General features: G+C 43.2%; 1 protein-coding gene across 2 annotated transcripts; it reads right to left on the bottom strand.

The window, feature by feature from the left end:
- Positions 1 to 1,089: 1,089 nt before the first annotated feature.
- GYS2 (glycogen synthase 2) lies at positions 1,090 to 79,179 on the bottom strand. Of its 2 annotated transcripts, XM_050968744.1 has the most exons (16): positions 79,059 to 79,179; positions 64,985 to 65,166; positions 61,518 to 61,709; positions 60,580 to 60,765; positions 45,505 to 45,649; positions 30,609 to 30,726; positions 30,093 to 30,213; positions 26,468 to 26,574; positions 15,856 to 15,915; positions 14,684 to 14,762; positions 13,807 to 13,920; positions 10,126 to 10,252; positions 7,910 to 8,005; positions 6,349 to 6,512; positions 4,705 to 4,785; positions 1,090 to 1,398 (listed from the first exon to the last, which is right to left on the bottom strand). In XM_050968744.1, exons 1-16 carry the CDS (start codon positions 79,177 to 79,179, stop codon positions 1,183 to 1,185), a joined length of 2,109 nt encoding a protein of 702 aa, XP_050824701.1. In that variant the 3' UTR covers positions 1,090 to 1,182. The 2 variants fall into 2 exon arrangements, with proteins under 2 accessions (XP_050824701.1, XP_050824710.1); XM_050968753.1 differs by lacking the exon at positions 61,518 to 61,709.
- Between the last annotated feature and the right edge of the window lie 42,717 nt (positions 79,180 to 121,896).

The raw sequence follows: 121,896 nt of genomic DNA, 5'->3' as shown, positions 1-121,896 counted from the left end.
GCTTGAGGTGGCAAAATACCTAGAGCTGCCCCTGGCTGTGTGGTGATCTTGAGTGAGTCATTGCACCACTCCATGCCTTTGTTTCCCCTCTTACAGTTTGTGTACTTAGATTGTGAGCTCTTCCAGGCAAGGATTATCTCTCATTATGTGACTGTACAATGTCTAGCACAAAAGCACCCTGACCTCAGTTGTCTCTGGTGGTACCACAACTAACTAATAAGCTCTGCTAACTCAGGCAGTTCTATAGGAGGTCATCTTGTCCTGGAAATTTCCCATTAACAGATAGAGCTAAGGTCATCACCTTTTAAATTTAGTTTTTTGAGATAATATTATCCCATCACAATGTGGCATGTGGATTTATTCACAGAAGCAAGCATTTTCAGGAATTTTATAGCTTGCTTGAGACAAATCACACAAATTTTTCTCCCCAAACTTGATCAACAAACTTCAGTGGAGAGAATAAAAATCCAGTAAAATGGAGCATTCAAAAGAAACCAGAAAAAAGTGGTCTGCTGTTTTTTGTGGCTCTAGACAACTCCATAAGATGACTTCATCTAAAAATGCAAATGCTCTTGGAGTAACACCAGATATTTTTTCATAAACAGCACCAAGATGTTTTTGTGCACTTTAAAACAATTCTTTAAATGATGTAGATTTAAAATAGGAAAAACAGGAGAAGAAAAAACAAACCATTTTCTTTTCAACATTTTTTTTTTAACTCTGCCAAGGTCTTCCCTGGTAACAATTTCTTCAAAGTGTTCCAATTCAGGGCTCCAAGGTGGTGTTTGTTTGCGAGCAGACAGGAAGGGATAGGAGTCGGTATTCATTTGGAATGACTATAATGGACCTGTCTTCATGGATTACAACTAAATTCAAATAATTATACAGACAAAAATATGATCTACAGTATGCACAATCTAGCTGGAGCTATCACACAGGGTTTGTCACATTCTCTAGGTTAAATAAGCTTTGAAAAATCTCTTCTTCTACCTGCAAGGCAGAGAGGAATTACCATTTACTTTGAAGGTAAAATATAATTAGGTTTTCAAACAGTTTAACCCAAGTAATGTTTGTTTAAGATTCCCTAACCACACTGCACTGCCCTTAACACAGAGATTCACTAGCCTACACTTGGGTGCTCTGTAGTGGATGAAGACCATGTTGCGGTGACAGCAAAGGAATTCAGTTCCTGTATTCTCCATGCTGCTTTTTCTTTCTTTGTGGCAGTGCTCCAAGGGACAAAGGTGACTTTATGTTTTGCCTGTCTCTTTCGGCTTCTTCATCCTCGTCGTATCTTTCATCCTCATCTTCATCCTCGCTATGATGAGGGCTGGAATGCTGAGAGACAGAAGGTGATGGTGGTACTGATGAAGGCCTGGGGTACCTGAAACCTTCCGTCTGCCAGAGACATAAGCAAGAAATAAACGTTACACCAGTGCAGCTTGTTTAGTTACACAGAGTGATGATAGGTTGATATATCCAGACGGCCAAGGCAAAGATGATGTATAAGTAGGGCCCTACCAAATTCACAGTCGATTTTGGTTAATTTCACAGTCATAGGATCTTAAAAATATGAAATTTCATGATTTCAGCTATTTAAATCTGAAATTTCATGGTGTTGTAATTGTAGAGGTGACCCAAAAAAGGAGTTGTGGGGGGGGGTCGCAAGGTTATTGTAGGGGGTACTGCTACCTTTACTTCTGCGCTGTTGCTGGTGGCGGCTTTGCCTTCAGAGCTAGGCAGCTGGAGAGGGGCAGCTGCTGACCGGCAGCCCAGCTCTGAAGGCAGAGCCGCCACCAGCAGAAGTGCAGAAGTAAGGGTGGCAATACCATACCATGCCAACCTTACTTCTGCGCTGCTGCTGGCAGAGCTGGGCCCTCAGTCAGCAGCTGCCGCTCTCCTCTGAAGGCAGCAACGTAGAAGTAAGGGTGGCCTGGCATGGTATGGTATTGCCAACCTTACTTTTGTGCTGCTGCTGGCGGGGAGCTGCCTTCAGAGCTGGGCACCTGGCCAACAGCCACTTCTCTCTGCCCGCCCAGCTCTGAAGGCAGTGCAGAAGTAAGAGTGGCAATACCGTGACACCTCCCCCACCCCAAAAAATAATCTTGTGACCTACCCCCACAACTCCCTTTTGGATCAGAACTCCCAATTTGAGAAATGCTGGTCTCCTCCATGAAATCTGTATAATATAGGGGAAAAGCACACAAAAGACCAGATTTCAGGGAAGGAGACCAGATTTCATGATCTGTAATGCGTTTTTCATGGCTGTGAGTGTGGTAGGTCCCTGTGTATAAGGTAATCAAGACTACATCTGCCCCATACAACAAACTTAGACTTCCTTAGGTCTATTTATACCCATGTGATAGGGGGTCAAAGCTGATGTAACTTACATGGAGGAACCACATGAAAACTAAGTGAAGTGGGATGGAGGTGTTCCCCATCTGCTGTGTAGCCTACATAAGGGCCAGGCAGAATTCTGAAGAGTACAGGGGCTGTCCTTTTCCTTCCCCTCTGGGGACCATGCACAGCCTATCACTCTCTCAGCCCTGGCCTACAGAACCATACTGATGCAGCCCATAAGGAGTATAGCAGCGGGTGTGCTCCCCTTGCTTGACAAGTAGCTTGTGGAGGCATCCTGGGGCTCTCTCTTTTCAGCAGTGCAATCTGTTTTATCCCTGGGCCATGCCTGGCAGGCATGGTCTAGCCCAAACACCTGTGATTTTTAAATAAAATTTTAACAGGAAAAGTTATTCTTCATGGCAACACAGGGCTGCCAGTTTTAAAATGCAGTGACGTGGGAAAACAAAAGAAGTATCTATAAATTAAGGGTTCTGCTCATTTTCCATCTGGTAACTCAGAATGGCCAAAACTCTCCCAAATCTACACACAGTTTGTTAAACTCTTCAAAAAACAAAATTCAGCTTCAAATGGATTAAAGACCATTCAAAAAGTGAAGGCTTTGTCAGGCCTCTGTTTTCACACTTGCAGCTGTGCCTGTATTTCACTGCAAATGCAGTTCGGTTCGTGCTGGTACTTTCAGGCACCTTAAGGTACTTAGCTGCTCACAAAACACTATTTGCGCCTCAAAAAGCAGAGCCCAGATTTATGAAAAGTTAACCCTTGGTGTGAAAAGTTTCGCCCTAAGAAGAAAATAAGGATTGTATGCAGAATACCTGTCTCAGCTTTAAGTATAATGTAAAGCTTTTACATCTACTATTATAATCTGACATTTGACTTTATTGACAATCTAAAGAAAGCTACCTTTTGAATAAGATGTAGTACAATCTTCAACTCCCTGTATCTTTGGAGGCGTTCAAGGCTGGTTTTGCACACATGGCTAAATTATTATAATACCACGGCCATATCATAAGTCAGCTCCAAGATCATTGCAAAGCTAGGTTTCCAGAGCCTTCTGTCATACTCTAACTCTTAACAGTCTGGAAGGAGTTCTAACATAGTATTAATCTAGCACCCTAGTATGCACATTCATTTCAAAACACTGAATTTAACTCCCCTTGCAGCAGCTATAAAATGTAGCAAAATACAAAACAATGAAGTAGATCACTAATCTAATTTTTGATGAGCTAATTGGTCTCACAAGTGTCTACTTCTATCTTTCCCTTTAAAATTCCCCCATGTTTCTTAAATCTTCATTATTAATAGAGATTGACTGAAATCTTAATTTTGGGTCCAAAACCAAAATACATAGTCCAAGCCCATCTATTGTGAGGTGCCAACACTAACTCTACCCCTAACCTTAGCCAACTCCCATCAACTTCAAGATTCTTGAAACTTCCAGGATAAATTTTCCATTAACACTAAGTAAACTGGTTAGTGGAGTTACTGGATTTACATCAGTGCAACAGCTTGAAAAATCCCTCTCAAATCTCTCTATTAGGGATAGAATCGAACTCCCTAACCTGAATACTCCTGAACATAGGTGCGTATGAGCTGAAATCAAACCTCAGTCTGAACTTTCCTAAATTTTTGAGTGTTCACAATTGCCAACTCAGATCCAAATCCAGATCTAGGGTTTTGGTTTGGGCTCCCATCTCTAACTATTATTTTTTTAAAATGAATTGGCAGATGAGGTTTTAAATAACCAGGTCCTAAATTTAGAACGGAGCATAATGCCACTCCAAATGGGGGCCATATATATGGAATATACTACAAAAGAATATTGAACGTGTGGCTTTACTCTATCCTCAGCCTTCCCCTCATGTACACTATTCAGATTATTCCTGACAGAGATACAAATAATTTGCATGAAAATATGAAGAGAGGCTGGATCAGGGAGTGTATGTGCAACAATTTGCAGACCCTGCCTCCTTGCCCCTAGACCCTTTTCCAGAACGCCCCTTCAAAGCTCCTGTGGCAGAAGGCCTGCAAAGCAGCCTTCCTATGGGTTTTATGGGGAGCAAAAATAGAAATTGCCAGTTTCTACCCAGTAGACCAGATCCTCAGCTGGCCTAAATTGGCATAGTTCCATCAAAGTTAGTGTACACCAGCTCAGGATCTGGCTCTGTATTCTAGTTTATGGGATTTTCTATTGGGCATCCATAGACTCCATCAGAATTTGGTAAAACTTGACTATAATAAAAAATATTAAGTTCTTTACGCTCGTAGGTTCATCAGTCCTCTCTTTTTCTCTCTCAAGACAGTAGCTGAAATGCAGACAAAAATCACCTATGAGGATAGACATACCTTTGGTGGAGCATTTGGTTCCATCTCAAATTTATCTGGGAAAGTTCTGCTCAGAGCCAGGTGTCTGGCATGCATATAGTACTGCAACAGAAAACAGAGGTCTACATGTACAAAAACCCAATGCGGACTTGGGCACATTTAGGCAGTGAGAGGGAAAGTAACACCAGGGCCAGCTTTATGACCCACAGGGCCTGATTGGAATACTCATTGGCAGTTTGGGGCTTCAGCGGCACTTCGGCGGCGGGGGGTCTGCTCCGGGCTTTCCACGGCACCAAAGGACACCCCATTGCCAAAGACCCCTGAAGCAGACCCTCCATGGCTGAAATGCCTCTAAAGACTCCCGGAGCGGGGCCCCCTTAGGCGCGGGTGTGAGGGCCTCTTCGGCGCGGGGCCTGATTCCGGGGAACTGGGTGAATCAGCTTAAAGCCGGCCCTGAGTAATACTATTGTCTTCTCAAAGAAGATGCTGAAGAAAGACTGAATGAATCTTTAACTGAGGCTAACCCAGTTGGGATGGCCCTTGTGAAACTGTGGACACATTGCACTGAAGTAATGATCAAATCCTGAGAGATTTATACTGGAGTAACTGGGCAGAATCTGCTTCTTTGGCTGCAGTGAAGATACTCCTTAATCTCACAAAAGTGTAAGAGAATGGACTAGGGTACCCACTTCAGCCAGTCTAGTTTTCTGGTGGAGGTGGGGTGATTCTTTTATCCCTAAAAATATAGCACAGGTTTCTCTTTCTTGAGTGGAAATAAATAAATACATATTTATGCTCACGAATGTAATACTGTAACACACAGCACACATGTTAAAACTGACTCGTCCTTCAAAATGAAGGCATTGTAAGGAGAAGAGATTTGTGACATTGACATGCTTTTGCAAATTCAGAAAACCAGTCTGATGGTTTTGCAAAACTTCAAACTCCATGAGATTTGCACATTTCGAGGGCCCACACCGAAATCCCAAATGGATCAAAATGCAGGATAAGGCACATAGTAATTAAAGCAGTGTAACATTTTACTCATCTCATCATCTGTGGACTTTAGAATACTGATCTACCTCTCTCTGCTTAATGTGTGGTATTGCATCATTTTCTGTACTAGGCTAAGGATGTTATTTGGCTTTCACAGCACAGTCCTTGTTTGGGGATGGTGCAGTATCCCAAAAGGTATTTTAAGAAGAATAGGTGGGATTTTCAAAAATGCCTAGGGGACTGTGGAGCACAAATCTAATTGAAAGTCATTTACACTTTTGCTCCAAAATCACTTGGGTGCTTTTGAGACTCCCACCCAATGCCTCCCAAGGTCTAGGGATGCTGCTGCACCATCCCTGAAGATTGTATAATGCCCAAGCTCCATTTTCCATTTTGGAGAGGCTCGTGCTGCCAGTGGCACTAGCCTTGTGCAGTCTTTGTGCTTGGGAGCATAAGGATCACATTGTGTTTGGCTCCTGCTTGAAACAAGCAGATCAAGGGGATTCTTCTGCTTGGGAATAAGTGGGTACTTGAGTAAGTTAATAGGGAGACTTCCCTGAACTGGGGCCTTGGTGCTAATGATGACAGATTCTATCCCCAATAACCATTGTGGTGGATGTGTGTTTGGGCCAACGGCTTGTTATATACCCACTAAACACAGTTACATACCCTGCCTAAATATCTCCAGTCCAGTAGGTCTGAGAGCCTCTCAGTTCGATTTCTCTGGATGATCCTCTGACGCCGTGACTGCTGGCAAAATCCATACAAGAACTGAGTCAGCTGGTTACATGACTCATCAGGAGAGCGGTACCTCCTGTCAACTATGTAAATGCCTGAGGACACAAACAAAGTTGCAGATGAACAGGTATGGAAGTGAGTGTTTCACCTTTTAAATTTAATTTCTATCTTTCTTTACACATAATCTTTCAAATACAACATGCATGGACTTGTTTTTTTAATAAGTGGAGCAAGAAATGACAAGTGTTTCCATTCTAACAGGTCATTTCCGTAGCTGGTGAGAAATGCTTTTGATTTTTTACCTTTCGGGCTGAAATTTGGCAGATCTGTTCTCAGCTCAGGAAAGCTTTTATTGTTTTAAAGTCTGTGCAAAAATGGTCCAAGTGCTTTTGTGCGGTAAAAAAATATTCACTTTTCCATTATAAAAAAAATTGCTACCTTTTCTTAAATACCTTTGGTGGCTCATGGTGAGAGGTAGTGGTGTGAAATTTAGCAGAAAAGAGTCACAGGCTATGTACTCTCTGCAAAAGGTGGTGTGTTTTTATATTGAGACAGCTAATGGGAGTTAGCTATCTTAATGTAAAATCCTCGTGGAGACAAGGCACAGCTAATTATTACCTCAGTGTTGCTAGTCAAGATCAACACTTTATTCTGCATCTGTGGTTGAACATGACTTGCAACAATGGGTAAAAACTATAGTGCTTTGTTGCCAGTAGGATTTTACAGCCAGACAGCTATCTCCACGTAAATACCTAATTTTGCAGCAAAGACATCCCCATGCGTGTACTTTTTGGAAGTTTGGTGAAGATTGGTTCTGATCTGTGAGAGTTATAAGGATTTGTAAATAGGCCTTTGCTCATGCACATCAAATTCTGTAATTCAATATCTTTATGTTGTGCCAACATCTTGTTCTTCTTCAACCTCACTCTAAACACCAACCGTTTTGAAGGTTCAGGGCTATGGCATAGATCTTACACTATTTAGGCACCGATCTTGCATTGATTTCAAGCTTGTGGGCCTTGCTTCTCATTTATAATAAGGCCTCATTACATAATAAAAGTGCTTTAAAGGGGCCTTATTGTAAATAAGACTCTCAGTTTGGTTTAGTCAAGTTATCCTCTCTCTTTCATGGACTCCACAAACTGTTGCTGCTATTCCAATAAATCCATCATGGATTCTTAACGCAGAGGCATAGATTTCCACCACTCCCTTAGAAAGACGAATATATAGTCTAATTGGAAGGAGTTAGCTGAATTGGAAGAAGGGCTAACAAGCTAGCTGGGCTTGGGGAAGACCAAAAAAAGACAGGAGAGGGAAGAACTGGAAGGTTTTGGATAAACACCTAAACTTTCAATTCAAACCAAATATCTGAACTTTGGGGTTTGTCCATCCTTATTCAGCAAGCAGAGAAAGTGCAATATGCAGTCGCAAAACAGCTAGTTAGTTGGGTTCCGAAATCTGATGAGTTTTGAAGCACTGTTAACAAGCTCACCATAAGCAGCTGGGTCAGCTACATGCTCCTGCAGGAAACAGCCAAATCCAGAGAGGTTTGTGGTCACACTGGGAATGCCCATCACAGTGCACTCAGCTACCAAAAGAGACATAAAAAGAGATTTAATGTCAATGTGCTTGGCTCCGTTTCATCTTGAGTGGATAGAAACAGAAAATAGAATGATGTAAAGCCCTTTCAGTGCCAGAGCTGGTCAGAAGGTTTCAATAAAAACCATAATGATTTTTGCTGTGTGTTCTTCCCTCCCCTCCCTGCTCCCCCCCCTCGCCATTCAATCAGAAAAGTTCAAGGCAAGTGACATTTTGATGAGAAATGGAAATTTATTCCTCCCCGCCTCTTTTTTTGCAAGCACTTATTTCTGTTTTCCAGATAGTTCTAATTAATACCCTCTGTGAGCCCAGTGTTCACATGTGGGAGCCTAAATCCAATGTCCAGATCCTTCCTTTGGCTTTGAAATTGGCACCTGCTGGGTGCACATGCTCATTTCATGTACATATTTGCAAACCTAACTGCCCAAATGCAGGACTTGGGCCTCGTAACTAATCTCCCACATTTGTAAACTGGGTTCTGTATCTTACGCCACAGGGAGAAAAATCATAAAAACATGATTGATTTCAAAGCCATTCTATCTAGTTATTTTTCCAGTTATACAGTAGATGCAGGGCAAATTGTGCTATAAATCATAAATATGATATCAAATTGTGTTCTCCTTTTATTACTATTATTATTATTATTATTATTTACTGAACACCAACAGGTTCTTCCATAAAGGAAGGCATGTTCTCTATACAAAGCAGCATACAGTTTAAATCAGATGTTAGCTCTTTAACCCTTAAAATGCCATTAAAAACCTATATGACAATAGGCCTGATATCAGATATAGAATTTAGGATTAGGATGGAACTAAAAAAACATCAAGCAGGGTCTATATTTTATTCTTGGGAGATTCATATGGGTAACCCATTAGGATGAGCAAAACCACTCCCCCATACTGAGTGCCAGCCAAACTTTTCTGTGTTAAGCTAATCTAAAGTCTAAAATCAAAATCTTCCCCAGCTCAGACAATTTTTTTCCCCATATCCTGGTTTGGGATGGGACAAGAAGAGAAAGTGCTGAAATACAGCCAGATAATTGTGACCCAGTTGGAACAGGAGACAGGAAGTTTTAAACGTTGTCTGAGAAAGCTTGATCTTGTGATATTTCTACTCAGATTCACTGGCTAACTACAGATGTGCTTCAGATAAGCACCCACACTTTCAGATGCTTATCATAACTAAGGGAGATATTTTCAAAGGCAAAAATGGAAGTTGGGCACTTAGCCCTAGATCCTCAAAGATATTTGGGCACAATGGAAGTTAGGCACCATTGTGTTAATGGACATTTGGGCACAATGGAAGTTAGGCATTTGGGCCCTAATTCCTAGGTTGAAAACCTGAGTGATACTGCACCTTAAGTGTCTCACCCTAATCCTATGAGTTTTATCTATTATTACTTGTAAGTTGTCATCTTCATTTTTGCCACTTCCCTGTTTGTGGTTGGCAATTTTTATAGCCTTCTTCCAAGACTCTTGATCATATGCCAGGCTGTCATGAAGATTGGCCTTTGTGAGCTCCACTGATATCCAGTCCATGTACTGAGTCCTTGGTCTCTATTGCTACTTCTAAAAGTTCATGGTAAATACCAACAGAAATATCCAGCAGACTGTGAAAATATTAGGACCAGATAGTGTAAATGTGCATCACACCATTGAAATCAAGGCAGTTAGGTCAAATTACACCAGCTGAGGACATTTTGGATTGCATCTATTTTCTTGCCTCATTATTACAATATATACATTCCTCCAAATCTCTTTTTTTAAGGGCAGATGCTTGATGTTACTGCACACAAAATGGACTTGTAACCTTTCTGTCTGGTGTAGCATCAGAAGACATGTGATTGTGGGAAAGTCAGGTTCCAAAGCAGGGATAACGCTGGGTGGTTTTCCATCAATGGAGCAATGCCATTTTACATCAGCTAAAAATCTGGTCTAAGAACTCTGCCATCAGCAGAAGCTTTGTAATGGAGAGGAAACAGAGTCAAAAACATTCTTACATCAATACAGTAGAAACTGAATGGCAAGCTACTCCATCTTTTTAAATGCCCTGAGTGGTACAATGCATATTAAACTTCTGACAACAGTCAGCCTAAAGATTGCTTACCTGGAGTGTAACCCCAGGGCTCATAGTATGAGGGAAACACCCCCAAATGGCAGCCTCTGACAAAATCTTCATAGTCCATGGGTAATAATGGACTTGTTGAAGACAGGAACTCTGGGTGTAATATCACCTGGATATTCAAAATTTACATTAGAGCCAAAAGAAAAATAGAATCAATATTTTTAATTATATAAGAGATCAAGCAGTTAGTGCCTTCATCCCTAGCCTAAGCCTAGGAATCTGGACATTGCCTTCTGTGTCCCTCCCTAATTCTATTTGTACATAGTCCAGTTTGATAACATTCATAATTTTTGGTACCTTAATTTGTTTCCCCCTACTAGAGGAGATTTTGGAACAAACTGATAAACTAAATAGTAATAAGTCACCAGGACCAGATGGTATTCACCCAAGAATTCCAAAGGAACTCAAATGTGAAATTGCAGAACTACTAACTGTAGTCTGTAACCTATCATTTAAATCAGCTTCTGTACGAAATGACTGGAGGATAGCTAATGTGACGCCAATTGTTAAAAAGGGCTCCAGAGGTGGTCCCGGCAATTAGAATCTGGTAAGGCTGACTTCAGGATCAGGCAAACTGGTTGAAACTATAGTGAAGAACAAACTGTCACACACATAGATGAACATAATTTGTTGGGGAAGAGTCAACATGTTTTTTGTAAAGGGAAATCATGCCTCACCAATCTGCTAGAATTCTTTGAGGCGGTCAACAAGCATGTGGACAAGGGGGATCCAGTGGATATAGAATATTTAGATTTTCAGAAAGCCTTTGACAAGGTCCCTCACCAAAGGCTCTTAAGCAAAGTAAACTGTCATGGGATAAGAGGGAAGGTCCTCTCATGGATTGGTAACTGGTTAAAAGATAGGAGACAAAGGTCAGGAATAAATGGTCAGTTTCCAGAATGGTGAGAAGTAAATTGTGGTATCCCCAGGGGTCTGTACTGGGACCATTCCTATTCAATATATTCATAAACGATCTGGAAAAAGGGGTAAAGAGTGAGATGGCAAAATTCGCAGATGATACAAAAGTTCTCAAGATAATTAAGTCCCAAGCAGACCGCAAAAAGGATCTCTGAAAACTGGGTGACTGGGCAACAAAATGGCAGATGAAATTCTATGTTGATAAGTACAAAGTAACGCACATTGGAAAACATAATCCCAACTATACATATAACATGATGGGGTCTCTGAAAACATCCACTCAATGTGCAGCGGCAGTCAAAAATGTGAACAGAATGTTGGGAATCATTAAGAAAGGGATAGATAATAAGTAAGGCTAAGATTTTGTCATGGTTATTTTTAGTAAAACTCACGGACAGGTCACAGGCAGTAGACAAAAATTCATGGAAGCTGTGACCTATCTGTGACTTTTGCTGCTGCAGGTTTCCCCCTGCCACTGTGGTGGCTGGGAGCTGTGGGGGATCCCCCTCTGCACACCACAGCTGGGAGCTGCAGGGTGACCATATTTCTCAAAAAGAAAACAGGACACCCCCAGCCACTCACCTGAAGTGTTTCCCTTTCCACCACCCCCAACCTGTGCGAGACTGGAACCCTGAGGAGGGCACCTGTCGCTGCTGTCCCCTGTTGCTGGAACCCTGCTAGTACCCTGCTGGCTGCCAGCTGGAGTCCAGCAGTCCCTGCGGCTGAAGCAGAGAATGTTGCAGAGATCTCGGGAAGTCACAGATTCCGTGACTTTCATGACCTCTGTGACATAAATGTAGCCTTAATAATTAGACAGAAAATATCATGTTGCCTCTATATAAATCCATGGTATGTCCACATCTTGAATACTGCGTGCAAATGTGGTCGCCCATCTCAAAAGAGATATACTGAAATTGGAAAAGATTCAGAAAAGGGCAACAAAAATTATTAGAGGCATGGAGGCTTCCGTATGAGAAGAGATTAATAAGACTGGGACTTCTCAGCTTGGAAAAGAGACAACTAAGGAGGGATATGATAGTGGTCTATAAAATCATGACTGGTGTGGAAAAAGTAAATAAGGAAGTGTTATTTACTCCTTCGCATAACACAAGAACTAGGAGTCAACAAATGAAATTAATAGTCAGCAGGTTTAAAAGAAACAAAAGGAAGTATTTCTTCACACAATGCAGAGTCAACCTGTGGAACTCCTTGTCAGAGTGAAGGCCAAGACTATAACAGGGTTCAAAAAAGAACTAGATAAGTTCATGGAGGATAGCTCCATCAATGGCTATTAGCCAGGATGGACAGGGATGGTGTCCCTAGCTTCTGTTTGCCAGAAGCTAGGAATGGGCGACAGGGAATGGATCACTTGGTGATTACCTGTTCTGTTCATTCCCTCTGGGGCATCTGGCATTGGCTACTGTCAGAGGACAGGATCCTGAGCTAGATGGACCTTTGGTCTGACCTAGTATGGCCGTTCTTATGTTCACCCCTCTACATACATGTTACTTTTCTTTTATGATCTCTTCTTATAAACCTATTGTGGAAATAGTGTTGAAATCTAAAACTATTCTTCAGATGGTTCACTGGTCACATCATCCCCTCTTCTTAATAAGGAAAACAACAGAAATGAACATTATGGGTTAGGGCAGGGGTGCCCAAACTGTGGCTCGCAAACCACATGTGACTCTTTTACTGTTAAAGTGCAGCTTGCGAAGCCCCCCCCCCACCATCCTCCAATTTTCCACCTACCAGGCCTGGGGGGAGGGCGAGAAGCTTGGGACCTCTACCTTGCGGTGGGGTGAAGGGGTAGGGGCTTCTGCCCAGCAGGGAGGGGGTTCCTGGGGCTTCTGCGTGGCGGGGAGGGGGGTCTTGGGGATTCAAGCCTGTGGGGTGCTCCTGCTGGGGCTTGGGGCTTCAGCAGGAGCTGGCCTGAAGCCCTGAGCCCCATCAGGGGCCTTCTGCAGGGCTGAAGCCCTGAGCCACAGCCCCCAGCAGGTGTGTCTTGGCTCTCGAACTGCTGAAGATTGTTGTATGCGGCTCGGAGGGCCAGTAAGTTTGGACACCTCTGAGTTAGGGTATGGCATTTAGCCACAGCCCAGAGCAGGGTGCGGTACTTAGGTACACTGCCCCAAAGATCTCACGAGGAGACGCAATCCCTCTCTGAGCCACATAACACTAAAGGTGACGATGTAAGCCACATCACTCACTTTGGGAACCCTGCCCAGACGTGTGGGCAGAAAGAAGCATTGGAGTATGGGCTCAACCTTTACTGGGCTTGCCTACCAGAAATCTATGGGGTTCATGTGCATTGCAAGGGTTGGAAGGTGCTCTTTTCCTCTCTCTATAATATGGCCCTGTTTTAGATTTGGGTAAACAGCATATAAAGGTTTACTGGGTTGCAGGCCCATCAGATGAAATTCCAGCCTCAAAGAAGTCAATGGAAGTTTAGCCATTGACTTCAATGGGGCCAGGATTTTAAAAATTGTGTCTAGAATGTTTTAACAACAGCTACGCCACCCCTAACATGAAATGCCTAATTTGAAATTCTGTGGGTAATAAGCAGATGATGGTGTCTGTGAAAAGCGACTGGCTGTTGCTATTCCAAGAGATGTTGGGTATTTTATTCCACACATCTCTAGTAAGAATAACCACACTTCCTCCAACACTAACTAATTAGGCTGAGGTAGTTTAATGAAATTCCATTAGGAAGAAAGAGAAAAAATTCACCAAGAGATATTGTACCTTAACTCTGTCTGTGCGGTTATTGAAGAGTCCGATGCGCCGGATGGTATTGAGGATTGGATCATTGGAATCATCGATCATGTTGTGTGTGGTCACTGGAGGCAGAGACTGTCGCTACATCAGAATAAAGGCAAACTTTGATTAAGGCACGAAAAACTGCTGGCAAAGAATCCATTAACATAGAGTCTTGAGGTGAAATACTGGCCCTGTTGAAGTCAACGGGAGTTTTGCCATTGACTTCATTACGACTAGGGTTTCATCCTTCAATTTTAAGGCCAGAAAGGAACATTGTGATAATTTAGTCCAACCTAGTGCATAACACAGTGCCATAGAATTTTACCTAATAATTCTTGAATCTAGCCCAATAAATTCTGCTTGTAATAGATGGTATCTTTTACAAAGACACCCATTTTGATTTAACGATTTTAAGTGATGGAGAATCACCCACATCCCAAGGTAAGGTGTTTTAATGGTTAATTATCACCACAGTTAAAAATGGAAGACTCCAGGAATCAAGAAGGGATGGGAAATAAAACAAGGGCTGAGATGTAATAGGACAAAGAATTGTGAAGAATTTGAATTTACTATTAAAAGGAGAGGATCAAGGAATTCAGGGAAATACATCAGGTGGTGGGAGTGCTCTTGCACTACCAAAAGTAGTTAGGATGGTTTGATACTAATTCTTAAAAAGAAACACGGAGAGAATGGAAAAAACACACAGACTGCATTTAAAAAGTTGCCTGTATGAGAAATGTACATGATGGAAAATGATTCTCCAATTCATACATATCCCTGTTCACTATACATGATCTTTATATATGACTGTGTTTATCTTTGCCATCCAATAGCTGTATAAGTAATGACTATTCTCTCTGACCTGAGTTGAAAAGATGGCTCGTTTCATAATGGTTACATCATCCCGGTCAAGGATCTTGTTCAGATCTGGAATTTCTCCTCTGCAAAGGCAATACAGACAGGGTATATCACCAAATGGCTTGTTATTGGTCTTTTTGGAAATTGTGATTAAGAGTTTGCATTAAAGTTATGCAGAGAAGATGAAGAAACTCAAATAGAGCTGATCCAAAATTCACTGAAGTCAACGGGCATCTTTCCAGCCTTGTCAATCAGCTTTGAATCAGGCCTTTATAGAGTTTTTTCCTGTTTTCTCTATATTGTATCTATATGACTATCCTGTTCTCTTTCTCTCCTCCCCGTCCCCAGCTTTGCTGCAATTCTCCCTTAGAGGTATTTGGAATATTTGAAAAAGAAAACAAGTCACAACACCTGTCATGAACTTTTATTTCTATTTTTTTTGTCAAAATTTCATTTTCATTTTTAAAAAAATCCAGTCAGCTCTATAGCTGAAACTAAACAGAACAAAAAAGTGTAAAAAAAAAATTGTGTCAATTTTTCATAGACATTTCATTTTTGTTGTTTTTTCCAACTCAATCTTTTGCATTTGGGATCATATAGATCTTCCAACTCAGGTTAAGATCCCTTTGAAATCAATGGGAGTATGACCTATAAAGGAGTGCAGAGACTTTCTTCCTTTTTACGATAAGCAAAGTTTCAGTATATCAGAGTTCCACTGTATTTTATCTACCTAAGCTACTTATATGGCCCCATTACAATAATACCCCACAGTTCTTAATGTATTTATCTTCACAACACCACACTGAGGTAGGGAAATACTACTATCCCTATTTTTTAGATAGGGAACTAGGACAGACAGACAAAGAATAACATTTTCATAAGCACCTAAGTGACTTAGGAGCCTGCATCCTATTCATTCTCAATGAGACTTAGGCTCTCAAATGCTTAAGTCACCTTTGAAAATGTTACCCTAAGTTACTTATCCAAGCTCACACAGGAAGTCTATTGCAAAGGAGGGACTTGAACATGGATCTCCTAAATCCCTAATTACACAGTTTGTTCCTGTCTCTCCCCTCCCCAATTCTTTTCTTACATACATAATACACATATATAAACCACACAGGTGATACAGCTGGCTCCTCTGAAATATAAACACAAAGTGACCTACATACTCACTTCAGTAGTGCATCATAGAGTTTCTTTCCAAATTTTTCTTTCACACATTGTGCGGTGTCCCTGGTAAAGAAATATGAAACACGGGACATGTCAGGGGCAGGACCAGAACACACAGCATTTCTGCTGGTGCTCTAACTTATGTAGGGGGACGCAGGAGCAGGAGAGGCAGAAAGGGAGCTAAGGCCAATTCTCAGCCATACTGACTGTGATTTCAGCACAGTTAAGGATATGACCCACAGAGATTTTCCCAAGGCCAAAAATGAAGTCAGTGGTAAAACCAGGACTAGAAATTGGTAGTGATTATTTCCCAATCCCTTACTCTGACAAATAGACCTCGCTAATTCTCTGAAACAGAAAAACAGCACTGCAATGTCTTGGGTGGAAAAAGCAGTGAAATGGGACTCTTTTCAAGGTTGAGAGGTTTCAAATTTAACCTAACCTGTTGGGAAAAGAGAGAGAGAGAGAGAGAGAAGAAATAGGTTTGTTTTAAAATTCCCACCTGCAAGAGCTTTCAAAAACAAGAGATAGGACAAACTGTAGATAAGCTGCAAGCTGTTCCTCCTGATAAATTGGTTTGAAAACCAGATAACTTCTTGGCAAACCTAGGCCAAGTTGAAATCTCACAATAAAATCTGCACCAGACAATTTTTACATAGTTTAACATTTTGTTGTAGCCCTTTTGCACACCAGTAAAAAGCTCAAGTACAACTTGCACTTAGCATATCCAGCCACTAGATGGCATTTCACAGAACATAAAGCACAGCTAAAAAACACTGCACTCAAAAACCAGCAAATGTAGTGTAAAGTCATGAAGTACTTCTATGGGACTTTTCCTGCCTTTTTGCTTTAGAGCACCTTGAACCTTGGAAAAACTGGATTCCAGCTCCCAAACGTTGGTTGCCTCTTGGATTACAGTGGTTAGACTCTATATCCCACCAACACAAATCATAAAAAGCAAGGCAATAAGAAAGTAAGTCATTCACACCTCTTTGGATCCCCACTAAACAGCTCCCCTTGTCAGCCCCAACCACCTCCCTTCCACCTACATAGTTTCACCTTCACTCTGAACAAACAGCCATTACCTCAAAACTCCTTCTATCTTTAATGGTCCTGAGCAAGCTTTTCAAAGGTGTTCAGAGGAGCTGGGTGCACAGTTGCCCTTTTCTGCCTTTGGAAATTTCCCCCAGATGTTTGTGCACTCAGATACTTATGGTGTAGTGGTAGCTAACTGCAAAACCTTAACAGTGACCTCAGAAGCTTTAATGCAAAATAACTCCTCAAACATATTGTATGTGTGACAGACAGATGTGCTGATTGCAACTGGGCAAATTATTTTTTGGTAAATGGGAAATTAGCTGAAAAATGCATTTTTGGGTCACAATCTATTCATGAATTGGGATTGAATTCAGCAAATAGTTTCAGCTCAAAACAAAATTAGATTAAAAAAAGTTAAAACTGGTCAGTCATTTCAGAATTAAATGTTTTGATTTTTTATTTTGAAACATCATTTTGTTTAGGGAAATTAAGGTTTTTTTTTTTAACAAAGCTGAAAAACACCCCCAAATGACCCCCAACAAATTTAAAACAAGCAAAAAAATATCAGTTTAGATTAGAACAAAACTATTGTTTAATACAGATTTTGTTTAATTCTCTAAACTGAAAAATCAATGATTTACTCAGCTCTAGTGCTTATCTATTGATATAAAAGCATCTGCAGTCACTCAAAGTTGTGCGTTAAAAGCAAGTGTGCTGAGGTTGCAGTATGAAAAAGGAGCACTGAATTGTGTTACTGACAGTGTGGTAGGCACTATGAAGGTGGAAAGGAATACACAAGTCTTTCTCCTTAACTTATTTCCACGCTTTTAAAATTATAGGTGGATGGAGCATACCCTGCCACAATCTTAACTGGCAGTAAATGCAGTTTTTGTGGGCTATTAATATAGAATTAGGGTGTTTTGACAAATTACACTGTGCGTAGTTCTGTTTGTGCTTTGTACTGGTGTGTACAAGTTGGCACTTGCCTCTGCTGGTGATATTTATACCGGGTTGGCTACACCAGTGCAAACCTCCAACATATAGATTCTTAGATTCCATGGCCAGAAGATCATCTAGTCTGACCTGCTGTATAGCCCAGGCCATAGAACTTCCCCAAACTAATTCCTAGAGCAGATCTTTTAGAAACACATCTACTCTTGATTTAAAAATGGTCAGTGATGGAGAATCCACCGTGACAGTGGGTAAATAGTTCCAATGGTTAATTACTCTCACCATTAAAAAATGTACACCTTATTTCCAGTCAGAATTTGTCTAGCTTAACTCCCAGCCATTGGATTGTGTTATTTCTTTCTTTGCTAGACTGAAGAGTCCATTATTAAATATTTGTTCGTCATGTAGATACTTCTAGACCAAGGGTCAGCAACCTTTCAGAAGTGGTGTGCCGAGTCTTTATTTATTCACTCTAATTTAAGGTTTCGCATGCCAGTAATACATTTTAACGTTTTTAGAAGGTCTCTCTCTACAAGTCTATATATTATATAACTAAACTAGTATTGTATTGTAAAATAAACAAGGTTTTCAAAATGTTTAAGAAGCTTCATTTAAAATGTTGATCTTACATCACTGGCCTGCTCAGCCAGCTGCTGGTCTGGGGTTCTGTTCATCTAGGCCGGCAGTGGGCTGAGTGGGGCCTGCGGCCGGGACCCCAGCTGGGAAGGGTCTGGCAGCCAGAACCCCAGACCGGCAGCGGGCTGTGCGGGGCTAGCAGCCGGGACCTCAGACTGGCAGTGGGCTGAGCTGCTCAGCCTACTGCCGCTCAGGTGTTCCATCCGCTGGCTCCTGCCAGCCCGAATCCCGGCTGCTGGACCCATTCAGCCAGCTGCCAGTCTGGGGTCCCGGCCCTGCCCACATACAATGGGTACCTACCTTCTCCCTGGTTCTGGCCCATTCTCTTCCTCTCTCCGCACTGAGGTGAGGGTGGGAGTGGACCGAGCACAGGGCTGGGGGTGAAATGTCTGGCCAGGAGCTAGAATGAGGGAGGGGGCTCAGGGTTGGGGTGTGGGGGCACTTACCTGGGCAGCTCTCATTTGGTGTGAGGGGTGCAGGTGGGAATGTGAGTGGGGATGCAGGAGCTCCCGTTTGGTGCTCAGGGTGGGGATGGGGATGTGACAGGGTGCATGGGATGTGTGTGGGGCGGGGACTGGAGATGTGGGAGGTGCAAGAGTCAGGGCAGAGGGCTAGACACATGTGAGGGGGGTGCAGGTGTCAGGGTAAAGGGGCTGGGTATGTGTGGGGGTGCCAGTCAGGGTTGGGGTCATGCAGAGGGGTGAAGGAGTCAGCAGACAGCTAGGTAGTACAAGGCTCAGGGCAGGGGCCTGGGGGTGTGCGAGGGTGCAGGGCTCAGGGCAGAGGGTTAGGTGTGTGTGTGGGGGTCAGGGCTCAGGGCAGAGGGCTGGGTGACTGCCCCCCCCCAGAACCCCCAACCCCCCTCACTCCTTGTCCCGACTACCCCGTCCTGGGACCCCACCCCCATCTAAGCCTCCCTGCCCCTTGTCCCCTGACTGCCCCCTAGAACCCTACCCTCTACCTGTCCCCTGACTGCCCCAACCCTTATCCACACCCCCGCACCCAGACAGAACCCCCTGGACTCCCATGCCTATCTAACCGCTCCCCGCCCCTTGACAGGACCCCCAGAACTCTGGACTCATAAAACCCCACCCTGCTCCCTGCCTGCCCCAGCCCCTCTCCACACCCCTACCTCCTGATAGCCCCCCTGAACTCCCAACCTCCCCAGCTCCTTGTTCCTTGACCATCCCCTCCAGAGACCCCTCCTCCCTAACTGCCTCCCCAGGACCCTCCTTGCTCCCTGTCCCCTGACTGCCCTGACCCCTATCCACCCTACCACCCCCTAACAGACCCCAGGACTCACATGTCCAGTCCAACCCTCCCCCTTGCTCCCTGACTGCCCCCTCCAGAGACCCCCACCCCTAACCACCCCCCCATCCAACCCACTCTGCTCCCTGCCCCCTGACTGCCCCCACCCATTATCCAACCCCCTCGGACCCGGACCCCTTACCTGCTGGGTTCCCACTGATCCGGAGGTTCCTGCTGATCCAGAGCCCCGCAGTCGCATGCACAGCGCTCTGAGGGGCGGGGCTGCGTATGGCAGTGGGGCTCCGGATGACCGGGGAGCGTCTTTTCCTCCCCAGGGAGCCAAATGCTGCCTTGCAGGAGCGTGCAGCCCCGACCCCCAGAGCGCTGTACAAGGCGGCAGAGCTCCAGGGGAAGGCGGGGGAGGGGCCGGCGACTTGCTGCGCTCGGCCCAGCGCTCCAGCCCTGGAGTGCGGACCCTGCAGCTTGCAGCATCAGCAAGATTTTTAATGGCACACTGGAGTCCCGGCAGGCCCCAGCGTGCCATTAAAAATTGGCTCACGTGCCATCTTTGGCACGCGTGCCATCGGTTGCCGACCCCTATTCCAGACTGTAATCATGTCACCCCTGAACCTTCTCTTAACCAACATGGATGTGCTGCACCAGCTTTAAACCAGCAGAAGCTGTACTGATGCAAGCCTTGCATTACAGCGATATAATGTGTCTGCAGTGAGGATTTGCGTCAGTGTAGCTACATCAGTACAAATATCCTCAGTACAGACAGGCTTGGTGTCAGACTGTCAATGCTTGCTGCGAGGTATGTTTCTCTGCAATGCAGTAAATATGTAAATGTATGTTGTTTGTGACCATTCAGAATTATATCATCTTTAGAACACAGAGTTGAAGTTTGGTTGTTGGATTTAGCGTGGAGGTCAGCAACTTTTCAGAAGTGGTGTGCCAACTCTCCATTCATTCACCCTAATTTAAGGTTTCGTGTGCCAGTCATACATTTTCATATTTTTAGAAGGTCTCTTTCTATAAGTCTATATTATATAACTAAACTATTGTTGTATGTAAAGTAAATAAGGCTTTTAAAATGTTTAAGAAGCTTCATTTAAAATTAAATTAAAATGCAGAGCCCCCCGGACCGGTGGCCAGGACCTGGGCAGTGTGAGTGCCACTGAAAATCAGCTCACATGCCACCTTCAGCATGCGTTCCATAGGTTGCCTACCCCTGATTTGGCGTATGGGTGCTGGGTGGTGTTGGTGGTCTGTGCTATACAGGAGGTCAGACTAGAGGACCTGGGGGGCCCTTCTGGCCTTAAGCTCTATGACTCTGAAGTTACAACCTAGTGTTCCTGGTCAACATTTTGCTGAGAGTTGAAATGATATGTTTTCTCTACTTCTTTCATTTTTACTATCACTCATTGTTACTAATGTTTATTTTTCATGTCTAAATTAAATCTTCTTAAGAATGAACACTATTCAACATGTAAATATGGAATGGGGCTATGGGGTGTATGTGGAAGAGTGGGGAGGGCATCAAGCCAGGGAGGCTGCAGGGGCATTGGGGCCAAGGGTGTAGGAAGGGAATCTGTGCTCATCTAAACAGCAGGGGTCAGAGATTCAGCAGAGAACTCCACTGACCAGCACTGCTCTCCAGCCCCCAATGCCAACATCTATACCTTCACATATTTTCTCCCTTCATGTCCATTCTAACCCTCATCCAGGCCCCACCCCCACATTCCCAGGAAGGTCTTGATCCTCCCCCATAAGAGTCCCTGTTAGTCTGCTCACCTCTGGTCCATCAAACTGGAGTGACCTTCCAGCAAGCCACACAGGGTTAACCAGAAATGGCAGTTCTGCTCCTGAGTCAACTCAATCTGTATGACCCCACTTCTCTGACCCTCTTTCAAAAGCATCCCAACCCTCAGCTGTTCTGAGAATGCATGCGAGTGAGAGACATTTGGGAGTCATTGAGAATGCATTCCCTTAGCTAGAGGAAAGAAAAAGAGTAAGTCTGGCAGAAAACATTGCAAAAGGGGCGCTTGAGCAGTTTTTCTTTTACAAAAGTTAGTAAATAAAAAAAAAATTGCATGGAAATTTCAGTGGCTTCCTGCAGGGTTATTGTACTAAATTTGGAGACTGAATTAAATCAGTGTGTGAAAGAGAGGGGTTTTAATTATCATTTAAGTGTCACTCTCAATGCATCCTTGACTGTGGAGTTTCTTTTGCTTCCTCCCTATCAGTGGGCAGAGCCAAGTCTGATGGCCGCTTTTAATGTTTGGAAGAGTCTAGATGTGACGTTTGTTATTTACTCCATCTGTAAAATGAGCTGAACCCCACTGAACATTGCAGAACGCTGGATTCTGATCTGAATTTTGCAGCCTGGGGCCATTTCTAATGAATATTTGAGGTGAACTGGGAGAAAACCAAGGGAACTGCGTGTGGAAAGTTAAATAAGGCTCCAGCTGGATTCATGCCACAAGCTACCTCTGAAACCCATTCAGATAGGATAGGCTGCTTATTTCACAGCACAGGAAGATGGGGCTTTATATCTCAGATCAGCCAACTTCTATCCCCTGATTACTGCCAGCCTCTTTTGGCATTTAATCTCCATGGCATCCGTGATATCAGCTAGTGTTACAAGGTAATGCTGATGGCAGGTCCTTTTATCCAGCAGCTTAAGATGATGATTACTACAGTACTGCATATGGTTGCTCAAAGGCTGTTCACAGCTTGAGTACCTGCGAGCAGTGCAGGTACAATGCATGCTGTATGGTTTTAACTTGCTGAGCTGAGGTAGATGGGATCAATTTATCCTGAGTTGCACTGGAAAATCAGTGACCACATACTGTAGCTACAACAGGCTCTTCCGTTCACCCTAGCCAAGCCCCAGTGATTTCCCTTTGTATGTTTCTCTTTATTTAAACTTTCCTTTTTATTTTTTCTGAGAAACACAAGAGAGATCAAAATGCTTATTGGAAATGTGGCTGCTTCTCACGGTGCACAAAGTGTCCTACGTCTGACCTTGAGAGAAATCCTGGCCTCACTGAAGTCAATTGCCAAACTCACACTGACTTCAAGGAGGCCAGGTTTCACTCCTCTGGAGTGTTTCTAGTCATAGGACTGAAGCTTTGCGCAAGCAGTTCTTATGAAAAACTACAGGCACAGCTCCCAGTATGTTTCATGTATTCTTTTAAAAGGGAATAGCCTTCCACTGAATAAAGCATGGTGTCTCTGAGGCAACTGTTTTTTAGAGGGATGACTGGAGAGAATGTGTCTTGGATGCCCTTGATAAAGGTATGCCTATGTGAAAACTGTGGCAGAGGAACAAATTTGATCCGATTTCTCTCTTTCATATATGGCCAGGAGCAGCAGATTTGTATAATTTTTGGTGGGGCCCAGAACAGGTCCAAGTCCTGTGTCCCCCTGCACCTAAGGCTCTGGGATGGAGTTTGGGTGCTGAGTGCAGGCTCTGGGCTGGGGCAGGGGGTTGGGGTGCAGGAAAGGGTGCAGGCTCTGGGAGGGAGTTTGGGTGCTGGGTGTGGGCTCTAGGCTGGGAAAGGGGTTGGGATGCAGGAGAGGATTTGGGGTGCTAGGTGTGGGCTCTGGGAGGGAGTTTGGGTGCTGGGTATGGGCTCTGGGCTGGGACATGGGGTTGGGGTGTGGGAGGGAGTTTGAGTGTGGACTCTGGGAAGAGGCTTGGGTGTGAGATGGTGGACTGGGCTAGGGATGAGGAGTTTGGAGTGCAGCAGGCTGCCCCAGGGCTGGGGCAGGGGGCCATAGGAGACTCCTCCACCCAGCCCTCTCTCCTCCAGCAGCAGTAAGTTGTGGGAGAGGGGAAGGGGGAGGTCCCTCCCCAGCACAACACTCACCCAAGCCCCCTGCAGACTCCTGTTCAGGAGATCCAGCCAGGATAAGCCCCCCACTTGGTGTCACCTGCTGGGGGGAGGTCTTGCCATGTGCCTCCTCCCCTCCTCCCTCCACAGGCGCAGCAGCTATCTCAGTCTGCCCCCAGCCCCACTCCCTTGTAGCTGGCTGCAGCAGCGGCTGGTGTGGGAGTGCAGTGCAGAGCTGCAGGGAGCAGCCGCCCACTGCCCAGGGCAGGCAGGGACGCTCGGGGGAGGCATGCAGGGGTAGTAGATGGGGCCGGGGGAGAGACCCGGACCCAAACACTGATGAAACAGGGGCCCCTGGGCCTTGAATTTGCTGGACCCCAGGCACCACAGGCCCATATATCTTGCCACTCCTGTACATGGCAACTACTAGATCAGTTCAGTGATCCCAAGGATACTACTTCTGTTACTATTGTACACTTCAAGTATGAACCATTCAAGGATCTCAAAATAATTTACTAATATTAATGAACTGAGCCACCAAGCAGCCCTTTGAGGCATTTAACAATACTAGTACCCATTTCTTATATAGTGTGTTTCACCCATAGATTCATAGACTCTAGAACTGGAAGGGACAGCAAGAGGTCATTGAGTCCAGTCCCCTGCCCTCATGGCAGGACCAAATACTGTCTAGACCATCCCTGATTAGACATTTATCTAACCTACTCTTAAATATCTCCAGAGATGGAGATTCCACAACCTCCCTAGGCAATTTATTCCAGTGTTTAACCACCCTGACAGTTAGGAACTTTTTCCTAATGTCCATCCTAAATCTCCCTTGCTGCAGTTTAAGCCCATTGCTTCTTGTTCTAGCATTAGAGGCTAAGGTGAACAAGTTTTCTCCCTCCTCTTGACGACACCCTTTTAGATACCTGAAAACCGCTATCATGTCCCTTCTCAGTCTTCTCTTTTCCAAACGAAACAAACCCAATTCTATCAGCCTTCCTTCATAGGTCATGTTCTCAAGACCTTTAATCATTCTTGTTGCTCTTCTCTGGACCCTCTCCAATTTCTCCACATCTTTCTTGAAATGCAGTGCCCAGAACTGGACACAATACTCCAGTTGAGGCCTCACCAGCGCAGAGTAGAGCGAAAGAATGAATTCTCGTGTCTTGCTCACAACACACCTGTTAATGCATCCCAGAATCACATTTGCTTTTTTTGCAACAGCATCACACTATTGACTCATATTTAGCTTGTGGTCCACTATAACCCCTAGATCCCTTTCTGCCGTACTCCTTCCTAGACAGTCTCTTCCCATTCTGTATGTGTGAAACTGATTGTTCCTTCCTAAGTGGAGCACTTTGCATTTGTCTTTATTAAACTTCATCCAGTTTACCTCAGACCATTTCTCCAATTTGTCCAGATCATTTTGAATTATGACCCTGTCCTCCAAAGCAGTTGCAATCCCTCTCAGTTTGGTATAATCTGCAAACTTAATAAGCGTACTTTCTATGCCAATATCTAAGTCATTGATGAAGATATTGAACAGAGCAGGTCCCAAAACAGACCCCTGTGGAACCCCATTTGTTATACCTTTCCAGCAGGATTGGGAACCATTAATAACTACTCAGATATTACTCAGATATACTAGATATCAGAGTACTTTAGAAAGGTGGGAAGTATCACCATTCTACAAATGGGGAAATTGAGTCAGAGAGATTAAATGTCCAATGACTCAGAAACAAGAACAGAACCCAGGTTTTATGGCTCTTTGTCCCTTAATCCTAAAACCAGCTCTCTCAAATGTGCAGGTGAGGTTCATTGGTTTAGCTACTTGTGAGAAATCCACTTTAATTGTTTATTTCCCTTATCAAATAACAACTAGTATATGAATGTGTTCAGTGAAACAGGTTTTGCATTCTTTGAGCCCAGTTCAATCTTGATATGACTCCACTGGTTTCACTGATGAATTTGGCCCTATGGGTTGAGAGGACTTGTCTGCATAAAACTACATAGCAAAGTCCATCTTTTCTCACCTGGAATAAAGGCGAAATTAAGGAGTTATTAGATTGAGTGGCTGGAGATTGAAGGCTAATTTTAGTGGGATGCCCCACCAGATACATGGTAGAGCGGCTTTAGTTTTTGAGCAGAGAATTTATTAATTGGGAAAACAGAGGAACTTAACTTTATATTAAAAATATTAGACTTCTAATTGTGTGTTTGAAATTTGGGGTAGGGCCATAGCTCGGTGCAGGCTCTTAAGAAATAAATAATATCTGCTGTAGCATTATCCTGCATGAGTGGCCAATTCATGCTCTACATTTCATAATAAAATAACAGGAGTAATTAACTCCTTTTCCCTCAGTGACAGTTGTACTAGCAAAGTCCTGAAGAAGAAAGCTTGCCTTCTACTCTGAAGGGTAAGCTACCCAAGATCTATGTATTGTGCTCATTTCACTCATGCAGTTAGCATTAAGAGTCTTGCTGGAAATCAAAGGCAGGATGTGGTCCAAAGTGAGTATCAGAATCAGACACAAGACCCAGGGCTTGATTCTCCACTGTCAAAACCTTGTGCTGTCACTTATACCCGTGTCAAGTGAGTGCAAAATGTGAACCTTCCAATCGGAATGCTAGTGTTTAACATTCCCTTTTACATGGAGTATAAATGGTGACAAGGGCAAAGCTATTGAGAATCAGGTTCCTTGTTAATAAACTAGAAAAAGGATGGGGAAATACTTGCCCTGATTTATTATCCTTATCTCCCTCTTCCCCACAAATGGACTCCGATTACTTATTATCTTGTATTTAGCCAGAGGAAAAGTAATGAGCCTTATTCTCCACCAAACCCATTCACTTATACCTTCAATTCACCATTCAAGAGCAGTAATGAGGATGGTGATTACCATAGTTGCTTTCGTACCGCTTGGCCTTTCAGTGTTTCCACATTGAAATTGTTAGTCTTTGCTGGCATGATGAAGAACACGATGACTGTAACATCACTTCTGTGAACCTAAACAGAGGGAAGATGGAGGGAAAGCTTGCAATGTTAACAAGAAATCATTATGCAGAAACTGACAGAGATTCCAGACAATACAGAAACCTTGTCCACACTGGGAATTAGCCATAGCAGATGGTCAGCAGAACCCATCACAATTTAACTAGTTGTTCAAGAAGGCCCTGATCCTTCAATGAGGTCTGGGGAGGTGGACCCTGCCTTCAGTGGGGCTCCATGCAAGTGAAGGAGAGTACTCAAACATCGCTCATTGCAGGACTGGAGCTAAAAGGGGTTACCAGGAAAGTCAAATACATTACTGAAGATCTACACTGTTATTTTTACTCTTCAACGAGGATTTCAAAAGATGTAGCTATAAAGCCAAAGTGCAAAGATAAAAACCACACACAGTATTTCAAACTGTAATATTAAGTTACTGTGAGAACAGCTAAGATGATTTAAACTGAAAAAATTGTTTAAAAATCAAATGCAGTTTTTACCATGTGTCCCATTTCTTTGCACATTGCATTTCAGTCAGCTCCATGGGTGTATCCCCAGCAGGCATGCAGCTAGCATAATTTTCTCCTACAGCTCTCCAGCACTTGTTGCAGCCAGCAGAAACTGCCATGGAAAATCTGGGCCTTTGTTTACAGTTGTTTTTTCTTGCTGGTTCTTTCTCCTGCCTTAGCACAATGATGTTTTTGCTTGCTTGTTTGCTTTTGGCGGGGGGAAGGCAGGGAAGAATATGCAAAGCTCCAGGGAAATATTTACATAGAATAGAAACCCATTTTTTAAATTTTAATTTATAAAGCATCTCTATTAATATTAGGAGCTGTAAAAGCATTTCATTTAATTGCAGCACAACTACATTATGAGCCTAACATATTCGACAGGTCCCTTTATGGAGTTACTGGCACTCTAGAAAATTTTGAAAGATGTTTAGAAAGAATATGTATTAGAAAAGGACATGAACCAAAACCTGGGATGCTCGCATCTTGGACATCAGGGAAGTTTGGTTCTGTATCCTGAAGACATAGTTGACAGATGTACATCCCTTGCCACTAGAATGGGCCAGAGTGGTTTCTCTTGGTGTAGATGAGGAGGGTTTGTTCCACTATCCCAATCCATTAGCCACTTTAGAGAAGAGCTAGGTTACGGCAGATTTGAGCAGCCATTTTGGGACCACTCCATGGCTGAAAATTGCTGGGGCACTGCACTACCAGCTTTTTCCCTCTGACCCCCAGAATCCTTCCTATCTACCTGTGTACCAGAGGAATTGGGGCTGGCAGGTGGTATAAAACAAGCCGGCTTTACGCCAGATATAGTTTCTCCCATGGGAGTGGGGGAGGGAATGCCTTATCAGCCCTCTTCAGGGCAGATACAAGGTCCCTTTGTGCCATGACCTTAGCTGTTAGCAAGGATCTGTCCCAATGTATTATCTTCAACATTTCAACCAAGCTTTCAAACCATCACCAAAATGGTTCTGTAAAATATTTAAAAATATTTTCATCAGATGCCACATATATGTAGAGATCAGACAAGCTACTGGACATCCATTTGAGAAGCATATGAAGGGAAACGTTCCTAGATTCACAAATAGCACAGATAGCTTGCTGCTTCCAATTGGATTACTCTCAGCAATAATTGCAGACCGGATGTTCTCCATGATTCTTGTCAGCAACACTTTTTGTTAATGTCATCATTAACTAGATACAGTAATAGAATGGTGCAATGCATCTCTTAAGCAATTCTTTCTCCTCTCCATTATGCAAGACATTAGCTGTAAACAGCATTAGTAAACCTTAGCTGAGTGAATGCTGCTAAAACATGGCTAATGTTATATCGCATTTAACCACCACTATAGTGTGACCTGTTGTGTTGGTGAACAGATCAAGTACTTCCTTTCAGTCCACTGATTTCAATGGTATAGGAACATAGGACTGGAAGGGACCTCCTGGGTCTCTGAGTCCAGCCCCAGCTATCACAGGAAACCCTCCCCGCCATATGTTAATGGATGATGGCAGTAGAGCAACTGTAGTGGAAAAGATTCTTCTGTGATCCCATGACTCTAGAAGCTCAGGCTTTAAGAAAAATATCAAATATCATGAGACTCATGATAAAGTTCTGAGAGTTGGCAACACTGCAGTGGAGTAAGATCACAAGCATGCCTTCCAATATTTCTCTATTGTTCCAAGGAACAAAAATGAAAATCTGGTGGATACTAAGGGCTAATCACTGAATTGCTACTAAATACACTGTATACAGAACTCAGGGCAGCACTGCAGGGCACAGAAGCTGCAGGGGATGGAGTGAAGCAGGCAGGAGCACTCTACAGTAGCTCTACACCCCCATGAAGTCACTGTTGGGTGACAGAGATGTTTGTTAGTCTGTCTTTTTGTCTCACAAAAGGAATCAGTTTAAAAGTCAATTAGGTCTCCTGTTTTTGCCGGTCTGCTACATCCAGGGTTTGTTATTCGGGAAATTTCTTTAGTATCTAGATTGTAGAGTCCTGGAGATGTGGAAATTTCTGCTTTAGCTGATGGTGGAGACCACATTTTCCTGCTGTAGCTGGGGTGAATATGCAAAGGCATTTCATAGTGTGGAGATTCTTTCGTGTGATCTACACACTTGGGTGAACGTCACACTGATAGAATTAAGAGTGTGTGTGTACACGCACGTGCACATTTAAACTATTGGCAGCCACACTACTGTCTGCAAAATAATACATTTGATTTCTATGTGCCCTTGCCCAATAGACTCTGAATCAGATACTTGAAGCTAAGTCCTACTTCAAAAATAGCGATAGAGCATCTGCACCAATTACTATAAAAAAACTTCTAGGGCCTCAGTCTCTGCTACACTAAGGTCACTTCATGCCACTCTGACAGTGTAGAGGGTCCTCAAAACCCTCCTGAGAATATCCCCTGGGCAGGGTGCCTCCTCAACTAGTTAGTGATGGCATAAAGGATCTATGCTGGCCTTGCTCCCATTCACTGGTGTAGGAGGCATACTGAGGGCAGGTCAAGATAGCAAGGAGGTATAGCCAGAGCACACTGCACTATTGCTGTTCCTTGAGTCCCAAGGCCATGGGAAGTAGCGTTTAATTTACAGCACCACTGAGGCTGATCTGACATTAGACTGAGCTAAGCAGAACTCTGACTGCCCCAAAGTATTTGAAACTACTGTTGCCCCTTCCTGCCCCAAGCACAGAAATGGTAGTATTGAGAAATTGGTCCTTAATGTGCAGAACTCCAAGTTCCTGGGATAAACATGGGGGGGAAGGAGCTGAGCAGGATGCAGCCAGTGGCACCCTTTCATTGGGCAAAGTATGGGCACCCCAATTAACGGGGAAGTCTATGAAGCTAAGCAAGAAAGCCATCATATTGCTAGGGGACCAAAGACATTATAGTATACAAAATCATGGTGAGATTCTTGTATGTGACCTATGCACCTGGGTTAATTTCATCTTGATAGAATTAAGTGTGTGTGTGTGTGTATAAGATATCTGCTATCTGCCTTTCCAAATGCTTTCTTACCCGCAGCAGGAAGTTTAATCTGGATAAGGCCTCTAGAAACAAATCAGCTCCTTTGTTTGAATATTCGTATCTCCCAGCGATGAAGAAAAACAAGGTCCTTGCAAGGCTGAAGTCAAGATGGCTGAAACCAAGCAAACAAACACAAAATGGTTCAATAGGTGATAAAGCAAAGCAGAGAGCAATTCTCTAATCAGTGAAGGTCACTGACATACAGCAGTTGCCTTACTGACCCACAGTCATCAAAAAGTTAAGGATTACCTACAGTATTTCACATTAAAGTGACCATTGAGCTCCATCTTGGGCAAATCGCATACTCATTACCTTCTGTTCCTACACGGGGCTAAGCAGAGCCAGGAATGAAATCTGGGCTTTGTACCACAGCTCCCAGTCAGTCACTGGAATCACTAGATAACATTCCACCTCAGATATAAAGTACTCTCTTCAGTCTACCTCCTCTAGGTCCTGCGGTAAAAGGTCTGTACAACCAGATGCTAATTTTGAAAAGTAAAAGCATACCCATAGAAATGGCCTCGAACGAACTCTTGGATCCTAGCCTTGTACATGGCATGCAAATTCTGAAACTCATGCATTGCTGAAAATTTCTTAATGTTCAAGCCATTTGGAGTAACAACATCTGGAAGAAGCAAAGAAAAGGCAGAGATAGACATTTTCAGAGTCTGAGAAATCTTTAAGAAAAAACCAAAATATCTTTAGTTGTCAATATTTAAAGATGTATTTAGTCTTATTGCTCATGATGGGGAAATTGCATTCTCTAGCGCTACAGCTTTTCATCAGTTCATCTCTATAAAAGCAGCAGACAACTATAGACCAAATTCTGATCTTAGTTACACTGGTATAATTCCAACAGAACTCCACAATGTTCATAGAGTTACTCCAGCTTTACACCTGTGTAACGAGGGGTCTTTTGTCCATAGGGCCACTAGAGGACCCACCCTACGATCCGTAGCATCAAAATTGCTTTGAATAATTTTTTACCTGCAGAACTGTACCTTAACATGCCCTCAGTGTGGATGATTTGATTCTGGAATATCAGTGTCCCCTCAGTGTTGCAGGTGGGGAGTTCCAGGAGGTAGCTGCCCAACCAGGGCTGTTGCTAAATACTGGAATTTAGCCCTCTGCTGGTATGTTACATCCCCTTTCCCCACACTCTTTGTCTGGTTTGTCTCTGTGGACTGTAAGCTCTTCAACAACTTTTATTAGATGTTTGTACATTGCATAGCATGATATTAGGATGGGGGCCTAAGGGGTCTCTGGGCACCACTGGAATACACAGAATTGAACATGTATTTAAAAAAAAATGTACTGCTCCTCAAAATATTTTACGTTTCTTCTGAAAAAAAAAAAAGCTATGCAGTTGTAGTTTGCACTTCTGTAGTCCCGCCCCCCCCCCCCACATCCTCCAAACTAAGGATCTCAAAGTATTTTACAAATAGAGGATTATAGGTATATACGGTTCACTCCAGTTACCACTGAAATGCAATCTCCACTGTGGAAGAATCCCATTTACTTCAATGAGAACTGGATTCAGCGCTCGGAGCACAGATAGCAGTTTAGAACAGGAAGTGAAGTGAAGAGGGAGCCAGTCAGGGCCAGCCCTAGACCAAATGGCAACCAGGCGATGAGCGTCTTAGGTGCACACACCCCCACCCTCCATGGTTAAATTTTTGAATACTTTACTTTTACTGTATTTGTAGCCCATTTCACGACTTTGATGCATAATCTGCATGCATGATTTATCCCTGTCAGATAAGATGATACATTTGCACGCTAAAATCTGTAAAACTGTATTTATTCATGCCATTTATAAGCAAATAAAAAAGTTTCCTCTAAGCTTATAGAAACTTTTTTCATGTTAAGAAAACCTGAAATGTATTAACATTAAGAAACTGAACTGTGCACCAGCATTGGGTGGACCAGTATTAAATAGTGTTACATTAGGTGACAGCCATGGAATGTTAACCGTAGTCTTTTAGTTCAAAAGGTCGCTTTTCTCGCCTTTGACCTCGTGAACTGAAGTACAGCATCAGAGAGATCCAAAGACTGGCCAATGGCATTTTCAGTGATAAAATAGCAAGCGATGTTGGTCTCATCGACCATCATTGATTGAAGATGTGTTCTAATGAGCCTGAGCTTTGAAAAGCTGCGTTCCCCAGTCATGACTGTGACTGGCAGCGTGAACAGAATCCTCAAAGCTATCCACATATTAGGAAGTGTCCTTTGGCTTCGCATCATGAATTAATTGGAGAACTTGGAGTGGAGAGTGCTCCCCATGTAGCCAAATGTGATAGATTTTGTCCAGTTTGACAGAGGTATTTATCATTGACGTCTGAATATTCCCCATGTGTCAGCGTCCGGTGAAGGTCTGTACAATTGTTGAAGAGAGTGTTTTCCTGTCTGCCGGCAGCTTACTAAGGTCATACAAAAAACACCCAGGTCTTTTTGTCGTTCTTCATTTACCCAAACTTTTCTTTGATGGACACTTAAGCAGTGTCAACAAGCGAGAAAAACCTCCCTCTCGAATTTTTCTTCCAAGCTTTCAGTTACATCATCTCTGCCCTCGTAACCAAACTGTCTCCTCTTCCAATTAATACAAGTTTCCTTGAAGACAAGCTCAACTCCTAAGTTTTCCACCATTTCTTTGGCAGCAGTGATGGCATCTTCAAATCCATTGTCTCAGTAGGTCACAACAAAATCAAGGAAGCTTATCAAAGTAGTAGCGGTCGTGATGTCCATCAAATGAGTTTGTATTGCCTTGCTTACGTTTACTTAGAACAGGATATCATGCCAAATCGCAATTGAGACCAGAAATTTTAAATCAGTGATCTGGTTTGCTGGGCTTTGTGGCTCGTGTTGGATTCCAGCCTTGGCTTTACTCATCTGCCCCAGTTCCATCAGTGCATTGTAAACCTCAGTCACTTGGTACCTCACTGACGTTATGCTGCCAGTGCAGCTCTCCCAGCAAGTGTCACTTAGGGGCCTCACAGTTAGATTTTTAACATTGTCCATGAGGATTTTCTACTTGATCACCGATGCTAAAAACAGGACGTATATCCTTTACATTTCTCCAAAAGAGAGATACTGAATTTAAAGATAATGATGCTGCATCTGACAGAACCAGGTTGAGAGAACGGCGGCCACAAGAAAGCTCTTGGATTCAGCGCAAGGGTCCTTGCTTGGACAAGACTGTTTCTTCCCTTCATGTTTGTGCTATGGTCATAGCCTTGGCTGCGGCAGTCCTAAAGCTTTGTATTATTCTCATTCAAAATGTTCATAAACAGTTCTGTTAGACTTTTCCAGTAGAGTCATCCACAGACCGGAAACAGATTAAATGTTCCTTTACTGGGATGCAGCCATCTTTGTCATCAACAAATCTTACTGTAAATGACACCCATTATTAATGCAGTCCATTATTACAGCGTAGTACTTTGCTTTGCTGAGCCGCATCAATATGTTTTCAACCAACTTTCCTTTTCATATGGTCAATTTGTTTTGAATTGTTTTGCTGCAGTAATGGTCAATAGCTTCTTTACAAACTACTCAGTGTAGGTGCTCAAGCATGACATCGTCGTATTTTTCATGGAGATCGACCAAACTGAGGAAATTATCATTATGTTCAGTGAACAACTTATCCAACAAGCCCCAGAAAGTGAAATTATTCTTTGCAAGAAAGAGGATAATTGAGATCAGACACTCGAGCACATTCCTCCAATGCTGGGTTTCTCCATTAATAATATGCTGATTTTCTGCATTTATGCATTTATTCCCTGCTTGAACCTGGATGCAACCTCCATCCATTAGGACTAGGCTGCAAAATGACTGGGTGACTTTTCATGTTGCTTCAGAGAATCAGCTAAAATTATGCCAGTAATTGTACCCGGAAAGCACAAGCAATAATTTGGCATTCCTGTCAAATATTTTGCAACAAAAGCAGAACACTTTGTCAGTTGATTTCAAGTAAGCTAGCCAATGCTAATTCAGTTCCTCACCTTTCTTGAGCACTCTTTCGCAGTGTGACTTTGAGAAATGTTGCTTCTGCTCATTTACTGAAATGTCATATCCTCGATTTTGCCCGTCCCATTCAGAATTGTACGATCAATATCAGCGGAGTTTAGGGTCGCCGGCTATAAAGCAGGAGCTGATGTATCGATTTGTGGTGTGCAATTTTTCTCACTGCTGTTTCTGTCATCATGCGAGGTTGATTCTTCTTTATCATTTCTCTCGTTTTCATGTAAATCAGATTTTTCTTTATCATTATTTTCTTTTTTCATTTTTGCCACATTCTTCTTTATTATCACTCTATTTTACACCGCCAGGAAAACTGGATGATTCTCCATCACTTTCCTCATATTTCCATTTCTTGTCTTCAGATAAATCTGCTAATTCTTTAGTAATAAGACCTCCATAATTTACACTCCGCTCCTCAATTTTTTCTGCACTGGGACGATTGCTACTGCCAAAGCCTGGTCTATGTTGTTCGGTTTCAGATAATTTCCCATCAAATTTGCCCTTGCTGTAAACTAGACTGCAATTGAAATTTTCACTTCCTATACTGAACTCGTGAAGACTTGGACAATGGAGTAATTATGGATAATTATAAAATTTGCAGATGACATCAACCTGGGAGGTATTGCAAGCATTCTTTTTTTTTTCTATGGGGATAACAGACAGTATTAGGGAGAGCAAAAGTCTATGTTCTGCAGTTTTAGAAAGTCATCAAACATTATGTATCAGAGGGGTAGCCGTGTTAGTCTGGATCTGTAAAAGCAGCAAAGAATCCTGTGGCACCTTATAGACCATCAGCTCAGGATTGAACAAAGACTGTGAATGGCTTGCCAACTACAGAACCAGTTTCTCCTCTCTTGGTTTTCACACCTCAACTGCTAGAACAGGGCCTCATCCTCCCTGATTGAACTGACCTCGTTATCTCTAGCTTGCTTGTTAGCATATATATACCTGCCCCTGGAAATTTCCACCACATGCATCTGAAGAAGTGGGTATTCATCCACGAAAGCTCATGCTCCAAAACGTTTGTTAGTCTATAAGGTGCCACAGGATTCTTTGCTGCTCAAACATTATGTGTTAAGCATGGCAAAAAAGTAACAGTATTTCTTTATATTGTTGTGTAGCTAAAGGTTCGATCAATACCTGTGGTGTCTCATTAAATATGTCCTTTATTAGTCGCTATTTACACTCTTCAAATCTTAAAATACAAGTACATTTTCACAATTACACAATAAAATAAGGTTCACAATATTGCAGCTGGACTCTTATTTTACTTCAGTTCATTCTTATATCGTGTTGACTGACTGGCGATACTCTGCCCCTTATATGCCTGTGAGGCCATGGCGGATAACATTCTAGGAGGTTTGAAAAAAATATAGCTCTCAAAGTCTGGAAGGTTCTACAAGATTCTACCAAGTTCCAGAACATTCTAGGTCAGTGAAAAACAATCCAAATACGGAATACCTGAAACATTTCACTTCAGACATTCTATTTTCTCTTTTGTCGCTAACAACAAAAACAGCATCCCGAGCCTGATGCCCCCTAAGCCTGGCACTCCAGGTGGTTGCCTGGGTCGCCTGCCCCTAAATCCGGCCCGGGAGCCAGGACCTCAGGTAGTGTAATTCAGTGTAGCACTCTTGACTTTAGTAGAATTATGCCAATCTACACTAGTTGAGTATCTGGCCTATCACATCTAACTACAGGGAGTCTGTAGAGATACAAGATGTAATTACCAGGTAACCCCTCTGGCACTGGTGTTAATACCCTTTATTTTCATGAGATATTATAGGGATAACAGAAACCTGGTGGAATGGTACTCATGACTGGAGTACAGGTATTGAAGGCTATGTGCTGTTTAGAAAAGACAGGAAGAAAGGCAAAGGTGGTGGAGTAGCCTTGTACATCAATGATGAGATTAACTGTAATGAAATAAGAAGCGATGGAATGGATAAGACAGAGTCTGTCTGGGCAAAAATCACACTGGGTAAAAAAGCAACTAGAGCTTCCCCTGAGATAGTGCTTGGGGTGTGCTATAGACCACCAGGATCTGATTTGGATATGGATAGAGACCTCTTTAATGTCTTTAATGAAGTAAACACATAGGGGAAATGTGTGATTATGGGAGACTTCAACTTCCCGGATATAGACTGGAGGACGAGTGCTTGCAAGAATAATAGGGGTCAGATTTTTCTGGATGTGATAGCGGATGGATTTCTTCATCAAGTAGTTGAAGTACCTACGAGAGGGGATGCCATTTTAGATTTGGTTTTGGTGAGCAGTGAGGACCTCGTAGAAGAAATGGTGGTAGGAGACAACCTTGGTTCGAGTGATCATGAGCTGATTCAGTTCAAACTAGATGGAAGGATAAACGAATGTAGATCTGGGATTAGGGTTTTCGACTTCTTGAGGGCTAATTTTAAAGAGTTAAGGAAATTAGTTAGGGAAGTGGATTGGACGGAGGAACTTGTGGATTTAAATGCAGAGGAGGCCTGGAATTACTTTAAGTCACAGCTGCGGAAATTGTCGGAAGCCTGCATCCCAAGAAAGGGGAAAAAAAACCATGGGCAGGAGTTGTAGGCCAAGCTGGATGAGCAAGCAACTCAGAGAGGGGATTAGGAAAAAGCAGAAAGCTATACACTGAGGATGGAATGGAGGTTAAGGATAACCTAGGCATGGCCCAATATCTAAATAAGTACTTTGCCTCAGTTTTTAATAAGACTAGTGAGGAGTTTAGCGATGATGGAGGGATGATAAACGGGAATGTGGATATGAAGGTGGATATTACCGCAACTGAGGTAGAGGCCAAACTTGAACAGCTTAATGGGACAAAATCGGAGGGCCCGGACAATCTCCATCCGAGGATATTAAAGGAACTGGCGCGTGAAATTGCGAGCCCGTTAGCGAGAATTTTTAAGCAATCGATAAACTTGGGGGTTGTGCCGTACGACTGGAGAATTGCTAACGTAGTTCCTATTTTTAAGAAAGGGAATAAAAGTGATCCGGGTAATTATAGGCCTGTTAGCTTGACATCTGTAGCATGTAAGGTCTTGGAAAAAATTTTAAGGGAGAAAGTAGTTAAGGACATAGAGGTCAATGGTAATTGGGACGAATTGCAACATGGATTTACTAAAGGTAGATTGTGCCAAACCAATCTGATCTCCTTCTTTGAGAAGGTGACGGATTACTTAGATAAAGGAAATGCGGTAGATCTAATTTACCTCAATTTCAGTAAGGCGTTTGACACGGTTCCGCATGGGGAACTGTTAGTTAAATTGGAAAAGATGGGGATGAATATGAAAGTTGTAAGGTGGATAAGGAACTGGTTAAAAGGGGAGACTCCAGCGGGTCGTATTGAAGGGTGAACTGTCAGGCTGGAAGGAGGTTACTAGTGGAGTCCCTCAAGGATCGGTTTTGGGACCAATCTTATTTAACCTTTTTATTACTGACCTTGGCACAAAGAGCGGGAATGTGCTAATAAAGTTTGCGGATGACACAAAGCTGGGGGGTATTGCTAACACGGAGAAGGACAGGGATACTATTCAGGAAGATCTGGACCACCTTGTAAACTGGAGTAATAGTAATAGGATGAAATACAATAGTGAAAAGTGCAAGGTCATGCACTTATGGATTAATAATAGGAATTTTAGATATACGTTGGGGACGCATCAGTTGGAAGCGACAGAGGAGGAGAAGGACCTTGGGGTATTGGTTGATAGCAGGATGACTATGAGCCGCCAACATGATACAGCTGTTAAAAAAGCAAATGCGATTTTAGGATGCATCAGGCGAGGTATTTCCAGCAAGGATAAGGAGGTGTTAGTACCATTATATAAGGCGCTGGTGAGACCCCATCTGGAATATTGTGTGCAGTTCTGGTGTCCCATGTTCAAGAAGGATGAATTCAAACTGGAACAGGTCCAGAGACGGGCTACTAGAATGATCTGAGGAATGGAAAACCTGCCTTATGAAAGGAGATTCAAAGAGCTTGGCTTGTTTAGCCTGGCCAAAAGAAGGCTGCGGGGGGATATGCTTGCTCTATATAAATATATCAGGGGGTTAACGTTAGGGAGGGAGAGGAATTATTTAAGTTTAGTACTAATGTAGGCACGAGGACGAATGGGTATAAACTGGATATTAGGAAGTTTAGACTTGAAATTAGACGAAGGTTTCTAACCATTAGTGGAGTGAAGTTCTGGAACAGCCTTCCGAGGGAAGTAGTGGGGGCAAAAGACTTATCTGGCTTTAAGACTAAGCTTGATAAGTATATGGAGGGGATGTTATGATAGGATAGTTTAATTTGGGCAATTGATCTTGGATTATCACCAGATAAGTCTGCTCAATGGTCTGCGGGGAGATGTTGGATGGGATGGGTACTGAGTTACTGCAAAGAATTCCTTCTTGGGTGCTGGCTGGTGAGTCTTGCCCACATGCTCAGGGTTTAGCTGATCGCCATATTTGGGGTCAGGAAGGAATTTTCCTCCAGGGCAGATTGGCAGGGGCCCTGGAGGTTTTTCGCCTTCCCCTGCAGCGTGGGCTCTGGGTCGCTTGCTGCTGGGTTCTCTGCAGCTTGAGGTCTTCAAACCAATTTTGAGGATTTCAATAACTCAGTCCTGGGTTAGGGGTTGTTATAAAAGTGGATGGGTAGGGTTCTGTGGCCTGCCTTGTGCAGGAGGTCAGACTAGATGATCATATTGGTCCCTTCTGACCTATGAGTCTATGAGAAGTGTCACAGGATCCCTAGTGATCATAAGTCAGGTCCTCTGTTTAACATCTCATCTAAAAGACCCCACCTCCAGAAGCACATCAGCCTGTAAAATGATGCTATTTTATTGGCTCACACAAATAAAACTGGGTCTATTCTGCTCTCAGTACACATGGCAAACTCCCATTCACATCAATAATAATGTGGAAACCACAGATTCTTTAACAGAAACCCTGTCCCCAATATGGAACTTAAACATCACAGCCATTAGGTCTCCAGGAAGGATGTTTGATATTTAATTCCCCCCCCGGCCAAAAATGTATATTTATAGCTCCATATCATGTAAAGACACGTCCAATAGAATGTAAAAATGTCTCTTATTTACTCAGGAGACCCCAGTGCCTTCGTCGGAACAGCAATCGTTCTTTTGCGCCAATACAGATTTTTAAAATTGATTGAAGTGCCACTGTGTTCGGTTTATGGCGCTTGCCTGGCATTTTCAAGATAAATGTCTTGACCATATAAAATGATTTTCTTCAGAATGAATGTCATGTTCCACTCCAGAGGTGCCTGAATTTCTATGGTGGGTAAGTGATCCTTGTCTACTCTATGTACAGTTTGTAAGGTGCTTGGAGATTCTGTAGGTTGAATAGTAGTACCCTACAGTCCTCATTAGTAGTCATAAAATGCAAATGAGTTGATCCCATAATGAACGGATCACCCAATAAATTTCAAGTTTGAAACTGAAGATCTTCATTTAGCACGATACCTTCAGGGCCAGATTAAGGCAGGGGCTTTAGGGACTGCATCCCAGGGCCCCAGCTCAAGGGGACAGGGGTGACGCCAGGCACCAGCATGCCAAGTGCATGCCTGGGGCGGCAAGCCATGGGGGGCACTCTGCCAGTTGCAGCGAGGGTGGCAGGCAGGCTGCCTCTGGCGGCATGCCTGTGGAGGGTCTGCTGGTCCCGTGGCTTCAGCGGACCTCCAGCAGGCGTGCCGCGGAATCCGCGGGACCAGGGACCTCCCGCAGGCAAGCCGCCGAAGGCGTGCTTGGGGCAGCAAAATACCTAGAGCCGCCCCTGCAAGGGGGGCCCCTCCGATCAGGCAGAAATCTCCAATTCTGGGCTGCTAAAAGTCCCTCTGCCCGCTGCCCCCCTGTAATTCTGTCCCCACAGCAACCATTGGCCAGGGGCGGTGTTTGTGGGCAGCGTACGGAGACACGCTGTCCCCCTCCCCACAGGGGCCACAGAGTCATGCTAGCAGCCAGGCACTTCCAGGAAGTGGCTTGAGGCCATGGCATGCAGGTAGCCTGCCTAAGCCCTGCTGCACCACCAGCCAGGAGTGTCCTGTGGTAAGTGCCTCCTGGCCAAAGCCTGCACCTCGCACCCCCTCCTGCACCCCAACCCCCAGCCCCAGATCAGAATCCCCCTCCTGCACCCAAACTCCCTCCCAGACCCTGCATCCCCTCTTGCACCCCAATCCCCTGCACCAAACTCCTCCCAGGAAAAAGATTTGTGTACAGGGGCCCCACAAAATCTAATAGCTCCTGGCCCACAGGAGAGTTGATCCAGCCCTAGGTATCTTTATTTGGTAATTGCCTAGGTTTAGAGTCTCACAGCTCTGGCTCCACCACGCCTCCAAATCCTACCCCCAACCTGCCCTTTACTTCCTCTGACACACCTCCAGTGCTAGGGGTGGAAGTAGCTGGTGTTGAATACAGCTGTGCCATCTCCACCAGTTCTATGCCAGCGGAGATTTCAAATAAAAGGGAATTGTCAACTGGTTATTTCTGATCAGTTTCCATCCACTCTGTGCTGCCTTAATGGACTGGAGAATCTGGCTTTTACTTTGTAGCCAATGATTTTAGTTTATTAGCCATTTATTGTGTGATGTTATGATTAATCAATGTGTTATATTACGTACACCTCTACCCCGATATAACGCGACCCGATATAACACTAATTCAGATATAATGCGGTAAAGCAGTGCTCCGGGGGGAACGAGGTTGCACACTCCTGCAGATCAAATCAAGTTCGATACAACATGGTTTCACCTATAACATGGTAAGATTTTTTGGCTCCCGAGGACAGCATTATATCAGGGTAGAGGTGTATATTCAATGTATGTTGATTAGAGCTGATTTGTAGGATTATAAAAGTATAATATTGATCAGTATTTAGAGGAACTATGTAATAGATGTAAGTGAAAGAAGCTGAAACGCAAGAAACACTGATATTATTAGCTGGAACCCACATAATATAAGCAGGTATTGTATAAACTCCTAAGAGGACCGTCAATGCATCTCAATCTAGCACCCTCTGCTGTCAATTCTAGGCCATTCTTGGTGCCAGTGCCAATGTTTTACGTACATTTACCTCTTATCTAATGAATCACTTAGGTCACTTTCCATCCCCGCCCCACAAAAAAAACAATGAAAATTATGAAGCAACTTTAATGTTACTGGGGGGAGTAGAAATTGTCATGATCACCCCACCTACCTAGCAAGAGACATAAAAGGCAATAAGAAGAGGCTCTTTAAATACATTAGAAGCAAGAGAAAGATGAAGTAAAGGATAGTTCCTCTACTTAGCAGAGAAGGGGAGCTAATCACTTTTCTTGATGTCATCTGTTAGGTGTTTAATGCCTATTTTACTTCAGTCTTCACTACAAAGGTTAATGGTGACCAGATACTTAACACGATGAATATTAACAATGAGAGGGAAGGACATTTAAGTTAGACATATTCACTTCCACAGGGCCTGCTGAAATTCAGGCTAGGGAGCTTAAGTAACTAGCTGAAGGAATCTTGGATCTGTTAGCAATTATCTTTGAGAACTCATGGAAGATGAGTGAGGTCCCAGAGGATTGGAGAAGGGCACATACAGTACCTATTCTTAAAAAAGGGAAACAAAATGGCTAATTATAGACCTGTTAGCCCAACTTCAATACCTGGAAAGATACTGGGACAAATTATTTAAAAAAATCAGTTCGTAAGCACCTACAGGATAATAGGGTTATAAGGAATAGCCAGCATGGATTTGGCAAGAACAAATCATGCCAAACCAACCTAATTTCCTTCTTTTGACAGGGCTACTGACCTAGCGGATAGGGGAGAAGCAGTAGATGATATATCCTGATTTTGGTAAGGCTTTTGACACACTCCCACATGACATTCTTATAAACAAACTAGAGAAGTGCAGTCTAGAATAAATTACCATTAAGTGAGTCCACAGATGGTTGAAAGAGTAGTTATCAATGGTGCGCTGTCAAACTGAAAAGATGTATCTAGAGGGGTCACTCAGGGGCCTGCTACTATTGAATATTTTCATTAATGACTTGGACAATGGAGTAATTATGGATAATTATAAAATTTGCAGATGACATCAACCTGGGAGGGATTGCAAGCATTCTGATGCACTAGATTAGAATTCAAAATGACCTTGATAAATTAAAGAATTGGTCAGAATTCAACAAGATGAAATTCAATAAAGACAAGTACATCGTTTAGGAAGAAAAAAATCAAATGCTCAACTACAAAATGTAGTATAACTGGCTAGGTAGTAGTAGTACTGAAAAGGGTGATAGTGGATCACAAACTGAATATGATTCACCAATGTGATGCAGCTGTGAACAAGGCTAGTATTCTGGGGTGTATTAACAAGAGTGTTGTCTGGAAGACATGGGAGGTAACTGTCCCACTCCACTTGGCACTGGTGAGGCCTCAGCTGGAGTTCTGTGTCCTGTTCTGGGCACCACAGGATGTTGATAAATTGGGAAGAGTCCAGAGGAGAGCTACAAAAATGATAAAAGGTTGAGAAAAATCTAACCTCTGAGGACAGGTTAAAATAACTAGGCATGTTTAGTCTTGAGAAAAGATGACTATGGGGGGACCTGTTAACAGTATTAAAGTAAGTTAAGAGAAGTTATAAAAAGGACGGTGATCAATTGTTCTACGTGTCCACTGAGAACAGAATAAGAAATAATAGACTTAATCTGCTGCAAGGGAGATTTAGATTAGATATTAGGAAAATCTTTCTAACTATAGGGGTAGGTAAGTTCTGGAACAGGCCTCCAAGGGAGGTTGTGGAATCCCTGCCATTGGAGGTTTTTGAGAACAGGTTGAACAAACACCTGTCAGATATGACCTAGGTTTACTTGGTCCTGCTTTAGCACAAGTGGCTGGACTTGATGACTTCCCAAGGTCCCTTCCAACCATACAGTTCTATGATTCTGTAATTGCTCATAGCTAGAGTTTGTGTTACGGAATTGCCTTCTCGATAAACTCAGCAGCAAACACAGATTTCTGTGCTCTTGGTGCTGAGTTTGTGGATGTCAATTATTCCCATTTTTTTATTTGATTTTCTGGCATGGATAAAAAAGCTGACTCACTTCACAGATTGTTTTAGCAATAATGTCCCTGGGTAGGTTTGAAGTTTAATGATCTGCTGAAGGATTATTGATCTTTTTGAGCAACTGTTGTCTATGTGGATTTCACAACTTTACTGATCACAAGCCAGCAGTCTGTAACGTTAATGGGAGGCTGAAATAGGAAATAAGCAAGTACGTTTGAATCTAAGATTCAAAAGACTACTGAAGTACATATGCCAGTTCACATCAAATCCCATTTACAGCAGGACTCACTTGTGTCCATTTATAATTAAGGGCCTATGTTAGCCCTTAGTTACAAACCTGTAGTTACAAGCCTTGTTACAACCAGCTATTTAATTTCATCTAATCTCACCTAGTTTCGCTTCTGCATGAAACTCCATGGATCTCAACAGCTTTAAAAAAACACCAGCAACAAAACTTAAAAAAAACATAGAAGAAACCAAATCAAAGTTGAAAGACTAAAAAATAAGAGTCCCACTCCTGCAAGGCCACTCCGCATGGAATTCTCCTTGGCTTCAGTGCAAACTCTATTTGCACAGGGTTTGCAGGCTTGAGCCACAAAATAGTATTGGAATCAGACCAGCACAGTTTTTTTGAACTCCTGTAACTCAAAAAGTGTAGGCCTGGATTTTCAAGAGCGATCATTAGTTTTGGAATGCCTCCTTTTTTTGGTGCTCAACAGGAGACATCTTAAAGAATCTGATTTTCAGAGGGCAGGTGCTCTGCTCTTTCTGGAAATCAGGCTCCTAAAGGGGCCCCAGGAATTAGACAATCACAAAACACTCATCATTTTGAAAATCCTGGCCTTACATTTAAAATTGACAGTGCCCTTGTTGCAAGTCTCAGTACGGAGGCAAAGAACTGAACAGGCAATGGACTGTGTACTTCTCTCTTACCCATAGGCATAATCTGTATAGTTTAGGGTTGAGGCATTAAGGTGATAGGGTACTGTGGTAATCAGACTGCCACTCCCTGAGCCAGGCCTATTTTACAGCCTGACAGGATTTAAATTTTCAGGGCTGTCAATCCAAAACCTTCCACAAGCACTCAATTAAAGTAAAATTGTAAAAAGTTAACAAAAAGTGAATTTTTTTAGATAACTATTTTGCAATGTAGTCCAAAGCAATTTTAGTATATTTATGTTTGAAAATGGTCAAGTAATTAATATTGAAAAATCATTTGCTACATATAGTCTCCAAAACATTTTTGCAGTGTTTTTCTAAAGATGCATGCCCATATTTGAAGCAGCGTGGCTTGTGCTCACAAACTATTCTGTCGGTACTGGCAGGACACATCTGGATAGAAGTATCGGCTTGCTCATCCTCTAGCACCAGGACATGTAATGAAATGAACTGCTTAGAATCACACTTTGGTTTTGCCTATTCACTCCTTCCTTATTTTAATAAAAGAAAAAGAGTATTACCGTAGGAAAGAAAATTACATTTAACACCCCTTTCTTATATCAATGTATTTGTTCACCTATATTGCTAAAGGGTTGATCACTAGTATCTAAGTGCTGATGTAACATTATGTAGCTGGGCTTCAACCTATCAAAGCAAAGAAGCTCAGAGGCTGTGTGTGTGTCAACAGTGAACACAAGAACATAAGAATGGCCATACGGGGTCAGACCAAAGGTCCATCTAGCCCAGTATCCTGTCTTCTGAGAGTGGCCAATTCCAGGTGCTCCAGAGGGAATGAACAGAACAGGTAATCATCAAGTGATCCATCCCCTGTCACCCATTCCCAGCTTCTGGCATACAGAGGCTAGGGACACCATCCCTGCCCATCCTGGCTAACAGCCATGGATGGACTGATCCTCCATGAACTTATCTAGTTCTTTTTTGAACCCTGTTATAGTCTTGGCCTTCACAACATCCTCTGGCAAAGAGTTCCACAGGTTGACTGTGCGTTGTATGACAGGGTAAATGTATTACAAAATTCCTTACTGATGCTTTCACTAGCTCAGCTGAACATGTGTGGGAGAACTAATATAGACCAAGCTACTGGGGCTTAGATAAACCTGCTGAAATAAAATTAATAATCCTGGTGATAAACTCCCACAAATGCTAACCACAGGTACTCAAATGGTGCTGAATTTAATTGGGCTTCGGTTACATTTGCAGTGAAAATGTGCTCAGCACCAGTTCAGGCAACACTGTCAGCTATGGCTGTTCTCCTAAGTGTAGCAAGGCTATTGCATATGCCTTTCTCTATCTTTCTTGTCTGCCTCTCAACATATCAAGCGCAATTTAATCACACAGTGAGAAGTTAGCATAGGAAGGCAGGTTCAAGTCTTACCAGCTTTTCTCTTAAGCATGTGTTCTGCTTCTATGGCTGTTATCTGAGAAACCGTGGTGAAAACATGGGCACAATGTACAGACGCCCGTTCCATACAGTAACGATGGTAAATCTGTCTCTCTCCTGCTTCTTTGTCTATGTCAAACTGTTGAATAACAAAAACAATACACCTGTATGATATGCTACTTCAAACAATTCACCATATATTAGATGAAAAAGTAAAGTTCCTCTTCTCTCATTTTGTTCTTTGAGACACCCAAAACTGACATTTTCTGGTACTTTTTAATGCTGTCACACCAATTCCACCATTATTATTTACTGTCACTTGAAAGATATATTCTTCGCATTCAGTTCAGTTCCAACTCAGATAATTTCTAGAGATGGGCTCAAATCAAAATCCCAGATGCAAACGCCCCAAGCTCTGAAATACGTCCAATTCAGATTCAAACTTTGTAGCTGGCCCTAGCTCTATACTGGACTTAACTAAGGTCTGAACATCCCTAAACTTTGGGGGAAGTTTACATGTATTGAAGGGTATGTGCTGTTTAGTAGAGACAAGAATAAAGGTAAAAGTGGTGGGGGTAGCACGGTACAGCAACAAAAGAGTCAACTGTAAAGAAATAGGAAGTGATAGTGGGGACAAAACAGAATCTGTTTGAATCAAACAGACCCCAGATCTGACTCAGATACGAATAGTGATTTCATTAAAATTAATAGAGATGAATACTTTTGGGAACTGTGTCATAATAGGAGACTAACTTCCCGGATAGAGATTGGAGAAGAAATGCTACTAATAGTGGTAAGGCACAGTTATTCTTGGCTGTGATACATGACCGTTCTTCAAATCATCACTGAACCAACAAGAGGCAATGCCATTTTAGACTTCGCTTTAGTAAGCAATGAGGACATCATAGAAGAGCAGGTTGTAAGAAATAACCTTGGATTAAGTGATCACGAGTTGAGTCTGTTTAAATGGAAGGATAATGAAAACCAGATCATCAGCTATGGTTTTTAAATTTCAAAAGGGCAGGGAAATTAAGGGAATTAGTTAAAGAAATCAGCTGGACTGAAGAGCTCAAGGATTTAAACTTGGAGGAGGCTTGGAATTTCTTCAAGTCAGCTATACAAAAATTATTTGAAATTTGCATCCCAAGAAAGGGGAAAAAAACTTGTAGGGAAAGGCTCCAGACCTAGCAGGATGAATATCCACCTCAGAAACATTATTAGGAGTAAGCAGAGAGCCTATACAGAACAGAAAAGGGGTTGATCAGCAAAGCAAGCAACATCATGGAGATTAGAAAATGTAGGAATAAAGTCAGAATTGCTAGAAGTCAAGCTGAATTAGATCTTGCCAAGAAATCAAAATAAATAAATGTTTTTTGAGTTATATAAATAAAAAAGAATAAAAGAGGATGAGGGTGGGCCACCAGGTGGCATAGCTAGGAAGGAGATTACAAAAAATCTAGGTATGGCCTCAAAACTAAACGAATACTTTGCCTCCATTTTCAATAACAATAACTTGGAACATGGGCTTGACGGCTGTATGGCTGATGAAAATGAGTGTCTAGAAATGGAAATTATCACATCTGAGTTGGAAGAAAAAATTAAAGCGCTTAATGGGCTCAAATTGGAGGGGGACCAGATAACTTCCATCCCAGAATACTGAAAGAACTGGCACACGAGATTGCTAGCCCAGTAGCAAGAATTTTTAATAAATCGACCTATTGGGGATTGTACCACAGGACTGGAGAATATCTAATGTCGTGCCTATATTTAAAAAAGAGAAAAAGCATGATCCAAGAAATTACAGACCCATTAGTCTGACCTCAGTAGTACGCAAGATTTTAGAGCAAATTGTGAAGGAAAGAATAATTAAATTCCTAGAGGTACATGGTAAAGGGCATATAATGCAACACGGGTTTACCAAAAGTAGCTCATGCCAGACTAACCTATTTTCCTTCTTTGTGAAAATAACTTTTTTTTTTTAAATAAAGGAAGTGCAGTAGATCTGATATATTTAGACTTCAATAAAGTATCTGACATGGTGCCACATGGGAAATTATTAGTTAAATTAGGGACGATGAGGAGCAGTATAAGCATTGTAAGGTGAATAAGGCATTGGCTAAAGGGAAGAAGGCAATGAGTTATGCTAAAAGGTGAATTATCGGACTGGAGAGAGGTTACTAGTCGAGTTCATCAAGGATTGGTCTTGGGAGCAACCTTTTTCAGATTAAATATTTTTATTAATGACCTTGGCACACAAAGTAAGAGCGCGCTAATGAAATCTGCTCATGATACTAAGTTGGGAGGCATCATCAATACAGAGGAGGATCTGAATATTATACAGGCAGAGCTGGAGGACCTTGAAGATTAGAACGACAGAAATGGGATGAAATTCAATAGTCCAAAGTGCAAGGTCATGCACTTGGAGTCTAACAACAAGAATTTCTGCTATAAGGTGAGGGCTCAGCAGCTGGAAGTGACAGAGGAAAAGAGAAACCTGGGTGTGTGGGTCTATCACAGAAGGACTATGAGCCACCATGTGCTGTGGCTGGGAAAAGAGCAATTCTAGGATGTATTAGACAAGTATTTCCAGTAGAGAGAGAGAAATATTAGTGCTATTGTACAAGGCACTGGCAAGACCTCTATTGGAATATTGTGTACAATTCTGGTCACCCATGTTCAAGAAAGATTAATTTAAACTGGAATGGGTGCAGAGAAGAGCTACTAGGATGATAAATCGAATGGAATGCCTATCTTATGAGGAGCATGACATTTATTTTCACAAAAAGAAGGCTGAGAGGGGGTATGAATGTTCTCTATAAATACATGGAGGGGGTGGGGGGGGGAGATAAATACCATGCAGGGCGAAGAGCTAGTTAAGCTAAAAGACAATGTTGGCACAAGAACAAATTGATATAAACTGATCCCAGTCCAATAACAGCCTTTCACTAGAAGTTGTGTTAAGAAACAACTTAACTGATTTTAAGAAAGAGCTGGACAAATTTATGAGTGCAATTGTATGATGGGGTTGCTTGTGATGGTGGCGGGTGGCCTGGGCTCAACAGTTCTGGGGCTCACTTCCAGTTTATAACTTATGTTCCTAAAACTCATGCTTCAGGGTTTCAGTCCGGCACCAACAGGGGTCAGGAAGGGATTTTTTTTTTCTCCAATGTATTCTGGGAGGTTTTATTATCTCCTTCCTCTGAAGCCTCAAAAATGGCCTCAGCTGGAGTTGGGATATTGGGAAGGGTAGGTCAGGGCTCTAATGTAGCCCTGAGCATTTTCTCTCTCTCAGGTTCTTACGTACATGTTCTGGGTCTAACTGATCACCATATGTAGGGTTGGGAAGGAATTTTCCCCAGATCATTTTGGCAGTGACCTTGGGGGTCATTCACCTTCCTCTAATCTGAGAGTGCCAGGATTATCTGGGTATATCTCACTGACTCATTTCCCTGCCATTGCAGGAACCTTGAGACAGGTGCACCTAAGTCCCTCCAGTGCTCTGCCTGTGGCACACAGTCTAGTGGGTCTCAATTACTTTGTTCTTATTTCTGTTGTTGGACTGTGTGTGCCAGTGCTGGGTGGTATCAGTGGGCTGTGATATACAGGAGGTCAGACTAAATGTCCTTTTTGTCCCTTCAAGAGGGACTTAGGTGCACCCTTTGGCCTTAAATTCTATGACTCTAAAACCAGATACAAAAACTATTCGGCTTCTCCCCATCTCTAATAATTATGTTCTTTGCACCTAAATTCTGACCGGCAGTTGCAATCAGGTATGGTATTCTTTACTTTCTATCCTGAACAATTTAATCATTTTGCTGCATACAGTTAAACACCTGAGGATTTCCAGGCAGAGGTGGCTGCATTTCAGTGGTGAATGTTACAATTCCTGTGGATAGCTTACACATCATCATCATCTGCAAAAGCTCTTTTAGGCTCCATTGGGATGAAAGACACTATACCAGGGGTAGGCAACCTATGCACGTGTGCTGAAGGTGGAACGCAAGCTGATTTTCAGTGGCACTTACGCTGCCCAGGTCCTGGCCACCGGTCCGGGCGGGGGCTCTGCATTTTAATTTAATTTTAAATGAAGCTTCTTAAACATTCTATAAACCTTATTTACTTTACATACAACAATAGTTTCATTATCTGCTTATAGAAAGAGACCTTCTACAAATGTTAAACTGTATTACTGGCACGTGAAACCTTATATTAGAGTGAATAAATGAAGACTCGGCACACCGCTCCTGAAAGGTTGCCAACCCCTGCACTATACAATAAACGTAGGTTGTTTCTCTTGTCCCTAAAATTGCTACTGCAGTTATAAGGGCTGCTGTGAGAACCAGAAAATAGAAGTGGGTAACATTAGCTCAATTAGCAGTATGATCTGCATGGGAGGAAACTCAGATCACTATAGAATCAATGCTTAAGAGTTCAAACAGTCACCACTAATTTCCGCTACCAAAGCCAAATCTGTACAATGTAGTCTAAAAAAGCTTAACTCTAATTAGGTGTCAATGATTATATGGTTTACAGTTAAATTACAATCCTATTAGTCCTAAATTATCTTTCACTGCTGGGAATACCAAGGCAACTCTCAACGTTAATGGCAAGGACACAGCGTACACTGCTTTTACATGTAGTTTATTAAGTGCTGAAGGCTGTTACAATGACATTAAGAATCTCACTTATGCAGAATTCTCATGCTTCCATTATTGCTAGGGCTGACACTTAGCACATTTTACCTTGTGAGTGCCTTAACAAGACATCCAAGGCACATGGGGGAATCAAACTAGTCAAGGAGTTGGAAGGAGGTTGGGGATGGGGAAGGAGGAGGACTGGCCTGGGACAGGCTGAGACTGGAAAGGACAGGGGCAAGAGGCTCTTGGAACGGAATTCAAGATTCCTGAGTTTCAACATCCCTCTGCTGTCAGCAAATATCTGTAAAATCCATCATCAAAGTGTGTCTCTCATTCCCCTCTAGTGGCTGCTCCACACAGAGGATGACAACCTACTATTGCTATCAGTTATTCTGTTAGCTCAAGTAGCAGAGAACTTTGTCATGGATCAAAAAGTTCCAAATCTGCTGATGACATATATGAGTGTCAATGTTTTGACAGGGTGGATAAGTAACTGAAGCCAGATCTCCTGAGTCCCAATCCAGTAATTTAATCACTAATCAATCTTCATCTTTCAGAATGCCATGATATGGGCCTTTTTGTTTTTATCAGCGGTCTCAGTCCCAGCCTCATATATGCAGGTGTCAATTACCACATAGTGTTCCCTGAAGCATCTGCAATGAACTTTTTCTTACAGGCATTAATGGCCTGATTTGAAAGGTGCTGAGCACTGGTAGCTCCCAGTGACTTCAGAAGGAACTCTCGGTCAATGGCACTTCTGAAAAAAAATCAGGTATTAAGGGTGAGATTTTCTACTCTGCTCCCACTGAAGATAATGGTAAAAACATGAGAAAAGTGTGCAGGAGTTTTTCAAAAATGTTTTTACTTTCAACAAAAAATGTCAACCAACTATAGAGTTGGTGCAAACCCTTAAATATTTTATCAAAAGCGTTTTGGTTCCCCACCCTCAAAAATTGAGTTGCTAAAAATGTTAATTAAAAACTCCAAATTTGGGAAATTTTGACCAGGTCTAGTTAAAAACTTCCTTCTGACTCCAACGACAACAGAGCCCGAATACTCAAATTCCATAAAAACACTATCCAGAATATTGTGTGTCATTCTTGTTCATTTTCGTTTCTTTATGCAATGCTTGAATATTGATTCCCCCTTCCTCACTGCTATCAAATTCTTCAGCTTCTGGAAATGGGAAAGGTTTTGTTTCTGGATGCTCTTGCGTGACTTCTAGACCAAGTTCTTGAGGGGCATCAGCATGGTTCTGTTAGTGGGGAGGAAGAAGATCTCATCATTTTTAATCACATTGTTCCTCCTCCCACAGTTCATCCTCTTTCTGTGGTTCTTCCTGCTGTAGCTTCTGATACTTACAGAGATGTTGGGTTCTGGCTTTTGACCTTACTTACAAGGTGGAGAGAGAAATCTCATTGTCTACCTCTTAGCAGGCTTGACTGATGACTTCCGAAAATAATAGTCTTAGATGAGTTGAAGGCCAGGTTAACTGGTACTTAACCAGTTGATGAGAGTGCAACACAGATGAGAAAACACAACAGGATAGGGAGTGCAAATTGAAGTGTCTACTTGGAAACTGGTGTACTTTTGTTCTACTGTGTATCTGCCAATGTGAATGTTAGCACACAGGCAATCCTGCCACCTACTATTTGATTTCCTCCTCCTAGCTTGGTCCACTCTTGCCTGCCACATGAGCCACCAAAGTATCCACAGTGGCCTTCGTAGTGGAGGTGGGGTCACGACTGAGTATTGTGTCTTTTTAGAACCGACAGCTCATGGGTGCAGCACCGGAGTGGTGGTTTGCCTCTCACACCTTGTGGTAGGCATTCTGCAGCTCCTTCACTGCATTATGTCCCAGTTGTGGCCCCTTTCTGTCATGCATCGTGAAATCTGTCCATAGGTATCACAATTCCTATGGTTGGAGAGCAGCTGGGACTGGACAACCTCCTCTCCCCAAATACCGATGAGGTCCAGCAGCTTGCCATTGCTTCAAGCAGGGGATCACCTGGCATGTGGAGCAGGCATTATCACCTGGAAAGATGCACTGAGACCACTGCATGCATCACTGAGCAAACAGGAAGGCGACTTTCAAAATTTCCAAGGAATTTAAGGGGTGGAGACAGTTGGGCACCTGAGGCGATGACCAGAGAGGTGAGAACAGGCATTGTGGGACACCTCCCGGAGGCCAATTGCAGCACTGTAATCGACCAGGGTGTCTACACTGGCATCGCAGCACTGTACCCCTGACACAGAAAACTGTACACCTCTCGTTGCGGTGGTTTTCTTACAGCGCTGCAACTGCGAAGTTTCTGCGCACTAAGTGGCTTGGCACTGTGTACACCTCAGGAGTTACAGCACAAAAAGCTGCTTTTCTGCGCAGAAACTTGCAAGTATAGATAAGGCCTAAGACTGCTTTAGGTTTCTTCTTTACATAGATTTTAAGAGCAAAAATTTTCCTCTCTAATTCCCTCATTCTAACTCTAATGTTCTGTTTGGTTTATTACTAGTCAGCTCGTTCTGCACATGTAGAGATCTCATTGAGCTGACTAGTAATAAACCAAGCAGAACATTAGAGAGGAAAATTTTTGCCCTTAAAATCTATTTCAATTTCAAAAGAAAAAGAGGGAAAGGTTACAAATACACAATGTTGTGAAAAACACGCTGGGACTTAGTTTCATGCAATCCTGGACCAAATTTTGAACTAACTTCTTCCCTCTGCATGGAGTCCTGTGATGGATTTCTAGTTTTATTCATGGCTTCGTAGTCTACAATCAAAAGTCAGTGATTTCAGATGAGTTCCATTTGGAGTTTTCAGATTCATCAGAGCTCCTAACCCAGCATGAAGCTCAAAAACGTTCAACTCTGCACCCTTTGCAGGCCAAAACCTACCAACTTTCACATATCTCCATCACAGCAATAAAAATAAAATCGATAATCCTTGGAATGCTAAATATACTGTCAGATGAAAGTTGCAAGTAGAACTGGTTGGAAAAAACAGATTCAAAACTAAAATTTTTGTTTCAGATTGACATTTGCACATAAAATGACATTAAAAGGCTATTTAAACTCAAAATTTGAATTTGAAATGAAACGTTTTGATGTGAGTCAACATTTTGAAATGAAATGTTTCAAATTAATGTTTTGAAATGAAATAAAACATTTTCTTTTGAATATATATCTAGAAATAAAATGTTCTGTTTTGAAATGTCACTTCAGAAAAATCAAAAACTGTCATCAAAATTGACATGTTTTTCAATCATTTCAGTTGTTGGGTTTGGTGTGTGGGTGCTTGGTTGTGTTGGTGGCCTGTGATATACAGGAGATCAGACTAAATGGTCTACTGGTCCCTTCTGGCCATAAACTCTATGACTCTGAATTTGCAATGTCTGCCACCATGCTGCCTCAAGTGAAAGGCTGTGTGCCACCATGCTGCCTCAAGTGAAAGGCTGTGTGGCTGTTACAATACTTCGTGTGATTTTTGCTTGTAACTAAAACCAGCAACATGACCCCTGGATGTGTGAACAAGGGAATATCAAGAAGGAGTAGGGAGGTGGCATCACCTCTGTTTGCAGCATTAGAGAGACCATTACTGGAATACTGTGTCCAGTTCCGCTGTCCACACTTCAAAATAGATGTTGATAAATTGCAAAGGGTTTGGAAAAGAGCAACAAGAACAATTTGAGGTCTGGAAAACATAAAAGAGACTAAAGAAGCTCGATCTAATTAGTTTATCTAAGAGGAGGTTAAGGAGTGACTCTTCACAATGTATGAGGGCCTACATAGGGATGAGATTCCAGATACTAGACAGCAGAAAAAGTCAGAATGAGATCCAATGGTTGGACACTGAAGCTAGACAAATTCATACTAGAAATAAGGTGAACATTAACAGCGAGAGTAATTCACCATTGATACAACTTATCTATGGATGTGGAGGATTCTCCATTACTTGCGGTCTTTAAATCAAGCCTGGGTCCCTTTGTAAAAGATATGTTGTTGCTCAAATATAAAAGTTATGAGCTGGATGCAGAAATTATTGGGAAAGGTTCTCTGGATCCTGTTATGCAGAAGATCAGGCTAAATGATCATAAAGGTCCCTTCTGGGCTTAAAATCTGTGAAAGTGACTTGCCTAAGGTCACAGAGTAGGTCTGTGGAACAGCTGGGAATAGTCAGTAACAGAACTGGGAATGAAACCCAGGAGTCCTGATCCCCAATCCATTGCTCTAATTACTAGACCCTTGTCCCTGTGGAGCAGAACCTTCTTCATTTCCAGCTCAGGGGAAAAGAATCCAGCAGCTCTGGCATGCTATTGAATAAAGATTAAGAGGAACTAGTTATATATTTAAAACCCAAAATTTAACTCCTCATTTATTGCTCTCTTATGTAAATGACAAATAATAGAATTTCCCTTCTTCTGTAGCTTAGCCTCACTAAATAAGAATAAAAACTACACATCCTAGCTTAAGTCAGATTTACATTAGCTGCTCTTCTAATAAAGCGGATCAACTTTGCATAATGGTGAGCTCAATGACTGTGGAAGTGGCACTGCCGTAAAAAGAAATGAGAACTGGGCCTGCTATGGTGCCAACAAAAATGCCACAAGCAGGTAGTTTCAACTGAGACTTTACAATGCATTAATTTAGTTAGTATGCCCAGCTCCTGCATTACTTTGCTTCTTGTAGAATCATTTATAAAACTGTGCAGGCTAGATGTAAAAAAGCTACCAGATCAAAATATTCACATTTTACACCAACCAGGCACCCATGTAAATAATTACACAAGGCGCAAAACCACGGAGAGTCAGTCAGACCATAGGATTTCCATATGCAGTATTTTTAAACTATAAAATCTTAAGGTGAATTTTCAGTACTTGTGAAAGGCTTAGTTGCTGGCGCCAGAGACTTTTGCCAACGGACTTGCCCATTGTGTCTAGCCAGTGCTCCACAAACCCACTTTGAAAGGACCACTGCTAATATGAGAAAGAAGTGTGACCTCTCTGTCCATTGGCTTCTTTGCTAGTTCTGATGCGGAGCTCTGTCCCGCAGGAATTACATGGAAGCTGTCAATATATTTCAGTGAAATTATGAAAGGTGCCAGCCTATGTGAATTCCTGGAAGGGTGGGCAGAGTCCACCAGAACAAAAAGCCCTGCCCCTCAAATAGGAGAGGGACCACAGGCAGGCGGTGTGCACCTTTCTGCAGCAGCCACTCATGTTACAAGAGAGAAGCAGAGGGCAGGGCAGCTTTTACGTCCTGGAGCACTCAGTGGGAGGCACAAGGGTGGGCAACACCATGTGCTGGGTAATACCATAGTGTCCAGCCAGTCCCTCTGACCATAGTTCAGGAGATCTCCAATTCTGGTGACAGCAGGACCAATGTCCAGCTCACCCAAGCGGCCTCCACTACTTGTACAAAGATCTGAGCTATACAGAAAGGTCTCAAGGAGGTGGTCTTCACCACCAGGCTTGAAAGATGCTAGTTAGCCTATTAGCCTCTAGCACTGAGAATCCCTGGCTTCTCTGCTGCAACTGCTAAAAAAAGGATGCCAGTTAGTGCCATGGACAGTTACCTTTTGGAAGCCAGACTGAGAATACCCTACTCAGTCTGGGTCATAGTGGACCACAAGCTAAATATGAGTCAACAGTGTGATAGTGTTGCAAAAAAAGCAAATGTGATTCTGGGATGCATTAACAGGTGTGTTGTAAACAAGACACGAGAAGTCACTCTTCCACTCTACTCTGTGCTGGTTAGGCCTCAACTGGAGTATTGTGTCCAGTCCTGGGCACTGCATTTCAAGAAAGATGTGGAGAAATTGGAGAGGGTCCAGAGAAGAGCAACAAGAATGATTAAAGGTCTTGAGAACATGACTTATGAAGGAAGGCTGAAAGAATTGGGTTTATTTAGTTTGGAAAAGAGAAGAATGAGAGGGAATATGATAGCAGTTTTCAAGTATCTAAAAGGGTGTCATCAGGAGGAGGGAGAAAACTTGTTCACCTTAGCCTCTAATGATAGAGCAAGCAGCAAGGGAGATTTAGGTTGGACATCAGGAAAAAGTTCCTAACTGTCAGGGTAGTTAAACACTGGAATAAATTGCCTAGGGAGGTTGTGGAATCTCCATCTCTGGAGATATTTAAGAGTAGGTTAGATAAATGTCTATCAGGGATGGTCTAGATAGTATTTGGTCCTGCCATGAGGGCAGGGGACTGGACTCGATGACCTCTCGCGGTCCCTTCCAGTACCAGAGTCTATGAATCTATGAAAGAGTCTACTCATGTCACTGAACAGCCATCAGAACATAACCTTTGCTGATTACTGACCTTGGCTGGATTTGAACAGACAAAAAAAAGCAAGCTCTTATTATTTGTCCCTGACCACTTCATTCCCCCAAGCAGAGATGACGGCAAAAAAAAAAACCACACAGGAACATTATACTGCACTAATGACATCCTATTAATTTTTCTTCTTTTTCCTGTTGTTTCCCCCTCAATAGGAGTGTTATTCAAACATCATAATCTTGAATGCAAGCAAAAAAAATGTACATTTTGTTTCACTCTGACATTAACAGCTGTTTGACAGTAATGGGCTTTAAGTTTGTACTGACTTGGACCAGATTTGAACTAGTGACCTAGAAGTGAAAGGCTTATTATCCAATTACCAATCCCCTGAGCCATGTAACCCAACTGCAAGCTAGGGGAGCAATGGGGCCAGTTACACCAGAGATGAGTTTGTCCCATTCATGGCTTTGCATTCTGAGATGAATTACAAGTTCAGCCATAGCATGGATGTGATGAGCAACCCTTGTTCTTTATCTCGTTGGGGAAATGGTGTGTTCTATACAAGACACCTGTCTGCAGAAAACAGAAAATGAAATAGCTGTTTACACTTCTAGAAAGTTCTCCTGAATAATACAGGATCCAAAACAAACAGAATGATTAAGTTAGATTTTTCCATTTCAATTGTCCACATAAGCAAATGAGAACTGAAACTATACAAGCATTTAATTTCATAAAAATATGTACGAGTCCAATCTACACTGATACAGGCAGATTGTTTCAGTCACACCATTGTAAATCCAGAGTGACTTTGCCAACTTCAGTGGAATTACTTCACTTTTACACTAGTTGACCTAAGACCAGAATCTGGAACTTTGGGGCCACATCATCAGGACTGGCCAATGGTCCCCTGGGGTCACTCTAGCAACCAGGGATCGCTGGAGAGCAAAGGAATGCCAGCTAAGCTCTGTTTTCCTTGACTATACTCCATACACTGACTGGGGCCAGCTAAGGGTGGTGTAGTTGTGGCTAGGCTGGTCCTGCACTGGAGAATTGCTCACAAGTCTGTTACAGCCTCTTTAGTGGCTGCTTTGTTTCAAGCAGCACAAACTTGCAAACAGATTTCTGAATCAAAAGCCTTTGGCTTGGCAAGGGAGCAACATGTACAAGGTGGGAGGCCCTCGCAGTTCTAGCTCCCCTCTGCTTACAACGATGGGGAAAATGTCAGTAACTTTACAATTGGGATTACATGTTGCTTTATAAAATTCCTGATGTTAAGGTTTATTCCCAAATGTTGGGAACTTGGGTCAAATTCATCTCTAACATATGTCTATTGACGTCAGTGGGCTTACATCAGGCTATGCATTTGTGTCCTTTATGTTTGTATTCATTTGTTGTACCTTGTTAAGAATATGGATAGGAGGCATTTTCTCCTGCAAGAAGTACATCAGAAAGAAAGAAAAATGCTTTGCAATCTGTTCCTTTGTATATTCAAATAGGAATCAGAGTGTAGCCTTGCCCTGTCCTCTATGTCTTCTGAAACCTGTCTATCTCATCATTTAGCTTTCCTGCCTCACGGCACACCAGTTCTTTGACAGTACCTCCTGATTAGGGCTAGGCAGGTTCTCTTTGGAGCTCATTAAAGCCAATCTTTGTTTTTCTACATTGAGTGCTAGCACAGGCAACACGAGGCTCCCTCTCCTTCTGCCAGATCTGAGCATACCTGCTTGTTCCCGGGCACTCCTAGACTGTTGCTTCACCTCTTCATTAGGATATAGTTATCTATTGTATAACATACACCCATTGGTTCTTTCCCAACTGTCTCAGATACTTTGCTTAAAGCTGAAGGAAAATATGTTCCTTCCAAGAAATACTGATCAAAAGTGAGATCTTAAATTCCATTTGAAAAAAATCCAATTGGCCTGAAACAGGAAAACTGTGTGTTGTACTTTGGAAAAGGAAAAAAGTGACATGCCCTTTAAAAGGTATATTGTCTCATCCAAAGGTTAAACACTAGAAAGCCCTGGAGAGTCTTTATCACTGGACAAATCACTTGGTTTGACCTTAATAGTCTACTACTAAAAGACAACAGCAAGAATATCCTCTAAAGACCTGCCTATCTGTATCATTTAATGAGTGTGTGCTAGATCAGCCCCTTATGTTTCTCATCTGGCTTTTGGGCCAGGCTGACCTTTTTACAGCCAAAGACGCCCTCATTAAGACAGCTGATCTCTCAGTAAATGTTACGGCTTGTCAAGAAGAGCTTTAATGCACTGTAAGTGTCTGTGAAACAGTCGTGTAACAGCCTCGCACAATTTCCTGCATCAGTACCCTTTTAAATGTCAACCTGCTTAAAGGAATGAGCTGTGGAATTCCATTAGCCTCCATCATTAAAGTATATTTGCAGAGATTAATAATAAAATACTTCAGAGAGGTAATATTAATACATAAAAGGTATTCTCAGAGAGAGACATATGTCTGTTTTTAACTATCACCATAGCAATGAATAGGATTTCAGAAGATAAATATTTTTGTATTGATATATATTTATGTTGCTACTCAGAAATTCTCTGTGCTTTAGAGAGCATGGCTTTGATTTGAGAACACATGAAAAGTAGGGAATTAAAACAAAAGGTTTGCATTTTACTGTTGTCCTTTTACAGACTCATGCAGCAGACGAGTGCAATCTTAAATTTAATTTTTGCAAGAAAGATTATGGTTAAAGATGCACAATTCCCTTCAATTCTCTGTATCAAGGAAGTACAGACCAAAGACCGGGACACTTCATTCATTTTTAGCATGCTATCTAGCAGCTGGCTTATTTTACAGCAATATGACAAGTGAACTGACATGCATGAGGATATCACTGCATTTTTTAGTTCATGTTTAACTCTAAGAAGTAGTAAAGATGTTCCTACAGAACAGCCACTATTATGCAGGATACTAAATTCTGAGCTACCACAGCGAAGTAGTCTTTTAGGGTGGAATTTTTAAAAGCGCTTTGGCATGGTTCATACAGGATGAATCCGTGATGCATAAACCAATCTTAAAATCAATTTCTCTCTCTATTCGCATTTGTAAAACACAGATCCCACCCTGTACCTGCAGTTGCTAATCAGCAAGTATATCCGAGGACCGTAATAAAATTCTACTTATGTTTTCCATTTTGTGCTGTAATGTGATATCATGAAGTTGACAGAGGGGAATATAAAACAAAAACCACTAGACACATTATCAAAATTTCAAGAAAGGTATTTTGAATAAGTCTTTTTATTTCAAACACAAATTAGACAAAAAAATTGAGAAAAAAATTCTAGCTGCCAATAAGACTTAACCCTAAAAATTTGAGAGAGTACGGATTTCTGTTTGACTTACAGGGGAGCAGAGGCAGGTTGGAGGAAGGCAAAATGAGCCTCATAATAGGAACCCAGTTGTAATGTCAACTACAGAGATTACTGTAATAGACCATTTTTTCTACATCCTTACCCTGGTAAAAAGTGCTGTAAAACACAGCAGCTTAAACGTCAGCTCTAAGACTAGCCCCCAATTACGTGGGTGCTATAGCCGCTACCTACTCAACTGGCCACAGGGCCTCTCAACCAACTTTCTCTACATCTCTGTCTTGATTGCCTCATTGGCACCTAAAGGGGGAGATTTTCAAAGGCATTGACTTTCAGTGGGAGGTGCGTACCTAACTGACCTTTGAGCCTTTGAAAATATCCTCAAACTGTTAATAATAAGGCTAAGAGCTTCAGATGGCAAGTGCTATAGCAGTGTGATGTATTGTTATTGCCATTTATTTATCAGTCAGTGGACTGGATTGGGCTGTTGATTAGCCCAGGAGTTTGAGGGTTTCCAGTTTTCCTCCAGATAGGCCTGATCCAACTGATGTCAATGGAAAGACTCCTGATTTCACTGGGTTTGGAATCAGACCCTATATGCCTAAGGATATAACTTATACAATTTATTATGCTTTGAAATTGTGGCAAAACACTTCTATGTGGGCCCAGCCCATGAGAATATTCAAGAGGGAATAACTGTGCATTGGTGGAGTTAACTGGCACCAAAGCCAGGAGCTGCATGGTTTAATGAGACATTTTAGCATCACTGAAAAGTTAGCTGGAAATGCCATGGGGAGGAAACAGACGACAGACTCTTACCTGGTCAAGTTTGTTGTAGAAATCTATACTTGCTGCACACAGGTACCTCCCGAGCAGTGTGGCATGGGTAGTAAAGACTGTGGCAACTGGAAGTTTCCTAAATCGAGAGAGGATTAGCCCAGCTCCTGCCTGCCATTCATGAAAGTGAGCAATCAAGTTGGGTTTGTCATCAAACTGGCTGGTGAGCTGAAAACAATGTGAAAGAACACATGTGAAGTCCACTGCCTCCTGCTTGTCACCCCCTTCTCAGCAGCCCCCAGGTGTCTGCTTACTTCTGAATGAAAAAAATTCCTATAGCATTCTACTTGACCACAGCCCTGACCTGTTGGTAGAGTTGGCTGGCTGTGAAGAGAAGTACATGCTGCACCATGTCCCCCAGTGGCATGCTCACCCAGGGTGCTCTGAGAAACACAAATCTTTCATTGTTCTTTATATTTTCTCTTTTGATATTAGATGCCAGTTTAAGAAAACCATAAGTGATTCAGTGTTAATTGTTTGAGGAAGATAGAAGTTTGGGAAGTAAATTGACTTTCTGTGTGGAGGCAAGGACAGTTTGAGAGTGATCACCTGGTTGCTGGTCATTGGTAGGGAGAGAGCGAGATCACTACACACAAAGTGGTGTCAGTAAGACCTCAGACACCCAAGAAGAAACCTAGGGTAGAAATGACATTAAAGTAACACCACCCGCCAGACATGGCTTTCCATGGAAAGAATGCAGTTGAACTGACCACCAGAACACTTTGAAATCAGAGATACGCTACAGCCATGAATTTGGATTCAGTCCAGGAGTGAAATTTCTTACCATTGGAGTGGAAGGTTTCAGATCTGTGGTTTCGGTACAATATATAATAGAGGAGTTACTGAGATTCCAAATTTGATTTGGATCTATATCAGATCCAGGTTTGAAGCCACTGTTGTTCTAGACTTTAACACCATACCTCTTTAAAGAACCAGGCAGTTAATGATCCAAAGATCAGTGCATCGTTGGCCTCTCTGTCATTAAAAGGGATTCCTATGTTGCATGCATCCCAGAACTCTCCTTTCCATCTGTCCAGATTCCAAGCTGCCGATCCTATGTCAAACAGCATAACGTATGGGTTGCCTTCTATCAGCCATCTTCCAAAAAATACCTGTTCATTAGAGGCAGAGGTGTTAGCAGAAAAGGCCAGTTTCTCAAGGAGTGGCCTAAATTTTGCCTAGAAACCCGAATTTCACGAGCAGAAGCATTTGGGAATGACATGGGTATTCCTGTGTGCTCAAAATGGATATTTGGGGTTTCTCTTGACAATGTCTGGAGGAAACCTAGTCCAAAACCAGGGTTAAAAAAAATCCAAGAAAAATTTTTCATGGTTTATTTCCCTTATATTTTTACTGAAAATGAAAGATTTTAAGCCACTCTATAGTTGGTTGAAAAATGGGAAGAGAGAGATGTGAAAAATAATTTTTCCTATCAAAATGATATTTGTCATTGATAGTTCAAAGTGACAGAACTTTCAGCCAATGCTAGTGATGATCACATTTACTGGCTTAAATGAGAGGTGTAGGTGCTTGGCACTTTACAGGATTGGACCCTGGGAACCATAACTGTTCACTTTTTACACATAACCTAATGGGCATTTGAGGTGCAATATAAGGGTGCAAGATATCTATGTCAAATTTAGGAGGCTTGCTTGAAAATCTGGACCATGGGAGCCTTAGAATCTGATTCTCATTCTCTAACGCCTCCTCTATACAAACAAGTTGTATTGATTAAATTACACTGGGATAGCTAAGGCTTAGAACTCTCACTAAGCGTGCATGCATTATATTCAGTGATGAGCTGCCAAAATCTTAATAATCGGTTCCCTATAAAAAGTTCTGATTTAAGGGGGGTAGTGAGGGAGGGGCAGGGGGAGATATACTGCAGGGCCCGGGGCAAATGCCCCACTTGCCCCCTCGGCAGCCCTAGAGCTTGCAGCCCACTCCCCCCTTACCTTGCCGGCAGCTCAAAGCAGCAGGACGACTCCGGAGCTCAGCTGAGCTGCCCAGCTGGTGCCAGCAGCTGGCCACGCTGCAGCTGGGGGGAAGCGGGGGAAGTGCCGGGGGAGCCTCAGCCTCCCCAGCTGGGAATCCTGGTAGCAACAGGATGGTACGGCCCGTGGACCGGAGTTCTTTGCCCATTCCCTGGTCCTTTAATAACCGGTTCTCCACAGAGGTCTAATTTTAGCAACCGGTTCTTGAGAACCTGTGGGAACCGGCTCCAGCTCACCACTGGTTATACTGATATAAAGATGTGTTATACCAGCATAGCTATTCCTGTACAGGAAAGGGAACAAGATATATCTGCCTAAGGCATCCTTATACTGGTATAACTGTGTCCATCTTAGGGGCTGTACCAGTATAATTGTTTCAGTAAAAATAATCACCCCTCTAACTGAAACAGTTATACCAGTACAAAAATCGTATAGAGTAGGCCTGAAAGCCCAATCCTCATTAACTCTAAGGCCCACATTCGGCAGCACATTCACTTCGCACTACTGTCATTGCATGTGCTCCTAGGGCCCCTCTCAGGTCCATGAAGCCCCCTCATCTCCCCTGTGCTGGGTGTCGGGAGGGGCTGCCACCACTTGCGCCTCCTCCCCTGCTGCTGTCCCTCACTATAGCCTCACTGGGCGTGGGGGATAGGGCTGCCCTTTGCCCACCCTGTGGCAGGAGCAGTGACTGCAGGTGGTGTTGGGGACCCTGTGCTGCCAGAAAAGGGAAGAGTCCAAGGCGGAAGGGCAGGGGCAGGGGCAGGGTCAGCCTGCCCTGACACTAGTGAATGGGGGGCACTAGGACCCTGCGGCGGCAGTTGATGCGGGGAGCCACATGGGGCAGCCATCGGCTTGAGGGAGGGAGGCTTGAGGCAGGGACGCTCTGGGGCCAGGGAGCGGTGTGTGGGGATAGCAAGTGGGGGTCGTGGGACACTCGGGGGAGGCGCGTGGGGGCGGCAGGCGGGGGAGAGACCCAGCCCTAAACATTGGGGGAACCGAGCCCCCGGGCCCTGAATATTGCTGGAGCCCAGGCACCATGGGCCCATATAACTCGCCACCCCTGCCTGGAGCATAGAAGTGAATCTGGCCTAAATGTCTGTAATTATTGTCCATTCAAAGGAGAGTTTGCTAGATGGCAGAGACAAGTCTTTGTAATCAGTAGTAGGTTTATATTTATAAATTTTAGTAGATAATTAACTTTATGAAAAGTTACACTAAAACCAGGAGTAGCCGCTAAATTAAGAACATCAGTCTGTACTACTGTCTGAGGATTACCAAATCCCTTACAATGTGTTACAGCCTGGTTCCACTCTGAAAAACAGGCTTTGCAAAAAGCAGCATCAAGGGACTCCAAGTCTATTGACTCTTGAGGGTTTCCAGGTCAGGATTGCACAGTTTACAAATCAAGAGATTATTTTCCCTCAGCAGATAGTCCTGCATATTCCACCTGGAATCTGAGAGGCAAACTTTCTCTCTTGGGCATCAGCACCAGTAATCAAGATTCTATAGGCCACACTAGACCCTCTCCTATCCTTGTGTAACTCCCTTGTTGTCAATGGGTTTGCACAGGTGTAACCGTTTGGAATTCAGTAAACTATTCTGCTGCTGGTTCACTGGAAGGAAAAGAATCTACACCACCTCTGTGAAGGAAGTGAAGCATTACTGTCTCCATTTTACAGCTGGGGAAACTGAGACACAGAGCTACTCTACAAGATATGACTGAGATCACGTAGGACATGTTTGTCCAAACTGGGAATGGAACCCAGATCCCCCAGGTCCCAGCTTTGTGCACTGATCACAAAACTCTTTTTTGGGAATAAGAATTAATGCAACACCTACGATGAGCACCATACTAAAATGAGGGGATCGCACACTATTTCCAGAGCTAAACTGGCCTTGGTAAGTAGGTTCTTTGTCAGCAGACAACTTTTTTAATCCCACTGTGGTTCAGCTATGTCTAGCTTTCAAACCTGCTGTAGTGAAACCACAGTATGGTGAAATGCTATTCCCTTTCAGAGTTTATTCAGCAGCAAGAGAAGGCCAAATGCAATATAAGAATTACACAACAGTTCAGTCAACCTAAGGTCAAATTATGTCTACTGAAATCTCACTGTATTTAGGGACTGGCAAAGTAAGTCATTAATCCAATTAAGTAGACTTGTAGATAAATGATTCTTAAAACATGTAATTGGATAAACTGGTTCTCTCTCAAAAATAACCTTTAATGAATTGACTTTGCTACTCTAACGCTAAGTTAATAGTTCTGAGCCTTTCCTCCTGGGACATTGACCAGGACTACAGCATCAAGTGGAACAGCAAGAGCATTAACCAAAATTGTAATCTCTTCAGCATCAGCTTAGTTGCCATAGGGAGCAGTGGCAGATCTCATTTACCTGACACCCCTGGCCTTTCAACGTGTCCACTGCCTTTTTAATTGCCTGGTTCGGAGGCTCGCACACCTCTACCTGAGTCTTCACGTTGTGCTCAAAGTAGGGACCGATCAGAAAATAATTTTCACCCCATTCGTCAATTGTAATTTTGGCTTTTGTCTGGATCACAGTGTAGATGCCACCAACTGTAAAAGAAAACCATAAGAGAGTGTCATTTTGAGATGAGTTTAAGGTGCAAAATTCAGATCCAAAGTCAAACCTACCTGGCGGTATGGGTCAGGTCCACTTCCAGTTTAATTACTTTCCATATTCACAATTCTGGGTGAAATCTTGGCCCTAGTAGTGAAGTAAATGGGGGGGGGTTGCCATTAACTTCAATGGGCCCAGAATTTCATCTCTTGTATTTAAAAATGGGCTGTTCTCACCTCCAGACCTCATGTGGTAATTAAATGTTAATCAAATAGCACTTTGCCTAAGAGTGGGACAGGTAGCTAAATATCCTAGCTAAATATTAATTGGGTCATTATATGTGACCTCTCCAAAGTTCTTCTATATGGACACAGTATACTTTCCACCCTCAACTGTTATTATGTTACTCAAACACTATGGCTCAGAGCCATTACTATATTTTCTATTGCCTAATCTAGTGGTTGGATATAGGGTATACCTAAACTTTTTGCTTTGGCAGTTGTCATTTTTAAAGCTAATTCCTTGTGATGTAGATGCCTGCACATTGAGAATTGGACTGACAACTCCCAATTTATTACACACAAGCCACTAGAAAGCATCAGGCAGTAATGACTTTCAGCTGCTACTGACCTGAGCTGGATTTGAAATAATGTCTTTAGAGAAAAAGGCACTGTATTCCATCACTAACACAAAGAGACATTAATGTTTTAATTTCTATAACATTTTCCACTGATCTCAATGTCTAAACCACCTTTCACTGGTATGTTGCACATTATATACACAAATAATATACTAAACAAGTAAAACACTGTCACGGAGTGTGGGGGAGTCCGGCCCTGCACCCCTCTTCCTGGGACCCACAGTGACTCTTAGCCAGCCAGTAAAACAGAAGGTTTATTGGACAACAGGAACACAGGTTACAGCAGGGCTTGCAGGCACAGTCAGGACCCCTCCATCGAGTCCTTCTGGGCTTTCAGGGTGCTTGGATCCTAGCTAGGATACCCTGAATTCCGCCCACACAGCCCCAAGCCCAAACTCAAACTGCTTCCCTCCTGCCACTCCCTTCCTTTGTCCCCCTTCCCGGGCAAAGGTGTTGACCTTTCCCCTCCCTTACCTAGCTCAGGTTACAGGCCCTGGCATTGTCCATCCCCTAAAATCCTCCCCTGCTCTCCCACTCCCCACACAGACAGTCCCTACTGCATCACAAACACAATATCACATTAGCAAGTAAATAACTAAGTTAACAGATCATTAGAATGAAAGGAATGAGAGACAGGAGTGCAGATCTTTTATGGGAGGGAATTCCACAATACTATGGACCAAGATGAACAGAAGCATAGTGTTTAGATGCAGCAAAAGGAAAGGAAGGTGGAAGAACAGATAAATCAAAGTCTAGGTATAAACTACATGCCAGAGACAGATTCATTACTGCATCAGTCCAGTTTTACACTGGCTTAGCTCCACTGAGGCTACGTCTTCACTATCCGCCGTATCGGTGGGTAGCAATCGATTGCTCGGGGATTGATATATCGTGTCTCATCTAAACGCGATATATCGATCCCTGAAAGCGCTTATATCGATTCCAGAACTTCACCAACCCGAACGGAGTTGCGGAGTCGACATGGGGAGCCACGGACATCGATCCCGGGCCACGAGGACGGTGAGTAATTCGATCTTAAATACTTCGACTTCAGCTACGTTATTCACGTAGCTGAAGTTGCGTATCTGAGATCGATTTTCCCCCCTATCGTAGACCAGCCCTGAGTTAAATTGAAATAAAAGTCAACAGTGAATAAAGCCCAAGGGGCAGACTCAGGAACCATATTCAACGTATACGAGGGAGCTGAAGATCACAGGGGTTTAAATAATTGCAACAAAATTAACCTAATAGCCACTCTATGATTTGAACTGACCCAAATGCAGAAGCCAAATGAGCTACTAGAACTGTATTGTAATGCCCCAACTGTGTCATGAATTATTTGCTAAGGCTATAGATGTTTTATAAAAGCCCAATGCTGTGATTCTTTCTAGATATTAAGGGCCAGATTTTTAAAGGTATTTTACAAATCTGACCCTTCATTTACCATGAAACCATGGGAGCTGAGGTTGCTCAGCACTTTGGAGGATTAGGTCCATGATTAATTAAAATGGATCAGCTGACATCTGCCGCAAACCTTTTGCCAAATCTGATTTCCCTTCAGTACTGTGGAATTTAACATTTTTAAGTTGTGCCCCTATAGAATGCTTGTACAGCTGATGAACATATGAACAGGCTTCTGCACATGCAAATCAACTAATTGGAAACTTTCAGACTGGAAATAAGGTGTACATTTTTATCAGTGAAGGTAATTAATGACTGCAACAGTTTACCAAGGGTACAGTAATTCTCTATCACTTGCAAATGTTAAATCAGCATTGAATGTTTTTCTATAAGTTCTGCTCTAAGAATTATTTTGGGGAAGTTCTATGGCCTGTGTTATATAGGAGTTCAGACTAGATGGTCACAGTGATCCCTTCTGCCCTGGGAATCTATGAATGTATGAAAAAATATAGATACAATTATCTAGTTTGCATTTATAAGTTTTATGTGCACACTTAAAAGTTAGCCCCTACATTAAAATCCTGTTCTTTAAAAATAGCCCACTTTGTGAGGAGTGCAAACAAGGAAATATCTGAAAGAATGAAGCTCCCAAGAGTCACAAATAAAACAACAACATGTTATGGTGCTTATCAGCCATAGCATTTAGGTCTTACAACACAAACAATGCAGCTAAAATTTCATAAAATATGAACAATTATTAAAATCTACCATAATGCAATAGAAGAAGAGTCTTTGCTCATGTTTAAAAATGTCAGTAGCAAATCTATAGCTCAGATGGTGAAGCTGCGTGTAAACCACATCCCTTACGGGTGTAGCGTGCAGCGCTGGGAGCCGCACTCCCAGCGCTGCTGCCCTGATTACACTGACGCTTTACAGCGCTGTATCTTGCAGCGCTCAGGGGGGTGTTTTTTCACACCCCAGTTGCAGCGCTGTAAAGTGTGAGTGTAGCCAAACTAAGAAGCTGGCCTGTAGTCAGCAGTCAATATGGTGATTGTTTAATTTGGATCAGGATTTAGGCAGATCCTGTGTGGTGGCACTGTGCAGCACAGACTGGGTTCCTCAGTCTGCAAACTGAGGAAGAGAGTATCTGAGTAACTTATCTAAACACAGGAGTTGCATCTCTAACTATACTGATATAGTTAAAGCAGTACAAATCCAACTGTAGATTCAGTTATAAATGTACTTTTGTTCATACTCTTATTCCTGTAAGGGAATGGGAGTAAGTTATACTGATCTAAGGCACCTTCATCTGTCCTCTGGAGTCCGTGCCTTGTCGTGGCAGGATAGCTTGCGTGCTCTAATGATCCCCAAAATCTGTGTCAGTGGAGGCTTTTTGTTCCAAACCATGCTGGATTGGTCTGTGGGGGAGGGGTCAGACAAAACAGACACCTTGGTCCTCCAAGTTGGAGGTTAGGCCCAGGGCTAACAACCCTGTCCCATAAAAACCAAAATGTGTTACAGAAACAGCAATGGCAAAATCGATCATTGCTGTGTGTGATGGCCTTGAGGAGTCAATGACCTGTATGACTGCCAATGGTGAAAGCCGAAAGGAAGCCACTGGCATGAATACTGAAGTGCTCAACACTAAAACAAAAAACAAACTTGTTTTTTGGAATGTACAGACAATGTATGAAACAGGGAAGCTCGCTCAGGTCACAAAAGAGTTGAGATGCTACAGCTTACACATGCTGGGTGTCAGCGAGAGCAGATGGACGGGATCAGGAAGATTAACAGCAGCCTCCGGAGAAACTTTGCTGTATTCTGGATGGGATGATGGACAACACCATGAGGGTGTTTCCAATCCTGTTGCCATCTCCAGAGTAGCAATAAGATGGACACCCAAAGGCAAGCGAGAACGAGGCCGCCCGAAAACAACGTTACGAAGAGCTGTGGAAGCCGAGTTGAAAAACCTGGGGCACAGCTGGGGAACCAATGAAAGACTTGCCAGAAACAGACAGGAGTTGAGGAGCTTCGTTGCTGCCCCAAATGCCAGAGGCCTAATGGGAACATGATGATGATGAAGGCACCTTTATACCAGTATAACTGGCTCTATTCTAGGAGTTGTACTGGTATAACTATCTCATTAAAAAGATTGTATGCATAACCAAAATAGTTACACCAGTGCACAACCTGTGTGTAGACTAGGTCTCAAGGAGTGACCCAACTGCCATTGACATTAGTGTTGCAAGACTGGGCCCCAATTATCCAGCAGCCTCAGCAAAGAAGCTGTTTTCTGTTTACTACACCTGAGTCCTGTTTCTTCTCTGTGTCAAAGACCTCATCCTGGAATCAGCATTATACTTTGGGAAGCAACCACTTAAAGGTCTACAGGGAGACATTTTCAAAAGGTAGGAATGGCATTGATTCACCCAACGCACACTGAAAGGTGCTACCATTTCTACCTTTGAAAGCCTCTCCTTAAACTCAAGGAACACAACAGGAAGGAGCCAGTCAGGGAATGGAGCTGAGGGTAGGTTGCATCCTCTTGCTGCCAAGTCCAATCACATTTCTGCTGATGCATTCTGCACCAGCTGCAGATGATGGATCAGCTCCTTATGGAACCCAGTTCAGAGTTAGTTTTAGTAATCCTGATGCAACGTCACCAAAGTATGCATCACGGTTACCAGGTCAGTGCGTGTCATTCCTAAGATGATAAAACTGGCTTTGACCATGTTAGCACGTGAAAGACTGAAACAAGGCTGGGAAGGTGTCAGTGATTAAGATGAACAAGGGGGAAAGACAGCAGCTGATCACTGTGCATGCCTCGTTCTGTGCTATGCTACATCATGTCAGTCTATCTGACAGTAGGGCAAGTACAATTGCAACTCATTGTTTTCCTACCTTCGTTACAATAAGGATTGAGAACTTTAAACAAAATTAAGGTTTTGATTTTGAAGAATGCAGTAAAATCTGCAGAAAGAACTTGCCATGAAACCTGTGCATTATTTGGCCCCAGCCATTTCAGTTGTCTCTCTGTTACCATGTGAACATGTGACTCATGAGGCACAGATGTCTCTGCATACATGTGTAAGAGAGCTGGGCATGGGAAGTTGGTACATGCAACTATATGCACATGGAAGATGATGGACATGCCTCAAAGAAAAAGACAGGAGGGGAAGAGTTGATCAGTGGCTGGAGTAATTTATTATACAGGGAAATTCCAGTTCATACCCTGAAGAGACATCATACAAAGTTTCTTTCAAAAGGCACTGTTAGCTACTTTGAATTCATTGAGACTACTGTGTAAATAAGTAGCCCATTACTCATTCTATTGACTGCAGAACTGGGTCCAAAGTAAAAAATGGTTGGAAAAAGTCAGTCTTTAATTAGTTTCAGAATTCCAATAAGCCTGCTGCTTCTTTCCTACTATGGAGTTTTAGGGTATCAATTAAAACTCCTTCCCAATCAAATGAAATGTAACAAAAATACTCGCCAATTTTCTTGAGTAGTTTATACGTGCTTCTGGCAGCAACATCTGAAATCCTATTTTCAGATGCCAACTTTATACAAACAATGAAATGAGAGATGGGCACAAACTTTGGATCTCAATCTCAAATTCCCCCAAATTCAAAGGTGTTTAGATCTTACAGTTTTGGTCTGGCCCATTATAGAGATACCAGGTTAGCTGCAAATTTTGGATACATGTCTGGTTTTGGATTCCGACATCCACTGAAGCTTAGTGTTATTGAGAACTAGATCTGAACTTTGTGGTTTGGGGCAATCTCTAGTTTAAGAGGCTATTCTCTGTTGACAGCATATGTAGACTGATGTACAAAGGTCATGTTTAGGCTTAGCCTACACTAAAATCAATGTCCCACCATTCCACTGAAAACATTTTGTTATGCAAATTGACATTAGTCTAACCGTCTTCCCGCTGACACTGGCAATTTAGGGCCAAATGCACCAGTCTATTGATGCGATACACCTCTGTGTTTTGATATTAACCTTCACCAAATAATAATGGGGTGTGGGCTGCAACTTACTTTTTTCCTTATTTTACTCTCCCTTCTCTTCCTTTTTTCTGTTCCTGCATTTATCTTCTTTACTTCTTCCTAAACAACTAGTGTATCATCTGTCTGTTTACATTTGTGCTTCAGAACAGGTCAAAAAACATGCCAAGAAACATAAATTAAATTGTTCCATTCAAAATGATTCAGTTTTGACCACAAATTTTGAAATTTAATTTCAATGGGGAAAAAACAAACAACATTTAACTTTTTTTTCCGCTGGGTTTTTTTAAAATTCCTGCCTTTTCCAAATAGAATAATAATAGGGGAAAATAAATCAGTGAGAAAAAAAAAAAAGAAAAAAAATCTCTCACTTATTTCCAAAAAAAAGAAAGAAAGACAAACAGACTGAGAGAGACAGAGAAAGTGGGGTTTTTCTCACTAAAACAAAAAAGTTTGAAATATTTTGTTTAAGAATTTTTTTTTAAAAGGACAAAAAGGATGACAATGGGGTTTTTTGTGAGAAAGTGTTTATTTAATTGAAAAGACATTTTTGACAAACAAATTTTGCTGAAAAATTTTTTTTTTTTTTTACCAGTTTTAGTTCTCATCCCTACAGTCTAAATTCTCCTCCTTCTCATCTTTCTCCATGTTGTACTCTCCCCATTCTATTTTTAAACACCTAGAAATTACTCAGATACTATAGTGGTGGGGCTCGTGCATACCTAAATAAATACACACACACTATGTACCCATCACTCATTCACTTTACTCCCTCACCCCAAAAAACGAATACAACTCCCACCCCTGAAGGTGAGAGGGAAGAAAGAGCTAAGAAAAAACAGCTGTTGGAAGGGAAGGAGCCAGAGAGATAGGAAGAAATGGTATGCAGGGAAATGGAGGTAGACACTGAAGCTGGTGTGTAGAATGGGGAAGAGCTGTTCTCCAGGTAGCTTTGCTTTTTAAGATTAAAGAAACAATGTTCCAGGAGCGCTGCAATGAGCCTGAATACGGAGCTAATGGGTTTATATTTAGCTAGTGATAAGAACTGGTCACCTGCCTAGATTAATTTTTTTTTTTTTTTTTTTTTTTAGCATTGTACCACTTTATATCTTTCTTTGTTTATAAGACGGATCAAATAATACAGACAATATGCAAAAAGAGATGCTAATGTAAATATTAATCAAACATCCCAATAAATATTGTTATCAACTTCATAAAGTGATTAAAAACTTCCTCAGAAAAGCAATGGAAACCTCGCTAATCCAGGCTAATGACTATGGCAAGTAACAAAATTAGTCTATAAGAGCCAAAATTCTCATCCTCCCTGAACAGCTTGAGCAAATTGACTTTTGCCAAGGACATACAAGGAGGTTTAAAGGGATGGGGCAAGGACAATGAGGAACTGTGCAGCCTCTCCTTGGATGATGCTGCAGTCTTTATTACTGGCCTATAACATCTATCTATTACACATTTCCACATGTGTACTATAAGGTGGGTGCACAACTGGTTGGAAAAGATTCCTCAGAGAGTGGTTATGAAGGGTTCACAGTCAAGCTGGGAGAGCATATCAAGTAAGGTCCCACAGTGATCTGTCCTGGGTCTGGTTCTATTTAATAACTTCATAAATGATTTGGATAATGGCTTAGAGAGTCGATTTATAAAGTTTGTGGAGGATACCAAGCTGGGAGGGGTTGCAAGCTCTTTGGAGAACAGGATTAGAATTAAAATTGGTCATGACAAACTGGAGAAATGGTCTGAAATAAATAAGACGAAACTGCACAAGGATAAATGCAAAGTAGGACACTTAGGAAGGAATGTCCAACTGCACAAATACAAAATGGGGAAATGACTGCCTAGGACGAGTACTGCAGAAGCGGATCTGGCCAGGGGTTATTGTTGATCAAAACTAAATATGAGTCAATAATGTGATACTGTTGCAATATAAGCAATCATTCTGGGTTATGTTAACAAGAGTGTTGTAAGCAAGTAATTCTTTCTCTCTACTCAGCACTGGTAAGGCCTCAACTGGAGTACTGTGTCCAGTTCCAGGCACCATACTTGGAGAAAGAGGTGGACATATTGGAGAAAGTCCAGAGGAGAGCAACAACCAACATGAATGATGAAAGGTATAGACAACAAGACTTATGAGGAAAGATTGAAAAAAACTGGGGTTGTTTAGTCTGGAGAACAGAGAAGTCTGAGGGGGGAGGACATGATAGTCTTCAAGTATGTACAGGTTGTTACAAAGAGAATAAGAAGTAATGGGCTTAAAAACAAAAAGGGAGATTTAGGTTAGAGACCTTAGGAAAAACTTGCTAACTGTAAGAGTAGCTAAGCATTGGAACAAATTAGCTAGGGAGGTTGCAGAATCTCCTTCATTGCAGGTTTTTAAAATCAGGTGGACAAACACCTATCATGGATGGTCTCTAGAAGATAATACTTAGTCCTGCCTCAGTGCAAGAGACTGAACTCTGAGGCCTATCAAGGTGCCTTCCAGTTCTACATTTCTGTGATTCTCTTGAGGCTTTAGACAATGAATCCATGTAGTTTGTGGCCACTCTACATAATGCTCTGTCCTTTCCCTAGCTGGCACCAAAACCCTCCCTCCGTTCTACTGAGGAGAGAGCCAATGTGGAGCATTGCTTTGCAGCATGTAAGGTGCATGACTTCCATGGCCTGCCCCCCTTGTTTCACTTCCGCAGTAGACATGTGCAGTTCTACTGCTTTCCAGGCCAGGCACCTTCTGCAAAAGGGAGTGATTTGCCCCTAAACAAACAAGGAAGCTCATGTATTACAAGTTACATTTTGCTGGCTAAGTTGGAGGGGTATCATTCATTTAAAATTATTCATGCTACAACTTAAAAGGATACTAGTATATATTGTGCTTATGTCATAAACAGATAAGTAAGAGTTAATAGAACAGAAGTACTTCATATCTCTTTTGCCTGGAAAGGGTTAACAAGTCCAGTAAGCCTGGCTGTCACCTGACCAGAGGACCAATCAGGGGACAGGATACTTTCAAATCTTGAGGGAGGGAAGTTTTTGTGTGTGCTTTTAGTTTTTGGTTGTTGTTCACTCTGGGGGCTCAGAGGGACCAGACGTGCAACCAGGCTTCTCTCCAATCTCTCCGATACAGGCTCTTTTAAGCTGAGAATAATGAGTACTAGGTAGATAAAGCGAGTTAGGCTTATGGTTGTTTTCTTTATTTGCAAATGTGTATTTGGCTGAAAGGAGTTCAAACTGGTATTTTGCTGAAAAGATTTTATTTTGTACTTGTATACTTCGGCTGGGAGAGTATTCCCAGTGTCTATAGCTGAAAGACCCTGTACCTATTCCATTTTTAAAATTTACTAAGATAATTTTTACTGTTTTTTCTTTCTTTAATTAAGTTTCTTGTTTAAGAACCTGATTTTTTTTTATTCTGGTGAGACCTCAGGGGACGGGGTCTGGATCCACCAAGGAATTGGTGGGGAGAAAGGAGGGAAGGGGGAGAGAGAGACTAATTTCTCTCTGTGTTAGGATTACTTTCTCTCTCAGGGAGAGTCTGGGAGGGGGAGAGAGAAGGAGGGGGAGAAGGTAAATTTTCCTCTCTATTTAAAGAGTCAAGGAGTTTGAATCACAGTGATCTTCCAGGGTAACCCAGGGAGGGGAAGTCTGGGAGAGGCAACGGTGAGGGAAAGGGTTTACTTTCCTTGAGTTAAGATCCAGAGGGACTGGGTCTTGGGGGTCCTCAGGCCAGGTTTTGGGGGAACCAGAGTGTACCAGGCACTGGAATTCCTGGTTGGTGGCAGCACTACAAGTATTAAGCTGGTAATTGAGCTTAGAGGAATTCATGCTGGTACCCCATCTTTTGGACGCTAAGGTTCAGAGTGGGGAATTATACCATGACAGCTTACATTTGGGTGACTAGTTCTTGTTTACATCAATATTTATGGAAGAGCTTTGATTTGTGCACATTTGGGCACTAGAATGCTCGAAATGCTCACTCTGTCACCCTACATGTAATACCTTTACTTGCCTGGGAGTGAGGATGTTAAAGGGAGAAGATGAAAGACTACACTGGCGCTTTACAGAGCTGCAACTTTCTCGCTCAGGGGTGTGAAAAAACACCCCCTCCCCGTGCAGCAAGTTACAGCGCTGTAAAGCGTCAGTGTAAACAGTGCCCCAGCACTGGGAGCACGGCTCCCAGTGCCAGGGCCAGCTTTCAACCAATTCCCCTGAATTGGGCCACGCCCCTAAGAGGGCCCCATGCCCAAGCCCCAGTACGGCGTACCGGCAAGAGCTGGTGCACTGTACCAGCAGGGCTGGCTTTAGGCCAATTCCACCAATTCCCCCGAATCGGGCCCCGCACCTAAGAGGGCCCCGTGCCCAGTGAGAATCTCTTCCCTGGCTAGAGGCGCCTTTTTAATTTTTACTCACGTGGTGGCACTCCGGGTCTTCGGCAGCACTTGGGTGCTGGGTCCTTCGCTTGTTTGGGTCTTCAGCGGTGGGTTCTTCAGTGCTGCTGACGATCTCGAGTGAGTGAAGGACCCGCAGCCGAAGACTCGGAGCACCGCTCGGTGAGTACAAGCCCCACGTGTTTTTTTTACGTGTCTCTTTTTAATTTTTTTTGTCTTCCCTGCTGGGGCCCCGTTGAAACTGTTTGAATTGGGCCCCACACTTCCTAAAGCCAGCCCTGTGTACCAGGGTGGCCCGGCTTCCCCAGGGGGCAATTTAAAGGGCTTGGGGCTCCCAGCACACCTGCTTCAATGAGGTGGGCAGGGAGCAGCTGGGACCCACACATGTGCACATCCTAGGGTGACCAGACAGCAAGTGTGAAAAATCAGGACAGGAGTGGGAGGTAATAGGATCCGATATAAGAAAGAGACCCAAAAATTGGGACTGTCCCTATAAAATTGGGACATCTGGTCACCCTAGCACACCCCCAGGGAGTGACAGGGACCCACACATGTGAAACGGAGCTCATTTCTAGTTCAGGCCCATCTTTTTAAAAAAGAACTTTAGGTAAGGTTAACATACATCCGTATTTTCCAGGACATGTCCCGCTTTTTGGTTCTTAAATTGCCATCTGGGAGGAATATTTAAAATTTAAAAATTCCTCCTGGGAAAATACAGACATATGGTAAGCCTATTGGTACAAAAAAATACATATTGTGGCACATCCCTTAAATCAGAATTTTTTATAGGGAACCGGTTGCTAAGAAATGAAAGGCATTTTTTTACATGGTTTTTTTTTTTCCTTTTTTAGTCATCCCTGCTGGGGCCCCACCGAAAATGTTCGAATTGGACCCCGCACTTCCTAAAGCCGGCCCTGCCCAGTGCTGTAAGCTAATCCCCATGGGGAGGTGGAGTACGTGCAGTGCTGGGAGAGCTCTCTCCCAGCGACCACACTCACACTTCAAAGCGCTGCCGCGAGAGCGCTCCCGCGGCTGCGCTGTACACTTGCAAGTGCAGCCATACCCTCATGAGTGATTTCAAATAAATACAAGTGAGCGATCCCTCAGCATGAGCAGTAGCAAGGAGAAGAGATATGAAGGGGGGAGGATCAGAAAGATCTCTTAACTGGACACACTTTGAATGTGTTCCACACTCAGAATATGGAACAAGATGCCATGCTGAGACAGAAGATAGTAAAAGGCCATATATACTATCCTGTGGACACATGGCTCCATGCCAACTAAATGGAGCAGGCAAGAAGGAACACTAGTCAGAGAGTAAGTGAGGCACCTGAGAAGTAATATACTGCCAGAGTGCTGCAAAGGGGGCTTAGCTTAAATGTAAATGAGGAACAAAGTTAGCCTGGCTTGTCTCACTCTCCCCTTCTGTAAGGAAGGAACCCAGCAATATTTAAATCTTGGGGCATGTCTGTGTCACCTTGATCGACTGGCCCATCAGCCCTCACAGAGAGAGCGCCAATCACAACGTCATTCATGTTGTTCTAGCCATTTCTTCAGCCGCCTCCTGGCCAGCCTGTCAGTGGCACCAGACACCCAATCGGCATAGTGCACCACAGCCCAGAACTCCAGCAATCGCCAGCCTCGGCCTCCCAAGTGGCTGGGATTACAGGGGTATGCCACTGCATGAGGTGGGGGTCAATGTATTTCACCTAATATTTTGTTCTTTCTCGTGCAAAGGAAGACACAATATTTTTTCCTATGTCCTAACATTTCTTAGGCCCTCTTATCATTTCCTATGTCTCACTTTCCTATAACTCTAAAGTGCTGCCCACCCTCGCCATAGGAGACCTACAGACCAGAGATTTCTCCAGGAACTACTGCTATTTATAAAAGTGAGGTCACCCTATCAGGAAACAGTATTAAAGCACAACTTACATGGCTCAAACACACAGACAAAATATTCACTACTTGAAGGAACATGAGCTACAAAGACTTTGCAAAAAACATTTGCTCAAATGTATATTAATATATCAAATATATAATAATTAGAACAAGTACTTCAAACCAGGATGAGTTAAGGGACAATTTGTAAGAAGGCTCTGATGTAAAGTAAAAAATCATTTGGTATGGCTAATTCAATCAGTTCTAAGATTCAGGTTGACAAAGTATAAGGTCATTACTTGGTGTAACTATTAGTACATTATGTTCAAACTTGTTGAGTTCCAAATAATTTAGTTGGACAGGATTTGTAGGATAAATCTGTGTAGCTTCACTGAGAGTATGGCCCATTATGTGCTTTGTAAATACACAGAAAGAATTTACACTGTGGATTTAAATTATACATTAATAGAACCCTTTGATTTAGCCAGATTTCTGCTGCCATCTACCTGCCAATTGTTTGCCAGGCACATTGGTAAAAATAAGTACTATACCTGCAAAATACTCCAGGTAGAATGTTAACCCTAAGGCTATCTGTTCCTCTCACTTACATTTGTCCTTTAGGGTTCAGATGTTACAGAATACAATCTATTCCTCAACTAATCTTCTCTTTATTTATCCACACTGGCAGCAAGATACACAATGTCAATCATTGACTCCTAGTAACTCATTTATGCTGCAACATTACTGCCTTTCCCCCTTTGCTGAACTCAAGCTGCTTTGTTAAAATAGGATAGCTCTATTAGCACTTTAAATCTGAAGTCTGGCAGAGAGGTCATATTAGCTAGAGCAATGTGCACAGTTCAAATATGATCACATGCACCAACCGTGAAAGCTCTCATGCAATATCTGCCTTTAGACATGCTTGCAAATATTTGGCTAGATTTTTAACTGGTGTAAACTGATGCAGCCCCACTAACTTCTTGGATCTACTCCTGACTTCAGCGGAGCTATGTTGATTTATATCAGTTGAGAATATGGCTTTCATTCTGCAAGGGAAGGCTGAAGAAAATCACTGCACTTGAATGCATTTACTGTCTCACAAATGCTTATTTTTATGCTTTGCATTCACAAAGATTTTGCATCAGTTAAAAAAATAAGTCTCACATACATATACAGCATAGCAATACAAAGAGAGTAACAGCCATATATCTACACACACATATGCACAACACTTACACACTCACCCATATTTTTGTGACTGGTGCACAAAAGTCTGTACGTGGACAAATATACACACATGGGTTACACACATGCATTCTGAATAAGCACACGCAGGTATAGCACATATACAATCACATGTGCTTCCATGCACACACATGTACACAGAGTGACACACTTCTTTTGATACAATTTCCTAAGTGCTCTTTCTGAATAAAACGTCTAGGTGCATTTATGAAGCATCCATTTCCATAGTTCCCACTTAATAACGTTCACATCCATTCCCTCCCCCCCCCACATCCCAAAACCAATCATATTAACATGTAAAGTGCTGTACAGACCTTTATTGGTAACTTCCCAAGCGACTTCAAAGAGCAGTAAATCCTCCACTGGCAGGTCTTCATCCTCCCACTGAGGAAGCCCATTAAGAGAGGTCACAGACAGTGATCTAACCAGAGGCATTTTGTTTTCAGGGTTTAGCTCTTACAGTGCAGGCTGCAACCTTTATTAAATTTATAGCTATTTTTGATTTCCTCTTTGGTTTTGATTGGCAAAACCTGCCTGAGAGCTGGGCTTGGCGGAGCAAATTAACTCCACTAGCTGGGAGCTAATGGGTTTAAACTGTCTGACTATGAGTATTAAACTGGCTCAGTGAAATCCCATGGACTTGCTAGACAGCTGTTGGCAGAGATAGGAATTCAAAGCTGATCCAAGCAGGTCTGGCTGTTCTGGGGGCAGGCCTCTCTCTCAGAGGGAGGCAAAGATCAGCATCAGGATTCTCAGCCACAACTTTCAATATCCACCAGACTTAGGAATAAGTGAAACTCATCAACACTTCCCCTAGGGAAGACCTATAAATTTGCCACCTGAGTTGAGCCCTGCCCCTTATGGCTCCCATCAAGACCCACCCCTTCATGTTACACTCACTGATCTCTGTCTGTCACGCACCTAACCAACATGATATCTAGGATTTGGTTTCAGGGCTTTCAAATTTACATATGAAATATTTGTCATCACCTCTAAGAAAAGTTCTAGGAGATTTAATTAAGTTTACCAAATCCACCTCCTTCTTCTGTTGCTTTGCTAGCCCTAGTTACCCCACACACAGGCTTCTGTCTGTCTCTGTTAGGGTCTGACTCAAAGTCCAGTGAGGTTAATGAACTGCTTTGGATCAGACCCCTAAGCCTGATTAAACTTAAACACATACTTAACTTTAACGACATGCTTGAGTGTTTTCCTGAATACAGGTGATTTCTTGAATCAGGGCCCTAATTCCTCCACTGGAGTTTCACTCTAGTTTTCTTAGCACTCATGCTTCTCTTTTTCTGGCTTCCTTCTGGCATGGTTTTATTTAAGTTCTGTAGTAATGATCTGGAAGGAAAACTAAATAAAATGTGCATTAAATTCACAGATATATTAAATAGTATTGTCTAGTGGTTTAAAATAACTAGGACTCGTCTCTGAGTCAAGTTTCAGGGATCTATTCCACCCTCTCCAATGATTCACTTTGTGTCTTTGAATAAGTCATTGAATTCCTTTCTAACTCAATTTCCCTATCTGCAATATAGGGGCAACAAATAATACATCTCAAGGGAGATAGTGAGACTAACTTCAGAATTTTGGAATATTTGCAAGTATTTAAGAACAAATTACATAAAAATAAAAATGTTATTACACCTGTGATTATGTAAATGAACCAGGTGTTATTAATGCTTATTGATTATGTATCCACTGTAAACATGTGTAGGGACAAAAACTAGTTAAAGTCTCAATAAAAAAAAGAATGTCAGTTTTTTTCCCATTTCTCAGCAAGCTATGGAACTACTGGTCAATGTCTTTAAAAGTGCAAAATGATGATGAACATAGTCATCAAAATTTCGTAGTTCAATTAAAAAGGAGGAGTAATCATGAAAATTCACATTTTTTTTCTGTTTTGTGACAAGCTCTAGTGATCACAGATTTAAAGAAAAAAAATCCTAGGGATGTAGAATGGTTAAAGATATAGGTGTGACATAATGATATGAGCCTGAATTTGAGAAAGGAAGGAGCATGTTTTCATGGTTAGAATAGCAGACTAGGAGTCAGGATCTTTGGGTTCTATTCACTACTCTGTAATCACCGAGATCTTGGGTAAGTCACTTAACCTCTCTGGGCCTCAGTTTCTTCAGCTGTAAAATTGGGATAATACCTAGCCTGCAAGGATGTTGTGAACCTTAATTCATTAATATCTGTTAAGCCCTTTGAGATCCTCAGGTGAAAGGTGTTATAAGAAGTGTAAAATATTAATACTTACTATATTTATAATATATGTATTATTCCACCTGGAGGAATACTGGAGACCAAAGCAGTTATCAGTTTGTAATGGAGGCAAAACCTCAGTGTGATTCTGGGCTGGATATACACTGCAGTACAGACCCTTAAGGTGTCAGTCCCTATGTGTGTGTGACAGTGATGAGACCACACAGCAAAGTTCCAGATCCTTCCATACCAGAAAGACATTGGCAATCTGTAGTAGCATTAGATTCCTTTAAAAGTGACATCAGAAAACAAAAAAGAAAAGAGACAATTTGCCTCCCTTACTCATGCCAACCAGTCCCATTGCAGTCAATAAGGCTAAGGATACAAGGATACTCCCTTAAAAACATTCTGCCTGAGTTGGTGATACAAGTATTATTTCCTGGATAAAATATCCATTCCCCATCTCATCCCTCCCTCCCCGCCAATCCATCCCTCGAGACTCGCTAGCAAAAAAATCCATCAGTTCTACAATCTGACTTCTAACCTCTGATTTAACACCTCCCAGTGCACTTCCCTGTGCTTCTTCCTCCCCTAGGGCCTCATGAAATCTCCTCTAGCTGACTTCATTCCCTGGCAGCTATTCCCTATAGCAGCAGCAGCGGTTCCAGCTGAACATCCTCTACTGGCAGAAGTGTGGGCAGGTGGGTCATCCCTAGTGGTGTAAGTAGGGCGGTACTTATTTATAGCTGGTATGCCATACCGGAAAGAGGCAGGAGGAGCAGAACGTGGAGCCGCCCAGCGGCCCCACGCCAGCAGCTCCTCCGGCACAACTGTACCGCCCCCATGCCTGCCCCACAGCCCTGTCCTCCAGACCCCAGACAGGACTCAGGAGATGCAGCTGCGTGGAAGGGCTGGGCGCAGGACTGGGGTGGTACTGCATCTCTAGAGGAGCTGCTGGTGTGGAGTCACCCATGGCCCCACGTTCTGCTCCGTTCACCACTGCGGTTCCAGAAAGCCCTGTGGTTCAGAAGTCTTCAATGCAGCAAGAGGAGGACAGAGCCCCACCCACCCACCGACCTCCCGGTAACATGGGATGGACAATGGGGAGGGGACAGAGAGAGCAAAAGGACCCGGGCTAGGAGCGGGGAGGGGAGGTCATGTGGGGAAGTCACATGCCCCCACATTTGTGTCCCTACTTGAACTCTACTTGCACCACTGGTCATCCTGTGGCCTCTAACTGAGGGCCGACTGATCAGGTGGAAGGGAGTACTGGTGGTGCACTGGGTAGTCAGTTGGTTTCCCTTGGTTTTGGAAGTGGGCGGGTCTCCTCTGGTTGGTGTGTGGGACTGGCTGGACCAGCAACTACCCAGCTAGACTAGATGACCTCCTGAGGTCCCTTCCAACCCTGATATTCTATGATTCTATGAACTGGCTGGTGTGTGCACAGAGATTGGCTGAGGACTCAGGGTGGGGGAGTGGCTCTCCCTAGACTCAGCGGGTGGGTGTGAATGGGAGTAGGTCTCCCTACCTGGTGAGTAGGGTTGGAGGAGAGCAGCTTTCCTCTCTGTGGTGGAGGTGATGAGGAACTGGCCTCTGGGCTCCAACCTAACAGGAGCTCTTCATACTGTGGCCTGGGCAGCCAGGCAAGCAGTGTTAGGAAGAGAGACAGACTGCAGCAGCTGCCATACTTGCACTCAATGCAGAAGCGACTTGGTGCCTCCTCCCCTGGTGAGGTGTGCGGATATGGTACTGTATAGCACATCCCCCATGTGCTCCTAGAGGCTCTGTTGGGGGACAACAGGAGGGGAGTTCCCTTTGTAGTAGCTGCTGCAGCAAGGGTGGCTATACCCATGCAACGCCACCAGCCTGAGTGAACACCAGCCATCCAGTATCAGTGAGGGCTGAAACTCAGTAAAGGCCTCATCTCCTGTAGAAACAAAGCTCCTTGTTCCTTTCCACCCTAACCATTGGTTTATATCAAATCCCATTTTCAAGGCTATCTCTGTAAAGAAAAGGGCTAGAATCTTACTTCAAAAAATAAAATAAAACCAAAATTAACCTCCTGGAGCTCAAAGACTGGGCACAATTAATAAGGAACTCTTATGTCAACCTTCAGTACAAGGCAATAGAGAAAATGCCTTTGTAGTTCATGAGTATATAAGTAGTAGTAATGGGATGAAACTGAGCAAAAGGAAATTTAGGCTGAAAATTGATATTTATTAAAGTGTGTTAATCTTTCAAAAGGAAGAAGAGAGAAGCTCTTTGCCTGAGGCTTTTAAAACTAGAGTGGACAAGGTACTGGAAAATACTAGACCTGGGACTAGGTTGCAAAGTGTGGATCCAGATCTCAATATCAAATTCCCCAAAATTTGGAGGAGTCCAGATCTGTCATTCACCACTGCATTTCTCCAGTCTGTGCCATCAACAGAGGCACCTCAGTGCAAAATGGTGTAATGCAGTAGTGAATCAGACCCATGAACCAGTTTATTATAGAGATGGAGGAAGAGGCAAAAATTTGAATCTTAATCTGATTTTAGATTGTGACCTGTCCCAAACCCAAAGTTCAGGGCTGTTCAGATCTGAGGGTTAGCTCAGGCTCATCTCTAGAATTAGTAGTGTAGGAAATAATCTTGCGCTGACAAGGGGATGGACAGCATGATAACCTTGTGGGCCTGGCTGATGTCACTTAAACTGGTGCAAATCCAGAGCACCTCCTTTGAGGACAAGAGGATTACCCAACTGTGGCACTGGTAAAAGTGAGAGCAGAATATATATACTTTCCACCTCTAATTTATAAAATAGCAAATACCTTCAAGCACATGCAAAATTGCATGGGCATATGCATTTTTAAAATTCAGAGAATAGTTCTATGGAATAAAGGTAGGACCTCAAGGTACAGTATCAAAATTGTGTGCTCTGGGAGCAAATCCACACTCAAGCACAAACCAGTGCAGGGATGGACAAGAAACAGTTTATACTCCCCTATTCAGGTGCTACCAGAGGCCAGTTCAATTCCCATTGGAGGCCAGGAAAGCCCTAATTTGCACCTTTAGTGTAATGGTTCCTAAGGGCCATTGCAGGGGGTATAGAGTCACCAGCACCATGTTCATGTCCACTTCTCCCCTTCTTTTGCCCACCTCTGACATGACTATGGCCCACCCAAGAAAGCCCCCCGTGCTGACACCTGTTGCGGAGGCAGCGCATGGCTGAGATTTATGGGGCACATGAGTCTCCTGTGCTCATGCTATTCATCTGAGGGGTGTCGAACCTTACAGCTTCTTTGTGCCAGTGCAGCTATGCCGGAGAGTAACTTTAAATCTAGCGCTGGTTTCTCACTATATCACAGTGTTGCCAACCCCAAGAGTCCAAATTTAATGAGTTAGCTCCCAGAAAGTCTTGACATTCGTTTAAAAATAATGAGATTTTAAAAAAGAATTTAAAAAAAATTGAGATTTTTTTATTTGCCTTCTGAACATTTCGGGTATATTCAAGTCACTTTTCTCCAAAGCTCTGACAGCAGAAAGAGCTGAGATTCTCATGTAATCACATGCTCCCAGGAGCTGAGGATTTAAAAAAAAACACCATAAAGAGACTTACCATAAAATTAGCAACACTGATCAGAATATGTAACACAGCCAATAATTTAACACTGTACAACGGATGATTATTGCATATTTTGCCCATAATATCCTGGCCAATGTATCTATATACTGTACAATATACAGTCATCAAATATTTCAAGGAATAGTTTTCACCAGAGAACTAGCAAGGAACTCTGTATAGTTCACACAGCACAGACATAGGTGCTAGTTGGGTGCTTGTCTTTTCTTAACAAAGAAATTCTTTGGGCCTCCTTCTCCATTGCCTTGCGCCTTGTACTGTCATTCGCCCCTCTATAGAGAGTATAGCTCACTAGTGAATGAGAATGGAAACATCTTACACCCGCTGTGCACGGTGTAAATGCCTATGAAAATGCAAAGCAGTGAAGTACACTCTTTGTTTTTATGCCCCATATGTACCAGTAGAGGCCGCCACACACCTCTTTAAATTACTAGGTAAGCAAGCTAGTAAATCAAGAAATAGCTTTATACTGAGGAATCTGGAGGGCCTACTCAGAAGGCACTTTTCCTTTAAATTTGGCTACACTGGCGCTTTACAGCGCTGCAACATTCTCGCCCAGGGGTGTGAAAAAACACACCCCTAAGCGCAGCAAGTTACAGCGCTGCAAAGCTCCAGTGTAAACAGTGCCCCAGCGCTGGGAGCGCGGCTCCCAGCGCTGCAAGCTAATCCACATGGAGAGATGGAGTATGTGCAGGGCTGGGAGAGCACTCGCACTTCAAAACGCTGCCGCGGGAGTTTCGAGTGTAGCCAAGCCACTCCCAGATCAAGCCAGCACATTTGATGTATCATCCACAGATCCTAACATACTTAGTGGCATGATCCCAGTCAAAGAATTGGCATTGGTCTCATAACAATAAATATTGTGATTTATTATTTATATTGTGTTAACTCTAATCTGGGCTCAGGGTATATAGTGCCAGGCACAATACACACACACACACACAAAGATGATCTTTGAACCAAAGAGTTTACATTTGTTCTCTCTCGTTATTAAAGTGAATAACTATTAAGGCAATTTGGAACCCTAATCACTGGGCAAGTCATTGGGAATTTGGCACCTACCTCCCTTAGGGTCCTTTGCCTGAAGGAATTCAAGTCTCCAATCCTAGATCAATAATTTCCCAAAATGATGACAGACAGACAAGCTGAGTGAGGTAATATTTTATTGGACTAACTTTTGTTGGTCAGAGAGAGAGAAGCTTCAGAAGATCTCTGTGTACAGACTCGAAAACTCGTCTCTCTCACCAACAGAAGTTGGTCCAATAAAAGGTATCACCTCATCCACTTTGTCCCTTTAATATCCTGGGACCAACACTGCTACAACTACACTGCATACAACAATCAGACAGTCAATAGTAATATCAGATATGTGCTGCTGACTTACTGAAGCCTTGCTAACCCCAAACATTCAAAAATCAGGAGATTCGCTTAAAAATCATGAAACTTTAATAATAATAATAATTTGGTGACTCTTTTAATTGCTTTTTCATTTTCAATCCTATGAGGTTCACATTTTCCAGCTTTCCTCCTCGACCATAAAGGCTAGAACCATGTTTATTTTTTAAAGCTGAGTTATGATGTAATCCCCTGACTCCAGGGAATGGGGCTTCATCATTAGGTCAAATCACAAACATTGGAGTACTCTCCTTATGTGAGCTTGGGCAAATCATGTAGCCACTCTGTACCTCAGCTGCTTCTTTTGTAAACTGGAAATAACATTCATGCATCTTTGAAAAAGCTTTGATACTCATATGAGAAGTGCTGTATAAGAGCAAAATTTAATTATTATTAGCTCATAAACTATGTATATTTTATTTCGTCTGTGGCTCTTCCTTTTCTTGAGGATTTGTTTACACAGCATATTCCCAGATTTGCTTGCTGTTTTCAAATATCTAGAGAAAAAGAAAATAAGACACCCCACAGTTTCAATGGTGTGGAAAGTTTAAAAAAGAAAACAATATCCAAATAAGAGGCTGGTTCAGTGCATTGGATAGAGCCAACTGACTTTCCACCACTATCTTTCTGAACGCTGAATGTTTCTGGTAGGTAAGAGATACTGTTATCAGCCAAAAAGATACATGTACATCTCTGTCAAATCACACAGGAGTCAAGACCACTTTATAAGCCCATGGTGAAATTCACAACCCCCAGAGACTTTCACAAAGCAGGTAAAAATTGCTTTGCATGAAATTGCTTCAGGAAAATTGGATATGTTGCCTTTAAAGCTTTATAATGCCAGCCTGTAGATCATTTTTAACTCTCTCCTCTGTGGGTTTGTGTAGTGGGTTGCTTTTTAAACACTCTTCTTAGAAGTGCACAGGCATCTGTCTCTTTATCATTGTGTAACAGACATTTATACAAATGACAAGGGAAGAAAAAAGACAAAACCAAACAACAACAACAAAACCCAATTCCCAACCATTGCATATATATAATAAGAGAGGATCTGTAGCTAAACTCTTAACTTATCCTGACAATAATGATGAATATGGACTAGACTGTGCAATAAAAGCTTTAGCTACATTTATTATGAAATAGGCCTTGTTGGAACAATAAGGTATATGTAATTCATCTCTTTATATGGACGAGTTTCAAAAGGTCCATCTTTCTTGGTGAAATCCTGGCTCTGTTGAAGTTGCTGGCAAAACTCTCACCAGGTTCAATGGGCCAGGATATCTCCCCTTGTTTGCACGTGCAATTTGCATGCACAAAATTTGCTCAGGCAAAAAAGGAATCGTAGGCACAATTTGCACCTCTCATTCAATTGCAGGCTGCAATCTGGTAGTAGAGGAGCAAGGACTCTGGGTATGTCTACACTATGGGATTATTCCGATTTTACATAAACCAGTTTTTTAAAACAGATTGTATAAAGTTGAGTGCACGTGGCCACACTAAGCACATTAATTCGGCGGTGTGCATCCATGTACCAAGGCTAGCGTCGATTTCCGGAGTGTTGCACTGTGGGTAGCTATCCCGTAGCTATCCCATAGTTCCCGCAGTCTCCCCCGCCCATTGGAATTCTCGGTTGAGATCCCAATTCATAATGGGGCAAAAACAGTGTCGCGGGTGATTCTGGGTAAATGTCGTCACTCAATCCTTCCTACATGAAAGCAACAGCAGACAATCATTTCGCGCCCTTTTTCCCTGGATTGCCCTGGCAGACGCCATAGCATGGCAACCATGGAGCCTGTTTTGCCTTTCGTCACTGTCACTGTATGTGTACTGGATGCTGCTGACAGACACGGTACTGCAGTGCTACACAGCAGCATTTATTTGCCTTTGCAAGGTAGCAGAGATGGTGACCAGCCCTATTGCACTGTCTGCCATTGTAAATTGGCGATGAGATGATGGTTTGCACCGTTTGCAATTGTAAATTGGCGATGACGGTTATCAATCCTTTTGTACCGTCTGCTGCTGTCATGGGTGCTCCTGGCTGGCCTCGCTGAGGTTGGCCGGGGGCGCATGGACAAAAATGGGAATGACTCCCCGGGTCATTCCCTTCTTTATGTTTTGTCTAAAAATAGAGTCAGTCCTGCCTAGAATATGGGTCAAGTGTACTAGAGAATCAGAGAGCACAGCTGCTCCGGGTCAGAGCCCCAGAGAACCAGCAGAAATGATGAGCTGCATGCCATTCTAGGGGGTGGCCCTGCAACAACCCCACCCGTTGCTTCCCTCCTCCCCCAACCATCCTGGGCTACTGTGGCAGTGTCCCCCCATTTATGTGATGAAGTAATAAAGAATGCAGGAATAAGAAACACTGAGTTTTTAGTGAGATAAAATGAGGAGGAGGCAGCCTCCTGCTGCTATGATAGTCCAGGCAGGACATTAAAGGGTGAGGGGGAGAGGAGCGCAGCCTCCTGCTGCTATGATAGTCCAGGAAGTACAGAATCTTCTTTAGACATAAAAGGAGGGGGGGCTGACGGAGCTCAGCCTCCAGTTGCTATGATGAGGACGGTTATCAAGCCTTTTGTACCGCCTGCCGGGAATGACTGGGAGTCATTCCCATTTTTACTCAGGCGCCCCCAGCTGACCTCACCTAGGCCAGCCAGGAGCACTCACAGGCTGATGATGACGATGGCTACCAGTCATTTTGCACCATCTGCCACCGGGAAGGGGATGCTGGTGTTCAGCGCTGCAGCACCCCGTCTACCAGCAGCATGCAGTAGACATAGGGTGACACTGAAAAAAGGTGAGAAACTATTTTTTTCCCTTTTCTTTTTGGGGGATGGGAGAAGGGTGTATATTGACGACATACACCCTGAAACACCCGGGAAAATGTTTTTGACCCTTCAGGCATTGGGAGTTCAGCCAAGAATGCAAATGCTTTTCGGAGACTGCAGGGACTGTGGGATAGCTGGAGTCCTCAATCCCCCTCCTTCCCTCCATGAGCGTCCATTTGATTCTTTAGCTTTCCGTTACGCTTGTCACGCAGCACTGTGCTGAGTCCCTGCTGTGGCCTCTGTCTATCATAGCCTGGAGATTTTTTCAAATGCTTTGGCATTTCGTCTTCTGTAATGGAGCTGTGATAGAACAGATTTGTCTCCCCACACAGCGATCAGATCCAGTATCTCCCGTATGGTCCATGCTGGAGCTCTTTTTGGATTTGGGACTGCATTGCCACCCGTGCTGATCAGAGCTCCATGCTGGGCAAACAGGAAATGAAATTCAAAAGTTAGCGGGGCCTTTCCTGTCTACCTGGCCAGTGCATCCAAGTTCAGATTGCTTTCCAGAGCAGACACAATGGTGCACTGTGGGATACCGCCCAGAGGTGTAGAACTGATAAATGAAATTGTTTTTAATTGTTCACTTTATTAATGTAACTTCTGTTCACCATTCACTACACTTGCCTACACTGTAACTTCTGTTCCATATTGTAATTCAAACCCCATTTTAAAACACTCACTCCATTTTGTAAAAGCTTCCTCCAACCTTCATTTTTGCAAACCCTGCTGTAATCTTATTAGTTTAGTTTAGATGTGTGAATGAGGTATGTATGAATGACGGAATCAACCTCCAGCCCCAGCCTGTCCTGATGAGATAAAGTTCAAATACCAACGGCTGAAGACCTAGACAACAGCCCTAAACAAAGTAAGAAGCATCCACTCTAAAAAGAAAAGGACAACAGAACAACAGAAGGAAGATCAAAGCCAGGTTCAAGGCTGAAAGTCACGCCTGCAATTGATGAGTGATCAATCTAAACCCAGAGGCAGCGTGACACAGCAAGACCTATAGACTTTGAATCCAAACTAAAAGCCTATAAAAAAGAAGGGTGAGATGAGAGACTCTGGGTAACATTCTGCTGCCAACATGGAAGGACATCAGTGCCTGCCCAACAGAGATCCAGCTTGTCCTTGAGTCCGGCTTTCCTGGCCAGTTAGCCGCCACAAGCTACGAACCCAAGCTACAAAATCAAGCTATGAACTTAAGCTATCTTCAGGACTGGTAACTATGCAGCAGCTGCAGAACATCTGATGGATGTGTGTGTGTGTGTGTGTGTGTGCGTGTGTATAGGTATTAGGTATAATGCGAGTGTGTGTGTATGTGTGTGTGTGTGTGTGTGTATAGGTATTAGGTATAATGTGTGTGTGTGTGTATAAGAATTAAGATATTAGTTATTAGTCATAAATTGTTATCATAATAAATGTGGCATCTTTGTCTTGTCCCCTTTAATAAGATCCTGCTGGTTTTTTACTGGTCTAATATAATTGGTATAACAGAGGCCAATACCATCGAATTGCGCCCACACTAACTCTAATCCGACATGGCAATACCCATTTCAGTGCTACTCCCCTCATCGGGGAGGAGTACAGAAATCGGTTTAAAGAGCCCTTTATATTGATATAAAGGGCTTTGTTGTGTGGATGGGTGCAGGGTTAATTCCATTTAACGCTGCTAAATTCAGTTTAAACACGTAGTGTAGACCAGGCCTCTGATTTGCACTATAAACAGAGAAGCTGAAACTCTTAAAAATATTGGGGTTTTTTTGAGAATCGTGCCCTGCATATTAAATTGTATTGACTTGAATGTTTTTTTAATCGACAGCCTGTATTATAATAATATGTTGATCAAAATCTGCAAACTTAAAACAAAAGAAATATTTTAAAAGAGGCTTATTGAACCTTTGACCTCTTCAGCATCTCTTGTCCATTATAGACTTGCTCAGTTTTTAAAGCAGTTATGCATTTTTCATTACAGATTTGGGTTCCTGTTAAACTGTAACAAAATACCATTGTACACTATGTATTTATTCTACTTACATTGGTACTAATTAATACATAAAAGCTACTCTTCAATTACAGCACCATCATTCGTATTTCAGTATTTAGTACTTGTAATGTGTGTGTAAGGGTTGCAGGACTGATCCCTAGGGATGTGAGACCTGATTCATCTCCCATAGTTCCAGGCCCCTTTTAGCCACTCACCAGATTGCTGTGAGGGGATCCAACTGCTGGAGCCCATGTGTATTCAGTGTCCAGAGTCTGAACCAGTTCAGCCACTGCTTCTGTCTTGGGGACTAAAGACACACACTTGAGGTGCATATCCTCTATCTAATACCCTCTCCTGAGAGCTGAAACCTTTCATTCCTGCTGCCTAGTCATTGATACCAGTGCTGATGTCCCCCCTTACCCCGCCAGACTCCGTTTTAGCTCAAATACACCCTCTCCCAGAACTGCAGACATATGGATATTCTGGGTTCACAGGGTAACACTTCAAAGGGCACAGGGTAGGTATAGCACATATCACACACAGAATTACATTGCACAAGATTATGAAATACCATTGGTTTTTACTGAAACATGAGAAATACATACAGGGTATATATATCATATAGAGGAAAACAAACATCCTGAACAAAATGTCCCCATCATTTGAGCTCACCTTTCCCTTGGGAGTCCTCTGTGGACTGTCTGAGTTCAGATAGGCAGGGTTCTCTCTGCCTTGTCAGGCTCCTATAGCAGTTTCCCTCTGCTTGAGCTGGTGAAAAAGGTCAAAGGCTCCAAACAGATGAGTTCCTGCTTGCCCTTTTTATAACCTTCCAGTCCCTCAGTCTGGGATCAGCCTCCTCAGAAGATCCCAGACCCCTGCCAGGTGAATTTGTTGCCAGATTCTGACAACCAGTTCTACTGGGTAGGAGCTGGTCTATTATCTGGGAGGACTGTATTTGCATAGAAGACCATCCCTGTTTAATGACCAGGCATTATCAGCTCTGTATCATTGCCATTTGAAATTTCAGTCCAATATGGTGGTAAAAGGAAAATAAAGAAGCTACAAGGCCATATCTTCAATATGCAGGATGGTAAAGATACTTACAGAGAGTTCATAATCTCACATAGAATGCATCCATACATAAAGCGTGACTTAAGTGAAGTCAATAGGCCTGATTCTCAATTGGTATAAATTGACATAGTTCCATTGATTTTAGTTGGCCCGGCAGAGTTACACAAGTGTAAAACGGGTGTCAGAGGAGAATCAGGCTGATTGATTTAAATTAAACTGATAACATTATTTATACCCATGTTCCAACTGCAGTACACAAAGCACTGAAAATTGATACCCTCCCCGAATTTTTCATTCCTGACTATTTTTTCTCTGTTCTAGGAATATGATTATTAATGCAAGTTATAAAACTTCTTGAGAAAGTGCAGGTCTAGCAACCGATTATTAAATACACTTTCTCTACTTGGAAAGAGCATCATTACCAGTGGTAGGGGGTTTCATTCCATACATTTGTGGAAAGCTAAGATTAAGTGTTCTGCATAGTGTCTGATCTCCATAGTGCAGTGGGTGTGATGCCCAAGATACACAGATCTTTCCCTGCACTAAACTAGGCCCAACATAGCTAAAAGAAATTGGGAGCAAAAAAACCTATGTTTTAAAAATAGGCATTACAAATAAATAATAAAAATATCAAAATAATCAATTGATAAGCCAATCCAAAAAACAATAAAAAGAATAATAGTTCATAAAGTATACTTCAGAAGGAAATATTTACTAGCTTTATGAGCACAGAACTAAAAGCCACAGAGCATATGCCTACACTGCAATGTAAGTTCTCTCGAGTCAGCTGACCTGTGATAGGAAACCATGGGCTTGGGTGTCTAGATTGTGTTTTAAAACTCGTTTAAGCATTTTTTGACCCATGCTTGAACCTAGGCTCTGGCTTTCACAGTACAGTGCACAGACCCAAGTCAAAGTAACCATATCTCCAAGTCCCGAATGCCCCTTTCCCTGAAATGTGGCTGCTCTAGCCCTAGGAACATGGTGCACCCTGGGGAAACTTTACTGCCAGCCTTGTGCATTACTGGGAAGCAGCTCCTTAGCAAAAGGCTTGATTGGTTCTCTCTCCATTGCAAACCCAGGGGGCTTCTCTGATAGCATGCTTGCAGACAAGAGCCGCAGAAGCTCCCTAAAAGTGGGGGGCTACCGGTGCCCAAACCATGGCCCTGCCCCCATGCCGCCCCTTCACCCAAGACCCTGCCCCCCACTCTCTTCTCTCCACCTCCTGACCCCTCAGTTCCAGCGCCCCTGCTTGCAGATTGGTGAGCAGAACAGAATGGGTTAATGCTGACCTGAACTTCTGCTGTTTGCCAAGGTAGGGGGAAGGGGCCTTCTATTTGCAATAGAGTGGATTGCAGATAGTTGGCACAGAAAGGCATATGGAAGTTGTCCATGGAATTGTGGGATACTTCCAGACGACTCCTGGGACCTGAATCAAGCAGGACCGCAGCTACACTGCAAAGCAATAAGACTGGGACCCTAGGTCCCAGCTTGCATCGAGATTGGACTCTCTAGCCCTACCTGCAGGATCCTGGGACCCCGGGTCCAAGCCCTGGGTTAGCACAATTGCATTGTCAACGCACAGGGGTTAACTTTGAGCCTGGTCTCAAGCACGGGCTCACATTGCAGTGTAGACATATGCAGAGTTATAGTCCAGCCTCTAAGACTGGCTTCTTTTGTGAACTGAACCTTGTTGCCTCAATTTTCCACCTGCAACATGGGAATAACACTACTTACCTGGATGGTGAATAATAATTTGTTCATGCTTACAAGGTCTTTGAAGAGGAATCATATTCTATGTGCACTGAAGATGTCTGTGAGCAATAAATGCAACGTCTACACAAAACCTGCAGCTGGGCTGTGCCAGCCAACTTGGGCTCATGGAGCTCAGGCTGCAGGGCTGTTTCACTGCTGTGTAGACCTCCCACCTTGCAGGGTGTTAGAGACCTGGCCCAGACGTCTACACAGCAGTGAAACAACCCCACAGCGGAGTCCTGAGCTGGCTGGCATGGCAGGTGTCAGGTTGCTGTGTGAACATATCTTTAGGTTACTCTTGGTTTGTCTTTTTGGTTTGTCTTCAGAGTTTTCAAAATATGGACAAACTCTCATTTAAGACAGTGGGAATTTTGCCTGCTTGTGTCTTATACTAGGCCTTCCTTGAAGACCTTCTGTCTTCCATCTGAGTAGCTCAAACTTTCTTATGGACATTAATGAATTCGGGCTTTCACCATTCCAGGAGTGGGTCTTGGTCATTATTCTCATTTCATAGATGGAGAAACTGTAGTACTGCTTTGGGTCCTATTTTTGTTGGGCAAAATTGATCCCAATGAAATCTACCTCACCACTGAAGGTGAGTAAATATGTGTTAGGGAAGAAACTTTAGTTTATAGAAGTGTAGGGTGTGTAACTAGCAATAATGCATGGGTTTTGTTAGTTTGCTGTAAAGGTAAACAATTTCACTATCACCTGTAAGCCCTTGGAAAACAAAATAAACAGGGGTGTTCAAAATGCTTATACATATTCTGAGTCAAACTTTGTAGCAGGGAATTCTGATGTTTTGTAGCAGTTATAGATATACACACAGACACACACACAGAGAGCATTGCACTGTGAAAATTAGAGCAGTAGGCGGCACTATTGATATTAACATACGTTCTCCAGATGTTGTTTTGTTTTGTTGCAGCCAAAGGATGCTTTATTCGTGTTATTAAACCATGATTCATGAAAACTTCATGAAGCACACAAAAACAGAATCACAACAGAATTAGTTAATTGGGGGCTCTTCATATAGGGGAGTAGCATCTGCTTCAGACAGAGAAACACAGGGAGGAAGAGAGAAAACAAGCAGCAAAGGCAGGTTCTTTAACTAAGGTGAGCTGTTAGTACTTGCCGTGTGTGGAGTGCCAAAACTAGAACCATGCTTAAGAAGCAACTGAAGGAACCTCAGGGACAAGAGTAATTCTTGAATTTTATTTGTATGTATATAGTACATTTGCCCAATTCATGTAAAAGGGCTCGGTACTTAAATTGCAGATGTGGGTTACTGCTGAAATATTGGTGGTGGTGATTATGGTTTCTAACTATTAAAAGGTAGGATTATAATGCTATAATTGCAAAGAGTGCTGCAGACTGTAGACATCCATTTATTTATTTATTTTTATTCTCTTTTTTTCCCCCTCTCCTTTTCCTCTCTCCTAACTTCTGTTTCCCTCTCGGCAGCCTTTTAACTTTTAGAAGAGTTCCTTTAATCTGCATGTGCGTTTTTTTCCTCCAGAGAGTTTCTGCTGCTTTATTATTATCCCTGCACATGTTTAGGTGCACATCTACTGTAATGCTCTAGAAACATTAAATAACTGTGGAGAGAACATGAACAAAGGCAAGATTAAATTTTTGTAAATGAAAAGCAACTTTCCAGGTTTAAAATTAACAGCCCTGCTGTGGATTTGTTTGTTTCAAGCATTTTATTTTTCAGCCATGCAAATGAAATGAGATGTCAGTTGTGGTATTAATAATCCTTTCAGAGGAAAGCTGTTGCAACACTGCTTGTATTAGAGACAGAAAGAAAGAGATAAAATAATCTTTCTCTATCGTAGAATCTATTTTCAAACTTTTGAGCCAATATTTTTGTAGTTGTTGTTGTTTAATCAAAAAATGGTTAACATTAAAATAAAATGTTCAAACGTGCATACGTGATTTAGGAGCCTAAAATCTATTTAATAAAGGTGATGTATGTGCTTATTGGGAGCCTAAGTCCCACTGACTTTCTGTCAAAGTGTTATGTGTTTTTGAGACACGATTGCAAGACACTTGAATTATGATAGCTGAGTTTTCCCTAATAAGACTTAAAGAAATATACACAGAGCCCTTCTGGTCAGGGAGAGCTAGGCACAGGCTGTTTTGAATGTATTCCCAATAGAGGACCTGATCCCATCCTCCATTGAAGTTGATGGAATGTCTCCCATTGATATCAGTGAGCCTTAGATCAAGCTCCTAGTGGTTGGCAAGAGCAGGGATGGTTCTGAGGAAATCGGGAACACAGAGTTTTGTACTTAATATCCATTTCTCTCTCTTTCTCTCTCTCCCTAGCTGTGACATGACGAGGCTTTTCCTCTTTTCATTAGTCATGGTGATCATTTACCAAAATGGGACTTTTGGAAAACCTGTTTATGGGGACCTAGCATCCACTCAGCTGGTTGATTTTTCAGGTATGTCTTTTCCGTTTAATCTATTCAGCTAGCTATCATCCCTGCTGCTTCTGTAGGTAATGTATCACATACTGCAAAGACCATCCTCATATTTAGTGGAGATACTGTGGGCTAGAACCATGACCCTGCTACTGACACAGAGAGTACGGTGTAAGGCTGGCACATTACTGGCTTAAACTGACTAGTGGAGGATTCCTCCAGGAAGAGGGAATCCCTAATGGTTTAGAGACACCCCCAGATGTGTCCAGGAAGAAGGGAATTTGGATAGGAGGTTGTATGTTCTGGCCATTTCTGGCAGCTGGAACAGGTCCCTGAGACCATTGACAGGTGGATGTAAGCTAGGGACTGCTCTAATGTATACCAAGTACTGGCACTATATATAAAACACTAATTTTAAACATTGAAATCATCATTACATTTTAGGCTGAAACCAAAGAATGAATAAATAACAAAGAGACTCTGGCTCAAAATAATGTTTCTTTCGCGGGGGAGGAGTGTGAAAGAAAATTGGCTGAACAACAATCTTCCCAATACAGGCTGTAAAAATTAAAGGGAATCAATGCATCAAAAGAAATCACATTGACTCATAGGAACATTGCTGACCCATGTGTTTTGCATTGGATCCCATTCCTTAATATCCTAGTCAAGCCATAGAGTCCGATTCCCACAAGCTTTCACCTTATGTCTTCATTTACCTCTGCAGGGTAGCCTAATAATGACCTCTTAAATCTACTTTTCAGCTACTCCAGCTGTGCAAAGCATATTAAAAGCTAGGCTAGCTAAGTGACTAGAGGAGGAATCCCTTTACATAGGGGAAACATCCAGTGGCAAGAACCAGTGTTGGGACCATGTCAGGGGACATGAAAGAGAGGGCATTTCAGCAACTCCTGACTGCTTGATTGTCCCTTTGGTCTAGAGCAGGGGTAGGCAATCTATGGCACATGTGCAGAAGGCGGCACGCAAGCGGATTTTCAGTGGCACTCACACTGCCTGGATCCTGGTCACTGGTCCGGGGGGCTCTGCTTCTTAAACATTTTTAAAACCTTATTTACTTTACATACAACAATAGTTTAGTTATATATTATAGACTTAGAGAAAGAGACCTTCTAAAATGTTAAAATGTATCACTGGCACGCGAAACCTTAAATTAGAGTGAATAAATGAAGACTCAGCACACCACTTCTGAAAGGTTGCTGACTCCTGGTCTAGAGTGACCAGATAGAAAGTGTGAAAAATTGGGACAAAGTGTGGAGGGTAATAGGCACCTATATAAGAAAAAGCCCCAAATATCAGGACTGTACCTATAAAATCAGGACATCTGGTCACCATACATTTGGTCTCATTGCATTTGGGTGCAAGTTAGGGAAGCCCAGAGGGCTGTTCTAAGATGCACTGGGGACAGACCTACTTTTCACCGGTCCCAAGATCAGGGGAGATGTGTATAGGTGATGTACAGCCACATTTGCCTTCCTCTCGGGTTCTGTACTAATCACAGATCAGCCAAACCCAAGGATTAGGCCCAATAAGTGTAAAATGGGTGTAAAATACTACCGTTACAATAGGCTAGCATTTTACACCCACTTTGCACAGGAGCAAATTATGCCAGAAGATTCATGGGGATAGAGACCCATACATTTAGTAGATAGTTTCCAAATACCCTATACCTTTTAATAAACTGATGTGTAAAAGAGAGTTTATGAATGTGATCTTGCCTGATAACACCGTAGGAAGTAAAGACGCAAAGGATTAATTTGCATGATTCTTTATACCTACTTTCTCCTGGTATTTGCTGTTGTGTTTTGCTTGTAACTTTTGGATTTAACTGTGTTTTGGGCAGAATTTTCATCCCATTGACCTGATTCTCCACTGCAATGAATCTTGTGGAATCATGTATGCCTGTGTAAAGTTGCTATAAAATACTCAACAAATACGAATGCTGGTGGTGTACACACACACACACACACACTTTGCACAGGTACACATGACTACACAGGAGCACTAAAGTGGAAACAAAGGCCCTGTATTTTTGTGGATAGTGTGTGATATTTTTGGTGCGTGTATATAAATTTTAAATCTCAGTTTATGAATGACTGTGCTGATATCACTATGTTAATAATATATTTAAACGGAAAGATAAAACACAGTCCTTTGGCTACTCTTTTCTTATAATAAATTAGTAAAAGTAAACAATTGTACCTTTCATATTCTTTATGATTATACATTCATATATTTGCAAAACAAATTTCCATTCTTTGTTTTGTTATAATAAAATTCCCTTGGAACTATTTTGTAAAAGATCAATAATTATTGCTCTCTGTTGTCCTTCCTAGCAGAATATTATTAATTTTTCATCAGGATCTGAGTCCTATTTTGTTGTTGCCAAGTCTTAAACCTTCCTGGAAAATTTTACATGAATTAATAACTAATAACTAGTCACAATGAGTGAAATTCTGTTCCCACCCCGCGTCCCAAACTTAATGGGAATTTTGCCTCTGACTTCAATAGAACCAGGATTCCACTCAATATTTTAATCAATGATTCTGGAAATTCCAGGTGAATTTTTTTTAATTAGTTCCTATTTGTTCCTGTGGCAACTGGGTTTTGGAATAGAGAAACAGTTCTACAGGATTATTGGCATAGGTGCTGGCTCCGTCGGTGTTCCGGGGCTGGAGCACCCATGGGGGAAAAATGGTGGGTGCTGAGCACCCTCCAGCAGCCCCACTATTAACTCCTCCCCGTCCCCCCAGTGCCTTCTGCCAGCTGGCGGCCCCGCCGATCAGAGCCTCCCTCTCCCTTCCCATGCCTACCACCTGTCGCGATTAGCTGTTTCCCAGCATGCAGGAGGCTTTGGGAGGTTGGGGGGAAGGAGTAAGGACATGGCGTGCTCAGGGGAGAGGGTCAAGTGGGGATGGGAAGAGGTGGAGTGGGGGCAGGGCCTTGGGGAAGGGGTGGAGTGGGAGTGGGACCTGGGGCAGAGCCGGGGGTTGAGCACCCCCCGAGACAATAGAAAGTCAGTACCTGTGATTATTGGAGTTAATAGTTCTCCAGTAGAAACCAATAGAGACCAGTAGAAATCAAGACAGATCAGAAGAAATCAGCTGAAGAATTCTGACAGAGTCTGTTGAAGTTTCCAGCATGATAAACCTACTGCATGAGATTCCTAAGGGAGGTGCTTGTGTGTGCATGTGGAAGATCTTGAGTTTTGCACATTCCTTCAAATATTTTGGATTTCCTCAGTGGTGATGGTGGTGTGTGTTTTACCCTAGATGCTGAATATCCAATCAGTGACATACAAGCCAAGAGGAACTCCTATCAGGTGAGCCAAGATGCTGATAGCCCCAATTCTGCAGAGCAGTCCAGCCTCTGCTACTTCATCCAGGAGAGTGAGATTGAAAGTCAGATCACCTGCAGACTGCGATTCACCAGGAGCAAGTTTAATTTTAACCCTTTTGGACTTCGTTTTGGGAAAAGGCAACAGGGCAGCTTGGCCAGCAAAAGGGATCCAATCACTTTGAGCAGCATCAAAAACTTACCATCCCTATTAAAGTTCAAACTAAACCAAATGGTGCCCTGGTGTGGAGACTTTGGGGAGCAGGATTGTTAAGAGCACAAAATCGGTTCTAAGAGTGGTGCCCAGCATTTTCAAAAGTGATTAGTGATTTTTGGGTGCCTTGAATTGTGCATCACCAAACTTGAAATATTGAAAGAGAGCCACTTTTCAAAGGATGTGTGCTCTGTACTTTCTGAAATTCAGGCCCCTATAAGGTGTCTCAAGTTGTGCACACAGAAATTGAGACATAGAAAATCACTCATCACTTTGGAAAACAGAGGCCTATATAGGTATATATACATAATTTTTCTTTTAAAACATGATTTTCCAGTTGATGTCTGACATTAGTGAGAAAAAGGCAGTTGCAACTCCAATGCAATACTGTTGTGCCTGTCTTTCCTATTGTACTATGCCACAGCCACCTGCAAGACATTACTTACTATATATTTATTTATTTGTTTTGGTCAGCAAAATGTTTGTATTATGTTTATATACCACTGAGGATTTTTCAGCATTGTGACTTCAAATGTTACATCATTCCTTATCTGCGAATGGTGATCACAATAAAGTGACTGAAATGCTACTGCCCTAATACTGTGTGAGTTTGCCTTTTTTCAATTATCTCCTCGGGGGCTGCTGGCCCTTCCTCACTTCTATTTGGATGAAGGGGGCTTTCATTCTTCTATTTGACTGCTGGCAGGAAACTCTGAATGAGCTGCAAGTGCTTTCTGTGCCTCTTTCATCTGGCCAAGCCCAGACAGGAACAGTTACTGAGGGCTTGGCTACACTGGAGAGTTGCAGCGCTGGTGGTGGGTTTACAGCGCTGCAACTTACTCACCGTCCACACTTGCAAGGCACATACAGTGCTGCATCTCCCTGGCTGCAGCACTGGCTGTACTCCTGCTCTACCTGGGGTATAAGGATTGCAGCGCTGGTGATGCGAGTGTGGCCACCAAAAGCGCTGTAATTAGCCTCTGAGGTATTCGGAGGTATCCCAGAATGCCTGTTCAGCCACTCTGCTGTTTTGTTGTGAACTCCGGGCTCCTGGAGCTGCTTATCTAAAAAACAAACACAGCTCATTTGCTCCAGCAGAGGCAAGCAGGGGGATATCTTTGGAATGTTCACAGTTTGCTTGAGGAGAGAAGCAACAGGGCAGGGGGGTAAGAGGGGAGTCCGTTTTGGAGCAGCTGCTTATCTGGTCTGAAGGCTATTTGCATTTAGAATAAGAGAGGGGTGGGGCAAGGGGTCAAAACTTTTAAAATGATTGAAGGTTGGTGCTGTGTATCTTTCAGTCCTTAGAACTTGCAAGGCAGGGAGCTGACACAGTGTCAGCTCCAAAAATCCACTCTCTCTGTCTCCCCCACGCTCCCTGTCACACTCCACCCCACCCCCCTCTTTTGAAAAGCACGTTGCAGCCACTTGAACGCTGGGATAGCTGCCTATAATGCACCACTCCCAACAGCGCTGCAAATGCTGCAAATGTGGCCACACCGCAGCGTTGGTGCACACAGCTGTACGAAGACAGCTGTAACTCCCAGCGCTGTACAGCTGTAAGTGTAGCCATGCCCTGAGGTGGACAGCCCTGTGACCATCACAAGCTTATCTTCATCTCTTCATGTGGGAGTGCACCATTTTATTTCTTTGTCTGCAATAAAAGGTTTGCCCCAGCCTGCATGCCTTGAGAGAATATTCTGCAAACCCAAATGTCTTGTGAGGAAAGAGGTATTTCCACTCACTAAGCCTGCCTCCTGGTACTAATTTTAAAGTAAAATAAAATATCATGAGATTGGTATAAAGGTCCCAGTTCAGCAAAACATTTAAGCACATGCTGACAGCCATCCCTATTTAGCAAAGCACTTAAACACGTGCTTAAACATGCCTTTATATCACATTCAAAGGAACATAAGAATGTGCTTTAAGTTATTCATGGGCTTACCTGTTTGCTGAATAGGGATGGACTGCTGAAATGTAGCCTCTAAAGGATGATCTAACTGATTATCTGAAATCAACAGAAGTCATTCAAAGGCCTTTGGATCTGGTTCTGAGGTCTTTGTTAATTTTCTTTAAGAATTTTATCATATTTGAAACCTCTGAGTATTTAATCTCCTCTCCCCAAAAATAATTTGGCCATTATTAAAGGATAACTGTCATCTTCGACAGTAGACAGTCACTTTCAATATGTTTATTTTTGAAATAGATTAATTAAGAAGGAGAAAACTTGCCATGGAACAAAAAAAATTAAAAGATATTCAACATAACTTCTATTCTAAATTTTCAATCCTGCAGGCCCAAAGTTAGCACTGTAGATACATACTCAGGCTCTGAAATAGACAGGGCCTGATTATCACAAATGCTGAATAAACACAACTCCTAGTGAAGCCAATGGGAAGTCCTGAGTGCCATGCTGTCTGGAGTGGCTCACAATGGTGAGTGCCTGCCTCAGGTCAGATTCAGAAGGAGGGCAAACACTGCAAGCTGGTGGTGTTCTATAATTAGATTTCACCAAGCCAGTAACAAATGTGAACTCCTGGATCACTATACCAGTCTTACTAGGGAATCACAGACAGTCCCCATCCAGGGGTTCACACAACAAATTTTGGTGGTCTCAAGCATGCGGCCACCAACTCTTCCTGGTGGCCGCTATGGAAATTTTTCCTAAAATACTTAATTAACTTTAGGAAAAACAAATACATATACACATATACATGTCCAAAGCACGGCAATTTATTTATGTAGGATTTTTTTTTGCAGACTTAATAAAAATAAGTTGTCTCTATTCTTTACTGGACCTAAACAGAATAGAAACACAAATAAGGTGCTTTGCATGTTCTTGTCTTTTTTCTTTTTATTTATGTTTTTTAAAACTTGCTAGCTATTAAGTTGGTTGTGGAAAGTGATATTCACAAACATACAAATATTTTTCACAACAGACATACTCAGCCCTGGCAAGCCTGGGGATAAATTAAGCCCTAGATAGGGAGGTGGCTACGGAGACAGTTGGGGCCAGGTCTGAGGAGGTGGTGAGCTTGAGGCTGGGGCCAGAGCCAGCTACGGCGAGGCCAGGGAATGGAATTCAAAGCCTTGTGGCTGAAGCCAGACCCCACCACCCCTGGGAAGATGGAGAACTCACACTGACTGCCTGCTCCTCCAGCTTTTATGTCTCCAGATGGGGGCAGGGTCCAACCACTGCTGGCAGGCCCAGAGGAGGGTCCACTGCTTTGCTCCCCCCACCCCCTAATCACTGCCCAAGAGGCTGTGGCCACAAGAAAAAGCCAGGTTGGTGCAAGTAGGGATACCATATTTTAACAATCAAAAAATAGGACACTCTATGGGGAGAGAGGGTAGCCCCACCCTGCCACCCAGCCTGGCGCTTCGCGGAGCCAGACACGCTAGTCTGAGTGGCACGGTAAGGGGGCTCGGGAGTTGGAAAAGAGGGAGGGGAGCAGTCAAGGGACAGGGAGCAGGGGGGTTGGATGGGGCGGAGGTTCGGGAGGGCAGTCAGGGGCAGGAAGAAGGGGGGTTAGATGGGTCAGAGGTTCGGGGGGGCAATCAGGGGACGGGTAGCGGTTGGAGAGGCATAGGAGTCCCAAGGGTTTGTCAGAAGACAGGTAAGGGGTCGGGTCCTAGGGGGGAAGTTGGGGGCGGTCTCAGGAGAAGGCAGTTGGGGACAAGGAGAAGGGAGGCTTAGATGGGGTGGGGTCCCAAGGGGCAGTTAGGGGCAGGGATCCCAGGAGGGGGCAATCAGGGGACAAGGACCAGTGGCGCTTAGATAGGGGGTGGAGTCCTGGGGGCAGTTAGGGGCAGGGGTCCCGGGAGGAGGTGATCAGAAGACAGGGAGCAGGGGGGGCTGGATGGGTTGGGGTTTCTGTGTGGGGCAGTAGGAAGGAGTGGATGGTGGCAGGGTGGGGCTACCCTCTCTCCCCGTAGAGTGTCCTGTTTTTTGAATGTTAAAATATGGTACCCCTACCCTTCACAGTGCAGCTCTGCATTCACAGCAAGCTGCAGCATGAGATCTCAGCTACCTCACTCCCTCCCCCTTCCTCTCCGGATCCCTGATGCCCCTGTAAATGGGCTGCCTCAAGCACGTGCTTGCTTTGCTGGTGCCTAGAGCCACCCCTGGCTGACTCTGTGGGTGCTCTGGGGCTGGATCACTCATGGGGAAAAATGAGTGGGTCCTCTGCACCCACTGGCAGCCAAGTTCCCCACCCCACTTCACCTCACCTCGTCCTCCACCTCCGCCTCCTCCCCTGAGCACATCACAGCCCCGCTTCTCCGCCTACCTCCCAGTGCTTACCACCACCAAACAGCTGTAGCAAGCTCTAGGGGGAGGAGCGGGAACATGGTGTGCCCAGGGGAGGAGGCAGAAAAGAGGCGGGGCTGGGGTGGGGATTTGGGGAAGGAGTCAGAATAGGGGCAGGGAGGGGACGGAGTTGGGGTGGGGACTTTGGGGAAGGGATTGGAATGGGGGTAGGAGGGGGCAGGGCAGGGGGGAGTCTAGCACCCACCGGCACCAGTAGAAGTCGGCACATATGAGTTGGGGTAAGAGCCACGCAGGGAACTGTGGAAAGCTGAGGATCCTCCACTGGCTGCTTTCAGCTCCCCCACCCTCAAGCTCCAGCTTCCAGCTTGGCAGGGGGTGGGGCCTTGGGGGAAGAGGTGGGGCCTCATGCCACCCCCCACTTTTAGGAAGAATCCGTCACCCCGGTAACTGCCAACAGTCAAGCTACCATACAATTCTTCTAAGCAAGCATATTTTATTTTTAAGGTAAGAGTGCAACACTGAAAACATTAAAAACAGCAAAATAACCTGCATGCTTGCTAATAAATTTACCAGAGATTGCCCCCTCCCAGAGGGGCAGTCTTTCAAAACTCCACCCAGGAGTGTCCCTTTGGCTTCAGGTTTATCAGAAGGAGGACAACCCATGACTCTGCGAGTCACTCATTCATCCAGTCTGGTTCTTTGAATTGAATTGTTCATAAATAGGTCTATTTAGCCAGGCAATGGGTCTCTGCTCAAAGTGCAGCTTCAAAAAGGATGGACGGGTCATTTGCATTTCCCTCCCCCGAAGTATTTCCTAGGAAATCCATTCACATATATTATCCCAAAAAGTCATTTGAAATTCCTAGTATCCTCCAAATAGTGTATTAATCATGTCTTTCCACCGAAATCAGTTCCATACAATCCCACAATCGTACATAACCATTTACCTTTTTCAATACCGTGCACTCCCAGAATACTTAAACATAATTCAGTAGGTTTAAATTAATTCCATAATGTTTGTCCAGGATATTACAGGATATTGTTATATCTATCACAGAATGATCAACAGCTTTGAAAAACAGGCCACTTTTGTTTAGATGTCTAAATAAAGTTAGAAGCCTAACTTTAAATACACAGCTTTGAAAATTCTGACCACAAAAATCTATCTGCTTTATCTTCTCATTAGTACCTGTCACTGTTACATAAACACTCAACAGATCATGAGTTACAGAACAAGTGAAAGAAAAGAATTAGAGCCAATTCAATATTTCCTTTCAAAAATCACTGCTGGTGGTGATCCACTTTCATTCTCAGAATAATTCAGCTGACATCATGATCTCGGAAGCTGAATGTAAATAGTCCTGCAAAATGTCAGAAGAGTTTTTAGGAGCATAAGGAAGAAAAAATGCACGCAATATGTTTATTTTGTATGCCCCTTTCCCAAGACAGATTGTGCACTGTTACTTATCTCTCCATGCAAATTGCTCACATCAGACATTGGGTACACCACAGCTTGTTGAGTATTGAAATATTGTCTTAATTACTAGCAGGAATCTCATCCACTTGAACAGAATGGCAACTAACACAGTTATGACATCTAAATGAGGAACTTGTGTAATATAGTCAGGAACCCTCAATGATTGCTTAATATGGATTTAGACAGACCCTAGATGAAATTCTATCCCCACTGAAGTCAATGGAAATTTTTCACTGACTTCAATAGGGCCAGGATTTCTGCCCCAGTGTAGTAACTCCATGCTGCACAGAAGGTTCTCCTGAGCCTGAAGGCTTGAGATCCAGGGAGCAATATGTTCCTGTATGTTCTCAATATCTTTCAATAAAGAAGTCACCTGTATGTTTTCTACATCTGAATCCTATCTTTTCTCAATCACAAGGGACGCTACAGTTTTTTGCTAACTGAATACACTTTAACAAAGACAGAAAGTGATGGAAACCTCATTACATTGGTAATTCAAAGCTGGATTAGACAAAGTAATACATCGGAGGGAGCAATTCGCTACTGGCAGTGGGTAGAGTGACCAGATGTCCCGATTTTATAGGGACAGTCCTGATTCCTATTACCCCCCATCCCCATTCCGATTTTTCACACTTGCTGTCTGATCACCCTAGCAGTAGATGGTGGCCTATTATGCCCAAGTACAATTTTTTCCATTAGTGATTTCCCTTCATGCTATTATATACCTCCCTGATTGTCTCTCAAGTGCAACTGGGAACAGACACAATGATTCTATGAAAAAATATTTCCAGACATTTACAATTTGGATGTGGATAAAGGCTCTGAGACCATACACAGACCATCTTTTCTCAAAGAGTGAAGAGCTGCTAAGTATTTTTAGTTCATTTACTGTGGCCTACCCAGATTGTTTTCAACTGATTAAAACTCTTCAGGGGACGTTAAAATAATAAAACAAGTAAAAAACCCTCCCTAGGTTTCTGTCATAACATTTCTTCCCAGATCTGGACCTTAGCGTCCAAAATATGGGTGTTAGCATGAAAACTTCCAAGCTTAGTTACCAGCTTGGACCTGGTATCGCTGCCACCAGCTAGGAATTATACAGTGCCTAGCTCACTGTGGTCTCCCCAAAACCTTCCTTGGGGGACCCCTAGACTCAGATGCCTTGAGTCTTACAACAAAGGGAAATAACCCCCTCCCCTTGTTTCCTTGTTACTTCCTCCCAGGCTCCCCTCCCTGGACGACCCTAGGAGATTCCCTGCTTCCAGTCCTTGAAACACCAGTACCGAGTGATCTAATCTCTTTTCCCCCTCACCCAGAGGGTATGCAAAGTCAGGCTTAGTAAATCTAACACAAAGAGATTTTTCCCCCTGACTTCTTCCTCCCACCAATTCCCTGGTGAGCTACAGACTCAATTCCCTGGAGTCCCCACTAACGAAAAACTCCAACAGGTCTTAAAAAGAAAGCTTTATATAAAAAGAAAGAAAAAAGGACATAAAATGGTTTCTGTATTAAGGTGACAATATACAGGGTCAATTGCTTAAGAAAAAAAGTGAATAAACAGCCTTATTCCAAAAGAATACAATTTAACACATTCCAGCAACTACACACATGTAAATACAAAAGAAAACAATATAAACCTATTGTCTTACTATCCTTGTACTTACAACTTGGAAACAGAAGATTAGAAAGCCAGGAGATAGAAAGATCACTCTTAGAGACGAGAAAAGGAACAGACCAAGAACAAAGGACTCACACCCAAAACTTCCCTCCACCCAGATTTGAAAAAGTCTTGTTTCCCGATTGGTCCTCTGGTCAGGTGTTTCAGGTTACTGTTGTTACCCCTTTACAGGTAAAAGAACATTAACCCTTAGCTATCTGTTATGACACGCCCCCCAAATCACAGACAGTGGGAAACGTCACTGGCGGTGATTTCTTCCTAGAACTTTTGAAGAAACAGATGAATACAACACATACACCTTTAAGTATACTACTAAATATGTAAACTACAAGACTTTTACATATGATGGACAATCTTTTAACTGGTGTATTGTGGGAAACTCTCACGAAAGAGTGCATCAGCTACTTTGTTAGAAGCTCCTGAGATGTGCTGAATTTCAAAATCAAAATCTTGGAGAGCTAAACTCCAATGAAGAAGTTTCTTGTTGTTCCCATTGGCAGTATGAAGCCACTTTAGCGCAGCATGGTCAGTTTGTAGCTGGAACCGCCGTCCGCAAACATATGGGTGTAGCTTTTCCAGGGTGTACACAATGGCATAGCATTCCTTTTCACTGACTGACCAGTGACTTTCCCTCTCAGACAGTTTCTTGCTGAGAAACACGACAGGATGGAAGTTGTGATCCGTTGCTTCCTGCATGAAAACTGCTCCTATACCACGCTCAGATGCATCTGTGGTTACTAGGAATGGCTTGTCAAAGTCCGGGGCCATTAGCACAGGGTCAGACATGAGTGTTGCCTTAAGTTGGGTAAAGGCATTTTGACACTCATCAGTCCACTTAACTGCATTCGGCTGGGTCTTTTGGTCAGGTCGGTCAGTGGGGCAGCGATTTGGCTGTAGTGTGGTACAAATCGCCTGTAATACCCGGCCAAGCCTAAGAAGGATTGGACCTGTTTCTTTGACTTTGGGACAGGCCACTTTTGGATAGCATCCACCTTGGCCTGTAGGGTGTTTATGGTTCCTCGACCCACCTGGTGTTCCAGGTAAGTCACTCTGTTTTGGCCTATTTGACACTTTTTGGCCTTAACAGTTAGTCCGGCCTGCCTGATGCGCTCAAAGACCTTTTGCAGGTGTAGTAGGTGTTCGGACCAGGAGTCTGAAAAAATGGCCACATCATCGAGGTAGGCAACTGCATATTCTCCCAGTCCTGCTAGTAGACCATCTACCAGCCTCTGGAAGGTGGCAGGTGCATTTCGAAGCCCGAAAGGAAGGACATTAAATTCATACACCCCCGCATGGGTGACGAATGCTGACCTTTCCTTGGCAGGTTCATCTAGTGGTACTTGCCAGTACCCCTTGGTTAAGTCTATTGTAGAGATGAACTGGGCACATCCCAACTTCTCCAATAGCTCATCGGTGCGTGGCATTGGATAGCTGTCCGGACGAGTTACCGCATTTAGCTTACGGTAGTCCAGCAAAAGCGTATTTCCCCATCTGGTTTGGGTACCAGAACCACTGGAGATGACATGCACTGATAGATGAGCGGATTATACCCATCTGTAGCATGTTTTGGATCTCCCGTTCTATAGCAGCTTGGGCGTGAGGAGACACCCGGTAGGGTGGGGTTCTAATTGGGTGAGCATTACCTGTGTCAATGGAGTGGTATGCCCGTTCAGTCCGTTCTGGGGTAGCTGAGAACAATGGGGCGAAGCTAGTGCACAGCTCCTTGATTTGTCGCCGCTGCAGACGTTCCAGGGTGGTTGAGAGGTTCACCTCTTCCACACCACCGTCTTTTTTCCCTTTATAGTAGACACCTTCAGGCCACTCTATCATCTCCCTGGACTGTAAACTGACAAACCTGTAAGTCTCTGGAATAGAAAGGCTTGAGAGAATCAACATGGTACACTTTGGGTTTTAGTGAGGAATTGGGAAATGCTATGAGGTAGTTAACAGCTCCCAGGCGCTCTTGGACCGTGAATGGCCCTTCCCATGATGCTTCCATCTTATGGGCCCGTTGCGCCTTCAAGACCATAACCTGGTCTCCTACCTTGAAGGAACGTTCTCTGGTATGTTTGTCATACCAGGCCTTTTGCTCTTCCTGAGCACCCTTTAGGTTCTCTTTAGCAAGGGCTAAAGAGCATCGGAGGGTGCTTTGTAGGTTGCTTACAAAGTCCAGAATGTTAGTTCCTGGAGAAGGCGTAAACCCCTCCCATTGCTGCTCCACCAACTGTAATGGCCCCTTAACCTCGTGGCCATACACAAGTTCAAATGGTGAAAACCCTAAACTGGGATGTGGTACAGACCTGTAGGCAAACAGCAACTGCTGCAACACTAGGTCCGAATTATTGGAGTGTTCGTTGATGAATTTACATATCATGGCCCCCAAAGTTCCATTAAACCTTTCCACCAGGCCATTGGTTTGATGGTGGTACGGGGTGGCAACCAAGTGGTTCACCCCATGAGTTTCCCACAGTTTTTGCATGGTCCCTGCCAGGAAATTAGATCCTGAATCTGTAAGGATGTCAGAGGGCCAACCTACCCAGGCCAAAAATGTCTGTTAGGGCCTGACACACAGCGTTAGCCCTGGTGTTGCCTAGAGCTACTGCTTCCGGCCATCGGGTAGCAAAGTCCACGAAAGTCAGTACGTACTGCTTTCCTCTGGGCGTCTTTTTAGGGAAAGGACCCAGAATATCCACAGCTACTCGCTGAAATGGGACCTCAATTATGGGGAGTGGCTGGAGAGGGGCCTTGACCTGGTCTTGGGGCTTTCCCACCCTTTGGCATACCTCACAAGACTGGACATACTTGGCAACGTTCTTGCCCATCCCCTCCCAATGGAAGGACTTCCCCAATCTGTCTTTGGTTCTGTTCACCTCAGCATGGCCACTGGGATGATCATGGGCTAAGCTTAAGAGCTTCCCCCGGTACTTAGTTGGAACCACCAACTGTTTTTGCGGCTGCCATTCTTCCCGGCGTCCACCAGAAAGAATCTCTTTGTATGAAAGTCCTTGGTCTATAACAAACCGGGATCTATTAGAAGAGCTGAGAGGCGGTGGTGTGCTCCGTGCCACCGCCCAAGCTTTCTGAAGGCTGTCATCTGCTTCCTGCTCAGTCTGGAACTGTTCCCTTGAGGCTGGGGACACCAGTTCTTCCTTAGACTGGGGACTTGGGCTTGGTCCCTCTGGAAGTGATGTACGTGATGGGGTTGTTTCCGTTGCTGGTGAACCGCTCTCCGCTGGTGCACCAGGGGGTATTTCAGGCTCTGGCTGAGCCTCTTGGGTATGGTTGTCTGATGCTTCTGCTGGTTGTCTGATGCTTCTGCCAGTTCAAGCTCGCTGGCGCCCTCTGGCATTGGGGTTGAAGATGGATTTGCAAGCAGTGTCGTCAGTGCTGGCAATGGTTCTGGTGCTGGCTGCTTTTCCAGTTCATGGTCTGGGACTGGAAGCACTGTGGCTGTGTCCCCTGTTGACCTGGGATCCGGGTCCACTACCTCTGTCTGAGACTCTGGCAACGCAGACGGGGCCCTTGTGGATGGCTCAGGAACAGGAATGGGTCTGGAAGCTTGCCTGGTTTGGCTACGTGTAACCATTCCCACTCTCTTGGCCCGCTTCACCTGGTTGGCCAAGTCTTCCCCCAGTAGCATGGGGATGGAATAATTGTCATAGACTGCAAAAGTCCACATTCCTGACCAGCCTTTGTACTGGACAGGCAGTTGAGCTGTAGGCAAGTCTACAGCTTGTGACATGAAGGGGTAAATTGTCACTTGGGCCTTTGGGTTGATGAATTTGGGGTCTACGAAGGATTGGTGGATAGCTGACACTTGTGCCCCCGTGTCTCTCCATGCAGTAACCTTCTTTCCACCCACTCTCAAATTTTCCCTTCTCTCCAAGGGTATTTGAGAGGCATCTGGGCCTGGGGATCTTTGGTGTGATGGTGGTGTAATGAACTGCACTCGGCTGGCGTTCTTTGGGCAGTTGGCCTTTATATGTCCCAGTTCATTACACTTAAAGCATCTTCCATCTGACTGGTCACTGGGTCGAGGTGGATTACTGGAGACTGGTGAGGTGGAAGAATAGGGTGTCTGTGGCTTTCCTTGGGTTGTAGGAGGGATCTTTGGCTGCCCTCGGTTGTAGGGTTTATAGTCGGTGTGCCCTCTGGGGTATTTGTTCCCCTTGACAGTAGCTTTCTTGCTTTCTGCCACTTCCATCCATCTGGCTCCAATTTCCCCTGCCTCGGTGAGATTTTTGGGTTTTCCATCTTGTATGTACTGTGTTATGTCCTCAGGGACACCATCCAAGAACTGTTCCACTTGTATGAGGAGGTGCAGTTCGTCCAAGGATTTAACATTGTTTCCTGATATCCAGGCCTCATAATTTTTCCCAGTGTAGTAGGTGTGTCTGGGAAATGACACATCTGGTTTCCACTTTTGGGTTCTGAAACGCCGACGGGCATGATCCGGGGTTATCCCCATGCTGTACCTGGCCTTGGTTTGAAAAAATTTATAGTTGTTCATTTTCTCCTTAGGCATTTCAGCTGCCACCTCTGCTAAAGGTCCACTGAGCTGTGGCCTCAATTCTACCATGTACTGGTCTTAAGAGATGCTGTACCCAAGACAGGCTCTTTCAAAATTTTCTAACAAGGCCTCAGTGTCATCACCTGCCTTGTAGGTGGGAAATTTCTTGGGATGTGGAATGATAATTGGCGAAGGGTTGTTAGGATTGGCTGGAGCATGTTTCCTCTGTTTTTCCCTCTCTTCACTTTCTTTTTGTTGTTTTTCCATTTCTCGGCGGTAGGCTGCCTCTTCTTCTGCTTGTTTCCTTCTGTGGGCCAACTCTTCTTCTTGTTGTTTTCTTTTGTGGGTTGCCTCTTCCTTGGCTAGTTCTGCATTAATTAGTTCCATCCGTCTCCTATGTTCATTTTCTTGGTCCATGGCTTGTTGCCCTGCTCACTCCTGTCTCAGGCTTTCCTTGGAACTCATGGTTCCTGCTTTCTTGTGCTGAGGCGCCCTCTGGTGTTTACTGCCTGAAATGCAGGTTCTCTGTTGCCTCCTGGGGTCTGCCTAGCAACAGTGCCTTTTTTTTTTCTAGCTAATCTTTTAAATGTAAAGTAAACCAGAAAAACCACTTTATTTGCATGTGTATTGTGCTGGGTACTTGACTCTCAATCGGAGTGCTATTGTCTAACAAAAGACCCTTTGTCAATCCTTAATGGTTCCTTGCTTAATATGCAAGCCAAAAACTGCAAGAGAGAGCAGAAAAAAAAATTCTCTCTGGCTCTGTTTAAAACCTCCCTTTCTCTCTGCACAAAAGCCCTAGCAGAGAAAAAGAAAATAATATTCCTACTGGCTTCTGGATTCTATCTTTCCCCCACCACTGCCACCATGTCATAACTTTTCTTCTCAGATCTGGACCTTAGCGTCCAAAATATGGGTGTTAGCATGAAAACCTCCAAGCTTAGTTACCAGCTTGGACCTGGTATCGCTGCCACCAGCTAGGAATTATACAGTGCCTAGCTCACTGTGGTCTCCCCAAAACCTTCCCTGGGGGACCCCCAGACTTAGATGCCTTGAGTCTTACAACAAAGGGAAATAACCCCCTCCCCTTGTTTCCTTGTTACTTCCTTCCAGGCTCCCTTCCCTGGACGACCCTAGGAGATTCCCTGCTTCCAGTCCTTGAAACACCAGTACCGAGAGGTCTAATCTCTTTTCCCCCTCACCCAGAGGGTATGCAAAGTCAGGCTGAGTAAATCTAACACAAAGAGATTTTTTCCCCTGACTTCTTCCTCCCCCCAATCCCCTGGTGAGCTACAGACTCAATTCCCTGGAGTCCCCACTAAAGAAAAACTCCAACAGGTCTTAAAAAGAAAGCTTTATATAAAAAGAAAGAAAAAGGACATAAAATGGTTTCTGTATTAAGGTGACAATATACAGGGTCAATTGCTTAAGAAAAAAAGTGAATAAACAGCCTTATTCCAAAGAATACAATTTAACACATTCCAGCAACTACACACATGTAAATACAAAAGAAAACAATATAAACCTATTGTCTTACTATCCTTGTACTTACAACTTGGAAACAGAAGATTAGAAAGCCAGGAGATAGAAAGATCACTCTTAGAGACGAGAAAAGGAACAGACCAAGAACAAAGGACTCACACCCAAAACTTCCCTCCACCCAGATTTGAAAAAGTCTTGTTTCCCGATTGGTCCTCTGGTCAGGTGTTTCAGGTTACTGTTGTTACCCCTTTACAGGTAAAAGAACATTAACCCTTAGCTATCTGTTTATGACAGTTTCATAGTCCAACATATATATATATATATATATATATATATATATATATATATATATATATATATCTCAGCATCTTAAACAGAAAGCCAAAATAAGGTCCCAGAAAGAAAAGAGAGCACATTTCAAAGGCAAATCACACATTTAGAAATAGGTGGTAAAGCAATAAAAATGGTGGTATTATATTGTTGCTATATTCATGCAATGCATCAATAAAAGTTTACATCAGCCAACTGCTATTCCTACCATTTGTAAACAGTGTTAACTGCTCAGGCTGATTAGTGCAACTGTTAGAGCCAGATGCTGTCAAGCTTGCTGAGGTTGCGTAGCACATCAATCCATGAGCCCCACAGATTTCACCTTGAGGAAGCTGTGGCAGAACGTCCATCTGCCAATCTGTCTTGGCCAAAGGCTTGATGCATTAATGCTGTGTAATGATACCTTACTAGATGTCTGCATTAAAGAGACAAAAAGGTTTCTAGCAGGCAACTTAATTGACTAATGAACTGTAAGTTTGATTGGTTATACATTGTTTCACTGATCTGTTGAAACAATGACTGCTTGTTCATACTGGTTTTCAAGAGTTAATGAAAGGAAAATAATGAAGGCATCAAAAACTGTTAAACACTGTTCTTCTTTTATCGTTTTAAAAAGTATATATGAATTTAATGCTAGTGAAGTTCCTCTCCTTAGCCACAGAAGAGATAAGGCATTGGCAGTTATTGTCCCAGCTTCCCAGACTACTCCACCAACATGACTCAACACTGATTTCAGGAATGAGGGGGTGCTTTATTCCCCACTTGCGTATCAGACCTTAATCTCTCTGTTGATATTATCAACAGTGTTATCATTTGGTGCCAGCTGTGGTGATGGTGTTTGTCATGTGGACTGTAACATAAGCATATGCCATCTATGTAAGGCTCCAGCATGTTTTGTGTGGGTGTAAATATTTTGTGTAACTCTACAGCTACAACTATTGTGTTCTGCTGTTTTAACATTTATTACAAGCACTACTTCATTACATCTCAGTCCCACTCACGTCCCTTGACTATTAAAAGGAGAGTTGATTTAATACTAAATGTGGGCGCAGAACAAACAGCGGGTGATGAGTAACCAAGGTACAGCAGGATGGTATTTTACAAAGCCCACAGATGGTTTCTCATTGTCCAGCCTTATTGTGCTTTTGCAAAATAAGGATTTTGTTTGTTTATCTCAAGATTCTGGACACATGTGCAGCGAAATCAAGCTATTTTCTCCTAGGTTACATTCCCATTGAAAAGGCCTCATTAAACCAGAATCTTCCATTGCCTACATCTGGGGCTGAGCATACTTTAGGGAGCCAGACTCTGGTCCCTTTGTACAGTTCTGTCTCTTGTACTTCTCCCTCTGTCTTTCTGTATCCGTCTATTGACTTCTGTCTTCTACTTAAATTGTGAGCTCTTTCGGGGCAGGAACTGCCCTTTTTTTTCTGTGTTTGTACAACTCTTGTGCAATGGGCTCCTGCTCCATGATTAGGGCTCCTAGGCACTACATTAATACAAATAATAAACTGCAGCAAGTTGTCCCCAGCATTTCCTCAGGAGCGTTGCCTATATTTACCTTGCACTGTTGTAGCCGTGTTGGTCCCAGGATATCATAGCTCATCTTCTCAGGTTCTGCAGCACTTCACCACTTTCTAGCACACCAGTGAGGAACAAGGGCACAAACTGGCCCACAGAAATGTCATTAAAATGTTATTTCCTTCCTCTTGAATAAATGGGAGCAAAGGCCATAGAATCATTCGACTGGAGGGTACCTCGAGAGGTCATCTAGTCCCCTGCACTCATGGTAACTAAATGAAACTTCACATGGTAAAAATGATTAATAAAACAGGAAAAAAGAAAGACAAAATGACTTGAGCAGTGGTCACTTTCTGATTGTTCACAGGAGAAAACTAATCTCAGCTTTTCCTAAAGCAGCTGACCCACTGCAAAACAATATGGGTTATAAAAATTCCACAGGCAATCATCTTCCCTTCTGAAGTGTGACATTTGGTTACTCTTGTTCTATGCAACTTAGCAGTAGACAGAGGCACAAACTGGATCTTGTTCTTAAACTTTGAGCTTGGGCATCACCTCGACCTATGCACAGCTATAAAGATTAATGATCATCTCACATTTTCAGTCCTCAAACCCCTGCTTTAGTCCTTTTTGGGAACTGACAGTCCTTTGGGCCTTTAAAGCACAGTATTCTGAATTTCTTTGAAGGGGAGTTGGCCCACTGCAGTAGGAAAGTAGTGTCTACTACGTACCCATTGGAGGCTTCCAAGAGAGTTTGTGGAATCCCCCTTATTGGAGATTTTCAAGAACAGATTGGAAAAACACTTGTCAGGGATGGTCTAGGTTTACTTGGTCCTGCCTCAGTGCAGGGGCTGGACTCAACCTCTCAAGATCCCTTCCAGTCCCTATATTGCTATGATTCTGATTGTGAATGCAGTGTAGCTACTAAAGAATGCGTGTGACTGACCTAAGTATGTAACAATGGTAACGTCCCAGTAATAGAATTGTGTGATATAAGTACCTGTTTTGTACACTGTAAGTATGTATAACCAGAGTGAAGTTATTTTTCAGAGACATTGTAACAGCAATGTAACTAGTTACTATAACTGTAGTTAATGTATAGGGATTTTGTCCTAAGTACCTTTTGTGATAAGTAGTAATTACAATATAATTAATGTATGCACATAAGGTTCTCAAACTCCAGTTAATGCCCCTTCACCCCACTCCCAAATGTGAAGGGCTTTGCAAACATCTCACAATCTATTATTGTTCATTCACCCATTCCTCATTAAAAATTATGCATCAATTCCATACTGACTTGGCTTGGATTTAAGATAGACCCTGATTCTGAAGGAAGGATGGTGTAGTACAGAGGTGGACAAACTATGGCCCGTGGGCTCGATCCGGCCCATCAGGGCTTTGGATCTGGCCCATGGGATTCTCAGCTCCGCGGGGCAGCTGGGCTAACGCAGGCTCCCTGCCTGCCCTGGCCCCATGCTGCTCCCAGAAGCAGCCAGCACCATGTCCCTGGGTGAGGGGGAGGGCAGAGGGCTCCGTGTGCTGCCCTCACCTGCAGGTACCGCCCCTTGCAGCACTCATTGGTGGGAACGGGGAACTGCGGCCAATGAGAGCTTCAGGGGAGGTACCTGCAGGTGACATTGTCATAAACAGATAGCTAAGGGTTAATGTCTCTTTCACCTGAAGCACCTGACCAGAGGACCAATCAGGAAACCGGATTTTTTCAACTTTGGGTGGAGGGAATTGAGTGTCTTTTGTCTTTGTTTTCTGCCTGCCTGCTTTCTCTGAGCTTTGGAGAAGTAGCTCTACTTTCTAGTCTTCTGTTTCTAAGTGTAAGGACAAAGAGATCAGATAGTAAGTTCTATGGTTTTCTTTTCTTTGGTATTTGCATGAATATAAGTGCTGGAGTGCTTTGATTTGTATTCTTTTTGAATAAGGCTGTTTATTCAATATTCTTTTAAGCAATTGACCCTGTGTTGTATCATCTTAATACAGAGAGATTATTTGTACTTATTTTTCTTTCTTTTTATATAAAGCTTTCTTTTAAGACCTGTTGGAGTTTTTCTTTACTTCAGGAAAATTGAGTCTGTACTCACCAGGGAATTGGTGGGAGGAAGAAAAGGGGAGATCTGTGTGTTGAATTGCTAGCCTGACTTTGCATTCCCTCTGGGGGAATAGGAAAGTACTTTTTGTTTCCAGGATTGGGAACCGAGAGGGAGATTCACTCTGTTTGGATTCACAGAGCTTGTGTCTGTGTATCTCTCCAGGAGCACCTGGAGGGGGGAAGGGAAAAAGGATTATTTCCCTTTGTTGTGAGACTCAAGGGATTTGGGTCTTGGGGTCCCCAGGAAAGGTTTTTCAGGGGGACCAGAGTGCCCCAAAACACTCTAATTTTTTGGGTGGTGGCAGCAGGTACCAGGTCCAAGCAGGTAACTAAGCTTGGAGGTTTTCATGCTAACCCCCATATTTTGGACGCTAAGGTCCAAATCTGGGAATAAGGTTATGTCAGACATGGTGCCGGACACTTCCGGGAGCAGTGTGGGGCCAGGGCGGGCAGGGAGCCTGCCTTAGCCCCGCTGTGCACTGCTGCCACCCTGGAGCTGCTCAAGGCAAGCAGTGCTGGGCTGGAACCCACACCCTGAAACCCTCCTGCACCCTACACTCCAACCCCCTGCCCTGAGCACGCTGATGCACCCTGCACCCCAACCCCCTGCCCCACATTCATGGCCCTGCATACAATTTCCCCACCCAGATGTGACTTTTGGGCCAAAAAGTTTGCCCACCTCTTGTGTAGTAGAGGGATTGGGACTCAGGTGAACTGTATTCAATTACCAGCTCAGCCACAGACTTCCTGTTCTCTTTTGGGCATGTCACTTAATCTAATCAGTGCCTCAGTTTCCCCATCTGTTAAATGGGGAAGACACTTCCCCATCTCACAGAAGTGCTGTGAAGAAAAAATAATCCATTAGCAATTGTGATGTTCTCAAGCATTATTATGATGAAGGCCATATACATACAAAGGGCATATGAGCAGGATCAAATTGCTAAAGGGAAAAAGTATCCAAGGGCTGTTACCAGTCTCATAGACATCTGATCTTTCCTTATACTCACCAGTTCTAAGCAGCCCACAAAATGAGAAACAAAAACGACTGAGAACAACATAAATGAAAGCAAAGGTAGGAAGGTATTGTGTAGAATTAGCTAGTAAAAGTTGCTCAGAAGAAAATTGCTAATGCATGTCTTCTGCAAACAATAACAGATAGCTAATGCAATTTTACAACCCATCTGGTGACAGCTGTTTGTTTATTATTATTTTTTTTTAAGGAGAAGGCAGAAGACAAAGAGAAAAACATCCCAGGTTGTGATGAAAGAAACTTCACAAAGTACTCATTATTTGACAAGACATCACATAAAAGATAAATTCTTCTGTCTAAATTGACTGTGGAGTAGGGGGCTGACAGAATGAGACAATGGGAGGCAAATTTAATTTATGAAGGTGTGTGAAATCCTCCATTTACCTCTCTTATTGTGTTTTATGAAAGGAGCCTCTACCATTCTTTTCTTTTTGCCTTTTTCTTCTTCTTCACATTTGTAAATGAAGCTGACTTTTATCTAAGTGATGAGACTTTGAAGTTAAAAAAAATAGCAGTTCTAAATAGATGCAAATTTGTGCTGGGAGGGAAAGCATTTTTCTCAAAAAAGCCACCAGCATCCAAAAATCCAAAGCTTTCAAAATGGCCCAAGCCAAAACCCTGACTTCAACACTCTGAACTGTATTTAAAATCCCATTTGAGATCTGAATTGTGTATACAATTTTTTCCCCTATACTCACTCCCTAAAACTGACAGCCTGACATGGACACAGAACCATAGAAATATAGTGCTGAAAGGAACCTTAAGAGGATAATTTGGCCACTCCCAGTGCTGAGACAGGACCTAGATCAGTGGTTCCCAAACTGGGGTTCGTGAACCCCTGGGGGTTCGCGAAATATTACAGAGGGTTCTCTGGAAAAGAATTCCCTAATGGCAGAGAGAGCTATCCCTAGGGAATCCAGCCAGCACGGGGCAGGGCAAGCATGGAGGCCCTGGACTTCCAAGAGCTAAGCAGATCAAAGCAAGCATGTCTATCACATTAACGAGATTTAAACTTTATAAGAAAATGGAGAGGGAGGTGGATATTTTTTGCTGTTTTTAAAATTAAATAGGCAGTTAGTATTGTTTAAAAATTATGAAGAACAAGTTTAAGCTGTGTTGTAACATGCGTTGTTTGCCTGGACTGCTCAAGACCTGAATGCTTGTGTAGGAGGAACTCTGAGTTGGCTTCTTAAATCTTTCATGCTGTTTCACATCTGATACTCCTTGATGAAACATAGGAGCCTTGTCTCATAACAGACTTATTTGAAGTGATACAAGCTATGAAAGTGAGATCTTGGAAGAGTGTTGCCATTTTCATAATGTAATAAAAATACTGTAATGATAATCATTAATAATAGTGTGTAATAAGCATGTCATAAAAACAAATTTTATATTTCCAAGATTGCTGCTTTTATAATTTATACTTAGGTAAAGGAGAAAATCCCTGGAAATATTCATTTTTAGGAAGGGGTTCATGAGACTTGACATTTTAGTGAAAGGGGTTCACAGGTTGTTAAAGTTTCGGAACCACTGACCTAGACCATCCCTGACCAATGTTTGTCTAACCTGTTCTTAAAAACCTCCAAAGAGGGAAGACTAGACAAAGTCAAAATGAATATTCTGCCACAGGTATCTTTCTGGTTTCAAAATTTGTCTGTGATCATTCCAGATGAAACCCTAGCAGGAATACAGAGGATGTTGTTAGAATTTATATGGGGAGGGTGGGAGTGAGAAAGACCAAGAATGAGAGCAGAGTTGAAGAGATGGTGTATGCACGCTCCCCTCCCCCAGCCCTCAGACACACAGGCAGATAAGTTGCACTGTGGGGGTGGTGCATACACCATCTCTTCAGTTCTGCATATGCAGCCACCCACGCACACAAACACCTTATCCCATCTACCTCTCCTCTCCATGCTCCCCCTCCCCCACAGACTTGTGCTCTCTCCAGCACATACCATGAGCACAGAGCCAAATGTTGGCCTCAGATGCAAAATATGGTTTCTACTGAAGTCAATAGGAGCAGTGTGCATGCCCTGAAGGGCAGAAAATAGCTCCTACACTTACAAAGTATTTAAATAGGAGAAGTTTGAGATGATTGTTTGCTTTTAACAGGCAAAATTTAGAGAGGACATTCCTGCAGAAAGGAGACTAGGATTAAGGAACAAAGAAAAGGGAGTTAAAAGTTCTGGCTAAAAAAAAAAGCGGGGGGGGCCGGAAGGAGTTGAATCATAATCTCTCTCACACACACAGGCTATGGTTACACTGGCACTTTACAGCGCTGCAACTTTCTTGCTCAGGGGTGTGAAAAAAACACCCCCCTGAGCGCTGCAAGATACAGCGCTATAAAGCGCCAGTGTAAACAGTGCCACAGCGCTGGGAGCACGGCTCCCAGTGCTGCAAGCTAATCCCCATGAGGATGTGGAGTACGTGCAGCGCTGGGAGAGCTTGCTCCCCGCGCTAGTGCTGCGACTACACTCACACTTCAAAGCGCTGCCGTGACAGCGCTCCCACGGCAGCACTTTGAAGTTTCGAGTGTAGCCATACCCACAGTTTGAAGTGATTACACAAAAGGAAAACTGCCACCTCAGGGTTTGGCTACACTTGCAGCTGTACAGCGCTGGGAGTTAAAGCTGTCTTCGTACAGCTGTGTAGGGAAAGCGCTGCAGTGTGGCCACACTGACAGCTACCAGCGCTGCAGTGGGGCCACATTTGCAGCATTTGCAGCGGTGTTGGGAGTGTTGCATTATGGGCAGCTATCCCACAGAGCACCTCTTCCGATTCTGGTGCCGTGGGTTGTGCAAGGGGGCAGAGAGGGCAGGTCATTCTGGTTCCTATCCCAATGCACTGTGATGCATTGCTTCACATCCCAGCAATCCCTGTGTTTCCATCCACATTTGGCACCATCTTTGCATGGTTTCAGTGAAGTGCAATTCTGTGTTCCATTTTGGTCTGTGGGAAATGGAGCCTGAACTGCTGAGGAGTATGCTGATGAGTCTCGCCAGCACATCACGTTTGGCAGTTGAGCTATTCCTTAAGCTCCAAAGTGACAGTGAGGAGTCCGATGATAGGGAGTCATGTAATGCATATGACACGAAATTGCTTGTGGCATTCACGGACGTGCTCAGCACCGTGGAACTTCACTTTTGGGCTCAGGAGACAAGCACTGAGTGGTGGGATCACATCGTCATGGAAGTCTGGCATGACGAGCAGTGGCTGCAGAACTTTTGGATGAGAAAAGCCACTTTCATGGGACTGTGTGAGGAGCTCGCCCCCACCCTGCGGCACAAGGACATGAGATTGAGAGCTGCCCTGCTGGTGGAGAAGTGGTTGGCTATTGCAGTCTGGAAGCTGGCAACTCCAGACAGCTACCGATCAGTCAGGAACCAGTTTGGAGTAGGAAAGTCAACCCTTGGAATCGTATTGATGCAAGTTTGCAGAGCCATTAATTGCATCCTGTTAAGAAGAACCGTGACTCTGGGGAACGTCCAGGCCATTGTGGATGGCTTTGCACAAATGGGTTTCCCCAACTGTGGAGGGGCAATAGATGGGATGCATATTCCTATTCTGGCACCACCCCACCTAGTATCCGAGTACTTTAATCAGAAGGGATATTTCTTTATGGTTCTCCAGGCGCTTGTGGATCACTGTGGGCGTTTCATTGATATTAACGCAGGCTGACCTGGAAAGGTGCATGATGCATGAACCTTTCAGAACACTGGCCTCTTCAGGAAGCTGCAGGCCGAGGCTTTTTTCCCAGACCGGAAGATCACATTAGGGGACATTGAAATGCCCATTGTGATCCTTGGAGACCCCGCTTACCTGTTAATGCCGTAGCTCCTGAAACCCTACACAGAGAGCCTTGAAAGCAGCAAGGAACGGTTCAACTACAGGCTGAGC

Source organism: Gopherus flavomarginatus, chromosome 1, assembly GCF_025201925.1.
Source record: "Gopherus flavomarginatus isolate rGopFla2 chromosome 1, rGopFla2.mat.asm, whole genome shotgun sequence".
Classification (NCBI taxonomy): domain Eukaryota; kingdom Metazoa; phylum Chordata; order Testudines; family Testudinidae; genus Gopherus; species Gopherus flavomarginatus.
This window is presented reverse-complemented; position numbering and strand designations above follow the sequence as displayed.

Bases quoted from the DNA above. Each gene is read 5' to 3' on its own strand.
- GYS2 (XM_050968744.1), bottom strand. From the start codon at position 79,179: ATGCCTCTGGTTAGATCACTGTCTGTGACCTCTCTTAATGGGCTTCCT. The intron at 30,727-45,504 runs GTAAGACTTGAA...TGCTTCTTCCAG, and splicing joins CATGCTTAAGAGAAAAGCTG to ATGTTGTTACTCCAAATGGC. The intron at 8,006-10,125 runs GTAAGCAATCTT...CTCTTTTGGTAG, and splicing joins GCCCTGGGGTTACACTCCAG to CTGAGTGCACTGTGATGGGC.